General features: G+C 31.5%; 10 protein-coding genes, 1 long non-coding RNA gene, 2 other non-coding genes and 1 pseudogene across 21 annotated transcripts; 6 read left to right on the forward strand and 8 right to left on the reverse strand.

Annotated features, from left to right (window-relative positions):
• Positions 1–15,091: 15,091 nt before the first annotated feature.
• Positions 15,092–17,378, reverse strand: MYB97 (myb domain protein 97). The gene is made up of 3 exons (XM_068641445.2): positions 17,007–17,378; positions 15,653–16,532; positions 15,092–15,375 (listed from the first exon to the last, which is right to left on the reverse strand). The coding sequence occupies exons 1-3, from the start codon at positions 17,376–17,378 to the stop codon at positions 15,092–15,094; spliced, it is 1,536 nt and encodes a 511-aa protein (XP_068497546.2).
• A 12,659-nt stretch (positions 17,379–30,037) lies between these two features.
• LOC137831239 (uncharacterized) lies at positions 30,038–31,535 on the reverse strand. 3 transcript variants are annotated; one of them, XR_016521297.1, is made up of 3 exons: positions 31,401–31,535; positions 31,180–31,316; positions 30,038–30,500 (listed from the first exon to the last, which is right to left on the reverse strand). It is a non-coding gene; the product is annotated as an uncharacterized LOC137831239 (long non-coding RNA). The 3 variants fall into 3 exon arrangements; XR_016521296.1 differs by having other exon boundaries at positions 30,038–30,244; positions 30,332–31,316; XR_011084386.2 differs by having other exon boundaries at positions 30,038–31,316.
• Positions 31,536–34,444: 2,909 nt separating this feature from the next.
• Positions 34,445–34,550, reverse strand: LOC137833771 (small nucleolar RNA R71; annotated as a pseudogene).
• Positions 34,551–38,877: 4,327 nt separating this feature from the next.
• On the reverse strand, positions 38,878–45,637 carry LOC137831240 (uncharacterized). 3 transcript variants are annotated; one of them, XM_068638834.2, is made up of 7 exons: positions 45,554–45,637; positions 44,983–45,066; positions 43,616–43,879; positions 42,239–43,504; positions 41,230–41,980; positions 40,840–40,917; positions 38,878–39,094 (listed from the first exon to the last, which is right to left on the reverse strand). In XM_068638834.2, exons 1-6 carry the CDS (start codon positions 45,566–45,568, stop codon positions 40,871–40,873), a joined length of 2,427 nt encoding a protein of 808 aa, XP_068494935.2. In that variant the 5' UTR covers positions 45,569–45,637; the 3' UTR covers positions 38,878–39,094; positions 40,840–40,870. The 3 variants fall into 3 exon arrangements, with proteins under 3 accessions (XP_068494935.2, XP_090159110.1, XP_068494938.2); XM_090302984.1 differs by having other exon boundaries at positions 43,616–43,854; positions 45,554–45,609; XM_068638837.2 differs by lacking the exon at positions 44,983–45,066.
• An 18,201-nt stretch (positions 45,638–63,838) lies between these two features.
• Positions 63,839–70,303, reverse strand: LOC137831241 (uncharacterized). The gene is made up of 9 exons (XM_068638838.2): positions 69,568–70,303; positions 69,038–69,089; positions 68,766–68,844; positions 68,594–68,639; positions 68,406–68,504; positions 66,507–66,575; positions 66,075–66,408; positions 65,788–65,936; positions 63,839–65,687 (listed from the first exon to the last, which is right to left on the reverse strand). The coding sequence occupies exons 1-9, from the start codon at positions 69,949–69,951 to the stop codon at positions 64,362–64,364; spliced, it is 2,538 nt and encodes an 845-aa protein (XP_068494939.2). The 5' UTR covers positions 69,952–70,303; the 3' UTR covers positions 63,839–64,361.
• A 3,215-nt stretch (positions 70,304–73,518) lies between these two features.
• On the forward strand, positions 73,519–77,418 carry LPXK (tetraacyldisaccharide 4'-kinase family protein). 3 transcript variants are annotated; one of them, XR_016521881.1, is made up of 8 exons: positions 73,519–73,765; positions 73,884–74,007; positions 75,022–75,255; positions 75,506–75,655; positions 75,821–76,030; positions 76,478–76,557; positions 76,816–76,896; positions 77,002–77,418. XR_016521881.1 is itself a non-coding variant. In XM_068638839.2 (8 exons), exons 1-8 carry the CDS (start codon positions 73,593–73,595, stop codon positions 77,161–77,163), a joined length of 1,194 nt encoding a protein of 397 aa, XP_068494940.2. In that variant the 5' UTR covers positions 73,519–73,592; the 3' UTR covers positions 77,164–77,418. The 3 variants fall into 3 exon arrangements, 2 of the variants coding, with proteins under 2 accessions (XP_068494940.2, XP_090160276.1); XM_068638839.2 differs by having other exon boundaries at positions 76,498–76,557; XM_090304150.1 differs by having other exon boundaries at positions 73,531–73,765; positions 75,502–75,655; positions 76,498–76,557.
• Positions 77,419–80,172: 2,754 nt separating this feature from the next.
• On the forward strand, positions 80,173–83,099 carry LOC137831244 (GDSL esterase/lipase At5g55050). The gene is made up of 5 exons (XM_068638840.2): positions 80,173–80,690; positions 81,179–81,324; positions 81,719–81,952; positions 82,176–82,422; positions 82,778–83,099. The coding sequence occupies exons 1-5, from the start codon at positions 80,438–80,440 to the stop codon at positions 82,996–82,998; spliced, it is 1,101 nt and encodes a 366-aa protein (XP_068494941.2). The 5' UTR covers positions 80,173–80,437; the 3' UTR covers positions 82,999–83,099.
• Positions 83,100–84,512: 1,413 nt separating this feature from the next.
• LOC137833738 (U1 spliceosomal RNA) lies at positions 84,513–84,669 on the reverse strand. The gene has a single exon (XR_011084806.2). It is a non-coding gene; the product is annotated as a U1 spliceosomal RNA (small nuclear RNA).
• A 469-nt stretch (positions 84,670–85,138) lies between these two features.
• On the reverse strand, positions 85,139–85,300 carry LOC137833717 (U1 spliceosomal RNA). The gene has a single exon (XR_011084786.1). It is a non-coding gene; the product is annotated as a U1 spliceosomal RNA (small nuclear RNA).
• Positions 85,301–86,665: 1,365 nt separating this feature from the next.
• LOC137831245 (Myb domain protein) lies at positions 86,666–88,565 on the forward strand. Of its 2 annotated transcripts, none has more exons than XM_068638841.2 (4): positions 86,666–86,826; positions 87,078–87,185; positions 87,823–87,887; positions 87,991–88,565. In XM_068638841.2, the coding sequence occupies exons 1-4, from the start codon at positions 86,743–86,745 to the stop codon at positions 88,136–88,138; spliced, it is 405 nt and encodes a 134-aa protein (XP_068494942.2). In that variant the 5' UTR covers positions 86,666–86,742; the 3' UTR covers positions 88,139–88,565. The 2 variants fall into 2 exon arrangements, with proteins under 2 accessions (XP_068494942.2, XP_090159120.1); XM_090302994.1 differs by having other exon boundaries at positions 86,672–86,826; positions 87,823–87,882.
• A 1,315-nt stretch (positions 88,566–89,880) lies between these two features.
• LOC137831247 (small heat shock protein, chloroplastic) lies at positions 89,881–90,907 on the forward strand. The gene is made up of 2 exons (XM_068638844.2): positions 89,881–90,284; positions 90,384–90,907. The coding sequence occupies exons 1-2, from the start codon at positions 89,981–89,983 to the stop codon at positions 90,872–90,874; spliced, it is 795 nt and encodes a 264-aa protein (XP_068494945.2). The 5' UTR covers positions 89,881–89,980; the 3' UTR covers positions 90,875–90,907.
• Positions 90,908–91,048: 141 nt separating this feature from the next.
• LOC137831246 (uncharacterized) lies at positions 91,049–95,377 on the reverse strand. 2 transcript variants are annotated; one of them, XM_068638843.2, is made up of 9 exons: positions 95,023–95,377; positions 94,266–94,291; positions 93,881–93,962; positions 93,596–93,805; positions 92,425–92,547; positions 92,291–92,348; positions 92,127–92,203; positions 91,624–91,712; positions 91,049–91,537 (listed from the first exon to the last, which is right to left on the reverse strand). In XM_068638843.2, the coding sequence occupies exons 1-9, from the start codon at positions 95,104–95,106 to the stop codon at positions 91,468–91,470; spliced, it is 819 nt and encodes a 272-aa protein (XP_068494944.1). In that variant the 5' UTR covers positions 95,107–95,377; the 3' UTR covers positions 91,049–91,467. The 2 variants fall into 2 exon arrangements, with proteins under 2 accessions (XP_068494944.1, XP_090159338.1); XM_090303212.1 differs by having other exon boundaries at positions 93,881–93,949; positions 95,023–95,309.
• A 7,209-nt stretch (positions 95,378–102,586) lies between these two features.
• Positions 102,587–110,048, forward strand: LOC137831248 (uncharacterized). The gene is made up of 14 exons (XM_068638845.2): positions 102,587–103,019; positions 103,165–103,241; positions 103,939–104,142; positions 104,449–104,546; positions 104,800–104,993; positions 105,130–105,308; positions 105,994–106,338; positions 106,428–106,492; positions 106,848–106,896; positions 107,007–107,163; positions 108,081–108,165; positions 108,250–108,319; positions 108,735–108,875; positions 109,459–110,048. Exons 1-14 carry the CDS (start codon positions 102,917–102,919, stop codon positions 109,813–109,815), a joined length of 2,124 nt encoding a protein of 707 aa, XP_068494946.2. The 5' UTR covers positions 102,587–102,916; the 3' UTR covers positions 109,816–110,048.
• Positions 110,049–113,747: 3,699 nt separating this feature from the next.
• Positions 113,748–114,586, forward strand: GRP5 (glycine-rich protein 5). Its single transcript, XM_068638846.2, has one exon. The coding sequence runs from the start codon at positions 113,919–113,921 to the stop codon at positions 114,402–114,404; it is 486 nt and encodes a 161-aa protein (XP_068494947.1). The 5' UTR covers positions 113,748–113,918; the 3' UTR covers positions 114,405–114,586.
• Positions 114,587–123,409: the final 8,823 nt, after the last annotated feature.

The following is a 123,409-nucleotide window of genomic DNA, read 5'->3' on the forward strand; positions in this document are numbered from 1 at the left end:
AATGTAGCTTGAAAAATGTGTAAAAGAAGTATATAGTATTAATATTTGTTTAATGTATATGCATTTATAAAATCTTAGTAGACGACCAAACATACAATATTTATGAAAGGTCTGTAGGCAAAACATGTTAAACTTGTTCTAATTAATTAGACATTCCTACCTTTTCACCATTCTTAAATTTGTAAAAATATTTATACCTTGAGCTTCTGTCTATATAAAAAATATAATTTTTTAATAATTTAAAGTTTTTTCTTTTATGGTATTAAACAAAATACTCATTGAAATTTAATTCTTTTTTATTTGGACGAACATCACACTGCCGCCATTGAATAGCAAAAAAATAACAACAGTGAACTTTTGAAATTATATCTTAAGCTTTTACTTGTATACTTAATAATTGAAATCATCTACCTCTTCCTATCAATACATAGTTTAAAAAATTTATTCTTAAATATTTGTTTGTTTAATCTAATATTTTTAAACTTGATTTCTTTAAATATCAATATTTAAAAAATAAGTTAATAGTTTAAAGTAATTTTAACTATGCAAAATAAATTTTTAATGAAAAAAAAATTAAAAGCCTCACCCATATTCATCCACCGAAAATAACTTCCAACATTATTAGTAAAGTGGAAAGCTAATGCAATTCCGAAAATACTGTATAATTCTAATTCCAATTTTTTTTAAAATAAATCTTATAAAACTTATAAGACTTAAGTAATATCTAGATAGAAAGGGTAGATAAATGACATTAAGCTAATATTCTTAGATATTTATTTGTTTAAGGTAATATTCTTAGATATTTATTTGTTTAATCTTATATTCTTGTATACTTGTTTGTTTAAACTAATATTCTTAGATATTTGTTTGTTTAAGCTAATATTCTTAAACGTAATTTCTTTAAATGCCAATACTTTATTTTAAAAATTAATATTTTAAAGTAATATTATATCATAATTTAAATCTAATATATAGTTTATAAAAAAAAGGTGAAAGCCTCTTCCCATATTGATCCACTAAGAATAACTTGAATTAAACATGTTAATGATAAATGTTCTAAACAATAAATTTATTTCCGCTTCTATCTAATTGCTATTGCTTTTGATTTGCACAGGGGACATACATTTTTCTCTTGTAACCATCTTCTTAGACAATCTGCATGGTATTCATGTCCGCATTGAAGAATTTCAATCTCCTCGTTGTTCTTATATTCATCCTGTAAAATCATATCATGCATAAGTATTCTAATTAATAGGAGAAAGCGGAAAACATGTTTCTAATAGTACATACTATAAAATAATGCATTTGTACCTGACATATTATGCAAAGATCAATTTCCTGTTCCTCAGAAGTTGACCCCTCCAAGTTATTAGGTAGTAGATTAGTTTTTGTCAGCATTTGTTTTGCAATAATTTCTTCTGACAAACCCCTCTTTACGTTGCCAATCCGTTCACTTAGAAGTTCCTGAAGAAAGGCCCTAGAAAGAAGATTATGTAAGTTACCTCTACGATCATAAAAGTTGGAGTGACCTCTATGCATGTTGCCTCTACGAGCATGAAAGTTGGAGTGACCTCTGATCTCTTGCACTTGCACAGGCTGTGCATGATGATGGTTGTGCCGATGGGCTAATCTGTGGCCCCTTCTAATTTCGGTTGTAACATGATATCTTTGGTGATTCATTCTTGAATTATCTAATGAACTTACATCAGAAGACCGAATTCATTCACCATGTCAAGGATTTAAAGAAAGTAGCACATAATTGCATGGAATAAAAAAAACATATATGTTAAAAGCATATACAAATATGACCAAGAAAATAAAAAAAAAGCTAGACAGTGTTCACTTGTGAATGTTAAAAGTAAGTATTTTTACATGATAAAAAAAGACAGACAAAAATGACAACTTTGGAAAAGAAACATCATCCTCTCATCAAACAAAATTGAGGAGAACAAAACCAAAACCTTACCTAAGGAGTGACAGTCTTTCCTAGGTTTCCAAATCCGAATCCTCTTTCGAACAAAAGGCAGATGAAACCAGGGTCTGAAGAAGGAAAATTTCAACGTTAGATCTATTGCAACATGAATTGTTTATAAAGAGTAATCATAGTATGATGTTAAAAGAAGAAAATCTTTCCTCTGAAAGATATTTTAATCTTTAAAATCTAATTTTAAATATTTAGATTATCTCATCTTGAAGTAAATCTATCCTTAAATAATTATATCAAGACGGTAGTTAATGATAAGAGTTAAATTTGGAAATATTTTCTATTAAAGCTAATTCAATCTTTAAAATCTAATTTTATATATTTCAGCGTTTGAAAGTTACATCTTCTATAATTGAAATTTTATTATCACATATACTAATTTTATTATTAAATGAGTACGGATGAAATTCAGAAAGATATATTACCTTTTTATATTATTTATCTAAAGAAATCCACCTTCCTCTCCTCTGTTTAATAAATTGATTTATGTGAAACTAATTTATATATAAGGTGATAATTATACCTCACTTATGATAAGTTCTAGGGAAATCATTACTAAAGATAGCTTGATTTTGAAAATCTAATTCTAAATAATAAAATATTAATATAAATAATTTATCATTTTAAAAAACCAGACTTAAATAAGTTGTACCATAAAACAGTAGTTTAAGGAAATTATTTTCTTTATAAAAAAAATTAATTTATTTATAAAAAACTTTAATTTCATAATTATAAATTAAAAAATATAAATCTATAATATTGAATCATAAATGATTTTTCAATTATTACTATTTTTTCATTGATAAATTATTTTTTATAAATTATTATTTTTTTAAATGTAAATAAAAATCTGTAACAATAAATAAAAAATATCCATGAGTTTGTTACTAATATCTAACATCTCTCCTCTATTTACTTTATGAGCAATTTGGTTTCTTTAATAAATATACACATAGAGATATAGACACGAGATAAGGGAGATATCAAAGTAATAAATAGTAAAATCAACAATATATAATAAAAAATATATTTTATAGAAAATTATTAAAGGAAAATAATTACATGAAACAATCTAAACATAATGTAATTTCAACTTCGTCGTTGAATTATAACTACATATTATATTAAGTTTGCTAATCTTTATTAAAAATAAAAACAATGAAAAGAGGATAAGATGATTTATAATTTAATATATTTTCGAAGGTATACATTTTATATTAACACAATATAATATGAAATAATAGGATTAATATAAATTTTGTAAACATTTATCTTAAAAAAGAGAATCCAAATCGTAGATTTTGAGAATGTATTTTCCAACTAAATTGTATTGGTGATAATTAGCCATTAATCAGTTTTTTAGTCACGGCATTACTAAAGATAGTTTAATTTTGAAAATATAATTTTAAATATTTAATGTATCGAATCTTCATCTCACTAATTATTATTTAAAAATGTACTGTAAATTGGATTACTAATCGACATGGTAATAAAAAAGAAAAAATTAAAAGAGACAAATCTTTATCATCAAAGATAATTCAATTTTTAAAAATCTAATTCTAAATATTTAACTATTGGTATGATTTTTGTGTCATTAATTATTATTTATAAACCTAATGGTATTTAATCATATTATATATATATATATATATATATATACACATATATATAATAAATTCGATTTCATTAATATAAATATATTATGCACTAATAATAAAAAATAAAATTATTATATTAGTCTTACTATTTCATTCATTCAAAAATTAGTTTTATATGATTCTAATGTTATTATCATATATATAATTGTATTACATGATCAATTTAAAAAGTATTTTATAGTATGGATGATGCTACATCATATACTTTATAGTATGGATGATGTTATGTAAAATATGATAGTAGCTATTTAAGAAAATTCACCTTCTTAGTAAATGATTTTTTTTTAATAAGTTGTATTATATATAATTCAATCATATAAAATCGATTTTTATAAAGTAAGGATTGTAGGAACTAATTGAAGAAAATAAGAGAAGGCAAAAGGTTGTAGCAACTGATTGAAACGTAATTGCACAAAATTGTAAAACTGATTTTATTCATTTTGATTTACTCAATCATATATATAATAAAATTACAATTACTGGAAGCTATAAAATAAGAATACTAACATGCCTGTAAATGACTATTAATGCAATATAACGGTAAAATAGTTTAAGGGTAATAAAATCAGAATTAATAATAATAAAATCTGAATTAATAACCAAGTCATGATATTGTTTTTTTCAATTGTCATCAATTCTTCATTCATAGCCTTTTGCCATTTGGGGTGTTGAATGGCATCGGCAAGTCTCACAGGTTCTGATTCTGCAAGAAAAGCAAAGTGAACCAAATCTCCATTGTCATCAACTTCATCATCAAGATTTACTTCGCAATTTTGAAGATGTACAGGTTGTCGCTGCTGCCTTCTTGGTCGCTGCTGCCTTCTTGGTCGCTCCATCATAGTTGCAACTTCAGGTTGAATTACAACTTCAGGTTGAACTGCAGATTCAAGAGTGACTCCATCTTCCACATCATCGTTCAAAACGTAAATATATTGTTTTTTTGAATCCATTTCAACTGCTGCATTCCATTGGCATTCCTCATCTTCGGCAAATGTAACATCACGACTAACAATCACCTTCTTTGTCATTGGATTGTACAGTTTGTATCCCCATACTTATATCCAATGAAAATGGTCTTCACTGCCTTATCATCCAACTTCGATCTTGTTGCCTTGGGAACATGAGCATAAGTAATTGACCCAAATACCTTCAAGTGTTGTACATTGGGTTTGAGTCCACTCCATGCCTCAATCGAAGTTGTGTTAGGAACACTCCGAGTGGGTGATCTGTTTATCAAATATACCGCACATGTTACGGCCTCAGCCTAAAAATAATTTGGCATACCTTTCGCTTTAAGCATGCTCCTCGCCATGTCCATGATTGTTCTATTCTTTCTCTCAACAACTCTGTGGTGTTGAGGTGTGTAGGGGAAAGTTATGTTATGTTGCAACCCAAGTTCTTCACAGTGCCTCTTGAATTCATTAGACTTGTACTCACCTCCTCCATCACTACGCACCATCTTAATTTGTCTGTCACTCTCTCTTTCAACAAATGCTTTAAATATTTTAAAGCAGTGGAATACCTCATCCTTGCTTTTCAATACATAAATCCAATTTTTCCTTGAAAAAAATCATCAATAAAGGTTAAAAAATACTTATTACCTCCAACTGATGATATGTTCATCGGGCCACAAACATCTGTATGAACAAGCTCCAAAGGAAATTTTGCACGCCAAGGCTTCTTAACAAATGGTATCCTGTGATTCTTTCAAAAAATGCAAGTCTCACACAATTGATCAGGGTGATGAATATGGGGTAAACCATTCACTAAATTTCGTTTCGAGAGATTTTTCAAACTCCGAAAATTTAAGTGCCCAAAGCGTAAATGCTACAACCACGATTCATTATTCACTATTGCATTCAAGCACTAGAAATCACCCATATGCAAATCTACTGGAAACATGCGGTTTTTTGATAAAAAGGTTTTAATAATCAAACTACCTTTTTTTTTATCAAAAATTGATAATTTATTTTCAACTATGTGCATCACGTAACCCTTTTCAGTCAGTTGTCCCATACTCAACAAATTACTTTTCATATCAGGTACATAGAAAACATTATAGATTTACTTGTGATCACCATTCTTCAATATGATAAGAATTCGCCCTTTTCCAGTCACTGGAACGAACCTGCCATCACCGAATTTCACTTTTGTGCGAAATGAGTCATCCAAATCTGCAAACAACTCCTTCTTACCACACATGTGATTTGTGCAACCTGTATCCAAATACCAAGTCTGATTGTTTGGAGTTTCATTTGATGTGGCTGCCATTAGTACTGCATGATCCTCTTCATCTTGTTTGTGATTAATGTCTTCTTGAGCACAATTGGCAGCATGATTATCACCTTTTGATTTGCACTCATTTGCGTAATGGCCACGTTTATGGCAATTATAAAACTCAACATTTGATTTATTATAAATGTCTCCTCGTCCTCCGCGACCACGTTCCCCGTGCCAAGCGCTTCCATGATTATGGCCACCACGACCTTTGCTGAAATAGCTACCATGTTTATGATAGGAGCTACCAATTGAGGCTTGTGCTTGTAAAGCCTGTGTTAAATTGGTTTTTCAATCTTATTGTCATTCATCTGTTGCTCATGCGCTCGTAAAGAACCAGACAATAACCTTACTGTCATTTTTGAAATGTCATTGGCCTCTTTAATTGCGGCAACTACATGTTCAAATCTAGGAGTTAAAGATCTCAAAATCTTCTCCACCTTTGCCTGCTCCGAATGTGTTTCACCATTGGTCTTCATCTGATTTGTCAAGGCAAAAACTTTATTTATATAGACATCAATAGTCTCTATCGTTTTCATCTGCAGCAGTTCATATTGACGTCTTAGGGTTTGAAGACGCACCCTTTTAATCTTATCATCACCTTTATAATTGGTTGACAAAATTGTCCAAGCCTCACTGGCAGTTGTTGCTCCTTTTATCTGCTCAAACGTCTCGTCATTCATCCCTTGATGGATGAGATACAGAGCCTTATTGTCCTTCTTCTTCTGATCACGATGCGCTACTCGTTACGCCTCAGTTGCATTAGCAGCTAATGCAGACACTCCACTCTTAACGACATCCCATAACTCATGATAATCAAACAAAACTCTCATCTGCACACACCACCGATTGTAATTTTTTCCATCAAGGATAGGGATTGATAATTGGGTAGAATTCATGATAACAGGTTGGCTCTTGATACCAGTTGTAATAACTAATTGAAGGAAATAAGAGAAGACAAAAGGTTGTAGCAACTGGTTGAACGTAATTGCACAAAATTGTAAAACTGGTCTTATTCATTTTGATTTACTCAATCATATATATAATAAAATTACAATTATTGGAAGCTATAAAATATGAATACTAACAGGCCTGTGAATTGACCATTAATGCAATATAACGCTAAAATAGTTTAAGGGTAATAAAATCAGAATTAATAATAATAAAATATGAATTAATAACCAACAAGGATTACATCCCATTTATATCTTCCTAGAGTATATGGGAGGAGGGGGAATTTGTTGTAATAACTCATATGGTAGTTATGAAGGCGACTTGATTTGTTGACACACAACCACTACAACATTTTCCACTTTAGACAACGCAAAGATGTCAACAGGTGAAAAAGTGTTGCCTAAAGGAGGTATAGACAACGATTTTTTATTATTGGCTACTTAGTAAGGTTTATTTACGTTTGACTCAAAATATTTAGAATAAACGTTGCCTAATTATTTTAAGCAACATTTTATAAAATGCGGACATGATTATTATAATGTTGACTGTTTATATGATTTTGGTGTCATTAATTATTATTTATAACATGGACAACTTATAAAGATGGTATTTAATCATTATATATACATAATAAATTCGATTTCATTAAATATATTATGCCTTAATAACAATAGAACGAATAAAATTATTGTATTAGTCTTACTATTTCATTCATATAGAAATTATTTTTTCTATAATTTGAATGTTATTATCATATATAGTAATTGTATTATTAAATTATAAGTTTAAAAGTATTTTAGAGTAGGGATGATAATATGTTAAATGATCACATGATTGTTTGTCTTCTTCAGATCAAGTAAATGAATGTTTCTTCAATATGTTAGTCAGAGAAGCAACTACAGAAGCATGATGTTGAACAAATTTTGATAAAAATCCATCAGCCCTAAAATTTTGTGCAATTGTTTAATGGCGGTAGGTGTCGTTCAAGAAATCATTGCACGAATTTTCTTAGGATCTAAGCCAAGGCCATCCTTGGATATTATGTCTTAAGTATTTAATCGATTCCTTGAAAAATAGACACTTGTTTCTCTTAAGGAAAAATTGATTAGTCATGAGGCATTGAAAAAGAATATCCAAATGAGAGATATGACCTTCTAATAACTTGCTATACACTAATATGTCGTCAAAGTATAACAACCTTCCGCAAATAGGGCTGAAGTAATATATTCATAATTGACTGAAACGAAGCAGGCACCTTACACAATCCAAAGAAAATCACCAAAAAATTATAATGACATTTGTGTGTGCAAAATGCAATTTTTGAAGTGTCAGTTGTGTTCAGTATAATTTGGTGGTATCCGGAACGTAAATCCTATTTTGAAAATCAATGTGCCCCATGAAGTTCATCAAACAATTCTTCAATTGGTGGAATGAGAAATCAATATTTTATCGTAATAATGTTAAGACCCTTCTAATCAACAATACTGCATAATTCATCTTTCTTTCGCACTAGCAGCATTAGGGTTGAGAAAACATTATGTTGAACAAGAGTTTTTTATACAAACCAAGTCAATAAGGAGATGACCAAGAAACCAATTGGGAACATAGCAAGCAATTGTCCTTCAAAAAGAACCATGATGGTCAAATGGGGGGTTGTCATGAGTGACCATAACTCTCAAATGTCTAAGTCTCCTACCTCTTCAAGAAGCCAAGTGAAGAAAAGTGTGAGCTACCATGTGAGGGAGACTTGTTAGTGATAAGGCGCATGCTTGGTCAAATTCAAAAACCTTTTGATGAAAGTCAAAGGTAAAACATTTTTCACACAAGGTGCCTTATCAATATCAAATTGTGCTCCTTAATTGTGGATGGGGGTAGTTGCACAAATGTGACAAGTACAAGAGTGGTGCAAAAGCTTGGGTTGTCCACCATCTCTCATGCAAAGCCCTGCAAGCTCCAATGGCTTAGTAAAGAGAGGAAAATTATGGTTAATAAGAAACTCCTCATAAATTTTGCTATAGGAAAATATAAAGATGAGGTTTTATGTGATGTTGTGTTAATGGAAACAACACATATTCTTTTGGGAAGGTCTTGGCAATATTATAGACAAGTTCTACATGATGGCCTAACTAAATCACATTTCTTTTAACTTCCAAGAGCACAAGGTTATCTTAAAACCCCTCTCTCCCAAAGAAGTTCATGAGGACCAAATAAAAATGAAAAACAAAAGAGAAAATGAAAAAGAGAAAATGAAAAAGAGAAAGAAAGCAAAGATAAACCGAGTCACAAAATATCATCTTACACAACTAAATCAATCATGTTGACTCGTTCCATGCTACAAACTGCACCTCCAAGGTGTCCTTCTTCTTTATCTTTTTCATTACCAAATAAATCTAATTACTTGACATCTTGGACAAAGAAAATTTGGGATGAACATCAAACACCTCCTAAGGATTCTCACCTTTTGAGAGAATTTTTTTTCACCAATCCCTTTCATCCCCAAATATTCTTTCCCAATATGGCTTGTAAGAAGAGCTTACCTTTTTGAACTCCACAAGCTCAAAGGACATAAGTTTGTTTCACATCCCACACCCTGCACTATCTTATATGTGAACAAACTAACCATGTTATATGCATGAGCTCTAAATTCGAGGTCGAATTCTTTCAAACCTAGGGGCATGATACAAACCAAGCCAATAAGGAGATGACCAAGGAAGCATATTACCATTCACACCATGAGAAGTCATCTCAACAATCAAGTGAAGACCTCACCAAGGATATAGCAGACCTCACCAAAGGGAGAAATGGACAAAAACCATAGCATCTAATGTTCTTCCTACTAGTATTCTTAAGAATTAAACAAGTTGTAAATAAATTGGGCTCACTTTAGGGGTCCAAATAACTAGATAGGCTATAGTAGGTTCATACAACATAATAGGGGAGGTGCGCTTATCACTTTAGCTTGTTTTTGACCTAGTTTCTAGAAGAACAAGGCTAAGGTGTGGGTTTGACTAAGTCAAACCCTAAAGGCAGCCTCATTTTTAGGTTTCTCATCCTACCCTTGGTATTTGTTTTCCAAGGCACCATCCCTTATAAATAGGGTGCCATACTCCTTATATTTTAGATGTTGAATTTGAATAGAAAAGTTACTCTGCACAATTTGTGTGAGGTGTTTGTGAGGCTTGTTTCCTCTTAGCATTTGGTCTCATCTTGAGTGATTTGAGAGCTCTCAAGTGGTTCCCATCAACACTTATCTTGGAGGAAAACAGAGTGGGGTGATCCATTCTGAATCCATTATATAAGAATTTCTTTCCTTCATCTCTTCCATTACTCCATTTATCTTTGTGTTCTTATGTTCTTATTTTCCTCCATTGTCAATTCAGTTTCCATCATGCTTGTATGTTTCCTTCCATGTTCATTTAATTTCCACCCTACATCATCAATCACCATATACTTGTATTTTTCCTTTGCCTTCTAGAAGTGAACATTCACACTTACTTAACCACTTGGTTAAGTTTGTGTCCATTGGGGATCTTTTTTGGGTTCTCACCATATTATTGTTAAAAAACCTCAATCATAAGTAAAATGTCATACCTAAAATAGAATCATCTAAAATCAACTCACATCAGCTTTGATGTCTCCAAATCTGTGTGGATTTCTTGAAGGTCTGATTGCTGCTTGTGTGTGTGGGTTCTGGGTAGTTTGAATTTGTAAATCCCCTCTTAGTTAGGATCCAAATTTGGTTTAAATCAAATCCTTTTGAAAAAAAGTGTTTTACAAAGAAGTGGAAAAACAACTAGTTGTTTTATCGTTTCAATCGGTTGTTTTACACTTAGTGTTTTTGAAACAGGTTTTGATAAAGCTTAATATTGGTTGACTTTGCTGTCAAACCAATTCAATCGGTTGTTTCAACATTTCAACCAATTGTTTTTTGAAAATCCTTAACAAAATTTGTCAAGTTTGGTAAATTTGTTTTAATTGAGTCAAAACTGATTTGGCTCCTTCATTAAATGTTCTTAACTGCCTTTTGGAGTTTAAAAAATTAGTTTTACGCTCCTGGTAGTAATATATCATATTACAATTTTTCAAATTAGTTTTCTCCAAGATTTACTTCAAGCTTTGGATTGACTTGTCTAAGAGTGGAATATGACTGCTTTGTAACTTTTGAATTCAATCTGTATCGGGTGTGATCAATCCTTATTCTCTCTTGAATACTGAAATTCTTTAAATGTGTTGTGTGCAGATCCAGAGGGTGTTATGTGATCTGTAGTGTGTTGTATGCTAAAGGAGGTGTGTATTCTTGAAGGGTTCAAGATCACCTCTTTGGTGTGTGGTTTGTAATCAAGATTGTTGATTTCTTAGTGGAATACCCAGTGGTTTCTGGGGACTGGATGTAGCTCTTGGTATAAGAGTGAATCAATATAAATATGTTGTGTGATTCTTTCTATCCTTACTCTCATTTAAATCTGTTTTGGCTTGTTTTTCTTAACTGCTGATAAAAACAACCAGTTGAATCGCATAAACAACCGGTTGAATTTCTGAAAACATTATAAAACAAATTTGTTTCTTGGCTAACTTGTTTCCTTTCTCTTTGATTCTTCATTGGCTTTCTCTATACCTTCAAAGTTTGCGAATTTTTTTTATAAACAATTCACCCCCCCTCTTGTCGAAGGCCTACAATTCCAACAATTACTTCATTGTGTTGAGAACCTTGTAATCAACACAACTGCCATGATTCATCTTTCTTTCACACTAGCAACATTAGGGATGTGAAAATATTATTACTTCGTTGTATAATTCCCTCAATCATCATTTCTTTGATCTGACGCTCAATTCCATGCTTATGAAAATATGGATATTTGTAGGGTTTGACGTTCACTAGAGTCAACCCTTCTAAGAGGGGAATGTGATGATCAATTGCTCAAATAAGAGAAAGGCCTCACGATTCCTTCAATAACTAGAGATATCTACTCAACATTTCCTCAATTTCTAGTACCGATAAAGGTTTAGGGAACTATACTATGGAAGGGAGGAGTTGTAACCATAAATATTCTACTATGCCATCGGTAAAAATTATCCTCTTGATTCAATGTATAATGACCTCTAAAGGTGTTGTTCGGTGTTGACCTCTAAAGGTGAAGGTTTAGGGAACTGCTCCATAGAAGGGAGCAATTGTAACCAGAAATATTTCGCTATGCCACCGGTAGAAATCATCCTCTTGATTTAACGTATAATGACCTCTTGAGATGTCGTTCGATGTTGGCCCTTGACTTTAACCATTTTCCCCTTTCTAGTAAATTTCATGGTTAGGTGTTCATAGTCAATTAACAATGGCCCCAGCTTGTCAACCATTGTACCTCCAATACGATCTTAGCCCCACTTAATGGCAACGTAACAAATCAACAAAAAATGTGTGAAAACCCAATTGTAATGGTACATGTTTGCAAACAGATTAACATGAAAGCTCATCTCCATTCCTACCAGAACTTGAAAGTTTTAAGTCAGGACAACTAGAAGGCCCAAGAATTTAACTGTGCAATCTTGGATGAAGTTTTGCGTGCTCCCCCTATCTACTAGAATCGCAAGTAGGGAACCATTGACATGGCCCAAAACCTTTAGGGTCTGAGAAGTTAAGTGGCCCATCAATGAGTGTAAATTAATTTGGGTCGGGTTTGTATTCGGAGGTGCGTGTGGTTCATTAGGAGTTCGGTCATCTATTTGAAGGAGGTTGTTCAAATCAATCTTATTCGTTTCAAAGTCGTTGGGTTCTGCTATCAACAACGTGAACTCACGCTTGCATTTGTGATCAGGTCGATACCGCTCATCACAATAGTAAAAAAACTGTTTGATTTTGGAAATCCATGATAATGGTTCAAGTCCATCAAATTGGGAGCATATCCAATTGCAAAGATGTTCGAGTAAAAGATTATAGGGTAGAATCATTTGTTGCGGTCTCAATCTCTCGAGATCCAATTTGAAGTGTCACTTGGACTTTCAAATTGGTCATGCGAGTATTCATTGCTTCTTAGAAAGCTTTCTGGCTTTCTAGTAATTGAAGAATAAAATCTATTTTTTCATCAACTTTTGACATAGGCATGGTATCTCCCTTGAGTTTTCTCTCAATGAAAGTACTAAAATATAATGCCTATATTACAGGTTAGGCTTCCTCCACAAACAATACTGGATAATTCTCTGGTATTTTTTCATCATGATGTTCTTCTTGTACCATATCAAATTTTCCAAAATTACCATTTGTTCTGAATTTGAAAATTCAGAAACCAACAAATATAATTCAAAAGTCAAAATTTTGTTCCAGAAAAGGAAATATAAAATGCAAAAGAAATACATTCAGGAACACAGAATCTGAAAATACATTCTAAAAATTCCAGAATTCAAAAATGTGTTCCAAAAATTCAGATTCAGAAATATATTTCAAAAAACATGTTATTTTTTAGCTTGTAAGTGCTTGCGTGCAGTTGGTCTCATACCCATAAAAGCATCAATGACGACTCTGCTAAGCATATGAACCAACATGGATTTGGTAATGGCATGTGGCTTATTAGAACTTGTGCAATTCTACTGCATTATTTTCTATTAGAAGTAGCGAGATTATGCAGCTTTGTTACATAATGTTGCTATAAAAACCAGTGCCAGTGCCACTGTAGAAGCATTGACTTGTGTATTTTTTCAGTTTTGTTTACCGCTTTTGATTGTTACTTAGGTAGTGAGCTTTGACAATGGTATAAGATTGAGATACTTCTAAAATGTCCCATTTAATTTATTTATTTTTGTTAATAAAAAAATGAAAGTATTTTTTTTATCACATCCTTCTTTTATTTAAGATCATTTTCGTCATTTTACAAAGACATTTTCGTCATCTTCAATGACAAATTGAGTGCAGTTGAAATAATATGGTTTAGAAAGAATTTCTCTAATACTTTTTTTTGACCATGACATTAAGAATATAACTAAGTTGAAGAAAAAGACATATTACAACTTAAAATATATTTGTACAAACAAAAGAAATAAAAAGAAAACAACATATTTAGGAATTAAAAACAAATACGTAATATTTTATACTTATTTTGTTTCTCGACAAAACTTATCTAGTCCTATGTTATTAAGTACATGCTAATCGTTAGATAAAGCAAAATTATATAGAAAAATTAAATTTTTTTATTGATATTTCGTGTTCTCATCTTACAACATGTACACTTAAGTTATAACACAGTACATACATTCAAAATGGATAATTTTGAAGCTACAAATATAATATCAGCATGTTTGGTAATAAGTACACACTAATAATTGCTAATATTATTTTATATAAGAATGATTTTGATTCCAAAAGAAGACAAAAATTATCTTATTACGTATTTACCTGCTATATGGTAGGTGAAAAAAAAAACTTCAAAAATTAACGTCGAATGATTTCGATGTCTTAAGTATAAATTAAGATGTTATTTTAAAAATTTGGTTCTATTTTTAATTCACTATTAAATTTATGATTACTAATAATGACGTCATTTAATATGTCTTTGAATGAACTTATGTGATCGAAATTCTATAACATATTTTTTTTTTAATTAAGTTTTGAAGTAATTTATAAATTTAAATATTTTAATTAAAACGAATTATACCTTTGCCTTTTCCAACTAAAAACAATTAAATTGATTATTGAACTAGTTAAACTATTCATTAAGGTTTAATAATTTAATCCAGATCAAATATATGATAATATTTAAGATGAAGTTTTAATAAAATACAAAAATCGTTATAATAACAAATTTATATATAAACTAAAGAATGAAAATTTAATATACTATATATAATAATAAAAATTAAGATATAAAAATATAAATGACTAAACCGGTTGGTTATTTTAAAGCCGATTTATATATTTTAATTTTTCTTAATTTAATTTAATAAGTTTCAAGGCTTGGTTTAATTTAATTAGTTTTTTTATAACCCCAACGTATCATATAACTTTATAAGAAATAATTATATCCCTTGATTATAGAATTTCATCGACAAACATAAATAAAATAAATCCTAAGTTAAAGGCTGTAATATACACAGAATCAATGACTAGTCTAACGTTTCAAACAACAGTTAATGGATATCATTTTGCATATACACCAAACTCCTTCATTAACATTATACGTAGCTTCCAAAATTATCTTGGTAATCAACTTTCAAACCCTTTCAATCTGGATCAACCTTAGCAGAGACCAGGCAAATTGTCCCAAGTGTAGCAGCCTTGGTTTTCATTATGGTTTGTGGTATTGGTGAGAGGAAACAAGGAAGCTACTGGCTTCATATCAACTCCAAAATTGTCATCTGTCATGCCACTACCAGAAGGTTGGACATTGGACCCTTCTGGGACACCATTATTGAGCCACTCATGACCTTGTGTGTTGGAAGATGGAATCACTGTTAGCAATGATGACAAATCCTCATTCATGAATTTGCTCAAGTCAGGTGCCTCTTCCTTTGCTTTTGGTGCTGCATAGATCATCATTCAAATGAAATCAATGATCAAATTTTCAAAACTTTAAGTATAGTTCATCAAATATGTTCTACACTATGGATGATGCTAGCTGAACATGCTCTTGAGTAAATGAAAACAGCACACTAGTTGCTATTCTAAAGCTCTATGGAAATAATCACGGGAGAAATGAATAACAATAGACTGGTATAAACAATTATAATGCTTTTTGTATTGAAATAGGAAATAGTTAATCCAACAAAATGAAGCAAAGATGTATATGATGAAACCAACCTGATGCAGAAGAAGGCCAGTAGAGAGAGCTAGATGGAAAGTCCTCAAAGCTTTGGCATGCATCAAACATATCATTTCCCTCATTTAAACTCAAGTAAGTTCGTTTCTTTGAGTTCTGGCCCGAAGCCAAAGCCTGAGCCTCCAAGAGAAGATCCCCCAGCAAGCCGCTACTAGTTTGAAAAGAAGGATCACTGAAATCAATGTCAAGCTTGATGTCTTGCTCTTGGGGGGGTTTGTAGAACTGGTTTGAAGGGAGCTCCAACTTGGGTTGGAAAGGTGAGGAAGAAGAAATGCCTAGGTCAGATTCTAAGAAAGAGGGTTGAAAAAACGGAGAGAAACCTGAAGAAACTGGGAACCTGAATCCATCAAGATGAGGGAATTGGTTGGTGAGAGGAAGGTCAGGGAGGGGGTTGTAGCTTGGAGAGGCACGGTAGCGTTTGAAGCGAAGAGGGGTGCATAGCACTGGTTCTGGTCTCTGGAAGGTGAAGGAGAGAGGGGAGGGTGAAGAGGAGGAGAGTGGAAAAGGTGAATGGTCTAAGAAATTGAGAGGTGAAGAAGAGGTGAAGGGTTGTCTGTGTTGGAGAGGGGAACTGAGAGAGGAATGATGAGGTGCAGTTGGAGATAGAGGTTGGTGTTGTTGATGGTGGTTTTGTTGTTGTTGTTTCTGGTAGTGTTGGTGGTGGTTTTGGTTGAAGAACTCATAGTTTGTGAGAGTGTTATTAGGGCTTGATGCTGTTTGTGTGAGGCATGGGGAAAGGGTTGGTGTTGTGGAACAATGGTTATCATGCTCCTCTGAATAGAGAGGGAGACCTTGTCTTTGGCGACGTTTGATCCTTGTGTTCCAATAGTTCTTGATCTCATTGTCTGTTCTCCCAGGCAACTATGTTGCAGCACCAACCAAAAGAAACAGGGTTCAAAATCTGGTTTTCTTTGTTATATTAGTGCTATTTTGGATGAAATTTAACTAAAGTTCTATATCATTTTAGCTAAATAATCTCTATTCATTTAGTAATAGTGCCATATATATTGAAACATGTTGCATCAAGGATCACTTCAACATGGCATGTCTAAATGCATATCATATATTATTAGTAAATGATGATAAAAATACGCACCAATCAAAATTAACACAGTTTTTATTTATTTTTTTCTGAAAAGACTAAAATTAAAACTCATCATGTTCGCAAGCACTAACAAACATGTCAATCTTTAAGATAGTATGTTAATTGAGACCTTATAATATTTTTATTGGAGCTTTAGTTTTTGAGTGATTAGATATATTTGCAGATACAATATATTCATGCAAATTTTTTTTCTGAAGCTGTGAAGAAAAGAAGATGAAGAAAGTGCATACCAGAGCAGCCATTCTGGCCCATTTGTTGCCAAATTGTGAATGAAGGTCAATAATGAGCTTCTCTTCCTCAGGAGAGAATGCACCCTTCTTCAAATTGGGCCTCAAATGGTTAGCCCACCTAAGCCTACAACTCTTCCCACACCTATTCAACCCTGTGTTCTTCTGCACTGCATTCCAATTCCCTTCACCATGTTTTGTCACATAATCTATCAGAACAGCATCTTCTGCAGTTGTCCAGGGACCCTTCTTCAGAGCCACCTCCTCCACATTGCCACCACCCTCACCGCCACGAAATTCATTGTCACCACCAATCATTACCAGCAACCCATTTTCACCATTGGCAACATCATTACTGCTTGCCATACCCTCCATCAAGCTCCAACTCCTTCCAAGGGCAATCAAATAAGTTATAGTTCAACTTCGCCCTCTTGCTATGTGTTTAGCCGCTGCAATTCTCTGTCCATAAGCCAAATGCTTAATTTATCTCCACGTGGTCTATGCATGCATGTTCTGAAATAAACTGTATAATAAGATGAGGTGTGTGTACAAAGGTTAATTCCTAAGTTCCAAATATACCACACTACAGAAAAAGTTACTATGTATATACCAAAGGGAAATATTTAGGTTTGAGAGAAAAAGAGAGGGTATGAAGTAGAAGTGGTGGTTTCTGGTGGCTGCGGCGGTGGCGGTGAAGGGTGGCAAAGGTTGTTGTTTTGGATGGTGGCAACAGAATCTTCTGGCATAAACTGAATGAGGGTGCTTTGTTTCCACAGTGGCTTTTGAAGGGGCCAATATTTAGAGGGTGTCCTAAAATTTAGGTTCCTAGAAACTCTCTGAGCCAATGGTTCTTCCTAGCCCTTGCTGTTATCTAAGCTTATAACAACTCAGTTTTTGCTGCTATGTGGAGATGGAACAGAAGGGACAAGCATTGAGGGAAATGGAAACATGTGGCATGAGTTGTGAGTGTAAATGCACACAGTAGTGTGTGTTGTTTCATCCTAGGTCTGAGTTGGAGTATGTTGATTATAGAAGCCTTTTGAACACGCCATGCATGGGAAATATGTGTTGTAATTGTTAATACTAGATTGTACAAATATTTATTCGTTATTTTTAATTAATTATAATTTAAATATGTAATAAAGATGTTAAAACTATTTTTTATTCATTTATGTCCCAGCCAGAATCATAGCACTCTGAAATTAATTTTAAATACTGTGAAAAAACCACCAATGTTTATTAAGAAATTATTAAAAAATATTGATTAACAAAATTTTAAATTGGAAATAGATGTAATTAACTAATTAATTTATAATTTACAAATATGCATTTTACTCTAAAATCATTGAAAATTTAATTTAAATGAATAATTAATTTTTTTTATATATGTACTTATCATATATTTTTAAAACTAATATTGGAGATCCCACATCGACTAGATAAAGACAATTCATTAAATAGGTGCAAGCTGATTTTATGGGATTGAGTTAGATTTAAACTACACTTCTTAATAACTAAATTTATCATTATCTATAACAATATTTGTATTCATCATTTTTCATCCTTAGTAATTTTAAATTCACTTTGAGAGAATAAAAGGTAGTGGAAAGAAACTACCACTTACCACCTCTATCAAGAAGTTGATACACCTTTTTTCTTATTACAATTAACATCAAATCCCATTCTGTATTTTTCTAAATTAAAACAATATATAAATGACTAGTCTTATTTGTTATAACAAAATTATAAAGTAAAAAAAAAATCATGCATATATATATATATATTATTGAATATATCTAAAAATTTAAAAAAAAATAAAAAATTAAATTTTAACTTATTAAAATAAAATAACGTGATATTAATACGAACATACCGGCATTGTTGCGTTTGGACCTTTTCTAGTTATTATTATACAAATTATTCTAAAAAAGAAAAAAAAATAATAGTATGATATTTCCCTAACAGGTTTTTGGCGTAGACAAATTTATCCTTATTTTATTTTATTTTGAATATTTTAATAATTTTCTATTTTTTAGGCATTTATCAAATAAATAATTATTCTTATAATTAATTAAAAACTATTTTTTTTATTCTATTTTTAAAATTAATATATTGTCATTTCGTAAGAAAATAGTTATCAATTTTAAATTTTAAATCTGAAATAGTTTATCAAATGTGGGACGGAACAGTTTATTAGATTTTGAACAATTCGTATTATGTATAATATGAAAATTATAGTTTCATCTCTTTTTATCATTTAATTTAATTCTTATCAATTTAATTTTTTATTTCTTCTTTACAAAAGAATATGAATATAATAATAACAAAAATAAAAAATACGAATATATCAACACAACATGTGTTTACACTTATATATATATATATATAAACTTGATAATAGTGGTCTTTAGAAATATATATTTATTTGATAAAACATATTTTCTTAATGATAAAGTTTATTATTTTATTAACTCATACATATATCTTGAAATCATTCTATAAAATATGTTCTTATTTTTATTATCATTATAATTAAAAAATTAATTAATCAAAATAAAGACTTTAAAACTACATTATTATAATTTATATATTTAGTAACATCCCAAAACTACATTTAACTATTATAATACAAGTTCTATATGTTTATATACAAGCTTAGAGAGTTTTTCAAAACATTCATAAACCCTCAAGAACATCTGATGTAACAGCGTGTCTTTTTTTTTTTAAACCAACAGAAACATTCTTCCCACCACAGTACCCTTTTTCTTTTGATTTTTCTTCTTTCTCTCTCTCCATATTCTCTTCTCTCCCTCTCTCCTAATTTTCTCTCCCAAACTTCATCTATTTTAGAATCTGATCATACCATGTTGTAGCTGAGGAGTTAAGGAACATTTCTACCCGATCAGATTTTTAAACAGAGTAAGTTCATTTTTACTCTAAATATCCTTTGTTCTCTGTTTTTTCTTAGGATTTAATCATCAATCTTGGTGGGGTCAGTTGAGAAGTTTAATCCTCTCAACTTATTCTACTATATACTGAATTTTTGTTCTGTTTGGATAACTTGCATTAGGCCCGTAAATCTTGAAGCTTATCCAGACTGTGGGGAATAAAATTCTAAAAGTTGCTTGGAAAGCAAGCAATTGATGTAAGGGAAGCTAAATTTAATTTTTAATAGCACCCTAGGATAGAAGATCTGAATGCAGAAGGGACGTGGTCCCAATATTCAATTTCTCTTGCAGGGATGTTGTGTGTTTATATGTTGGGTTGTTTGTTTATATATTATTTAAATTTGTAAAAATATTATATTTTGATGGTTTAATATTTAAGTGTTGTTTTTTTATGTTAATTACGCTTTTGAATATTGTGGATCACTTTTTGAATGATATTGTATGACGGAATGGTATGGAATTGAATTCATACATTTAGGATAATGTATGGACTGATGTTTGCTGTGTATTAAGTATTGATGTCTATGTGGTAACAGAGATCTCCGAGCTTCACTGATGATCTAAGTCACATAGACTAAGATATCAGGTGGTGAGAAGTTGATGGGGGAGTTCATGCACACCGTGACATATGAGATGCACGGCTTGGGTTGTATTGAACTTACCCTGATCCTTTATGTTGGATTCGCTGGTAATCTTTGGATCAGGTGTTAGTCTCTGGTAGGACTTACTTAATACGGGTCTTCCGGAAGATGTTGTTTGTTGAATATTCTGAATGTGTAGATCCATGTGAGATCTATGTGATTGTTTTATTGTTGAGATTTAAAGAAGATTGAATAATTTGAGAAATTGATCATGTAACTTGGTTTTCTCTCTTGATTTAATTGCGTACATTATAAAATTCTATTTTCACTAGCTTACCCTTGCTTTTCTAGTTGTGTTTGAACTGTGATGACTGTACTACGTACACGAGCAGATGATCTTATAGGTGTTTGAGGATCTGAAGAGCTTTAGGGTGTTGATTTTGAAACTTATATTGTAAATATTTGTATTTCTATATGTCCTAATCATGTATTAGGAATGTTTTGAAAAACTTTATGCTTGTATTAAATATGTAGAACCTGCATTGTAATAATTAGATGTTATTTTCCGGGGTGTTATATTTAATGGTATCAGAGCGGTTCATCCTTAAAATAACCCGAGGGTAGTGAGTTTATTGTGTTTCTCCTGCGTGTAAATTGTTTTTTAAGTCTAGCTTTAAGGCTTAGCTAAAAGTGCCTAATAGTATGTTTAACAATGTTGTTTTCTTGAAATCTTGTTTGTGTTCGAGTTAAATTAATTGTTTATGAATAAAGATGAAAATATTAAGAATGAAAAGAATCTTGATAGAGTGGTGAGGGTGCACACTCATGACTAGATCAAGATTATTTTCTATCTTAATTCTAAACAGTTAGAGTACATTTTAGAGGTAAGTCTTGATTGGTTTTGTATCTATTTTGTGTGATTATTTCTTTTAAGTTAATTTGTCATAAAGATGTAGTTAAAAATTTATAGTAATTTCTAATTCAATTCGTTATGTGCTTAGAAAATGACACGTAGACCACCTACTCCACCTCCACTAGTAGATATGCCCAACTTAGCTCGGGCAATAGAGATGATGGCAACAGCCTTGCAACAACAGAGTGCTACTATGGCACAACATCAGGCTGCCCTTCATCAATTAGAAACAGCTAGATTAGCAGCAGAAGCATCTCAGCTTCATCAACAAACCCATACCTTTAGTCTGGAGGATTTTCTGAGACATAATCCACCCAAATTTAATGGCTAGGTAAATCCAGATGGAGCAGACCAGTGGGTGAGAGATATAGAAAGAATCTTTTAAGCTACTCAATGCCCTGAAGAGAGAAAGTTATCTTATACCATCTATATGCTTATTGAAGAAGTTGAGTTTTGGTGGATAGGCATGAAGCAAATGATGGAAGACAAAGGTGAAGATGCTACTTGGGAGAACTTCAAAGTAAGATTCCTGGAGGAGTATTTTCCTGATAGTGTCAGGTATACAAAAGAAATTGAATTCATGCAGTTGGAACAAGGAAATCTTTTAGTCACTGAATATGCTACTAGGTTCAAACACCTAGCTAGATTCTACACCCAAACCATGACTGAGGCTTGGAGAGGTAGAAAATTTGAGTTTGGATTGAAGCAAGAGCTAAAAGAAGTGGTGATTCCTATGTCCATTAGAGATTTCCCTACTCTAGTGGAGAAAGCAAAAGTAGTGGAGAGTTTGAAAAATAGTAGTAGACTTGCTAAGCCTCAAGTGGGAGGGCCTTCTAAAAGCATGCCTAAATATGAAGACAGAAAGAAACCTTATTTCAGACCTCAATCTTATAGCAGTGGAAGACCCAGTTCTCAATCACCACCTAGTTTCAGATGTTTTAGATGCGGTGGGCCACATGTTGTTAGATTTTGCCCTCATTCAGTGTCAAATGTGACATGTGATAGATGTCACAGGTATGGTCATGCAACAAAAGACTGACGTGTCCAATTGGGAGCTCCAAATTCTGGCGGAGTGCAACAAGTACAACAAAATAGTAATCAAAAACCCAAAGCTGCTGGCATAGTTTTTGCTATTAGTGGAGCTGAAGCTTCACAGTTTGATAGCCTTGTTAGAGGTATTTGTTCTATCATTGGAACACAGTTATCTGTATTGTTTGGTTCTGGGGCAACCCATTCTTTTATATCTTTTGACTGTGCTAAGAAACTTAAGTTGTCAGTCCGAGAATTAGAATTTGAGTTGGTGGTATCTACACCAACAGAAGGTATTATAGTAACTTCTTCCATGTGTGTTGAGTGTCCAGTAATTATAGATGGACAAAGATTCAAAATCAACATGATTTGTACCTCTAAAAGATTTGGAGGTTATATTGGGAATGGATTGGTTGTTTGCTAATCATATCCTTATAGATTGTGGTCGGAAGAAGTTAATTTTCCCTGGATTAGAAAGCATGCAGGTAATCTCAGCTCATTAGTTTGAGAGAGAGATACAAGAAGGTGCAGAATGTTTTAAGCTCTTGGCTTGTTCTATAGTTACTGATAAAGTACAAAAAGATATGTTTGTAGTTCAAGAGTTTATGGATGTATTTCCTGATGAGATTCCTAAACTTCCACCAAAGAGAAAGATAGAGTTTGTAATAGACCTGATTCCTAGAGCAGGCCCTGTGTAAATTTCTCCATACCGAATGGCACCAGCAGAGTTAGCTGAATTGAAGAAACAACTAGAAGACTTATTGGAGAAGCAATTCATTCGACCTAGTGTTTCTCCATGTGGAGCTCCAGTGCTATTAGTGAAGAAGAAGGATGGTTCGTCACGTCTATGCATAGATTATAGACAATTAAACAAGTTAACAATAAAGAATAAATATCCTCTTCCTAGAATTGACGATTTGATGGATCAATTGCATGGGGCAGTTGTCTTTTCTAAAATAGATCTGCACTCAGGTTATCACCAAATTTTAGTGAAAGCGGAAGATGTTCAAAAAAATGCTTTTAGATCAAGGTATGGTCACTATGAATTTCTGGTTATGCCATTTGGTGTGACCAATGCTCCAGCTATCTTCATGGATTATATGAATCAGATATTCAGACCTTTTCTTGATAAGTTTGTGGTAGTGTTCATAGATGATATCTTGATCTATTCTTGTACAAGGGAAGAACATGCAGAACATCTTAGAACTGTCTTGAACATTTTGAGAGAAAAACAGTTAGATGCTAAACTTTCAAAATGTGACTTCTGGATGTCAGAAATACAATTTTTAGGACATGTCATCTCTGCACAGGGAATATCAGTAGATCCTTCTAAAGTGGAAGTTGTACTTCAGTGGGAACGTCCTAAAACAGTTACAGAAATTAGAAGTTTTGTCGGGTTGGCAGGATATTACAGGAGATTTATAGAAGGCTTTTCTAAAATAGTGGCTCGTTGGACCCAATTGACTAGAAAGGATCATCCTTTTGCATGGACTGAACAATGTGAGAAAAGCTTTGAAGAGTTGAAAAGAAGGTTGACTAATGCTCCTATATTGACAATCCCTGATACCAATCAATCTTTTGAAGTTTTCTGTGATGCTTCCTATCAGGGATTGGGTTGTGTTCTAATGCAAAATAAGAAAGTTGTTGCCTACGCTTCTCGTCAGTTAAAGGTGCATGAAAGAAATTATCCAACTCATGATCTAGAATTGGCAGCAGTTATCTTTGCTTTAAAAACATGGAGACATTTTCTTTACGGAGTTAGTTTTAATGTGTTCAGTGATTATAAAAGCTTGAAGTATTTGTTTGATCATAAGGAGTTAAATATGAGGCAGAAGAGATGGATTGAATTTTTAAAAGACTATGATTTTCAGCTAATATATCATCCTGGGAAGGCAAATGTTGTTGCAAATGCGTTGAGTCGTAAAAAGATACAAATGTCGTCGCTTATGATTAGAGAGTTAGCATTGATTGAAGATTTCAGGAGTATGAATTTGGAGGTTTCCATGTCTTCAAATTGCATTAGTTGTAATACACTTGTTATAACTAATGAATTTCTGGAGAAGGTAAAAAAGAAGCAGTTGGAAGATTCAAAATTGAAGAACTTCATGGGCTTATTAAATACTGACAAAGCTAAAGACTTCTCTTTAGGAGTGGATGGTATTTTGGGATTCAAAAATAGAATATGCATACCAGAGGATAATGAACTAAAGCAAACAGTGTTATCTGAAGGTCATAAAAGCAAACTCAGTTTACATCCAGGAATGACCAAGATGTATCAAGATCTCAAGAAGTCTTATTGGTGGCATGGCATGAAGAGTGATGTAGCTAACTTTGTAGCTGCTTGCTTGACTTGTCAGAAATCAAAGATTGAACATCAACGACCTGGAGGCATGTTAACTCAGTTAGACATTCCAGTGTGGAAGTGGGATAGTATCTCAATGGATTTTGTTACCCACTTACCACGTACTTTACAGAAGCATGACTCTGTTTGGGTCATAGTGGACAGGGAGACAAAGACGACACACTTTCTACCTATAGACTTGAGAATCTCTATGCGGAAGTTGGCCCAGATTTACATAGATGAAATAGTCAGATTACATGGTGTACCCTCCAGCATAGTTTCAGATAGAGATCCCAGATTCATCTCCAGATTCTGGCAAACACTTCAAGAAGCTTTGGGGACTAAACTTAGACTTAGTTCAGCATACCATCCTCAGACTGATGGACAATCAGAGAGAACTATCCAGTCCTTAGAGGATTTTCTTAGGGCTTGTGTGTTAGATCATTTGGGAAGTTGGGATGAAATTCTACCTTTGGTGGAGTTCACTTACAATAACAGTTACCAAACTAGCATAGGAGTGGCTCCTTTCGAGGCATTGTATGGAAGAAAGTGCAGGACACCTCTGTGTTGGTTTCAGGATGGTGAGAGTGTGTTAATTGGACCAGAATTAATACAACAAACCAATGAGAAAGTCAAAATGATTCAAGAAAGATTGAAAACATTTCTCAGCAGGCAAAAGTCGTATGCAGATCAAAGAATAAAACCTTTAGAATTCTCTGCGGGTGAGCATGTCTTTTTGAGAGTTACACCGTTCACTGGTGTAGGAAGAGCACTCAAATCCAAGAAATTGACTCCTAAGTTCATAGGACCTTATCAAATTCTCCAGAGAATAGGCCACGTGGCTTATGAAATTGCTTTGCCTCCTCCTTTTGCTAACCTTCACAATATTTTCCATGTATCCCAGCTAAGAAAGTACGTACCTGATCCCAGTCATATTCTAGAGTCTGATTCCATCCAGGTGAAAGAAAATTTGTTGTTTGAAGTGAAACCAATCAGAATTTTAGACTCACAAGTGAAACAACTTCGTGGAAGGAGTATTCCCATGGTGAAAGTATTGTGGGATCTCATATCTGGAGACTCCACTTGTGAAATTGAAGAGGAGATACGAGCATCATACCCTAATCTCTATATTGGTAAGTTCATTTTCGAGGACGAAAACTTTTGTAGTTGGAGATAATGTAATAGCGTGCCTTTTTTTTAAAAACCAACAGAAACATTCTTCCCACCACAGTACCCTTTTTCTTTTGATTTTTCTTCTTTCGCTCTCTCTCCATATTCTCTTCTCTCCCTCTCTCCTAATTTTAGCTCCCAAACTTCATCTATTTTAGAATCTGATCATACCATGCTGTAGCTGAGGAGTTAAGAAACATTTCTACCCGATCAGATTTTTAAACAGAGTAAGTTCATTTTTACTCTAAATATCCTTTGTTCTCTGTTTTTACTTAGGATTTAATCATCAATCTTGGTGGGGTCAGTTGAGAAGTTTAATCCTCTCAACTTATTCTACTATATACTGAATTTTTGTTCTGTTTGGATAACTTGCATTAGGCCCGTAAATCTTGAAGCTTATCCAGACTGTGGGGAATAAAATTCTAAAAGTTGCTTGGAAAGCAAGCAATTGATGTAAGGGAAGCTAAATTTAATTTTTAATAGCACCCTAGGATAGAAGATCTGAATGCAGAAGGGACGTGGTCCCAATATTCAATTTCTCTTGCAGGGATGTTGTGTGTTTATATGTTGGGTTGTTTGTTTATATATTATTTAAATTTGTAAAAATATTATATTTTGATGGTTTAATATTTAAGTGTTGTTTTTTTTATGTTAATTACGCTTTTGAATATTGTGGATCACTTTTTGAATGATATTGTATGACGGAATGGTATGGAATTGAATTCATACATTTGGGATAATGTATGGACTGATGTTTGCTGTGTATTAAGTATTGATGCCTATGTGGTAACGAGAGATCTCCGAGCTTCACTGATGATCTAAGTCACATAGACTAAAATATCAGGTGGTGAGACGCTGATGGGCGAGTTCATGCACACCGTGACATATGAGATGCACGGCTTGGGTTGTATTGAACTTACCCTGATCCTTTCTGTTGGATTCGCTGGTAATCTTTGGATCAGGTGTTAGTCTCTGGTAGGACTTACTTAATACGAGTCTTCCGGAAGATGTTGTTTGTTGAATATTCTGAATGTGTAGATCCATGTGATTGTTTTATTGTTGAGATTTAAAGAAGAATGAATAATTTGAGAAATTGATCATGTAACTTGGTTTTCTCTCTTGATTTAATTGTGTATATTATAAAATTCTATTTTCACTAGTTTACCCTTGCTTTTCTTGTTGTGTTTGAACTGTGATGACTGTACTACGTACACGAGCAGATGATCTTACAGGTGTTTGAGGATCTGAAGAGCTTTAGGGTGTTGATTTTGAAACTTATATTGTAAATATTTGTATTTCTATATGTCCTAATCATGTATTAGGAATGTTTTGAAAAACTTTATGCGTGTATAGAAATATGTAGAACCTACATTGTAATAGTTAGATGTTATTTCCCGGGGTGTTACATCTGACACCTGTATGATCATTTGCTCGTATACATAAACAGTCAACTCACAACACAACAAGATCCCAAATTACATTGATCAATTTCTCTCTTTTTTTCAATCTTCTTCAAATTCCAACATAAAACAATCACATAGATTCCACATGGATATACACATCCAGGATTCAACAAACAGAATAATAAGTGATGCCTTCCGGAAGACCCGTATTAAGTAAGTCTTATCAGAGACTAACACCTGATCCAATAACCAAGACTTAGATTACCAGTAAAACTAAAAGAAAGGATCATGGTGAGTTCAATATAACCCAAGTCGTGCATTTCATGGTGTGCATGAACTCCCACATCAGCTTCTCGTCACCTCATATCTTAGTCTATGTGACTTAGATCATCAATGAGAAATGAAGCTCATAGATCTCTGTTACCACGACATCAATACTTTATACACAAACAAACATCAGTCCATTCATTATCCCAAATGTATGACTTTAATTCCATACAATTTTCATACGCAATCTACAACATTAAAAGTTCTATTTAACATAAGGAAAACAACACTTAAATATTAAACTATCAAAATATAATATTTCTACAAGTTTACACAATATATAAACAAACATCATCTCTGCAAGATAAATTGAATATTGAGACTAGATCCCCTCCATATTAAGATATTCTAGCCTGGGATGCTATTAAAAAAAGTTTGGTGTTCAATTTATAGTTTCTAATAAATGATTTTTAAATAAATGGTATTGTTAAGATAACATGTGTATACATACTTTTTAAAATTAATGAGGTTATGATTGGAAAAAAATACATTTTAATTCATTGAAGTAATTCATTTTTGTTGTGCCGTATGCAAATAATTAATGTATCTGACATTTTTTAATAAACGTGAAACATATTTATTTTTTCATATTTAAATACGGAGGGATTATGTATATGAATAATTTTTTATTTCTTAATTTAATCTTTAATTTTTATTTTAAATTAAGTATTATGTATTAACTTAATTAAAAATAATTGATCTTTTAATATTGAAATTTTAATATTAAATATCACACCATCTCTTAGATTCAAGTCAATTTATATTAATTGATTGCTTTAAAATATATTTTGAAAAATAGTAATAATTAAAAGTAAAGAAATATGTAGTTAAATTTTAATAATGTATTTAAAGTGATAAAAATTATATGAATCAAGTATATAGGTGAATTTTATTTTTAATCTAATTAATTTGTAATATGTTATATATATATAAACTATTGCTATTATATATAAAATCAATAACTTTTAAACTGCCATCTCTAGTGCTTGATTCTTATGTTAAATCATATTTCACTATATTTTAAAAAGCTAAGTAATTCTCATTCGGAAAGTGAAAACACGTTTTCATGCATCAACAATTTAAAAATATCTATACCAATTTTGAAGAGAATTATCAGACATAACAAAATTCTATATAAAAAGATTTATTATAATTATTTATTTGAAGTATCACATATTAACTAAGGTATTTACGAAAGAAAAATTTCAGCTAATCAAATCTTTCTTTTTTATCTGTTATTTCTTTAATTTAAACTTTTTAAAATTATACACATAAGTATGAATTGCATCTAAAAAGTCATGCAATTAATGCACATGTTGATCCTTGGTTTATATGACTTCAAATCATTTTTTTAATCTCTTGCTTATCATTTCATGTTCTTCATTGCTACCGTTGAAATATTAAAAAGTTAAATGATCAACCAAATTATTTATTAATACAAATCCCAAAATTTTGAAGGAAAACTTTATAGTTTGTTAAATTCTTTAAGATGATTATGGATTATTCTCCTTATTATATATATTGTCCAGATTACTAATTTCCGAGGTCTTTAGTTCACTTTAAATTCCTAATACAGTTATTTTCATAAGTTCCTTGGCAATCTTGAAAATAAAAAATATAAAATGATGAATCAAATTATTTATTAATACCAATCATAAAATTTTGAAGAAAAACTTTATATTTTTTACAGTTCTTTAAGGGAGACATTGGATTCTACTTTATAGTTTTTTAGGAGTATTAGGGAAAATTAAACACCTCATGGTTTTGATTAAGTTGTTGAAAATATTCAAATTCAAACATGTTCATGCATTTCATTTAACAATAAATTATACAAGATGTAAATGTTTCATTATATATATATATGACACCACTACTAAAAAAAATATAATATTTCGTGGACCAAAAACAGACACATAAGTGTCGGATTTTTTTTTGCCAGCAGTCCCACGAAAAAAACTTGGAAGCAAACAGGAATTAGCGTGGGTGAGCAAGTTCGACCCTGCGTGGGCTAAGTCCACGCAAAACAGATGCAAATTGCATCGGCTAAGCCCACGTCCAATTGATGCAATTGCGACGGCTTATGCGTGGGTCAAACCGACGCAAAATTAAAATATCGTCTATGCGTCGGTTTGGCCGACGAAATGAAAACAAAAAATATCAGATGTTGCGTGGACTAGGCCCACACAAAAACTGACGTAGAAATTAATTAATATTAAAAAAAATGGCGTGGGCCAAAGGCCGACGCATAAAGGGATAAAAAAAACAATTTATTTTGTTTTTAGCTAGTTTACCCTGAAAACAATAAATACCAATCAAATCACATTCAGACAAATTACTATCATTAACAATACATCCAAAAACACATCCAGAGTACAAAAATAATACAAATAGTTAAACAAAGTCTTTGATCCATTCAAATATTCAAAATCGATATTAATACTTTAAAAAAATATTAAAATTAAAATTGTACTTTACAAATTTAACTAAAAGCACTAAAATGAATCTCATAATAATGTGATCTATGAAAACCTGTAAAAAATACAAACAATATAAATAAAAAAATGAAATAATTAAAATATTTAGTATATAATAAAAATGTCAAATAGTTAAACTTACAGTATAGGATGCACTTTAAGGAACAAATTGATCATCTAGCTCTGGATCATACTCATGATCGAATTGAGTTGTGCTATTGGAAGCATTTTTGTCACGTTCTATTGAGATAAGTTTTCCTTTTATAACCTTCATGTCATCCTCCAAGTGTGCATACTTCTGACTCCACATACTAAGTTAAGCACGAAGCATTTGATTTTCAATCACATGCTCAGATTGTAATTTTCTGGCCCAATCTAATGCCCATATTTATTACTCTATGCAGCCCTTATTTAATTTATACACCCCCATGTAACTATTTGTAATTTTTTGGCCCAATCTTCTGCCCATATTTTTTACTCTCAACAACCTCTATTTAATTTCTACACCCTATAATTTTCTAGCCCAATCTGCTGCCCAGATATTTTACTCTTTGGAGCCCTTATTTAATTTATACACCCCATCTAACTATTTGTAATTTTAAGGCCCAATCTACTGCCCATATTTTTTACTCTCAGCAACCTCTATTTAAGTTAGGTAGTATGAATTTACGTGTTGTTGTGATGAGGGGCGTGCATTTTGTAGGGATGAGTAATGCCATTAAGGAAAGAAGAGGTGGCAAGTGAGGTGTGATGACATGCCACATAAAAGAGGATTTACCAATGTGTCATTTATAGGCACTGATATGGACTTCACAAGCGGTGGAGTTTAAAAGCATGTGTGATAGATATCAGCACCAAATTATTCTGCTCTATCTGTCTTAGTCAATTTTTTTCTAAAAATTAGTACAGGTATTACCATAACAAGTTGCACAAGGTCCAAAATGTGTTTTCCAAACAAATTAGTCGTTGATAACAATTTTAAAACTTTACCTGTGAACTTGTAAAGCAGAAGGTGGAGCTCAACAAATGAAGGGACCGCAAATGGAGAGGACCACAAGAAGGTGGAGCTCAAAAAATGAAGGATCGCAAATGGAGGGGACCGCAAATGGAGAACAAGAAGACAAGATCTGAAATGAAAGTTAAGAAAAAAAACATTGAGGTGACCACAAATGGAGAAGAGGCAGAAAAGGAAGACGAGAACAGAAAACAACCGGCGGTGGAGCAGCGGTGGAGTTGTGGTGGACCAGCGACGGTGGAGGGTGGAGGGCAGCTGGAGGCAGAGAATTAGGTTTTCTGGTTGGGGAGATTGGGTAAAACGTGGGTGGGCAAGTGTGGGGCAAGTGAAGGGCACGGTGAAAATTTTCTTAAATAGGTAGCTTAAATATAATTTAATAAATTCATGAAAAATAAATCGTTCTTATTCAAATTAATGAAAAATATGTAAAAAGGTTTAAATTCATAAATTATGGGTTACATTATACTTATTTTATCAATTGATACTCATAAGTTCCTGTATTTTAATATGAAATATTATTGAAATATGACATTTATCAGTAGCTAAGAGCCCAAAGAATACTCGTTGAACCAGAAATGACTTGGTAAAGAATACTTGGTCGAGTCAGGAGCTGCTATGGAAATAATACTCCTTAACAAGGTCAATCAAGAATGTCTAGGAGTTGAAAGAATGCTCATTAAGTCAATAGTGGCTAAAGTCGAGAATACTCATTAAGGTAAGAGTGGGTTGGAGTCAAGAACACTCAAGGACTCAAGGGGTTAGTGATGACTTTTTACGGCAAGTGCATCGCGTTGTCAAAAGTAATAATGTGTCCCTAAGGACGGATATCGAACCCACAAGGAACAGTTGAATAATCAAGTAAAAGATTCACTAAATATAAAACAAAATAATGCAAGTTTGTTGGAATTTGTTGTAATGGCAATGATTAAAAAGAAAATAAGTCAAAGAGTTTGTTGTTTCAATTGGAAAAATAGGGATTGAGTTTCATCTTTCTTACTCTTTTGTATTTTGATTAGCATGACAATATTGTGTCCTTTGATTGATATTGATGCTCATATAAAAATCATTTATATTGATTCCTCACATATAAAATTATTAAGATGTTTCCTAAATATTGATTCCTCTCGTATTTATAAAAACAACTTATCCTTAAGATCAAACGTTAATAGCAATTAACATTTCAAATCTATTCTTAGCATTCAAATATGTTAAGTATTATCGTTTAAGTCATAACCGTAAAAGTACTTCCCAGACAAATTTAAGATTCTAGATCATGGTAAACCAAGCATTACAAACAAAACAGTAATACCAATCATCAATCAAGAACAAAATATTGTGTTTAGATATCACCTCAATACATAAGAGTTTGAATAGATTATTCCCAATCCTAAAGGGTAGAATTAGCCACACATGATGACTATTACAAGCAAGGAGAGCAAGAAAAGAAGATCTAGAATGTTTCTCCTTGACGACTGTCTCCTTTAATGTTTTTGACACCTCCTATTCTCCCAATTGGATTACAAGTCACTCAAATGTGTAGAATTAGCCACACATGATTACTATTACAAGCAAGGAGAGTAAGAAAAAGAGATTCAGGATGTTTCTCCTTGACGACTGTCTCCTTTAATGTTTCTCACACCTCATATTCTCCCAATTGGGTTACAAGTCACTCAATGGTGTTTTCCTCTCAATCTTGCACACTAGGGTTGTGCCTCAAGCCCCCTATTTAACCTAATTTGTTTAGGTTTAAGTGGATTCTCGCTCAAACGAGTAAAACATCGAAGATGACCAATGTTATTGGAGCATTCATGATCAAGCGAGAGTGGGCTTACTTAAGTGATAAGTGTCTAATTTCAGTAATATTTCATATTAAAATATAAGCACTTATGTGGATTTATTTCTAATTTACATATAAAATAATCCCTAATTTATGAATTTATACCTTTTTACATTTTTTATGAGCTTTATCTAAATAAAAACATTTTATTCCCAAATTTGGTGTTAATTGCAGATTTCTAGGGAGGATTGAAGATTTGGAGTAGAGGAGAATAATTTGAGCTAAAAAGAGAAAGTTGGAAGGTCCCAGAATGGAAAAAGATGCAAAGAAAGATTGGGCCTTTTTAATGTTTTATCATTTAGCTCATTAACCCGACACAGAAAGCAACCTAACCCTTGAAAACTAGGATAAATAGAGGGCTAGAGGCTCAACCCTAGTGTGCCAGATTGAGAGGAAAACACCATAGAGTGAATTGTAACCCAATTGGGAGAATGAAAGGTGCTAGAAGTATGCGTGGCTAATTCTACCCTTTGGGATTGGGAATAATCTGCTCAAACTCTTATGTATTGAGGTGATATTTTATATATTAATATTCAGTTCTTGATTGATTATTGGTATTTATTTTTACTTTTAACTTTTCATGACAAATTGAGAATCTTAAATCTAACCGGGAGGTATTTTTAGGGTTTGGACCTAAACACCAATACTTAACATATTTGAGTGCTAGGAATAGCTTGAAATGTTAATTGCTATTAAATGTCTGAGCTTCGTTCTAAGTTATTCTTATAATTATGCGAGAGATCGATATAAGTGATTCTTATACGGACATTAATTTCAATCAAAGAACTTAATATTGACATGCTAATCAAAATACATAAAAGTGAGAAGGTTGAAACCTAATCCCTATTTTTCCAACTTGTTTTTGTTTTATTTTTATTTTATTTTGCAGATTTTTTTTTAATTTGTTTTATTTTTATCTTCAAATTTATTTTGAATTTTTTTTTTAAATTTTTTTTAAAAGAAAAAAAACACTTTTTTTTTCTCCACTAATATGTTTTTGGAAGAAAGAAACATGGCAGAAGAACAAGCACCACCTTCTCGGAGGACACTTGGAGATTATGTCATGTACCAAGGGCCAAAGCATTTTTCTAGTATTGTAATACCTGTTACCGCCAAGGCCTTGGAAATAAAACTCATTTTTCTCATTCTCATTATTACCTATCAATTCAAAGCAATGGATCATGAGGATCCATGTTCACATTTGTCTACATTCTATGAATTGGTGGGAACAATGGGCTTTCAATCAAGTGATCTTGAAAATGTTTATATGCGCTTGTTTTCTTTGTCATTGGCAGGAAAGGCTAAGGATTGGCTCAGGTCACTTCCAAATCAGAGTCTCACTAGTTGGAAGGATGTAGAGGAAAAATTTCTGCAAAGATTTTTTCCAATTTCTCGCTACATCAAAGCAAAGTTTGGAATTTTTGTGTTCAGACAAGAAGCAGATGAATCATTCTGTGAGAGATGGGAAAGATTTAAAATGATACTTAGAAAATGCCCAAATCATGGGTTTGAAGATATTGTTCAACTAAGCATATTTCTCACCGGTCTCAGAAATGACACAAAGATGCTTCTAGATGCTGCAGCTGGCGGCACAATGATGTCTCTTGATGTAGAACAAGCGACAAGGATTATTGCAACATTGGTGTCAACTGATTATCAATCCCAACATGATAGACAAAATACTCAGAAGGAAGGGTTGTTAGAAGATGCACTCTTGGCTCAAAATAAAATTCTGACACAATAGATTGAGCAACTAACCGCACAAATGGATAAATTTCCCCAACATTTATATGTTGTTCATTCATCTCAAAGCCAGAGTCAATCAATCAGGTGTGATTTTTGTGGAGGTGATCATCCTAATGGTCATTGTTCTTATCAAAACAATCCACCTGAAGTTGAAGATCCATCCATGCTTGAAAAAATGAGTAAAGTTGAAAACGCCCTAACAAAGCTTGTGATAATGGAAGAAAATAACATGGCAACGATTAGGAATATAGAGATCCGGATGGAAAAAGTGGCCAAACAATTTGAAGAAATACAAAGTGGCCAGTTTTCAGTTGACAGCCAAACCAACCCAAAAGAGCATTGCAATAATGTAGTAACTGAAAAAGAAGATGAGATTGAGGAGTTAGAGAGAGAAAAGAAAAGAAGTGAGGAAGAAAAAAGTGAAAATAAGGAGAGAGGTGTTCTTGAAAAAGATTTATCATATCCTCATCCTCCTTCAAAAAAAGAGAAGGAAAGAAAATTCTTTGATAAATTGCTCCCTAAAATTTATTTTGCAGGAAATTTGAAGCAAGATTCAACATTTGAAAGATTTCGAAAGAATAAGAGCTATATTGAAGAAAGAAATATAAAGTCGGAGGATAGATACAATGTCATTATTCGAAAAGGCTTGCCTAAAAAATTCAAGGACCTAGGGAGTTTTAACCTTCCCGTGTCTATAGATGCTTTATTTGTAGACAATGCATTATTGGATTTGAGAGCAAGCGTAAATATAATTCCTTTGGCAATGCTGGAGAAAATAGGTGATTTGGAGATTAAATCCACCAAGATGACTTTAAAGTTAGCTGATCAAGTAACCAAGTATCCATATGGTGGGGTTAAAGATGTTCTCGTCAAGGTGGATAAATTCACGTTCTCTGTGGATTTTGTTGTGATGGACATGAAAGAAGATGAGGAGGTTCCTTTGATACTTGGTAGACCCTTTATGAAGACAACTAGAATCATAGTTGATGTTGACAAAGGAGAACTTCAACTTATAGTTCAAGATGAAGAAGTAACTTTTAATCTTTTTGATGGTCTTAAAAATTTTAAGGCAGGGGAAGAATGCGTACTAAAGGATGCAACAAAGGGAGTTTTTCACTTAGAAATAAAAAGACGTCAAGCTAGATGACGTTAAACGGGCGCTTACTGGGAGGCAACCCAGTCCACATTTTAGTTTTATATTGTTACCTTTGTTTATTTTATTTTTCAAAAAAAAAAAAACCTTGTATGCCTCCTAATCATTTTGCAGGTTATGTATTTTGATCTGGAGACAGGTTCTATTATTCAAGGGGGCAGATCCAACAAATGAAGCTAGACTATAGATAAAGATTTTAACAAAAAGTTGGATGACTTCTTAAGAATAGAGGATTGAGCAAAAATATGGTTTTATCTTTCCAATCCTCTTTTCTTTTCAGTTATTTGAATTTTATTTTCTATTTAGTTATTTATTTATTTTATTTTATTTTTCGATTATTTTATTTTTTGTTTATTTGCTTATTTTTTTAGTTTGTTTTAATTGCTTATTTTGTATTTTTGAATAAATTTTCTATTTTTGTTAGTTTGTTAGTTTGAAATTTTGAATTATCTTTCTTGAGTAAATTTTAATTTTAATTTGTTTGTTTTCTAGTTTATTTTTTGAAATAAAAAAAAACTAGAATATTAATTTTGAATTGTGGAAAAAAGAATTTGTGTTTAAATATTAAATAGTGAGATGAATTAGACACATGTTAGAAAAGAAAATATGATTGAATCCCTATTCAAATGTAGTTAAAATTATGATACATGAAAATTTAACAAGATGATTGATTAGGATAGATAATGACAAGACAAAAAGGAATGAGACCAATTAAACCAAGTGAGTGTGTGAAACTTAAACAGTTTTAAGAGTTTTACTGATGAATTGTCAGTTGTGGTTGCTTAATTTTTATTTTTGTTACATCATAAAAGAACATGAAGATGATTGAGGCATTTGTTTGTGATAATTAGGAACCCAAGGCCAAAGAGCCAACCTTTATCTTATTATAAGTCCATTTTTTATATATCCCCTTTGGGCCAATAAATTTTTTGTTAATATTGCACCTTAACTTTTAGGGATATATTTTCCTACCCTTTAGCATGTTTAAGGAAGGAGAACATATATGCAATACATATAGAAAAGGGAATGGTTGGTTCTAATTGTTGAAAATTCAAAAAGTTGAAAATAGGACAAATCTATTCCTATTGATTGAAAAAAAAGAAAAAAAGGGGAAAAAATTGTTGGAAATCATGAAAAGGTAGAAAGAAAAATGAGGAAAAGTGTGATCTTGAAAGAAAGCGGTGATTAGATAACATATATGTTCTCTATAAATTGGATTATAGGTATGTTCTTCTTCTTTAAGATGTGCATTTGTTATCTGAAAAAACCAATATTTTTTTGGAAGCCAACCTCATTACAACCCTGGAAAAGACCTCAAGATTCATGTTTCTAATATGTTTGTGATTTGAAGATGAAATGAAAAGCAACTGTGATTTGTGATTTGTTATGATTCGGTGAAAATAGAGAGAAACACTTACCCGTGAGCATATGAGAAGATATTCATTAATGAATTGTCATTTATTTGTTTTGATTTGATCCTGGAAGTTGACTGTCTATATTTTTCTATATTTGAATTTAGAAGCATCATAAGTTTTTAATTTGATATGTTGTTTAATGAATTAAGCTGTTTGATATTTAAATTCAAATATATTCATTTACTTTGCTTGAGGACAAGCAAGATTCTAAGTTGGGGAGAGTGATAAGTGTCTATTTCCAATAATATTTCATATTAAAATATAGGCACTTATGATGATTTATTTCTAATTTACATATAAAATAATCCTTAATTTATGAATTTATACCTTTTTTACATTTTTTATGAGCTTTATTTGAATAAGAGCATTTTATTCCCAAATTTGGTGTTAATTGCATATTTCTAGGGAGGATTGAAGATTTGGAGTAAAAGAGAATAATTTGAGCTAAAAAGAGAAAGCTGGAAGGTCCCAGAATGGAAAAAGATGTAAAGAAAGATTGGGCTTTTTTTATGTTTTATCATTTAGCCCATTAGTGTGACACATGAAGCAACATAACCCTTGAAAACCTAGGATAAATAGAGGGCTAGAGGCTCAACCCTAGTGTGCCAGATTGAGAGGAAAACACGATAGAGTGAATTGTAACCCAATTGGGAGAATGGAATGTGCTAGAAGTATGTGTGGCTAATTCTACCCTTTGGGATTGGGAGTAATCTGCTCAAATTCTTATGTATTGAGGTGATATCTTATATATTAATATTCAGTTCTTGATTGATTATTGGTATTGTTGTTTTACTTTTAACTTTTCGTGACAAATTGAGAATCTTAAATCTGACCGGGATGTATTTTTAGGGTTTGGACCTAAACAACAATACTTGACATATTTGAGTGTTAGGAATAGGCTTGAAATGTTAATTGCTATTATACGTCTGAACTTCGTTCTAAGTTGTTCTTATAATTATGCGAGGGATCGATCGTTAGGGGACATTCTTAAGGATTTTATATGCCAGGAATCAATATAAATGATTTTTATATGGGGATCAATTTCAATCAAAGAACTTAATATTGACATGTTAATCAAAATACATAAGAGTGAAAAAGATGAAACCTAATCCCTATTTTTCCAATTTGAAACAACCAATTCTTTGTATGTTTCTTATTCATCAGTGCCAACACAATTAATTCAAAACCCTTTTTATTGTTCTTTTTTTATATTTAGCGATTATTGTACTCGATAATTCATTGTTTCTTGTGGGATTGATATCCGTCCTTAGGGACAATTATTACTTCTGACAAAGCGGTGCACTTGCCGTAAAAAGTCATCATTAAGCGAGATACTCTAATGTAGTTTGTTGCAATAGAAAACCAATGTAAAGTATTATGTGTATTCTCTCCTTCCCTATCTCATATGCAATATCTGTTGTTATCATCTGCACTAACCTATGAAAGGGAATCGTTGTGAAATTATAGTTGTTTTCATAAATATAAGATAATATTTTAATATAAAATAGGTAAGAAAACATGAGATAATATCTTTTTTTATTGATTAATGTATCACAAATACAAACTCAGTTTTCACAAATTTACACTTTTTAAAATTATATACATAATTATGAATTACATCTAAAGAGATCATGCAATACACATATTTATACTTTATTTACATGACTTCATGAGATTCAATATATAACTTCAAATCATTTCCTTGAATCTCTTGTTTTTCCTGTCTTGTAGCTTCATTCCTACCATTGAAATATATATAAAAAAAGATTAAATGATGAACCAAATTATTTATTAATACAAATCATAAAATTTTGAATGAACACTTTTTAATTTGTTAGGTTCTTTATGGGCTTTGATGTCTCCAAATCCACGAATATTGGTTGAAGGCTTTGTTGTTGCTTGTGTGTGTGGGTTTTAGGTAGTTTGAATTTGTAATTCACTCATAGAATTGATCCAAAGTTGTTTGATTTTAATCCGTTTGAAAAATATGTGTTTTCAAATAGAAGTGGAAAAACAACCAGTTGTTTTATGGTTTCAATTAGTTGTTTTATGGTTTCAATTAGTTGTTTTACACTTAGAGTTTTTGAAATGATTTGAAACTGTTTGACTTTGTTTGAGTTTACTGTCAAACCAATTCAATAAGTTTTTTCGAAAAATCAACCAATTGTTTTTTTGAAAATCCTTAACATAATTTGTTAAGTTTGTTAAAACTGTTTTGATTGATTCTAAATTGATTTGGCTATTGTATTAAATGATTTTAACAGTTAATTGGAGCCTATATAATCTGTTTTACGCTCCTAGTTGTTAGACACTTAAGAGATTTATAAGATTGCTTTCCAATCAAGTTTTTTCCAAGATTGCTTAAGGCTTTCGATTTTTTCTAAGAGTGGAATAGGACTGCTTTGTATTCTTTCAAATCAATATGTGATTATATCAAGTGTGATCATTCCTTTTCTCTCTTTGATTTGTATTTCTGTAAAGAACTGGTGTAGCACAGAGTCAGAGGGTGTTCTGATATGTGGTGTGTTGTTTTCCAAAGGAGGTGTGTGTTCTTGAAGGGTTCAAGATCACCTCTTTGGTGTGTGGTTTGTAATCAAGGGTTTGATTGCTTACTGAATACCCATTGGTTTATGGGGACTGGATGTAGCTCTTGGTATAGAGTGAACCAGTATAAAACTTGTTGTGTTGATCTTTTCAAAAAGAAGAAAAGAGAGATCCTTGTCCTTAGAGCAAAGAATCTTTCAAATCCTTACATCCAAAAAAACTTATAGGAGAACATTGAGAGTATTCATTCAAATACCTAGGAAAGAGTATTTATCCTTGTATTTTTCGAAAGAAGTAATCCCTCCAAAGAAAGCAAGATGATCTAAACTAGTAGAATAAGCCTAAATTGTATGTTCGTCGAAAGACGCAATCCTCCCCAGTAGTTTGACCAATGATTTGACAATCATCCAAACCTTCAACCATTCTATGTTAGTCAACAATGACTATTGGACAAATATCCTCGTTGAGCCAGGATTTACTTAGTAAAAAATACTCAAGGGAATAAATCATTCTTATTCATATTATACTCATAAAATATGTAAAAATGTTTAAATTCATAAATTAGGGATTAAATTATAATTATTTTATCAATAAATATTATAAGTGTCTATATTTTAATATGAAATATTACTAAAATATAACACTTGTCAACATTCGACATCAATGAGTTATGAAAAAATTCATATAAGATACCACCTTCAAAATCTTTAACACACACATACACATATATAACATTTTGTTGACTTTTTATTTGGTAAATACAAGTTCAAGAAACACCTTTCTATACCACAAAGAACACGTAATGTTATATTCACTTAATCTAAAAGTCACAAATATAAAGTATGTTTCTTCATGGTTCCATGTGAATATTGAATATATAGCATAAATTATTTTTTTAAAATTATCCACATAAGTGATAAAGTTGGACAGTCAACGTTACCTGAAAAAACTGACCAGAAGTTATCTAGTGATCATTCTTTTTTTCCTTTTTTGTGTGCTTGGGTATTGCTCCTTCTTTCTTATTTGATGCATTTCAATTCATTTGTAATCAACATATGCAAATAACCATAGTAATGTATAAGAAATAAGTTGTACAAGATCTCCAAGAAACTTTTTTTTAAAAAGAAAGAAAAGTTTAGCAATACAAGACAAATAAATAGAAGATTTTTTTTTATACAACATGTGATGTAATGAATAGAAATAATTTAACATATGAAAATAAATGTTTTATAAGAAGTGTCTTTTAGAAAAAATAGGATATGTATAAAAAAACATGTTATGTGCTATTATATTATAATTATCTAATTTCTGTAAAGTTAAAATTGCATACCTGAATCTTTGTGTATAAATGATATGGTGTCGTTTAGATTTTCAAACCAAAGCTTTTTAACAAATGTTATATCTACTGATCTCAACAATGGTGTGTTGAGATTACCTGTTGAAAAGGTTTTCATACTTGGAACATTACTCACTCTTACTGTTTGTAAGTTAGGCCAATCAAAAGTTCCATTATATTGACTGAAATTCACCAACTTTGGAAGATCCCTGAGTACTAGACATCTCATTTGAGGAAAACTGGTAGATACATTTTCATCTTTATCTCCCCATATTACTTCCTTTAGTTCTTTGCAACTACACAACCTTAGTAATTCGAGATTCTCAAGATTTTTGGAGGATGAAAGTGAAAATAAACTTTCAATGCTACCACAATGCACAATGAAAAGGGATACCAAATTTGAGAAGAATGGAACATGAGGTTCCTTGTTCCATACAAATTTGAAACTATTTAGGTTACTCAACCCTATTGTCCTCAATTGAGGAAGCATTTCTTTCATAGGATGATCCAGTGTGTCATCTTCAATGTTGAATATTGTGGTCAATAATTCACATTTGTCTAAATTCAGTACTTTCATGTTGTTGAATCTTATGATCATACTGGAAGAGATGGCACTTAATAATTTATTATTGTTGCTTAAAGTCAGATTTTTCAATTGACAAAACGATTCAGAAGGAGAACTGTAGTGCCAAAGCTCCTTAATATCATGCTCTATATAAAGCACCTTCAATTTTTCCAATGACAACTGCAAGGAATAAATGACAAATTTCAAGTATTGGGAACAATAAACCAAAGTTGAATAAAACTAAGAAGTATGTACGAGAGTATATAAGTTAATAAATTTCTTACTTCTATTCCATTTTCTATATAAAAAAGGAAATAAAATATATATAATAAACATGTGAGTAAAAACATAAGTAGAAAAGATTTAATTTGCATGCATGTATTCATACACACCCTAATAATCAATACTATACATATAGAACTTTAAATTGAAACATACCGAATTCGGAAAGAAATAGGTTGAAGTAGCTTGTTCTTGCTTTTTCAACTCATTGGTCTCTTCAACAAATGTCATCAGAGAAGGACAATCTTTTATTTTCAGTGTTTCCAGGGATGGAAATTCTGATGTAGAAGGAAATGCAGCATTCAAATTTCTTAGATTTTGAAGAGTAACATCCTCCAACTCGGAAAACTGATTTTTTTCTCTCACTTCTTCTTTTTTGACGATGATGATCTCACCCAAGGCATAACAATCCAAAATTTTCATATTTTTTAAAGTTAGAGGCATTGGTAACCAATTAAGAGACTCACATCGCTCCACTTGTAGGGTATGCAGATTTTTGTATAGCCCATCATTTTGTTTGTCAATGATGTGAGTTAATTTAGGTAGGTTAATCAAGATCAATTCCTCTAAGTTGGGGAGGATCTCTATAGAGCTAGGTTTTTTGTCCTCCAAAACGATTACCATTTTCAATTCATCGCAATGACTAACAGAGAGTTTCTTCAAATTCTTGATTTGAAATGGTGTCGCAAAAGAGGCCACATAATGCAACACATGACAATTATCTAACTTGATTTCCTCCAACTCAAATGAATTAGTCATTGGCTCTAAGAAATCTCCTAAAATTGCACGGTCGCTTATGAACTCTACCAAACTAGGACATTCTTCTATTATCAATGTTTTCAAACTCATAAAACCTTTACACATTTTAGAAAACCTCTCCAATCTTGAGAGACACTTTAGCTCCACTTTACTTAATCTTGGAAACACATGAGCCAACTGATGATCTTTGTTGTAAACTACATCCTTTAAATCCTCACACGCCTCTAACTTTATTTCCTTTAGTTGCTCCATGGCCATGACTATATGAAAGAGATATAATATAGAGGGACAAATTCTTATGTATATAATTTCCAAATTACGGAAGTCTAAATATCTTTGAGAAAGCGGATGATATAATGACTTCATCTCATATACTTCGATTAACTTTAATTCCTTTATCTGTGTAAAATACTTAACTTGTTTGAAAGGATTAAAAAAACCAAATAGATATTTTGATGATTTACAGTGTTGAATTTCGATAACTTCAAGCATTTTTGACCTATCCAAGGAAAGAGTTATAAATTCATTCACTATTTTATCGCAGTTTTTTGCTCGGAACACTCGAAGGTTGATGAAATGTGAAGGTTGAAGGTTAAGTATTATCTTGCGCAATCCCTCAGTGCTATCAACATCATATTCAACAATCGTTGAGAACAAATTATCCTGTAAAACATCCTTTACCATATTGTATAACTTTAATGTAAAACAATTTTCTACAAGAATAATTAAACTTAAATATTTCATCTATTATGAGAAATAAGAGAAAGAACTAACCCATGTCTCAAAAATATCGCTCAGAGACACTTGATTTTCCATGATTATTGATTTTAACTCTGATTCTTTTGTTCTTCCCAAACCAAATTTTCTTATGTTGGGACAATGGTTCAGAGTTACATTCTTTAAAGATGGCCACTCAACAATATCTCCTGAAGAAAAACTCCTTAAATTTGGTAAGTTTTCAAGATGTAATTGGTTTGCTTCTGGATATTCCATTGCAATTGAAGCTTCTTTAACTGCACCAAGCTTGTCAAATAAATACTGCATCATGTGTAAACAAATAAGGGATAAAAATACGTGTAAATAATAATTATTTTGAAAGTATAAGATCAAATCAAGAATAAAAAAACATATAAATGTAAGTACTTTCGTTTTTATTGTATTTTAACTAGTTTAACTAATAAAAATTTACAATAAAAATGCACTTTTCTAATGCACTTTATTTTAATTTTTATTAATAATTTTTTTTTTAAATTCATTATTTGATTGAAAGTTTAATCTATAAAAGTTATATATAGAAGAGTATATATTAATCTAAAACTATTAACACAAGTATATCAAAATTCATACAATATTTTTTAAAAATATAAAAAATATGACATTTGATTTATGTTTAAATTTTACGAAATTTAACATAAATAATCACGTATAAAAAAAATTTACTTTTTATATTTAATTATTAATGATAATATATATCCAATAATACTTAACTTAATATAAAATATTATTATTTAATATCTTCTAATTAAAAAATTTGAATTGAAAATTTATTTCATATAGATCAAATAAAAAAATTGTATTAATCTAAAATAATAGCATCTCACGAAATAACTTTAGAATAATAATATCATTGATTAAAATTGAATTAACTAATTTCTTTTATAGCTATGTTTTTGCTATAAAGTATGTAATGCATGAGTTTTTAAATTATTAAATCTTGATTGGGATATTTAGCATGATTACTAGTTTAGATAGTATAGGATTTTATTCTTGACCATGTTTATTCTATTTACAATATTTAAACTCGAAATCTTATTTATAAAAAAAATGAATTTATCATCACTTAAACCGATTAATTGAGGATGTAATGAACAATTACTATTTTTAAATACTATAATTTATTATCGATAATAAAAAAAATAAAGATAAAAGAAATAAAATATGGTTTTTAATATTATTGATTAGCTTTAATAAAGAATCTGGAAATATAGGACGTAACAAAAAATATAAATAAAGAATTGTAAAGGCATATAAGGTTATAATATAGTAGGAAAATTAAAATGAATTGTGGATGAACAATTTAAAAAATGCCTTTCAAAAAAGTAAAGTACTTCATTACATTTTTAATAAATGCAACTTCTCACCTCTAAGAGGCCCTGTACCTCACCAAAGATTTTTCGAAGTTCTTCCCTTACTAACATTAGATTTTCAATGGTAATCATGCCCACCTGAAATACTACTTTTATAATTAGAAAATTCTTAAATAAAAAACAATTTTAAAATTAAAAAAAAAACTGTCATATTAATTAAATTAAATATTATTTTATAAATAAAAATTTGTTAATATTTAAGTGCTATCTAATTAGCTTATCTCAAGATTTTAACTACGTACTAATTTTAAAATTTAAAATAATTAATAACTAAAATTTAGTAACTAATTAAATGTCAATTTAAAATTAATTTGTAAATTTTATTAATAATAAGAATTAATTTAGATATTAAAAAAAATTAAAATAGTATTTAATTTAATGTATACATAAATTACATTTTTTAACTTATAAAAGAATGTTCTAAAATCCTTTTAAATAATCAAAATAAATCCTAACCCTAATACGACCAGCACATGATAAATGAGAGAAAGAAAGTAAATAAAAAGTTAAAGTAAATTAGAAAAATAATAATTGTAAGTTAGGAAGTAAAAGAAAAGAATGTGACCTTGTTGAGAGGCATTGAAATTGTGGAAGAAAGATAATGCCACACTCAACGTTTACTCACAAAATGAAACTTTTATACATTTCCAATTACAATAATCAAAGCTTTTATTTATACTTTTCTAAATTCTTTACTTTTGTTTTGGTTAACGTACTAATTCTTTCCTTAAATTCTTCCCTTCAAAAGATTATTCATATGTATGATTCTTCTAGTTTTCCAAATCTCTTTAACACGTAATTCTTTACTTTAAACTAACGCCAAACTCACTACATACCTTTTTCAAGATAATGGTTTTTCTTAAATTGCATTAAACATGTAGTTGCTTATAAAAATTGTCTTAAAATATTATATTTGTTCAAAAAAAATTGTCATGATTGCTCAATAAAAATGGTCATACAAACCTGGTTAATTCACTAAAAAAAAATCAGTATTATCTACGGATTTTTACCCACGGATCTGAGTCCGTAGGTAAATTCAGCATTACCTACGGATATTACCTACGAACAACATTACATACGGACATTACCTACAGATTCTGAATCCGTAGGTAAATTCAGCATTACCTACGAACTATTACCCACGAATTTTGAATCCGTAGGTAAATTCAACATTACTTACCAACTATTACCTACGAATCTTATTACCTACCAACTTTTACCTACGGATCTCTATTACCTACCAACTATTACTCACAAATCTCTATTACCTACGAACTATCACCCACTGATCTCTATTACCTACCAACTATTATCATAATAATTATATACATAATATTAAAAACATTAATATAATATGAAAAATTATAAAAGCATAATTCATATTCATAAATAATAATAACCATAACTAATTTATACCTATTATTAATATTAATATAAATAATATTTTATAATATTAATATAAATAATATTTTATAATATTAATATTAATAATATTTAATAATATTAATAATATTTAATAATAATCACAACATGACAACAAAACTTGACTGGTGTAGTGGTTAAAGCTTCTATGGACATATCTCAAGGGACTTGGCTTCGAGTCCCACCTGCTGCACTTTAGTTCTAACATTAATTATAATTGCCATAACATATATAATAATTATCAATAATAATCATAAAAATTGGCAAAAAATAATATTTGTAAATAATAATTGAAAATAAAAAAAAGATTCAAATAATAATTAAAATTTTAAAAATAAAGTATATTAACATTACCTACGGACTGCAGTTGGGGTGGGTAATGCTGTTTTCGTTACCCACGGACCTAATATCCGTAGGTAAAGATAAATTGGATTTTTCTTGTAGTGATTTATGTTTAATGGTGTGGAAGGCCAAACAATCTTCTTCATCTTTTGGTGAATTAAGAATCTATTCAGGTAATAAATAGTCTTTAAATAATATATTAGCCATATTTTATATATGAGTTTTTCTTTTTCAGTAGTCCACATTGAATTTTTCTTTTTATACAAAATTTAACAAATATATTATATTGATATAAAAGGTTTTTATCTTATAACAAAATTATGGATTAAATATTTTGTTTTTTTTTTCTTAGTCTAAATATTTAGATTTTTTGAATAATTATAGTAAGAAAATTATTGAAATGAGTGTTTCTTTTTATGTAATAAATAAATATTCAACGTAAATTATATTATAATATAACAAACATTCATGTCGATGAGTTAACATGAAATATTTTAACATTTTATAGTACATATTGAAAATTTGTTTGTCACATTAAAAAGAAACTCATAATTTATAATGACTCATTTTAATAGTTTTCTTACTAAGTATCTAAGAGATTATCTTTTATTTTAGGTTTTAATTAAAGCTAAAGAACAACGCAAACAATTCAACAAGAGAGAATTAAAAAACGGTATGAAAATACTCTCAATTCTCCCAAAATTAGTTTTATATTTTCTAAATCCTCTTCAAATCACGAATTTTATATTTAAATCGTCTCTAATTTAAAAATGCAATTACTTTGTTACCAATTATAAACCAAAATTCATCCGAGCATAATTTAAAGCAAACTTTACGTTCAAGAAAAATAAATATGAAAGGAATGAACTATTCAAATCATATATGCTTAGTTTAATAAATATATGGTTATCAGATTAAAAATTTATACTCTCAATTTTCTAATTATAAATCAATTCCATGGTCAATAATAGCACAACTCCATAATTTACTCAATAATATTGAGAAAAGTATATTGAAAAGAGTACAATATATTTTTATTACAATAATATCTATAATAATATATAAAAAAAAATCCAAATTTAGTAATATAGAGTGTTTTTTTTCAAAATACTTTTAGATATAATTATTTCTTTCAGGTACAAACCATATATAACTAATAACTTTTCTTTAACTTCTAACTTTTATTTGAATAAGTAAACACAACTGAAAAAAAGATAAATTAAAATATATTTTAAACATTTTATTTTTAATTATAATATATAATAATAATTTATATTATTTAAAAAAAAATTAAAAATGTAAACATGTATGTGTTTCTTAGATCAAGACAAACAATGTAATACGTATGTAAAATTACAAATTAGACCAAAATTGTGATTTTCGAAAATTTGGTGACTAAAATCTAGAGCCAAAAAAATAAAAACCAAAACCACAGATAAAAAAAAAAATCAAAGGAAATAAAAAATTGTAATTTATTCAAGAATACTACAATATTAAATCTTTTCGGTTTCTAATTATTACTTGAGCTACATATTTTGAGCTCATGTAAGCAGCATATTATTTCAGTATGAACTAACGTAATAGTAAATAATTATGTCTTAACTTTAAAGTTATTTAAGTTAACTTAATTTTAAAAAACCATTCAAATCTAATTATATATTATAAAATGTTTTTATTTATGATAGAGGTGGGATTTCAATACTATTAAATAGTTCTACTCTGATTGCTTTATGAAAAAAAAAATGCAACAAATTATAGTTTCAAAAGCATTTATACTAGTATTTACTTTGATTGAGAAATTAATGTGAGAAACTTAAAGGATGGAATTAAGTTGTCACTGTTTCGTGGCAACTACTCTTGCTTGTCCCTCACAAGAAAAATATCCATAATCTTTTTCTTGACGAGTGTCTCCTTTAATGTTTCTCACACATCATATTCTCCCAATTGGTTACAAGTCAATCAATGATGTTTTTCTCTCAATCTTGCACACTAGGGTTGTGTCTCAAGCCCCTATTTAACCTAATTTGTTTGGGTTTAAGTGGATTCTCGCTCAAGCGAGTAAAACATCGAAAATGACCAATGCTACTGGAGCATTCTCGCTCAAACGAGATGCTCTGATGTAGTTTGTTGCAATAGACAACCAGTGTGTATTCTCTCCTTCCCTATCTCATTTACAGTATCTGTTGTTATCATCTGCACTAACCTATGAAAGGGAATCATTGTGAAATTATAGTTGTTTTCATAAATATAAGATAATATTTTAATGTATCACAAATTTATGTATCACAAATACAAACTCAGTTTTCACAAATTTACACTTTTTAAAATTATATACATAAGTATGAATTACATCTAAAGAGATCATGCAATGCACATATTTATACTTTATTTATATGACTTCATGAGATTCAATATATCACTTCAAATCATTCCCTTGAATCTCTTGTTTTTCCTGTCTTGTAGCTTCATTCCTACCATTGAAATATATAAAAAAAAAAGATTAAATGATGAACCAAATTATTTATTAATACAAATCATAAAATTTTGAATGAAAACTTTTTAATTTGTTAGGTTCTTTATGGGCTTTGATGTCTCCAAATCCACGAAAAACTGTTGAAGGCTTTGTTGTTGCTTGTGTGTGTGGGTTTTGGGTAGTTTGAATTTGTAATTTACTCATAGAATTGATCCAAAGTTGTTTGATTTTAATCCCTTTGAAAAAGATGTGTTTTCAAAGAGAATTGGAAAAACAACCAGTTGTTTTATCGTTTCAATAAGTTGTTTTACACTTGGATTTTTTGAAAGGATTTGAAACTGGTTGTTAGACACTTAAGAGATTTACAAGATTGATTTTAAAATCAAGTTTTTCCAAGATTGCTTAAGGCTTTGGATTCTTTTTAAGAGTGGAATAAGACTGCTTTGTATTCTCTGAATTCAATATGTGATTCTATCAGGTGTAATCATTATTTTTCCCTCTTTGATTTGTATTTTTGTAAAGAACTGGTGTAGCACAAAAAAAAAGGGTGTTCTGATCTGTGGTGTGTTGTTTGCCAAAGGAGGTGTGTGTTCTTGAAGGGTTTAAGATCACCTTTTTGGTGTGTGGTTTGTAATCAAGGGTTTGATTGCTTAGTGAATACGTATTGGTTTCTGGGGACTGGATGTAGCTCTTGGTATAGAGTGAACCAGTATAAAACTTGTTGTGTTGGTCTTTCTATCCTATATCTCATTTAAATTTGTTCTGGTTTTGTTTTTAACAACTACTGATAAAAACAACCGATTGTTTCGCAAAAACAACCGGTTGATTTTTTGAAAACATACTAAAACAATTTTGTTTCTTTACTGAACTAGTTTCTTCTTTGATTCTTAATTTGTTTTCACTTCACCTTCAATATTTGCAAAAAATGTTTAAAAACAATTCACCTCCCCTCTTGCTTAAGGCCTACAATTCTAACAATTGGTTTGCGAAGTGTCCCTGACAATGTTGGTGTTGGTACCTTCAGTCTTCAATATTGGGTCATGCAAAAGAGTTAGCATTTAAGATTGGTAACACAATTGAGTTTTATGGATTCCCTACTTCCGTGACAACGCTTGATGTGAAGATATTTGTAGAAAATTTCACTAGTAAAGGAACTGTTGGATGAAGAAAAGAAAGGGGGAGAAACTGTGATTTGTTTGTTGTAATTTATTGGCTTTATGGTGTTTTAATTTTGTGTTAATTCTATTGCTGCCATAGCTCTGATACACTATAGATTTGTGCTGCAATTCTGATATGGTATCACAGGTTTGTTGTTGCAATGGTGTTGCCACACACACTGGTTTTCTGGTTTTCTTCTTAAGAAATGAGTTTCTTAAATTCTGTTTTTTATCCCTTTTCTTACTCTATTTGTGAAGACAAATAGGGGAAGAATAATCTTATTTTTAGTGTTATGCTGCTACTACTACTTTGGTTTATAATCTGGTTTATAACTCTAATTCTGCACCTTTTCAATAATGGTTTTCACACTGATTTTGCTTATTTTCTTGATGAAAAACTGGTTCTTGGGTGTTTTTAAAACCTGGATTATCCTGGTGCTATGTATGCTTTGTATGTGCACAAATTTTGTGTTGTAGGTCCTATCAAATTCAAACACAACAACCCAAGCAAACTAGGGATTTGTCTTCATCAAATATGGAGAGATTGTATCAGGTGTGATCATTCATTTTCTCTCTTTGATTTGTATTTATGTAAAGAACTGGTGTAGCACAGAGTCAGAAGGTCTTCTGATATGTGGTGTGTTGTTTGCCAAAGGAGGTGTGTGTTCTTGAAAGGTTCAAGATCACATTTTTGGGGTGTGGTTTGTAATCAAGGATTTGATTGCTTAGTGAATACCCATTGGTTTCTAGCGACTGGATGTAGCTTTTGGTATAGAGTGAACCAGTATAAAACTTAATGTATTGATATTTCTATCTCTTATCTCATTTAAATTTGTTATGGTTTTGTTTTTAACAATTGCTGATAAAACAATCAATTGTTTCGCAAAAACAACCTGTTGATTTTCTGAAAACATACTAAAACAATTTTTTTTTCTTATACTGAGGTGATAAATAATCTTTACATAGCCATATTTTATTGAGTTTTTCTTTTTCAGTAGTCCACGTTGAATGTTTCTTTAAGAAAAAAATTAAATATGGATATAAAAGGTTTTTATCCATTAACAAATAAAAAATTTATCACTAATATGTATTGAAAACTCATTAAGTGCATGATCAGTCGTTTAAGTAAATAACATTTCATTTCCACAAGAATTTTAGTTTAATAATCGATTGATATTTTATCAAGAAAATAAGAATTTTTTTTAATTTTAGGTTTTAATTAAAGCTAAGGAACAACGCAAACAATTCTCCCAAAAATAGTTTTACTATTTTCTAAATCCTTTTCTAATCACGAATTTTATATTTAATTCGTCTCTAATTTTTTCAAATGCAATTACTTTGTTCAAAAACAAATAAATATGAAAGGAATGATCTATCCAAATCACATGTAATAATATCTATAATAATATGTAATAAAATTTCCCAATTTAGTATGGTTGATATAATTATTTCTCTCATGTTCAAACCATATAACTAACACTAAAAAAATTCATTAAATATTAGATACCAAAACTATTTTATAAACTAAAAAAATTACTAATATTTAAATAATTATTAAGATTTTAACTATTTACTATTTTATATTCTAAATTAGTCTCTATTAATCTTTTAGAGACTAAATTAGAAAATAAAATATTAGTAGTTAAAACCTGTGTAGTTAATTTAGATATTAATTTAAAAATTATTGTATTAATTTTTATTAATAATAAAAATTACTTTAAATACGAATAATTTTTTAGTCTTTAAATTATTAGTATTTAATTTAATTAATATAGTGACTTTTAATGATTTTTCATGCAGTGTAATAATTTTTCTTTAACTATTCAACTTTTTATTTTTTCTAATATGTAAACACAACTGAAAAAAAAAAAGATAAATTCAAATATATTTTAAACATTTTATTTTAATTACAATATATAATAATAATTTATATTATTTTTAAAAAAAATTAAAGATGTAAACATGTATGTGTTTCTTAGATCAAAACAAACAAAGTAATACGTATGTAAAATTACAAAGTAGACCAATATTGTGATTTTCTAAAATCTGGTAACTAAAATCTAGAGAGAGAAAAATAGAAACCAAAACCACAGATAAAAAATCAAAGGAAATAAAAAAAAAAATTGAAATTTATTCAAGAATACTACCATATTAAAAAAATTCGGTTTCTAGTTATTATCTTCACCTACCTATTTTGAGCTCCCGTAAGCAGCATATTATTTCAGCATATTATTATCTTCACCTAACTAAATAATTTTGTCTAACCTTAAATATATGGTCAAAAAATTACATTGCACATTAAAGAAAATTAAATAAAAAATAATTTTAAAAATAAAATATAATTAATTATTATATTAAATAAATTAAATATTATTTTAAAAATTCAAAAAAATATTAATATTTAAATTAAGTTTTATATAAATAATTTTTAATTAATATCTAATTAATTTCAGTAACCAACTTTAAAATATAAATAATTAATAATAAAAACATTAATAATTTATGAAATACTAATTTAAAAAATATTTATAAGTAATAAAAATTAATAAATTAGATATTAATGATTTTTCTTCTATCTAAAATAATATTTAAATATAGGACTTAATTGTTTTTTTTTAAAATTAATTTTTCTTTAATGATTTTTAAAAAATATATATATATATTTAAAAATATTAACTGTTAAATAGCTCTACTTTGAGTGCTTCATGAAAAAAAAAATTGCAGCAAATTATAGTTTCAAAAGCATTTACAGTATTTAGTCTGATTCGAAATTAATGTGAGAAACTTAGGGATGAAATTAAGTTGTCATTGTTTCGTGGCAACTACTCTTGTCTGTCCCTGACAAGTTGTCAACAAACCAAGACGTGTTCTCATTTCTGACACTGACAGATTCTGCAATCTTTGACCCTTATTATAATGCTTTTCATGTGCTACTTGTCTCCCACTAGCTACCTTCATCACAAAAATTGTGTGTTCATATAATATCATGTTATATATTAGAGCACCAAGATGAAGAACAAGCAAGCCACTTAGCTCTTTCTCTTTCCTGTGGCTTCAACCTTCATCTATCAGTTCATGGCTCTGTCTTTCTTTTGCTGTTGCCGTTTCTCAGATTCCTCACAGTCCAAAGAGTTTATATGCCATGGTGATGTTTGCATGCTCAGAGATAGGAAGAAGTACCAAGCCAAGAAATCCAAGAGCAAGCAATAGCAAAAGTTAGAACTATATATGTCCTACCTATGCTGTTTCATTTTCTGCATGTTTCTGTAATGATTCTATGGTGAAATCTTGAAGGAGATTGGAGAAAAGAAAGAATTTTTTGTTTCACTTCTCTCCTTTCTTAGTTACCTAGAATTTTTCATGTCTGTGTAGGACACAGCTCACAAACTCTCAGTGGATATATATTTCAGAAACTGGCTTATTATTTCCTGCAAAATAAAGTTTTGTTTTCAGAATGTTAACTTCTTCCTTGTTATGACTTTTATCCGTAAATAGTTCCTTCTTCATTTTGTCTCACTGATTGCTGCTAATTTTTTTGCAACATTTGAGATAAAAGAAATTACAATAAATAATATAGTTCAGAAAAGAAAAGAAAAGAAATTTCACATTTATACAATTGTAAAGAACATCTATTAGTTGAAGAATACAAATGTTAATTATTCCACTCAGCCAAATTTTCCATGAAATAGGATTCCAACCACTTGGTTAAGAGATAAATAAATGATATATAATGTAATAGAAAAGATAAATGTGTAACAATTAAGGAAAGTATTGTATAAATAACATTATTCTATGAAAAACATGCAAATTGAGATAAGAAAAGTTGAAACTTAAATAGATTTTATTTATTACGAAATTGTTATAAAAGTTATTTTCCATGTTTCCCATTTGTAAATCAAGTGGTAGATATAAGATCTGTTTAACTATTTCATAAGGATTGTTCAGTTAGTAATATTCATTTTAGTAACATTTTTTTTCAAAATTATTGTTATTGTTGAAATTTCATTTACTTAATAGTTTTCATCTAATTAATTCATCATCATTTCAATTTGGATCACTGTGGCTCACAAGTTCAATCTATTCATGGTTGGAATCCTCAAACATCTTGTGTCGCTTCCCTGTAAGGAAGAACCAATTTGGTATGTGAGATTGTAATGGCAGACTCACACAGTTCTCGCAGAACATTGTAGAGGATACAAAAAAAAAAACATAGAACTTCTCATTATTCCCTAAAGTACACTCATAGAGTCATAGCATTAGATTTAGGCAACCCTGTTATGAAATCCATTGAAAAAGACATCCAAGCTCTAGAGGTTGAAGAAGCCTTGCAGGTAACTGATTTTCAAACTTGAACCTTTGACAAATGGCACATTCTCTAGTCCATTTCTTAACATCTCTTTGTAAATCCTTCCAAAAGAATTGATCTCCTATAAGTTAACTTCGTTTCAGAATGTCTCCTGATAGCTGAGTCATGAAAAATGATGCAGAATTTTATCTCTTAAATCCTGCTGATTTTCGATAACTACTTTCCCTTTCCTTTTTAGAATTCTCCCACCAAAAGTGTAAGTCTGATAAGGTTGTTGGGACAGTCGAAGCTTATCCACCAACTTCTTCAATTTGCAATCAAATGTCCAAAAATTAATAGCTTCATTTGTTTTTGGAAAAATTAAATAATTTCTCCACTAAAACAACACGACTAGTAAAATGAAAAATTAATAGCTTCATTTGTTTTTGGAAAAATTAAATAATTTCTCCATTAAAACAACACGACTAGTAAAATGAACATTTAAGAATAAATGAATCGAGCATAACGATAAATAATGTTGAATACTATATTACAATAGAAAAGAAAATAGTATAATATCAATAAATAGAGCGAAAAAATAAAAGAGATAAAGAGAAAAAACACACTCAAAACTTGTTAATGGAATTCGATCAGTTTAGCTTAATCTCCAAACACAGCTGAAATAACCCGCTTTATTAATGTGGGAGAAGATATTACATATTAGGATGTATTACAATGGAGGAGGAGAGGTTAATTTATAACCCTCAAACCTCCTCCCTAAACAATGAAGCACATCATCTTTGTTCTTCATGCTAAACATTCAAACACTCCTGGAAAAATCATCAACAAAAGTAACAAAATAATGCCTACCTCCGATTGACGAAGTCTTGGCAGGTCCCCACACATTTGAATGCACATAATCCAAAATACCCTTGGTATTGTGAATTGCAATGCCAAACTTCACTCTTCGTTGTTTTCCCAAAACACATTGCTCGCAAAATTCAAGTTTGCTAGCCTTTGTACCTTTCAACAATCCCCTGTTTGGCAAGAATTTGCAAGGATTTCTCTCCAGCATGTCCCAACCTCATATGTCACAGCTTTGTTGCTTCGACATCCTTCTTAGTGCTAGAAGTTGTTGTCGCTATTGTCCCCACCATTGTATTACCTTGGTAGTAATACAGATTGTTCTTCCTCACGCCTTTCAACATCACCAGTGCTCCTGAAGTTGCTTTAAGAATTCCATTTCGCATCGTCACAACTAGGCCTTTAGATTCTAAAGCCCCCAATGAGATGAGATTCTTCTTCAACTTTGGCACGTACCGCACATCCCGCAAAATTTTGGTGGATCCATCATGATTCCGCAGCTTAATTGAACCTACCCCGGCTATCTTACATGGATTATCATTACCCATGTAAACAACCCCGCCGCCAAGTTCTTGAAATTCAAAAAACCATTCTCGAATGGGACACATATGATAGGTACAACCTGAATCCAATATCCACTCATCTGGATGTGATGATGCTGAAGGCGAGACAATTAAAGAGATATCTGATTCCACATCACTTTTGCATTCTGCAACATTTGCATCTTGCAGAGTCTTCCCTTTCTTCTTCAATTTTGGACAATCTTTCTTCCAGTGTCCTTTCTCGTGACAAAAAGCACACTCATCTTTGGCAACGGCTCGACCTTTAGACTTAGACCTTCCTTTTCTCCCCTTTGTCTGGCTTTGCTGACGACCTCTTGCCACCAATGTTTCTTTTGATGTCGTTGATTTGGTTTTCATCTTATCATGTTTTTTCAATTCATGACTATACAAAGCAGAACAAACAGCATCTAACGACACTTTCTCCTTCCCGTGAAGTAGCGTAGTCTCCAAATGTTCAAATTCATCAGGAAGAGATGATAACAACATCAAAGCCAAATCTTCATCCTCAAACTTCACATCTAAATTCAACAGGTTTGCTACTAATTGATTAAACATAGTGATGTGTTCATTCATAGTAGTACCTTGTTGGTAGTCAAATCGGAACAACATTTTCTTCATCAGGAGTCTGTTCTCACCACTCTTTTTCAAAAACCTTTTCTTCATCAAGAGTTTGTTTTGACTACTCTTTTTCATAAACTTGTCCTCCAACGCCTTCCATAATTTGTATGCAGAAGTCTCATTTTTTAAAGCATACTTCTGCTCTATGGACAAGCAGGATCGAATTGTTCCGCACGCCAATCGGTTGATGATGCTCCAGTCTTTATCCTTTACCTTTTCTGGTTTCTCTTCCTCAATAGCAATATCAAGACCCTGCTGAAAAAGAAAGTCCAAGACCTCTCCTTGCCACATGCCGAAATGGCCAGTGCCATCAAATATTTCCACAGTCAATTTCAAATTGGACACCGGAAGCCTGGACCATGATGACGAGGAGCCTGACATCCTGGATGAAATATTTAAGACAACATCCTTCACTTCTTGGATTCAATATAGTATTCAATAATAAAAAAAAGTAGACAACTCAAGGGCAAACCTTCGACTCTTGATACCACTTGTTGGGAAAATCAAGTAATTTCTCCCCTAAAACAACATAACTAATGAAATGAATCAATTTAGAATAAATGAATCAAACCGAACACTAACAAACCTATCCAACAAATAATATTGAATACTATACTATAACAAAAAGGAAAGCAGTATAATACCAATAAATAAAATGAAAAAATAAAAGAAATAAAAGACGAAAAACACACCCGAAACTTGTTAACGAAGTTACCAATTTAATCTAATCTCCAAACACAACTAAAACAGTCTGTTTTTATTATTGTAGGAGAAGATATTACAAATTAGGATGTATTACAATGAAGGAGAAGAGGTTAATTTATAACTCTCAAACCTCCTCTCCAAACAATGAACTCATCTATGTGGGATTTATGATTAAGCCAAAAAGTCAACATCATTCAATAAAGCTAAAGATAAATGCTCTCAACAAATCCTCTCAATTCTTTCACTGTTTGTGGAATAGGTCATTGTTGAATGACTGAAATTTTATCTTGATTTGGTTTTACTCCTTCAACTAAAATGACATGTCCCAAATAAACATTTTTTATAGTTGACCATCAAACCATTTTTCTCCAAATATCTGTAATGTTGTAGTCAAACATTGCAAATGATCCTTCCAACACTTTGTATAAACTAGGATATCATCAAAGAAAACCAGTATAAACTTCCTTAAATAACACCAGAATATATCATTTATTAGTTACCGAAACGTAGTTGAGGCATTACATAACCCAAAAGGTAGTACAACCCACTCATAATGCCCACTGTGGGTGCGAAAAGTCCTTTTATGAATATATAGCATGCACCATGTAATTCATCCAACAAACCTTCTATCAGAGGAATAAAAAAAAATGATGGTGAATGCACTTAGTTTCCTGAAATCAGTACATCATCTCCATGAAACATCCTTTTTTTCTCACTAACACCAAGGGAGAAGCATAAGAACTGGCTTTCCCTTAAAAATCCAGTTGACAATAATTGTTGGACCTGTCGCTCAATTTCTTCTTTTTGAGCCTGAGGATATCGATGAGCTTTTTAACAAACATAAGTGTCATTTATAAGAGAAATCTTTGATCATATTTTCGCTTAGGAGGTAACTGAGTAGGTTCCACAAATAACATCTGGAATTGCTGTAAAAGCACTGAAAGATCTTGATGTTGTGCTGGTGTTAAAGAGTCATTATCAGTGGTATCTGCAGTAAGCAACATTGAACCCTGCAATACCAATAAAACAGAAGCACCCAATAGCTGCTTTAGCTTTCCCTTCAACTCATGAATAGTCTCTGGTTTCTCTCCTTGTAATAAAACTTCACTCCCATGATGATGAAATCTCATAGTTGAAGTAGAACAGTTCCAATAAAATTTTCCGATAGTTTTGAACCATTGCATACCCAAAATAATATCAAATGTATTGCTTGGCAAAACTAAGAAATATGATGTGAATTTATGATCATTAAATGTCCAAGAAATCTGCTCACACTTCCTAGTAATCAACAAATTTCTATCTGAAGCAACCATGACTGGAAAATTCTTAATAAACTGTGTTCAGCACTAACAGCTTAACCTACTTGTCATCAATGAAATTATGCGTGCCCCCAATGTCCATAAGGAAAGGCACTGACTGCTTCTTAATAATGCCATTAATCTGCAACGTATTACCCCCCTGGAATCCCTTGCAAAACATTAAATGAAATTCAAACATCTGCTTCCTGAATCAAAGCAATGGTACTATTAATAAGAGCTTGATCAGTTTCACAATCTGTGTCTTGACCTATTTCAGTCTCAATTTGTTTTTTAGCAGAGAAGATAGCATTGAGCTTACCCCATACTTTACATTACATGAGACGATTTTTATCCCATCTTTCACCACAAAACCTACATAATCCTTTAGCATTACTGTCACTAACTTCCTTGTGAGATATAGAAAATGAATTGCTACCTTTAGAATCTGCATTAACTGAAGCAGACATGGATGGGGAAGATTGATTTTGATTCAAATGGTAATAGTAGGCGTTTTGGAAGAACTAGATGAGGTTGACCATGTTCTTGCATATCTGGTTTTAGTATCAAAATTGATCACTAATCACTCTACTGTCATGCAATTTCTTCTCTAAATCTTTTAAAATATCCTATTGAAGTCTAGCCAAATGCACCACTTTTTGCAGAGATTGAGGCTTATGAATGCGGACAGGTTTCTCCAATTCAGAAAAAAAACTTAGAGCCATAGATTCAAAACAGCCACTTGAGCCAACAGAGAATCAAACAGCCACTTAAGCCAACAGATAATCAAATGCCGTGTTCTCATATTTCTTTCCTATCAGAAGGGTCTCCCAAAACGGCGGCTGTGTGGTGAAAAGGGGTGGCTTGAAGGGGTAGTCAAAAGTGAAGAGATTTGGAGGCAAGAGAAGAGAAGAGATGTCATTGTTGTTGTGGTGTATGATATGTATTAATAATAAAATAATGCAAATTTTAAATTTTAAAAATATTAGACATGAATTTATGAGTAATGTGTTAAGATTTATTCATATTTCTCCTTCTATTTATAAATATAAATATCATAACCTTTATTTACATGACACAAACATGGATGACACAACACATGGAGATACGTATAATATATAAAATGTAGGACACCAAAATACGAATTTATATATTATATAACTATGAATTATGTAAATTGACAATAAAGATTTATGTGTATAAGTATGTTTTATATGTTTTTGGAACAAAAATATTTTTTTATAACTAGTTCAAAAGAATTTGTTCTTTATTTTTATAATCATAATAAAAATTTATACAATAAATTTGACTTCCTAAAAAATTATTGTATTTTTCCTTTTTAAAATTGTGTTAGAATTGTGATAGAATTGTTAGAAATCTAACAAATATTTTTCGAATTGGACACTTCACCAATACATATCGGTATGTTCGACACGAATGCGTCATTTAAGAAGAATGTCTAAGTCTCATGGATCATAAATGTATAGCATGAAAAATAAAATTACAAATATAATTTGATTGAATATGAACTGGCTTATAAAATTAACTATAAATTATTATTTGTATAACTTTTAAGAGATCTATTAAGAAAATAATAAGCTATTATATATAATAATTTATAATAAAATTAGGTTTCTTGCTATTATGCAATTTAATAGTTTTGTCTAGGCATTTTAAAATATATTTTTGAATTTATAAAATTAAACTTATTTGAATTAACTTAATTGTTATATTTTTATTAAATAATTAAAACATTTTTCAATATTAAATTTTTATTTGTTTTAAAATAATTTATCATTTTAAAGATACCAATTTTGATGATTTAAATTAAAAGACTTACTTCTTTTCAATATTATTTTATTTGTTAGTTACTTTTTATTAAAATTATATAAATTAACTATAAGGAAAATAGGACATGCACAATTTTGGTTCACACGTTAAATTTCAAGAAAAATTATTAGAAAGTAGATTTAAGTCTAACTCAATCCCATAAAACCGACTCATGAGATTAAGGTTTGCACCCACTTATATACAATGAAAAGTTCTAATCTTTAGTCGATGTGGAATTTCCAACACACGCCTCACGCCAAGACTGTCAACTCGTGCGTGGAACTATATATTATGAGTAGTCCGATAGCGACCCGATAGCGGGTGACACGATAGGCCCAACACAAACACTCGTTAGAAAAGGCTCAACATGAAAAGACATGTTTTGCATTTGTTTAAAGAAACAAAGGCACCAATTTCCCCAACATTTTGCTTCAGCACCAAAATACGATGTAGAGTGGAAAAATTCATAAAACTATTCTAAAAATGAGTGCGTGATGCATATTTTTAGAAAGAAAATTGTTTTACCTTTAAATTGTTATTTTGGTTTTTCCAAAAGCTCATTTACATTGCCTAGTATAATATTTATAAAAAAACAAAACTTAAAAGACCAAGTTTAATCATCACTTTTTCTTCTTTTTTAAATAAAAGTTTTTATGTTAGGCATCATTATGCAACTTGAGATTTCAGCTAGACTGTCACCTCAAGTAATAACAATCATTTGTCATCACATAAAAAAAAGTATTATTAAAAAAAATACAAAAAATATGGAGGAATTAGACCAAAACCTATATGTTAACAAAAATGATACATAGGTAGACTATATCTATTCATAAAGAATTTTAAGAACAGACTAGATGGAAACCTATTATACCAATGAAAATATTTTTTATGAATAAATCATAAATCAACCAAGGAATCAGCATACGCATTTTCTTCACAAAAAATATGAGTAACCCTAAAACTAATTTCTCACAGTAATTAAGACAAGTATTTCATCGATTATGAAACATCCAAGAAACATTTGTCCTAGCAGTAAATGCATAACAAACCAAAGAGAATCATATTCCAGCCAAACACTTTTTCTTTTCTTTTAAAAATTATAAAATTAGAGAATTTATAATAATTTACATTGACAACCTATCCAATATAAAACATATAATTAATTGAAATTTTAGGAAAAAATAGAGTTATAAATTATACAAGTGGTCAATATATCACTTATCTTTATAATAATACATAAAAGGTGATACCAAGTAAGTTATAAAAAAAAGTTATAAGACACAAAAAGGATGTACAAGGTAAATTTGATACAAAGTAAGGCAATTTAACTAAGTGACTGAAAATAAAAAATGGCCTAAATGATCTCAATAGCACATAAAGATTAAACAATTTTAAAAAAATAATACAAGTTCTGAAACATTTATAACATAAGGAAATCTCACAAAAAGAAAATAAGTTCAAATCTCACAAATATTTCAATCAATGTTAAGACTCTATATTACAACTAATGAAAACAGAACTATTCACGTGAAAGAAGAACTCAAAAGCAGTTTAAAAAAAACTCATTCAAACACAAAAAATGGTGAGCATCTAATGAAAACATATAATGAAAATGATTCTTTAAAAAAAGTAAAAATTACAAAGTAAAACAACATATCTATAATAAAAACAAAGAAAAGTTCTATTCTAAAAAAAATCTATATGAAAAGGCATGTTAACTAGATAAAAACGAAGACCTTCTAGAATGTCACAGTCTAATCTACCAAATTAGACAGCCTAGAACAACAAGACTCAAAACAAAGAGTTTTTTACAAGACAAAAATATTATAAAAAATTATCCAAACAATTATTTTTAACCAAAAGGCCTTTAAGACATGTATTGTCAATCTTACAAGAAACAAAACTAACTAGAGAGCCTACTATAGTAAAACAGTTTCAAAACAATATTAAAATGATAAAAGAAATTAAAAACAACAAATCAAACGAAAACAGTAAAAACAAAATGAAGTCTAAAACAATACACTAGAATCAAAGCAGCAAACTATTGCGGAAATGAAAACAGAATATTAAACACCAAAATTAAAAAGAACTAAAATAAAGTGAAAATCTCCCAATACTTGAATCAAACATTGTCCTCTGTATAGGAGATAACTCCACTACCGGATCTTCATACACACTATCACCAAATCGGCATGCCACATCCTGGAGAATTTGTTCCCAAGATTTATTCTTGAAATCAGTTTGATGAGTGTAATGTCGTTGCCAGGAGAAAGATTTTTCATCCATGAATAGCAGTAACAATTTTTCTCTTTGAACCTCTGGAGTCGTTTCCAATTTCAAAGAATTTTCAGCCTTAACCTTCCATTCATGAAAATTAGTGCCCTCAAACAAGAAAATTGTATTATATGCAAGATCAAGAACAGACAAAGTCGCATCAGCTGCAACCAAAATAGGTTCAACATTACTCAATATAGCCTTGTCTTCATTAAATGTTGCAATAGAAGAAACCACATTCTCAAGCATCTCCTGCATGGACTCCAATGACTTTTTTTTGGCTTGTTGCACTGCACATCTTGGAATGTAGTCTCCAAAGATTTCAAACGAGTTTCCAGCTCCTTGTTAGTTACCATTTTTCCCACACGTTCCAACCAGGTTGATACCATATGTAATGGCGTAACTGGTATGTACTCACACTCCCGAACTCACTTCTCTTACAGAGTATAAACCACACATGTTGCCCACACTCACAGTGCCACTCACTCAACTTCTGATAGACGATTGTAGAGGATACAAAAAACTACTTCTCATTGTTCTCTAAAATCAGAACAAGAATTAACTACTTCTGTTTACCTATGTCAGAATTAACTACACAACGGATTTTTTTGTGATTCTGTTTTGAAACAGTTACTACAGAGATTGTCCAAATTTGTTGTTGGTAGCTGCCATTGTACCTTGGAACCACCATGTAGATTGTTGCTGTTTGGTTTCATTTAACTAATAATTGCTTCGGCGTGTCATACTCAGCCTGAGTTAAGGGAGATGAGAAATTGACTAATTCCATTCTCGAATCAGTAAAGTGCAATTTCCCTTTCCACTCCTACATATTCATTTTGTGTACAGGTGATTAAGACAGGTATAGATAAGAATAATTGACTAGCGTTTCAAAGAGAACAAAACTTTATGGGTGCCATATGGAAAATTAAATCGGCTCAATTTGTTAAACTCTCAACGAATACCTTGACAAGGAGAACAAGTCTTTGCAAAGGGGCTAAGTAGAGTTGACATGCAAAGAAAAAGACACAAGCAATCGTTTTCCATTAGTAACAAGTAAATCTCATGTACAAAATAATAGCATAATTAAGAAGTGATGCCCTACCACGAATTCAGATACATGAGTAGTCATCCAACAAACGGATTTAAATATCCAGGCAATCAAATTGTAAACAATATACATACAAGGTATCAGGAATATATTTTGCCTGCAACCGATACAATCACTGAACATGCAGACTTTTTTTCTACAGCTTCAACCCTAGGTTAACGGAGACGTGTTGCATGGATTTGGCAATCCTCATCTGGAAATGATGATAGTAAGTCGTTGAGTTATTTCTGTTAAATCCAGTCTCCTGCACTGTCAAAATTATTTTGAACCGGAGCTAACCTGTGCTAAATCCAATCCGGGTAGAGTTTGGCATTTTCACATCTATTATGCAAGCCTTTTAAGGATCAAATTCAACATCCGTGACAGAAGCTGCAATGAAAATTCCTTGACCAGTTCAATCCAATTGGAAACATCCATACCAAGACAGAAATGCCTTATCATAGTTGCAAAGCCAGGTCCGGTTGCTGTGAGTCAACAAGGACACCAGAAGATTGTTTTGCAGGTGACCCTGGAGGTTGAAAACCAATATTCAGGTCAGGTGGAAAGGTTTCCTGTTTCTGCCTTGACTGGCTACGAGGACTTAGTCCTCGCCAAGGGGACTGTATCTGAAATCTAGATTGGTCAGCAGATGCCAACAGAGGGAAAACCATAGGCCGGTTGGGAAACTGTGAAACAGTGCCAGTGTGACTAGATTGAGGAGCAAGTGCTTGAAATGGTTGGAAAGGCATTCCAGCAGAGGGAAACTCCCCTCGAATTCTTGAAATATGCTGATGGAACTCTCTTGTTGAGTTGTACAAAGAATCTGCAGATATCTGATTTTTGGGTGAACTAGAATTATCCGGACCTTGTCTGAACCCTCCAGCCCCAACAGACATCCATGCACGGGCAGCTGCTGCGGAAGCATTGCCTAAATCATCTCTCTGTCCAGATGGACTCGATAGTGTCACTGGTGGAGTATCAACAAGAAAATGATTGGAATTGTGTTGCTTTTGAGCCATTTCTGCAAACATTCCCATCAACTGAACAGGGTCACAAACACCTAGCTCCTTCCCATGGACAACAGGACCTGCCCTGCTTGATTGGTTTGATGTACTTTCGGGTGATGGACCAGTGACCTGTCTGTTTAAACTTGTATTTGTCACTTTTCCATTAGGCAACTCTCCACTAACATCTGGCTGCTTGAACACGTTCCCTGTCACCATCTCTGTGGGCTTGGACTCTGCTGCAGGAGTGTTACTAGTAAGCTTCGCACCCAGACCTTTATTATTCTGCTTACTTGAGGATAAAGAATTCAACCCGTCTTGTTTCAAACCCTTATCTTCAGGTTTGCCTATTTTCCTGGATTGTTTGTTCTGCTCCTGATTTAGGATGTTGGCAGGAGCACAGAGCCTTACTCCAGCAGAACCAAAGAAAGGTTTTCCTTCGGAATCAGGCATCAAAGGATATTTTCCTTCAAGCCTCTGTCCATGTACAGGATGTTCAATGCTGGGTTCCACATTCTTACAATTTTTGTCAGCCTTTGTTAATTCAATAGTAGAATGCAACTTCATGACCAAACTAGTTGCTTTTTGGACCTGATTATTAACCATTAATATTGGGGTTGGAAGCTGTTCGTACTCTCCAACCCAACCACGACCATATTTAAAGCCAGGTGGCAGTGCCTGCTCAATCCTGTGGGAAGCAATTTTCCAAGCAATGGGTCCTAGAGATGCACTAAAACGAGCCAAACTTCTAGCATAGGAATATTCTGCATGAAGTCCAACCTGTATCCGAAAATTACAAATTGTAACATTTTATGATTTAACTATGAGTAAAAGAAAACTAACTATTCAAGAAAAAAAATTCATTGCTCGTGATACATACAGCAACCAGCTGCTTCATTTCACTGTCAAAAGTCATAAAAATTGATTCTGAACGACCAATTGGTTGACTGGATATGTTATAAGATGCACGCCGACTTTCGTCAAGCACAACAGACTTCCTTCCCCACTTATTAGAGTGAAGGCCTTTCCCTGAAAGAATAAAGCAACACAATCAAAATCAGTAACTACATTTTTTACGCAAGAGTCCTCCTTTACATGTATGTTTAGGAATAATGAAGACAAATGTAACGGGATAAAGATAATAGCATGATCTCATTACTGAGATACCTGATAAAAAGTCTTCAGCTTTCTCTTGATTTGCATCAATCCAGAAAGCATTTGCCTCCAAAATACCATCAATATTGCCAGGCCTCTCACATCTACCCCCTTGCATCGGATGGGAAGTTGGCTGTATATCTGCATTAGTAGCAAGAGTTGCTCCTGAAGAGAAATCAGAACCACCAGGTTCCTGTGAGGCACGTACTAGAGGCTTCTTTGGTTGCTTCTTAACCAAATAATTAGATCCTGCTTTTTGTTCTGATTTCTGCTCCATCTGAGATCGTTCAAAGCCAATCCTTAATTTCTCAAACTTCTTCCGTCCAAGTTCTTGTATTGATCGTGCCTGTGACAAATATAGGAGTCACACAGTAAGCAAAATAAAACAATTACTGACGTAGAACTTGTTGAGAGGGGAACACAGCGAAGCATCAAACTGTATACCTGTTTGTGGTATATAGTCTCTGCTGCATTGTATTGCATTGCGTTTGAGCAAATTAACAATATATCACTCTGCATTCAACGATTCCATTCACAAGTCAGTGTAATTAGAGTAAAATCTTGACTTCCAATTTTTACTCGATTAAGAAGATAAAAAAATTAATGAACAGTTAAGAAAATACTAGACAGAAAAATATTTTGGACTTTTATGTAATAGAGGGATCTATTTGCAAAAAGGTTCATTCTAGCGTTTCTTGAATTGTTTAAAAAACATCTAGGCAGAGCCAGAGCCAAATTTTATTAGATGGGATCCAAGAACCAAAAAAATATAATTTAAAAAAAATAAATTTTCACATGCATAAAATATACAAAGTTTCATATTTTACACACACACATGTGCGTATGTAATACTTTTTACAAATAAGTAAATACATTACAATCACACACTCACACATAACACCTATCATTCTTACACTTCTCTCCTAGCTGTCAACAAATATGGCAATTTCCGTAAATCATTTTTAAATTTTGGGAGGCCATAAATGATTTTTATAGTATTTAAATGCACTGGAATAAATTTGGGAGGGAACCATGGCCCTTACCCGCCTCTGCATCTACAAATTGTCATTACAAAGAAAAGCCACACTAGGTTATCAGGGATAAACAATTTTAAGAAAACAATTTCTCCTTCCCAGAATAGGTTACAGAACTTCGTGAAGCAAGAACCATTACCTCAGAAATCTTCAACTACAGTTTCTAACTAAAAATAAGATTGATGTATGTATACCACAGATACTGCCTCAGTTTTCTTAGAAAATCAAGTTTCCCAACCCAACATCTAATGTACCACATCCTTCCAGGGATTAGCATTTGCCATCTGAGAAATACCCATGAAGAACAGGAAGCCAGAAACAGAAACCAAGTGCCAAATATCATTTACTTTTTATACTTCTGACAAAAGATAAATGAAGGCAATAGACAAAGAAATCAATAATTAGACAAAGATTATGTCATTGACAATTTTAAACTACCCTTTTGTCAAGATAAGGTCTAGGAAGGAACAGAAACTTGTGCTCATAAGATAGTTTAAGCATGATCAAAATCAAAATAAATGATGAGGATGATATGTTTTGAAGTTCCACATCCTTAAGAGTTAAACTATAATATTCACACCAAGTCAAAGTGGGGTTAGAGTTAGACTATCACAATTCATTGCCAATCAAACAGGTACGAAATAAAAAAGATTTCCCACCTTCTTTGTGGTTAGATCCTTTAATTAGCAGGTTGAAAGATATGTTTCTCATGGGTATAAAACACAATCAAATAAACAATAAATCTCATCCGATCCCATTCATATTATACTCCTACAATCATCACCCATAAAAACCCATCAAAAGCACACAAGCAACAACTGTTTAGCATCATGCCATTTTCAGAATGTATTAACAAATCCTGACAGACTTCAGTTAACAATACAATAAAATGGGATGATGCATCAACCAATAAGAAAATAAAATATGCAGCACATAGTTGCCTAATAAAATGATGCAATAACCATCCGTAAGTAACACTGTTACTACAGAAAGACCAGTTCAAAATTGACAATATTATGCTGATTGAGTCAAGAAACTAATCATTCCGAACGTTTTCTTTACATGCTAAGCACTAGCTACATCTGGCAGACTCTAGCTAACAACCCAAGTTTTTTTACTGATAATATCATTGACAAGAGTCATCATTGCTGAATTCATTAAAGAAAAGACAGAGCAGGTTATGTTATGCCTAAAATTGAGTCTCGGCTCTCAAGTCCAAGCATCTAAATCTACAGTACCAAACAATTAAAAACTCAATACAAAACAGCAAACACCTCCAATTATGAGCAGCTGAAACAAGTTTGCACACCTCAAATTGTTCTAAGGTAGTATAAGATTCAGCTGCCAACTTCTTCCTCACAGTGGCAAAGTCCATAGGATGGTCTATCACATCATGATAATCAGGAAGCTGCGAGTTAAAACAGAATTTGAACTTCCGAGTTAGGGGTGTTTTCTAAAAGCAAGATTACCAACTCAGAGGAGGAAAATTTGACAAACCTCTTCTGGATCAACAGGCTCCGCAAACACACCATAAGTGTCCTTCCTGCCATCGTCCAGATCCCCGCAATAGTCAGAAAACAAAAATAGTACCCAAAAACATGCACCCTCTAGAAATCACTCATCACGGTAAACCCCCAAACCCTGAGAAATGGGAAAAGAAAACACATACTTCTGAAGCTTGTCAAGGATCAATTCCAGAGTTCTCTTATCAGGCAACGGAATCCCAGATTGAAGAATCACCGGAGTTCCTAACAGTAAAATAAAATAAAAACAAAAAAAAAGGGCAAATTGATGAAAACTCACAAAGGACGATGCAGAAACAAAACCACTGGTACCCTTTGAGCAGTCATCACTTTTTCCCTTTTCAATTATCCATATATATAAAAACTAAAAAACCACACCCACAACCACAGCAAGTACCCCAATTAAAATCACACGAACCTGAAACAGAAATAGAGTGGAGCCCTTTCGATTCTACTTTTCTGCCCTTTACCTGTCATCATTAGAAACACACACGCACACAATTAATAGCGTCCAAAGGCTAAATACTTCACTCATCACTTATATTTATAATAGAGAGTGCGACAGAGACAAACAATACAGACAGAGACAGCTATATATATATCTATAGAGAGAGAGAGCCTATGGAGAGAGAAAGAGAGTGTATATATATACACAGAGAGAGAGATCAGATTCTGTGTTTTAGTTTGACAGTTGACTTGTTAGTTAATCTCTCTCTAGATCCCAACACGGACAGAGAGAAATCTAGAGAGAGAAAATTGAGTAAAATTCCCAAAACCAATCGGTTATTACACCGAAGAGGAATTTCAGTGACACTAACACACAAATTCTGCTGAAACGTCAAGATTGTTAGCGTTGACAATGTATTCGGGGCCGCATTTATCCGCAATTTCCAGTAACATCAAAGATCGCAACAAAACCGCAACCGCAATTTCAAACTAATGCATTACCACACAGTCTTCGTCTTCTTCCTGCTCTTCCTCTTGCTCGTGTTCGTGCTCTTCCTCTTGCTCGTTTTCGTCTTCTTCGTATTCTTCCGCCGGTGCATCAGCGCAAGTACCGCTCCGCGTCGTGTCGTTTTCTTCTTCACGCTCTTCTTCGCCATCCTGGTTCAGCTTCGCCATGAGCTTGAGCTTCTTCTTCTCGCGCCTCCTCTCGTCCTCCTCGTCGTCGAGGTAGTCTCCGTCGTAGTCGATGATGTTGTACCTCACGCTCCGGCGCCGGTGGCTTCGCCGGAGATCGGACGGCGACTCGGCTGCCGGAGATTCACCGGAACGGCGCGCCAGATCCGCCTTTGACGGCCGCCCTTTCTTCCTCCTCGCGATCTGAACCATCGCGCGCGCCCTTCGCTCTCTTTCTCTCTAGAAACCCACTGCTCTCTCTCTCTAATCGGTTCGTTCTTTTTTTCGCTTCGTCTTTCTCTCTCTAGAAACGCGTTGTTCTTTTCTCTCTCTTCCCTTGCTTCGTTAGTTCTCCCTTTCCGTGGAGTTTTCGAGGGGCACAGGTTTGGACTCTTTTAGGAGGCTCGGTCCGATGCTGAGCTTCGAACTTGCGAAGCTGAGGCTCGGGTGAGTGGGGCAGTAGCTAATAATAAATGATGGCTCCTTCTTTCGTCCTAAGGGTCTGAACTCTGAAAACGGCGCCTAGTGCTGCCCGCTGCCCGGGTGGCCCTTTTGCTCGCTGCCCGAATTTTCCACATTTCGCTCTTTTTTTGTCTTTCAAGTTTCCACCTGAGCTTCGTCGTCTCTCTTGTGTCGTGTAAACCCCACGCGTCTTTTTTTTACTTTCTTTAGGCTTTGTGGGATTCTTTAGAAAAAAGTTTTGAAAGTATTTTTAAAATTTTAATTAATTTATAATAACGATTTTTAAAGTATTATGAAAAGAAAATATAAGTGTTTTAGAATAAAAAAAAAATCTTGTGGAGGAGTGCTGGCTACAGCTGTGTGTTATCAGTATTCTATAACAATACATTTTTAACACATTTTTTTATTAAAATTTATTAAAACTTATAAAATAGAAGAGACTCATTGAATAAGAAAGAAGTATAATATACTAAAATTTTGTAAATTTGTTTTCATTTCTATGCAAGATTATGATTGACAACTTAATATTTTATACCAAAGATTATGATTGATAAAAAAACTAATTGGTTAGTTGTCTAATAGTTTATAATTTACTAACTCATTGTTTATAAACTAGTTAATAAGTAATAAACTTGTAGTTTATAATTATGGATTATAAAAATGGTTTAATTAAGTTTTAAGTTTATGATTATTAAAAAATAAATTATCTATTGAGTATTCAAAAATTTATATTTTTTATTTTTATTTTTGTTAGCTAGGTGATGTGACTATTATTTTGTCTTTGTTATCTTACTTTTCTATGTTATTTTATTTAATATTAATTAACATAGTCTTGTAGTCGTTAATATAGTAAGTGACTTTTATTTGTTGTTGGATGAAGGTAAATGAAAATGGACAAAAAAAAATCCAAACAAAAATTTCAATGAGTTTTTGGAGACCATGAAACAAGTGTAGAATGAATAACAAAATAAGTCTGGAATTGGAATTTGAGTTTGCATGAAGTGGTGAAGGTTATCGAGACATATTTATGGAACATCCAATAACATGTGTCTTTTTGATTCAAAACGATAAGGAACAACTTATTTAGATGAAATTGAAAACGAAAACGTGTTAAATGAAGGTAGAAGAAAATAAAAAAGAAAGCAAACAAAATCTTAAATAAAATGTTTGGGAAATTGCAAAACAAATAACTATGTGTAAGCAAACTGGTTGTAAATTTTTTATTCTCCACAACCTTCAACAATAACAACAAAATAAGGAAACAATAATAACAAAATGAATGATGGTAGAATCAAATCTAAGCAAGTTGGTTGTAAGTTTTTCAACAATGAGAGAATAAAGATTAAGGTAAAATGTTAAGAAAATTGTTTGTAAGTTTTAGATCCTCCATGACCTTCACACTCAACTCCAATATCACGTTTGTCCTCCAGTCTCCAAACACATATTTAGGTTTTCGTTTTAAATTTTTTTAATATTTCTTTATCCTCATCCAACAAAAAAAAAAGTTACACATTATGATTACCATAAAACTAAGTGATTTAATACTGACACAAAATAATATGTAAATAAAATGAAACAAGATAACAATCATACTACCCAGTTTAAAAAAAACTGTATAATCTCAAGTGAAAAATATAGAATTTATAGTTATAGATAAGCTGAGATAAGCTAATTTTTTTTAATAGAAACTCAGTTAAAATTATCCAAAATATCAGAGACTTAAATGTAATTAAACTTTTAAAAATTAACTTATTAAATTATAAATAAATTTAATAAGACTATTTAATACAATAGTTAGAAAACATAAAAGGTTATAAAATAATATAGTTATACAAGTTTTATTATATAAATGAAATTTATATTTTTAAAACAAATATATTATTATGTAATTATAATTATATATTTTTTAAAATAATTAAATTTATAATATTTAAATTTATTTTTTTAAAATGTTGTATATGTTTTTTATTTTAAAAAATTATTTTAATTAAATTAGTTGATCCCATAAGTATTAATCAAATTTAATTTTTATAAATTTAAATTTATTTTATTTCTTAATTTAAACTATGTCTCATTGATTTTGTTTTTATCGTGTATAATTTTCATATGACATTTTGTAATGGAATATTAGTTGGTTAATTTTTGTGTGTTTAACATACATAAAAACACAATAAATATTAAAAATAGTACAATAATTGTTTGTCTTTGTAAAATTGAAAATAGGTCATGAAAAAATAATTTATAGATAATAAAGAAATGTACTAAAATGTTCATTCCCTGAATATATATATATATATATATATATATTCACATTTGATAATAAAAAAATCAATTAAGTAATTATAAGATAAATAAGAATCATCAATATATTTTACTTTTAAGAAATTCATCATCATGCTTCTCATTAAGTGAACCGGACCCACATGTTTTAATGTTAAAAAATTAATGCAAAATCGATGAAGTACAAAATTAATATCAAACTGATAAAATCAATCAAATTGATAAATAAAAACATTTTTTTTTACATGCAAACTTATTATTATTAATATATATTAATGTTATGGTTGAAAATTCCAATTTACATGACGGAGTATACAGATATCAGAGTATTTCTTTGTATATAAATGAATGCAAACATATCTCATTAAGCTGATTTTATGGAGTTAACTTATACTTGAAGTTCACTTAGTAATATTATTTATATTTTAAATGTTTAAAATTTATAATTATATTTTATTTTAATTTGTAACATCATAAAATTATGATATTATACTTTTAACATTTTGTATATTTTTAATTCTTAAGATAATTTAGTTAACATAGACTTAACTTTCATTAAAATGTTTATTTTTAATCAATATCTTAATTAGTTAAATGCTGCAATTTTAAATAACATTGCTTTTTTTTCTCCTCCAAACAACGTAAATATGCATAATTTTATGAAGTACAACACCAATAAATTTTATGTTAGAATTTTTTGAATTCTTCGAATATAAGTAACAATATTTAAGAAGAAGAGTATTTGCAATTAAGGAGCACTGTAAAAAAAAACTCACATGTTCATTATTTTGAGATGTTAGATTAAAAGTGATATTTTGATTTTCTGTTAATCTATTTTTTGGTGTGACTATTATCAACATATTTAATTAAAAATATTTTAATTTTCCAAACAACTATTTATTTATTTGTTTTAGAGATATTTGAAAAATAGTTTTTAATAGAAACTTTGTAGGAGTTTGTATATTTATTAGAAAGTATTTAGAATGAATCTGTGAAGAAACTAAAATTATAATAACTTTTGTATTATTTATCATAGGCAATTGAAAATTTGTTGGGGTGTTAGGTTATGGTGAGGCCAAGAAGGTGGAAGAAGAAAAGAAGAAGGAGAAATAATGGAGAAAGTGAGAAGAGTGGTGAATGAAATAGCCTATGCTCACACTCTCTCTCACCTCACTCCATTTCACCGCTCTCTGCTCCCTTTCCTTTCCATTGCCTCCACATTCTACAAACTCGCACTCTCACTGCGCCGCTCACTGTTCCGACACCGCTTTTTTCAAGTCCAACGGTCCATTTTTCCTTCTCGGTTTTCAATTCGTAAAAACGCGTTTCTAATTTTTATCCAAACGAATCCTTAACTTCACTAACTAACCGTTTTTTCGGTTGTTGCTGTTTTGTGTGTGTAGTTTGCCAGTTCGTGTGATCAGCGTTGGTAATTTGAGCTGGGGAGGCAATGGGAAGACGCCTATGGTGGAGTACCTCGCTCTCTGCTTTTCGCGTTACGGAATTTCACCTCTCGTTCTTTCCAGGGTATTGTTCTTTTTTCTTTTTGCATTTCCCAAATTATTACCTCTTACGGTTTCTTCTTGGTTCAATTTTTTAAAGACTAGTGATTTTTTCCCCCACAATAAGCCGAAAAAGCATAAATGATGAATTTAATTAGATAAATTGTTAGTTTTCTCAGTGGTTATTTATTGATTGATTATTAAGCACTTATTGTATAAGAAAGAAAAATGAAATTAGTTTTTTCATAAGCTTTTACATAAATTGAAAACAAATGCAAAAACTGATGTGAAATAACTTTTATAATTTAGTCTGTACATAAGCTAATTCTAGCTTATGGGAAAACTGATTTTATTTTTTTCTTCTTATCTTTTTCTACTAAAAGTATTTATGGAAAATATTTTTTATCATGCCCTTTGGCATGTTCATGTAAACTTTCTCTTAAACACTCAAGCTTCTTATGTTTGTTAAAATTAACTGTGTTAAGGTTTAAAGAAGCTAAGTGAAATAATTTATACGAATTAACTAATATTTAAATTAATTTTAATTTAAGAGAGAAACTTATTTAATTTTTTTTTTCTACAAGTGTTTGTTGAATAGTTTGTCTAAGTCAAGTCACTGATCAAGTCATTGAACAAATTAGTTATAAAGATTCATGACTGCTAAATTTCATATGAAAGCAAAAGTCGTACGTATCCAAAAGTCTCCTGGATAAGCAAAGGTATGAGAGAAAATAATTGTATGTAGCCTTTTCAATCCATCGACCACTTTACACCATGTGTATCATATCATTGGTTTCCCACTCAGACCAGTTTAACTGGCTAGTCTGAACTGGCCCAGATAACTATGATTATGAGCGCATAAATGATTAACTTAGTTTGATAATTGGTTAATACGTAAATGTGACAATGGATGAGGTGTGTATTGTTTTGCGATGCCTTTAGGATTTACTTCCCTGTAAAATAATGACACTTGATTATAACTTATGACCGGTTTTCTTGATTTTCTTAAGTTTAAACTGAAGCAGTCAGTGTTTGTCAGGGTTATGGTGGTGGGGATGAAGTCAACATGCTTCGGAGGCATTTATTTGGGACACCAACTAAGTTTGGTGTTGGTGCTAATCGAGCTGCTGTTGCAAGTCATTTTATCAAAAAATATGGCTACATTGATATTTGTAAGAGTTCATGGCATGAGAAACAATACCTTGAACTGAAGGTTCAGGATTCTCTTGATTCAGAAAAAATTGGGGTTGTAGTTCTTGACGATGCTATGCAGGTAATGCAATTCTTCTCCCCGCTTGATTATTTCCGTCACTTTGTTAATCTACTATTTTTTGATTTTGTTCTTAATTATATCCTGAACATACCTTGTTCCCCACTTGTGATCTGCTCTGATAGTTATGTTCATTCTCATTTCATTAGCTACTGCTTTGCTGTTAGTGACACAAATGCTTCACAAATTAAGATTTTACTTTTTGCCTTGATGTGGCATTTGCTCTAAACCGTATTATCTACATGTAAGGTAGCATTGGAGCTTGTGGCGAGATTTGGATATTGTAATGGTTAATGGATTAACTCTTTGGGGTAACCTTCAACTAATGCCGCGGGGACCATTAAGGGAACCTTTGACTGCACTTAGGCGAGCAGATGCAGTTGTAATCCATCATGCAGATTTGGTATGATAAAATTATATTTGTAGTTCTTTTTTCAAGAAAAAACTGCATACCTTTTTTGCTAGCTTTTCTTTCATCAGTGTAGTTTTGCTGTTTGCATGATCATTTAAGTTTGGCCGAGTTTTAAAAGCTTCTCGTAGTACTGAAAATTGTACTTTGGTAGAACAGGTTTCTGAGCATGCTCTCAAGGATATTGAATCAATGATCCTAAGGATTAAAAGGTCTGTTCCAATTTTCTTTACAAAAATGGATCCGACGTACTTATTTGAGGTGGGAACTATCAATGCCAAAATAACATTGACGGCTCTTCATGAAGCTACTGTATTATGTGTTTCTGCTATTGGTTCTGCAGAGCCTTTTGTGAAGCAGATTCAAAAGGTATTCCTCCATAGTAGTTTCTCCTTAATGAAATTTATTTTATATCTAGACACAAATATATTGACTGTTTCATTTTAACATCCTAAGACTTATCTACCATTTTATCTAAAGTCATATAATTGTGTGATTTCTAAACGTCCAAATCTATTAGAAGTAAAATAACTCAATACTAGTTAATGAAATGCTTAACTAAGTGGCTGAGATTCTTGTCACAGCTGTTTAATATATCATATAGTAAATACTAAAATATACTAGAAAATTATCGACTATGGAATTGAGAGACAATAAGGGTTAAATGGGTGTTCCAAGCATAATGACTGACCTGACACACACCAACCTCTTTGTTTGCCATGCTATCTAAATGTAATGTTGTATAGATTTTAAGGATTTTCATTTTCTTTTCTCCTTATTTCTGTCTGTATTTATTATTTGATCTCTAAACTGCAGACAACTTGATGCTGATGCAGATGGGAGCACTCTATGTTGATCGAATAGATTTCAGTGATCATCATAGATTCCATGCCAAGGTACACTTTTCTCCCGAATTTGGAAGAAATAATTTGTTGACTGACGGCACACCATGTTAATTGAAAACACATTTAAACCTGTTATGTGTTCTTTTTTGCTGATGTGCTGTTAAAATCGACAATGGTTTGAGAGATAACTGCATGAGGATCATATTGAGCCTTGTCTACTTCTATTTTATTAATTTATTTTGAATTTTCTTATGTGGTTTAGTTAGACATCGACTAAGATGCTATTTTATACTATTTCAATTAATCCAGGATATTGAAATAATCAGAGCCGAACTTAGAGAACTAGAGGGGAAGTTTGGTTCCAAACCAGTTGTTGTAATAACTGAAAAGGTAAGTAGGCATACTTCCCATAAACATTTTATTATGTGTAGTGTATGTATTGAGTTACATATATTTGTTAGCATCTGGAATCACAGCTTTATTTTTTCTTGGCAGGATTATGATAGGGACCCTGAAATTCTTAAGCAATTGTATCCATTTAAAGTTTTTGTTCTCTGTTCTACATTGAAGGTTCTACCCTATAGAGGAAGCACAGAGGATAGCTTTAAGAAATTTCTGAAGGACCACTTAAAATTCGAATGGCCTCCAGTACGTTAGTCTTATGTTTGTCATTGGTCCTGGTTATTTTTATATAGTTGATGGTATTTTTCCCCCTAATTAGGCAAGGGACCAATAAAGTTGATACATATTGTTTTTCAGAGACTAATAAAACTAGGAATAAAAGGTGAATGATTGAACAACTAAAGTATCTCTGGTTTATAATCTTGAGTAGAGTATATATTTTTTCAAGACCCGGTTGTACTTTTTTTTATCAGTATATGAAATTCTTAGTAATAGTATTATTTTAATCTCTGAAATGACCAATCGGCAGGTATCATTTGTAGAGTAATTATTATTTTAGTAATTAGATTGGTCTTTCCCATCTCATGATGTATAAAAGGATGATTCAAATCAATAAATTCTACATCATAATCTAATCACCTTTCTTGTTTGAAAGTGAACAACCTTTTCAAGTAATTTAACAATTCTGAACAGATATCCTAGATAATATCTTTCCCTGAGATCCTTTCAGAGTTCAAAAGTAGATTCCACCCATTGTTAACTTTGTGTATTTGATTAAATCTAATACTTGATTAATCTGGAATAGGACAATGCATGATCCAAAAGATGGATAATTTCTAGACTTGAAGAGAGTTTCATCTATAAACTAGATTTTATTCTTCAAAGCAAGAATCATGGCATCAGGCCAATATTTTTCATTAGGATGAAGAAAACAGGTGTCCAAAGAATCCGTGGAAGGATTAGTGATTGAAACAAGAGAACAAAAAGGTTTTCAAGATTTTAATGTCTCACATTAATACCAAAACTTAGAACAGGGAAGCGTTGATACCATGATGCAAGAAAAGGTAGAAAAGATGGTAATTTATTGAACACTTTCATTTAGACCAACTTGATACCTTGATGCAAAAAAAGGTAGAGAAGAAGCTAATTTATTGAACATTTTCATTCAGATCAACTTGAATATGAAAAGTTAATGTATTTAAAATTGTAATTGAACTGGTACTAATAAAATTACTATAATATTTAAATAATATTAAAATTTTGTAATATATGTCAAAAACTAAAATAAAATATAAATTTATAGGTTAATTTGATAGTTTCTTTGAATTCTGACCCGTTGACCAACTATGAACTAGACTGTTCCAGAGTCTAAACAAAGATACTGTATACCACCAATACACAATGTAACAATACATAAAAGAACCGATAGAGTTATTGTATTTTAGGTAGTACGAAAGACTTTTGAATATATTGTAATAAATGGTTTTTGATATACTTGTCATAGACTCAAAGAAAGCAGAGTGTATAGTGTTATTATTAAACTCCTAAATTTTGGATTGGGACAGAGAGGCAAGTAGTTATTTGTAGACATCACAACACAAGTTATGATAATAAGTTAAAGTTGTTTAAGATATAACAGTGACTTTTATCCAACTCATTGATAGCTATTGTTGCCACATCCTGGGACAACTTCTATCTTCTTTTACTATATTTAGAAAAACTTCAAGAAACTTGTGTATCCAGTAGACAGGTATTATCTGGACCCATCATCCGGACGGATACAAATAGTAGACAGGTATTATCTGGACCCATCATCCGGACGGAGACAAATAATAAGAAGATAGAACATGTAAAATATTAAATAAAATTATACTCCTTTCATCCTAAATTATGTCCTGTTTTAGTATTTTCAATTTTTAAATTACAATATATTATTAGTTTTAATCAGTATATAAAAATGTTAAATTAGGGATAATTTGAAGTAGAGGAGTATGAAATTATTGCAACATTGTTTTATATAAAATTTAAGTTCATTTAATATATAGTTGAAATGGCATTAATGATGCCGCGTGGAAATAAACAGAGTGACTCGTCGGCAATTTTCGTTGTTTCATAACATTCAAAACCTTTCCTTTAATCGTGTGGCTCAAAACTTTTACAACTTTTTTTGAATTCAACAATAAAGGAACAAGATATTAAATGACATTTTTTTTTTCAAATTTTCTTAGTTTTTAGTCATCACTTCACACTTCATTCAATGAACACATTCTCTTACTTTAGAGTCTTGCTGAAATATAACGTTAATCAAACTCTCGTGGTTAATGTTTTTTGTGTTCAGATTACCAATTGCATCGTCAACCTTCTTCATGATTTCTTGCCAAACGAACACTAAAAAAAAAAATTATTGAATAAAATTCAATTTAAAAAAAAATAAAATTAGTTATAATGAAATTAGATATTATTTTAAGAATTAAATAATTATTGGTTTTTAAACTAGTTTTTATTATTCATAAATAGTTTATAAATTTGTATCTAATTAGCTACTAAGATTTTTCTACCAAATTTAAAATCTAAATAATTTGTAGTTAAAACTTTGGTAGCTATTTAGATACCAATTTATAAACTATTTAATTAACTAATAATTTTTTTAGTTTCTAAAATAGCATCTAATTTAGTCACTATAACAATTAATTTTTTTGTTTTTTAAAATTAGTTTCTATTCAATTTTTCTTGTAAATAAATAAATCCTAAACATTCACTTAGTCGAATTTATTTTGTACTGTTATTCCTTTAATTTATTTTGTACTATTTTCCGATTTTATGTATTCCTTTAATGTGTTATGTGTTTCTCTTTCGTCATTTTTTACTTTTTTGAATATTAAATATTGATTATATATTAAAGATCAATTTTCTCTAATATTTTAATATAAAAAAATGAAATTATTATATTTAATGTTTATTTTTTATTAAGATCTTTTCATATAAACACTTATCTTATCTCTATAAACTTCTAACTAATCGACCCGACCTATAAGATTACAAATAGTGTACGTAAGTCATTTATGGAGATTCAATAAATTCAACGCATAAGTTATAAATTATTTCATATAAGATATTATAACACCTTTAAAATCTCTGTCTTTTTCTTTTACATTTTTTTTTTCAATATAAAACTTAAATTTATATATATATATATATATATATATATATTTAGAATTTGTTAACTTGAAGATAAAGTTAACTTGAGCAGGGGTTAGAGACTTCAACATGAGTCAAAGTAGAAAGATTATTTTCTTGAGAAAAAGAAAATTTAAATTTGTGATTGTGCCATCAATAATTTATTACAAATCAAAATACAATATGAACTAGATTGGATTTGCATTGAATATCTGGGAGTACACTTCGGTTCAACTTCTGTCAAAAAAATCTCCTTTTCACACTCATCAAGTTTTTGATTTTGCATCTTTAAATCTCTGACCAACCCTTCTCTGCTTCCACACACACCAATTCTCAGCAAAATCATTCCAATATGGACATCAACAGAATTGTGATGGCAAATTTCCTGCTCTTTCTGTCTTTCTTCATCTTCACCTCAGAACTCTTGGAAGCTCAAAAGGCTCCAGCAGTTTATGTGTTTGGAGACTCACTTGTTGATGTTGGCAACAATAATTATTTGAGTTTCTCCATTGAAAAGGCCATTCTTCCTCACTATGGCATTGATTTTCCAACCAAGAAACCAGCAGGGAGATTTACCAATGGCAAGAATGCTGCAGATTTAATTGGTATGTGATTCAACATTTACTTTCTGCATTGGCTCTTCAGAACTTGCAGAGAGTATTTTTATACTGCAGGGTTACTTCCAAGATCAACAATCTTTAATTTTCATCATTGAAATCTATCTATTCTCCTTCTTATTTCTTATATTTAGATATCTAGCATGGGCAAAGGGCAACACTTAAAGACTTTTTTTTTCTGCAACGATTTCTTTTGTAAGAAAATCATGTTGAAGGGATGCTTCCAAAAGTCCTAAAAGGGTCATCAACATGGGAATCAAAAGTACATGTTTTTTTTTGTATTGACTTTGTTTAAACAAAGTGGGAAGTAAAAGATTGACATATTTTCTTTTTGATTGGGAGAAAAGAGGTTAGGGGCAATGAAAACTTGTATTGTACATGAAAAGGAGGAAAAAGTTAATGTCATTGTTTTATTTGTTGTTCTTATTTAATTGTGGTTTGCTAATATTTGCATGAAATGAATTGTTGGGTGACAGCTGAAAGATTGGGTCTACCCACTTCACCACCTTATCTCTCCCTTCTATCTAAAGTCCACAATCCCAACAAAAACATATCTTTTTTGGGTGGTGTGAACTTTGCCTCTGGAGGTGCTGGAATATTTAATGCCTCAGATAAAGGTTTTGTAAGTACAATTCTGATTTTCTCATTCTTTCTCCACTGTTACTTTTATTCATCATATGGGTCTCATTCATAGGAGACTATAGGAATTATCACCTGATTATGATTTCAATCAATCTTTAAATGTAATTGAGTTTTTTAATTTATATAAAAAAATCAGATTCCATGTTATTGGGGACAAACAGTAGTAACCAATCATATAATAATTTCTTTCTGGAAACTGTTATTACTCAGTAAGATCTATATGAAATTCATTCAAGTAATAAATAACATATACATTTTTTTGTTCAAAGTAGAGAAAAATTACAGTACCAATGAAAAGAACAAAAGTAAAAAGCAAAATGACAAACTAAAGATATCTTCCACCAATGAGTTCTCTTATGAGACATTTCTTGCAGATGCAATCAATTCCTTTGCAAAAACAAGTGGACTACTACTCACAAGTGCATGAAAAACTTACACAACAAATAGGAGCATCTACTCTTGAGAAACACCTCTCAAAGTCTATCTTCATTGTGGTGATTGGTGGCAATGATGTCTTTGGTTACTTTGACTCAGAGGATCTTCAAAAGAAAAACACTCCTCAGCAGTATGCAGATTCCATGGCTTCCATATTAAAAGTGCAACTACAGGTAAACACCATAGTTGTAAACAGTAAGCAACAACTTGGTTTTTTAACTGAAATCAATTTCTCAATATGAAATCAAACATGTGAACATTTTTCTAAAACCATGCTAATGAATATTTCAATGAAACTTTAGATATCTAAAGATGCACTTACTTACACTTGTATGGGTCAAAACACAAAACTTGTATCATAACATAATTTATTTTGGTTTGGAAACCTTTTTGCAGAGATTATACAACAATGGTGCAAAGAAATTTGGGATTGCTGGTCTTGGTGCAATTGGGTGCTGCCCTGCATACAGACTTAAGAACAAAACAGAATGTTTTTCTGCAGCCAATGACTTGTCGGCAAAGTACAATGAAGCTCTTCAATCCATCTTAAAGCAATGGCAATTGGAGAAAAAAGACATGAGTTATTCCTATTTTGATACTTATGCTGCAAACCAAGACCTCGTTCACAATTCAACTTCTCATGGTATTAACATATTACTCTTTGTGCCTTTACATTATAATTGGTGTAGATATTGGATATTAGGACACCATACCTCAGACAAACTGTTGAACATAACCTTTTTAAAGTGATCCATAATAAGTTTATAATTATCATTACTTTACAAAAACATGTAATAAAAACTAGCATTGACTTTTATGTTTCTCATTTAAAGAAGAGTGATTGTAAAATCATCAGTTTTAAAAGTTACAGAATCATAACTATTAAGCCAATTAAACAGGAAGTGAGTAACAAAAATTTCATGTAAACTTGAACTATAAATGTGCTGAAAAATGTGTTTTGTAGAAGATATTTACCCAAGTTTATACCCCTTTTGCAGGATTTAGTAATGTAAAAGATGCTTGTTGTGGACTTGGTGAATTGAATGCCCAAATTCCATGCCTACCAATTTCAAGCATTTGTTCAAACAGACAAGACCATGTTTTCTGGGATGCATTCCACCCTACAGAGGCAGCTGCTCGCATCTTTGTGGATGAAATGTTCAATGGACCTTCAAAATTCATATCTCCTATTAATATAGAACAACTACTAGTCATCTGAATTGGCAAATTAGTTATTACACTTTGTAATCTGCCACTCTTTTTCGTGAGATTACTTGTTATAAAACAACAGAATAAAAAGGAAAAAAAAATTATACAAAATTGTGTAAAGGATCCATACCAATAACACTAAACTCCTGCTTCTTAATGTTGCAGTTTCAGTAGTACCAAATTTAGTCTTCTTAAATAAAGTCTCAAGTCTAAAGTTTGTGATTAAAAACTGATTAGAAAGGTTCTGTATTAAAAATTACCTCACCATTATCATTTAATTATGTGTAGGTGCAGATTTTCAGAAATAGAGTTAAAATCGAAAGGGTTGGACTCAGTCACTTGTTGATATATTACATTCAATTGTTTTGTTGAGTACAATGGAAGCTCATGTTCTGTTGTTTCAGTGGTTATTCTGAACTTTGGATCTCAAACATGCCAATGCAACATAAAACTAACAGTTAGTTTGATTGAATTGATCTTGTCATCCAAGAACATGGGTAGAAATTACTGTAAGGATCCCGAAGTAGTTGAATGAGAAAACACAATAGCTAAGAAATAAGGAGTAGTAAAATCTGTGGGTAAAAACAATTCTAAGCCAAAGAAAGATTTTTGTTTTTCAGCTTCTGAAAACTAAAACAGTTTCTAAAAATTGAAATCCAACACGCCCTGAGAATTCTCTGGAAACTCAATTTAAAATAGAAAATAAAATGGAAAGGTTTGCTGAAGTTCATTCAAACTTTAATCTCATCCTGACATACATTTTATTGCATTCTTACAAGCACTGTATTTCAAAAAGATTGACACATAAGTAATACAAGCCATGTATTATAAATTAAAATGGGTTTTTGACATTATGAATGAAATTTTGTAAAGTGTGCATGCATTGTGTCCACATAGTTGAATGTTTTGTTAGCATACTTGTGTTGTAAGTAATATTTCTAGAAGTAAAAAGATAAATTCCTAAAATGTTTTGAAAAGAACTCAATTATTTTGTAAATAATATTTAATTAATCGTAAATTATTTTGAAGAGAAATCAACGAATCTTAAAATAATAAATTTATAATTATTTAAAAAGTGCTTTTAAAAATATATGATAAATAAATAAGTATTTTATAACTTTTGATCTAATTTCCTAATCCAAATTTATTAAGAGTTGTTAAAAGACAAACTTTATAACATTCTTGATCCTTTCTCACCAGTCCACTGGTAGTAAGTGTTCTAATATTTAGTATTTAAATTTTATAGGAGAATAAAACATTACTAAAGAATAGTAAAAAAATAAAGAAAACTTATTCTATGCAAAACACTGGAACTTAACTAATTAGATAATAGTTTCATGAAATTTATGGTAATGAAAATTCATACAGTTAAATTTATTTTTACAATAATACATTAAAAAAAAAAAACACAACTTTATCTATGATTACAGTGAAAATAAATATAAACAATAAACAATTTACATACATAAAATAACAGTGACATAATTTTCCAAAGACTAGACTAAGTGTTATATATACAAAAACAAGGGCCGCGCAAAACGCAGGCCCACAGTCACAAATTATGATGTAGGTTCTACAAAAATGTAGACCTTAGAACAGGAACTATCCCAAGTGCAATGGAGGTTACTGTTCTAGGCCATGGACCTTCTTGATCATCCATTGACCCCATCCAGGTATGTAATTTTATCAGTCATCCAGTTTCAAACTTATATTTCATCATCCAAATATTTTGGCTAACATCTTCTGATGTGGGACTCTTTTACAAATACTCAAACACAAATGTTCCCTCCCATATTTTCATCAACAGCTGGATGTGCTAATCTTTGTTGCACAAATCTACTCCCTCACTTAATCCTTCAGCCAGAATTATTCTGTACCAAACATCCTTTCATATTCAATTTACCATACACTGTATAATCAAACAAATAAAAGTGAACTTAGTCTTGACAAAACCAATCAATGAATCTGTTACTGACTATAACGCTACAATATATAGACAAGCTCAAAAAATATAACCTCTGTAACCAAAACCAAGAAACTGATAAGGATATCAAAAACACTGAATACAAATACACAATTAAAACACAAGAAAAATTTATATATATTGAATTACTGATGAACTATACAAAAAGTTTAATAACTGAGAGATAGAAAGGGCTGCGCGAACGCAAGCCCCTACAACCACAAATTATGATGTAGGTTCTGCCCCTTAGGGCAGACCTTAGAGTAGTGCCCCTCCTATGTGCAATGGAGGTCAATACCCTAGGCCTTAGACATTCATGATCATCTAATGACCCCACCCAGGTAAGTGATTATAACAGGTGCAGAAACTTATATTTTATAGTTCATTCTCTCTCGCACATTATCTGAAGTTTTCAATGTGGGACTACTCTAATGATCATGCAAAGGTAAGTGATGTTGATATAAACTAATATTTATCTCCCAGAAATCCATGGTATGTGTCTTTCACCTTCAATCATTCAGTATGCATGTTTTTGTGTCTTCCTGGTTTACAATTTACACACCCATTGGTGTTTTTCTTTCAATTCTGCATGCCCTTTTTTGACTCTTGATGAAAACCAGGATAGATGAACATTTGATGAGTCTTCAGTATTTAATCATTTAGACCAAACTACAATGAGAAAATCTTGTTCCACAAACATAAATTAGTTCTTAATTATCAATATTTTGATACTGTATGGATCATTGTGAATGATTCAATTTCCCTAACTTGTACTTGTTTGTAAGTCAGCACCAGTTATTTAATCAACAGTATATGAATAAGAGATTACAAAATACACCAGATGGTAAGATCAAATGCTAAAAACTCAAGATCCAATATCAAGTTTTTGTTCATGGTCTTGTACCTTCAACTTTATATACTGTTAATTAAGAAAAAAAAGAAGAATCTTAGCACAGATGTGTGTACTTTGATTCAATAATCCATGGTAATCACAGAAGAATACTGGTGTTTCCTATTGCTTTCTCTTGATTAATTCCACTTAGACAAAATACAAGCCCTCACCCCTTTGTGTTAAAGAATATTTTTCAATTGTTATAAGACACTATGGGGCCTTTGTTAATTAAGAAGCAAAAGATATTTAATAAAATTAATAGTATATCTCCAAATCTTGCTTCATCTTTTGAAAGTCTTATATAGTCTCAAGTATTTATGGTCCACAAGAGTTATTGGTCACTAGAATCTAAGTTAAATATCAAATTCTTATTAGTATTAACTAGAAATAAACAAACTTAAAAAGAAGAAATAAACCTAAAAGGTTAATATATATGTACTAGTGATAAAATATTTTTATACTCTTATTTAATTATAATTTTTTTAAAAATTAGTTGATCAATAATTGATAATTTTTTAGTTACATCATTATATTTTTTTCTTTAATTTGTATATGCAATTATGGTCTTTTTTTATTTTTTACCTTGAATTTAGTCAACAACTTTTATTCAGTCGACAATAATATATATATATATATATGGTTTTTTTTCCAATTAAATTATAGAGCTAACATTTTTTTTTACATTACTTAGTCTTAAGATATCATGAAAAAATACTTAATTAATTAAGTTTTTTTGTAAAGATTTTAATTTATTATTTCATTATAAACTGTAATATATGAAAAGATTATTGATTTTTATAATAATTATTCTAAAGTTATATAAATATGAGTTTTTAGTCAGCAACAAACAAACTACTAAACTGAACAGAACCTGTATTTGGAGAACTACCTTCGAAACTATGCCGACGGCGATTCGGAGAATGACCACAGTGGCAGGGGAAACTGCGCGCATCACCAGATTCTCTCTTCAAGCCCCAAAACATGTTAGTTACTTTTTCTCTCTGTTTATTATTCCTTAAATTTATCTAATTTACTAAAATTACTCATGTTTAGGTTGCAATAGATAGGGTTAATATGTTTTGAGCATGCTCAAAGGATGAAAAAAATTCATGTTTATTGCAGGGTTTGAAATTTTTAATGGTAAATAGAATTGATCAAAATGTGATTTCCTAGATACGTAATAATGATCATGGTTTCTTGTTTTGATTTTTCGTTGTTGTTGTTGTTGTTTCAGGTAGAGGTGGAATTTGGCAATGGTAGAATGTTTAAGCTTTCAGCTGAATTTCTCAGAGTAAATAGTCCCGCAGTTGATGGGAAGATTAGGTCAATTGGAGGTGAAAAGGTACTTACTTGTTGCAACTTTTAGGAGCTTCTCACCATTTAATGGTTGAATTAGGTTAGGATGTGTTTGAAAAGTTTCTTTACAACATATTTGGGCTTATCTAATGAGAAGCACTTGTTGAAGTGGTTGAGGCAGCTTGTGAAAGTAGCTCATGATTTGTTTCTAAGCTGTTTTCAGATTATTTGAGTTAAATCTACAGTATAGATTATGAAAACAGCTACAACAACAACCTATAGGAAAGCAGTTTAATCCTATTTTCTTTTTTATTATTGAAACAACTCATGCATGAGTGCTTGTTTGATAAGCTATGGACCAATTTCTTCATAAGCACAAGTAGAGAATTGAAAATAAAAGGCTAAAAATAGATAAAACGTTTTCCCAAGTTAATGAACTTATGCATTTGAAATTTGGCTATCGATAGATGCAAGAACCTCTACTACAAAGTTGAAGTCTGTAAGTTAGTTCATTTTTCCTTCTTATTTTTCTTCTACTATAAGTGTGATGAAGAAGTTAATCCAAACAGGGTCTTATTGAATAGACACAGTAACGATGTCCTTTCGATTTTGAGGGTTTGAATTGAATTCTATTCATTCCTTTCTAATTATTCTTCCTTTGATGAATGACTTGCTTGAACCAGGTGATATATGGGAGGCGCCATGTAGGAATCATGTCTGCAGAACCAGTGGGAAACTATGGGGTGAGGTATTACTACAAGATTTGGCATTAGATCTAAATTTCGGAGTCCATATATTATTGCCCATCTGAACTAGAATGTGATGCATGATTCTTGAATTGGTTGGTCCAGGCTCAATTTTGATGACTTGCATAAGACTGGTATTTATTCTTGGGACTATTTCTATCATCTAGGGAGCAACAAGTTTACCCTTATGAGAAATTACATTAAAACTTTGAAGAAGCATGGGCTTAGTAGGGATCCAAGAGAAAGGAAATGATGCAGACTTCAGTTTAATCACCCAAATATTGTTTGAGATTTGGTGACAGTTGTCAAATATCAACATGGCGCTCTGATAGCTTCATTTGTTGAAAGTGAAACCTGTAATGTTGAAGGTTTTGAGTTGCATGAATGGTGAATCATGGATATCAATGCTATTGGAGAAGAGAGGGGAATAGAGGAAGGTTTTTCATCCTTTCCGATTCTTTTTTTGTGAGGAAAGGATGATCTTGTTGCATAGGCAGTTCTGAATTTTCTGGAGAGCTCTTCATTCCATTTTAGATCTTCTTGTATTTTAATTACTGTATCTTGCTTTTGCTTTTCTTTCTTCATTAGGCATAATTTGTAATCCTTAAAATTCTTTTCACTCAGCTGCGAAGTGCTCTGAAAAATATTATAGGCTTTAATGGAAAACCTTGTTTTCCTGCTTTTTGGTCATTATGCTAAAACCCTTATAATGCTCATCTTTCCGCTATGAAAACTTGTATTATAAACTTTACAAGGCTCAATGAACATGACTGGGGAGAGAAAAGTAATCAGTTTTTTATTTATTTTTTATTTAGTTATGTAAAAAGTAAAAGATTGTTATTTTTTCTATCGAGAAGCTAAGAGAACAAGGTGAATATTTCTTCAAAAGAAGTTATTTTAACAGTACTAAATATACTAGCTTTAAAAATAAAAATCTGCTATTGAATATTTGAATAATTTGATCCCTATGGTGATGATTAATTTACATTTATAAGACCAAATTGGTGCAACCAATCTTTAAAAATCTGGAAGTAACACCTTGTATACCATTCGAGCATTAAATTAGCTTCACTCGTGATTTAAATTTATTTTACAAAATTTGCATTATAATTTTTTTATTTATTAATTTCTAAATATTATTAAAGGGTTTTATAAAAGTGAAAATTAAATTTCGAATACTCTACAATTCATTTTTGCATAATCTCTCTCGTTTTAAGTGTTTTGAATATTTACAACATTGGAAGAAAATTATAGCTTTCCCATAATAAATTAGAAAGGATAACGAAAAAATCAATAAAAAAATGGATCACTAAATATTAATATACAATTTGGACACTAATTATTTACATGTTATACCTACAAATCTTTGGATGTTTCTTACTGTCTCCCATCAAATAAGTAAAATAATCAAAATATCCTATTTAATTCAGTCTTATTCTGGAAAGTTCTTTCTAGAATACATTCTAGAAAAAATATTCTGAAAAAGCACATTCTGAAAATCTTATTCCAGATCCTTTCTGAAATATACGTTTTAGAAATTCTGAAAAACAGTCTGGAATATATTTATAAATTCTGGAAATGGATGTCGGGAAAATTTCAGAAATGCTAGTTCAAAAGTCATTTAAAAAATGGGTAAAATTGTTTTTTCATATATTGATGGGGGTGTAGGAAGAATTTTGATTGGTGCAGAAATAAACACCCTAAACCATTCCAGGTCTAAATATAGGTTATTTTACACCTAACCAGAGAGTTAGAAATATTACTCTTTTTGGGTTGGAATAAGGAAGGATTTGTCTATGTTCCCTTCTTTTCTTGTGGTCCAGACAGTGTTGCTTGATAACAAAAGTGGGCCACATTAGGAATTCGCAATAATTCTCTACAAGCTGAATTAGATTTAAGCTACACATAAGGACAAAGAAATTGGAATATGGAATATGTTTCCAAATCCCCATCCAAATATGTAAATAAGATTTCTGCTAAAGAATTGTGTAGAGAACTCTAGATCTCACCTAGAACCGAAGTCACAATCATAAAAGATCAGATTTTTTTAAGCTCATCTGGTTCCAGAAATGTCCAATGCATCCTATAAATTTAAATGCAAACATCAGCTTCTCAATGTCCATTGCCTTACCATAACATTGACATCCCTCTAGCATCTTTGCCTAAGAGAAAAATGGCCTCAACTGTAGTACCAAATATGAGTTTCTATGGCCACACTTCATCTAGTATAATAAACAAATTTTCCAGTGTCAAATTGCCATCATTGTCAAGCACAGGGAATAGAACTTTCTGCAACAATGTAAAGGCTAAGGCAGGAGGTGAAGCAAGTTTGCAGAAGTCAAAGCAGCAGCAGCAGCATTTGCAATCAAAGATGAAGATGCCACAAGCTTCACCCAAAGGTAATTGAAGATTAATGGTTCATAATTTATTTTTATTCCTTCATTAGACATTGAACATAGTGATATTGACAAAATGACAAATGATTACTCTTCATGCAGTGTTGTTGAACCAATTTCCAGTAGCAAGGACTGTGCAGCAAATGATGGACACAATGGAGAGGATGGTGGAGGATCCCTTAGTTTATGCTAGCACTTCACCTTGGATAGTTGCAGGAGATGATGAATACAGTAAGGGAAAGATTCCTTGGGCAATAAAGGAAGGCAAGAAAGATTACAGAATAAGATTCAACATGCCAGGAATGAACAAGGATGACGTGAAGATATGGGTAGAAGAGAACATGCTGGTGGTGAAGGCCGAGAAGACACTCAGACAGCACCATGAAGATCAAGCAAACAGTAATGAAGAAAGAAGTACAAAAGATGAAGAAGATTGGCCTGCCAATAGCTATGGCAGATATAACCACAGAATAGCCCTCCCAGAAAACATTGAGTTTGATAAAATTAAGGCAGAGGTCAAAGATGGAATTCTTCATGTAACAATTCCCAAAGCCAACATCTCTGCAAAAATAATTAACATAGATGTACAGTAACTCTAAGCTCAAAATAAAGTTTGTTCACCGCTACATTAGTTTTTGTCATTTAATATCTAATATGAAGGATAAAATGAAACCTTATTCCCTCGACACGACCATGCTGACATAATTTCAGCATGAATTTCTCAAAAAAAACATTAAAAGTTAATCACTGTGGATGATACAAAAAGGTTTACACAATAAATCCCGATCAAGTCAATAAATAAAATAAGAGAATACATTCCAAAGGTTCATGTTATTTCTCCTGTTAGTGATGTCAAGCACAATCAAATGCAAGTAGCCAAGCAAGGCAGATTGAGCCATGCAGCCCCATTTTGTGTTCACAGAGTTTACAAGAATCTGGCTTACAGATTAGAAAAACAGAGAGGTCATTCGAAGTTAGCAATCTCTTTCTGCCTTCAAACATACACTGGCAAATACCAGAATGGTGTAAACTGGATTTCTAGTGCAGTTCATACTTCATCCATTAGTTACACCTTTACTTTCTGAAAATGTAGGTCGGTGTCACGTGCACTTCAAACTGTATATCAGTGACTACTTCACTTTCTGAAAATACTGATTGAGAACTTATTTGTAGAAAGAACAATCAATTAGGATGGCTTTTTCTTTCTGCTGGTTTGTGAGATGCGCTTCAGCACTTGAGTTTCCTTTTTCATTCCTCTGTAATACAAAAGACAAACATTAATTGGAGCCATTATTCAGTTTCCTAAATTAAGGTTGTGAGTGAGAACTTTTGAAGTAAATACCTCTGATATAAGTAAATGTAGAGATAGTATAGTAGCAGCAGTATCACAAGCAAAATAGACACAAAGATGTAGAACACATTTGTCTTCTTCTGCACATGTCAATAAATCAGTTAATGAAAATTTTCTCTTAATTTCATCCCTACAGCTTGACTGCAAGGGAATTGCATTCCACAGATATTTTTACATCACTCCACCACAAAGTTGCAAATATCATGTTGAACTTTCATTGTCTTCTTTTCACTGAGAGAACTATATCCAAAGTAAGATCCGTTGTAACAAGTAAATGGGATCTTTTATAATTTTCTTTCCAGTTAGCTATACAATTTCTCATATTACATTCTCCCCAATTTCTGAATCCTTAACCACAAATAAGGATTTCTGAAAATTGAGTATGGCTCATACAAGAAATTGTATAAATTTGGACAGGTATCATAGGCATTTACAAAAAAGCAAGAAGTGATATGAATGAAAAAAATAAAACCAATTATAGATTTCAGAATTACCCGGCGCCCTCTTGAGAAAGGTTGCTGCCTACTTCCAGTGCAGCTGTGAGCATCACAGAATTGGTGCAAGAACAATTCTGTCAAAGTGTCGACATGAGAAAGCAGTTTCACAAACCACCAAAAATGCACAATATTTTGCAAGAATGAAGAAAGTATTGTAATACCATGTAGTCGGCTTGTCACAGGACCCTCGTTAATTGGAAAACAACTGTCGGCTAAGCTCTATGAAGAAAAGGTACATTAGAAACACAAAAATTTGGTTACATTTTACTGTAAATGAATGGACACCAAAGCACACCTCACATAGATGTTTATTTCTTGAAGCAGCGGAAGGATTGCACTTTGACTTTTTTGAACCAGAACTCATTTCATGGTCACAGTGCAGTGCACCACATACATCAGCTAAGCACTGGCTTTCATTCTGGATTCAACACAACTATCTCATTTCAGTAATTAATGCTACTGCATCACAGATTGAGCAGAGAAAGCTACCAAAATTCTCATCTTTTGGGTTACTACTACAAAATTTTCAAAGCTAAACATAGTAACATCTTACTGAAAGTGCCGTGAAATATCATTTAATTTTGACGAGGGGCAACTGTACAAATCAATCCAACAAGTATTTATTTCCTAAATGATAGGACTGGATCAGATTTGTGAATAAAAATGTGAATCCTTATGATGAACCTAGTTTGCAATCCTTCCTAAATGTGGGTAGAGTACTGATAATTGAAACTATACAGAGAATAGTAAATTCCCTGGAAATTTGAGAGACCAAGACTCTCCCTATACATATCACCAACTGACCAACTAATTCCTTCTCTCAACCCCTCTCTTCCTATTTATAGGCAAACATGCCTTATTACTACAATTATCCCAGTCCCAACTAAGTCACAAATATAACTGGCAAATTAATGACTAACTAACTACTAATGGGGGTACCTAACACTACATAATTTGTTGTGCTTCTTGGTCAAGAGGGGATAACTCTCAAAACATAGAGAGCTTAAAGAAACTCAGCTCAAATTATGAGCTTTAAAACATGAAAGATAAAGCAAAGATTTGAAGGTGTTGGCTCATTCAATAAACTATTTCAGTTCGTTTTACTACCAACCCACAAACTTGATTCATTATATTACTTTGTCCTGGACATAAATTGAGTCCATTCTTAAATGGGCTTGGCTTAAAACTCAGACAAGGCCGAAACAAGCATGTTGCACAGCTTGACCAGCAGTATCTTCTCACAGCAATGGTAAGAAGTACCGGGGTTCAGTTTGGCAATATTACAACTCCACATTCCTCATGAGATGACCATAATAATGTCACAAAATACAATATTCATTAACTAAATTGTGACTGATGCCATTTTGATTATTCAGTCCAACCCAATTTGTACCTTTTCAAAGATATTTTAAACATTTTTCCATTAATGGAAGAATTAAAAATAGTATTGAAGAAGAAGTATCTACCAAATTAAGCAAATTGGAATGTCTGTTATCAAAATGCTGATCGAGATGTTTCTCTTCATAGAAACTTTTCTTACAGTAACCGCATTGCCATTCATTTATATCTGTATGAAACTTGTGCTGCTCCTGATCTCTGTATATGTCATTGTCAGGGTGAAACCTACACCTTCTTGGAATATGATATTTTTCTTTCTCCACAAAGGGCATCAAATACTGCAGCAAAGATATATATCAGGAGAATATACACTAATATCAACGGGAGTTATCTGTTTGTATATATTCTAATACCTCTTGAATGATCTTCCAAGCTGTTCTACTTCTTTCTCTAGAGCAATGTATTTGATGATCACCACCCACCTGGTTCAAAATTCTGAACAGTTACATCATATATTAGCCACACCAATTCCTGAATCTTGGAACAAGAAGCAAGAAAGGCACAAAGATAGACCAAAAGAAATTAAAAGAAGGAAACAAATAAACAAAGCATACTAATTACTGACGTGAAACAAACGACAAAAGTTTATCATGGACGAGTCATACACCATTTTAGTTATTTATTTCCTTGCTTTTATCAATAACTGGATAACCACGAAGTGAAGCAGTTAACTCCGAGATGAAAGCTAAAAATGGTGTTCGTCTTGTTCAGAATGCTCAAAGTTTAAAACTCACTCACCTTCCTGCACTTGAATCTCCATAACCCTGTACAAAGAAACAATTGAATATTTATTTTATACTGTCATGAAAATTATAAAAAAAACAACTGCACAGTTTGGAAATTGGAACTAAAAATAAACAAAACAAAACCAGGACCTAACTTAGCTGCTGAAGATAATTGCAAAAAACGGCTCTCAATTCTAATTTAAAAAGTTCCTACTTCTACGGTGATTCATGCAAAAAATATGCCGATCAATATTAACATCCAAAAGAAAGGTTTAGAAAATAAGAACAAAAACACAGCATGAACTTCTAATTTTTTTTCTCAAGTACACAAATTCACAAATTAATCCATTAATTGCTCCAGACACTGGACCAATTCCTTACACATCACAACTCCATTCTATGGCAATCCAAATTCAAGCGATCCAAAATAGTCCACGGCAACAAAATGAAACTTTTAGCAATGAAAGTAAGAAACGCAGCATGCAATGCTCAATTCCCATTCCTCAAGTAGAAAAATCACACAATAACCTATTGATTTGTGCACAGAAAGAACCAATAATCCTCAAAAGCTTGGATCTCCATTCTGTGCGAAGAATAATCCAAATTCACACAAACCAAACAGCCAATGATTAAATTCAGCAAAATCCCTACCAGAAGAAAAATGGGTATTTCCAATTATTTGGTAAAACTGACGAAAACACATAAAAGGATCATTTTTTGTTTTTGATAACTACATGGTTAGTGTATGAAGCAGGTGAGATTGAAGATACCCTTGTGAACTGCAGAGAAAAACAGAGGCCGCAAAGAATGCAGAGAAGAAACAATCGATGATGCCAAACCCACATCTTCTTCATTCTTCTTTTCTTGCTTTGTTCAATGCAGATTCCGAACCGAAAGAAAGGTTGAGACTTGCACCGAAAATGTTTTGGTGCAATCTCCGTTAGGTACCAGAAACCCCCTGTGCAGCCACGACACTTTAGCCTATCAGGTTTTGCCGCGTGGCAAACCAGAGGATTTGGCACCCCGTTTCTTTGACTTCTGCGGTCTAACCTTGGTGGACCTGCAATGTTCTTTCTTTGCTGTTCTTAAGGTATCTTAGCAGGAGAAAACACCATTACTTAATCCTCCTAATAATAGTTATGGTTAATATATATTTGTGGCCACCTCCAAAAATAACTGCATACATTAAAAAAAAAACTTAAATCACACATGTTTATAATATCCAACAAAAATTTACATAATTAAAATTTCAAACGTAATATATCTATATATAATTAATATATATATACACATTTAGAAACTAGACAATTTAGTAATTTTTATATCGGTCTAGACGGTTTTATTTATATAAATAGTTTATGAAATTTTGATGATAAAAAATATATATGAAATGTTTATTAATGAAATATTTTATACTAAAATAAGAAATTATTATTATTATTGTTGTGTTAGTGTTCGGCTTATTAGATGATTTTATTGTCTTAATGGTTTATAGAGTTTGAGTTACTGATTTCAAATTATTGATTATTATGACTTCAAGATTATTAAGTTAAAACAAATTGTGCGTATTAATCTTATTAAACCATTTATAATCAAAGATTTACTTTAATGTTTAAAATATATAAGCATATTAAAGCTCAAGAAGCAGGAAATCAATAAGATCATAAGTTAGTTTTCTTTTAGAGTGTTTATTGTAATAAAGATGAAGATATGTTTTTAAGAAGATGTTAAAAGAAAACTAAGGAATCAATGGTCATCTTTAGAAGTCCATTTAAAGAGAACGAAGAAGGTTAAGACACAATAAGACATAAGTCACAATATCTATTTAGAAAATATTCATTATTCCTATATGCTAAGTAGAACATCTAGTATATCGGGTTGTGAGTAAAACTTTGTAATTATTTGTGTTACCTCGGTTATCTCAATTTCAAATGTTTAATAAATTAGCCATGACCATAATTAAAATCATATAACAAGTTATCTCAATTTCAAAAGTTTATATAAATTCTATTCTTATTCCAAATATTTTTCCACAGATTTCAATTTCATCATCATGATATTGTTCATAATAATTTTTTAATCAAAATCAATTAACTATACTAGTCCATCAATAGGTATCTAGTTTACTATTCAATAAAAAAAAAATCAACTTTTTTTAATCTTCCAAGTACCATTTAAATTTAAAACAAACTTAACTAATAAAATTAGCTTTCTTTAGCAGGAAAATATTTGTTTTCCAAGCAATAAGAAAAAAGAAAGTTAAAATATAAATCAAATTATGAGTGAAGAAAGAAGACAAGGGGACATGATGTAGAGAGAAAGAGAGAAAAAAATGAAGAATGGAAAAGAAAAGGAAGTAACCTATTGGTGTTACATTATCCCTAACAACAACAAAAATTTGTCTTTAAAAGTTCTCTTATTAAGAAGAAGATAAAGATTGATTTCACATATTTTTTCCTTCCATTTTCCAAGTAGATTGTGAGATATTAGATCCATGTCACCTTAATCATGTTAATATTTCTATTATGCAACTATTTCACTACCAAATCTACAATTCTTACAGTTTTTACTTCAAAAGATAATTTGTCTTTTATCAAAACTATTTCAGGTTAAAAAAATATGTTCAATGTAAGGTATGTATTTTCACAACTATAATACTTGAAATATGGTGTGCATTGGGAAGAAGTAGGCAAAATTCATAAGTTGTTGCACCTATTCTCTTAAGAATATAATTAGGTCTATTGAGTTTAAGAGTTAACGTTCTTGACTAAATAGCCTTTCATACAATAATGAAGGGGTAACTCAAATGAATACATGATCACTAGTGAAGAACTATAAATGTCATCTTTGTTGATTTGCATATGATTTTTGCTCACTTAAAAGAAGTTTTCAATATCTATTGTATCAAACTATCCTTTTTAGTAGATTGTCGCAGCAATTTAGGTGCCATTAAAAGACTTTCCCCATCTTGATGTTCTTTTGTGGCTTGAGTTCAAGGGGCTAGATGAATTTAACTAAGAACAACTTTCACAAATCTTTAGAATGAAAACTTATTAAATCTTTGATTTCCAGTAGGCAATGCATTCAATGAACAATACATAAATTCCAAGAAACCAAAAGATACATACAAAGAGAAAAGATTAACACAACAAGTTTTATACTGGTTCACTCTATATCAAGAACTACATTTAGTTCTTCCGCCACACTAGCTATGCTCAAACTATAATATCATATTTTTAGAAATACATAACCTCAACAATGAAAGTAAACTATATAAGGATCAAAATATTGAACCTACAAGAGTTTATTTAATACCTAGTAACACCCTGGTACAAGACAAACTTGAAACTAATGAATTAAGCACAACTAAAAAATAATTGTGGAAGACACGTGCATCAAATTTTACTCAAACATCATCACCTGTCATACTACCTTTATTGTGTTATCTTTCAAAGACAACTACATAAAATAGGAACTAAGTCCTATCACATGATAAGGTAAATCCATATGACCTTTTAAATCAATTATCTTTCAAAACAGACTCAATCATCCCACTACATGATAATTTTCATATGAACTTAACTAGAGGTTTAAATTAATAAAATCGCCCAATGAGAGCTAGACTCACCCAACGACCAACCCTTTGGAACCAAATTCATTCAATAAGTATAGCTCGCCTAATGATCAAAGCTCTTGGGTTTTTAAATCCCTGAATTTCACCCAATGATGAAACTCCTATGATCAAATTTGCCTAGTGAGTCTCATGCTCACCCAATGACTAAACCATTGAGACCAAATTCATCCAGTAAGTATGGCTTGTCCAAGGACCAATTTTCTCTGATTTTCTAAATTATGAATTTCACCAAGCGAATATGTGACTTGCCCAACGAGTTTGCTTAATTCTAAAATAATTTTGTAGAACTTTGAACTAGTTCAGATGCCTCAAACTGGGGTTTCCATATCCTTTCTTACTAGTTTATAATATTATAACCCCAACTTGAGTCACTTGATCCTATTTAAAGTCTTATAATTACTCAAGTGAACTCAAAACCAATTCATAAAGTTCAAAACGTAGAATAATTTCAATTCATTAAACCAAACATCAGAGTAACAACACTTTAATAAATACAATCCCAGTTTCATGGACTGATTCAATTCAACACCAACATTCCCAACAACTGAACCAAATCATACTCAATTTACTTTAATCATAAACTTAATTCAAAGTATTTATAAACAAGCAAAATAATTGTGTCACATAATAACATAATCAATGCATGGGAAATTTAGAACTTGTGATTACGTCACATTCACATCCAAATCTTATAGCTTAAAGTACTATTAAAAAGTAAAACTACTTTCTCTTATCATATTAGATGGTTGAGTGCTCATAAAGCTCAAACTCCTAAGGATGCAGAGATAATTGAACGTGTGCCACAGAGTTTTGATCGATTATATGAATACATCACTAGGATCTTAAACTAACATAGACTGATATAGAGTCATAAACACCACATGTAAGACACATTTACCAAGGTAGACAAGAAAACTCAACTTACTAAAAGAAAAAATTAACAATATTAAACTTACTATAATTAAAAAATATGATAGAGTAACTTTGTTATATTTATTGTGAATAGTCTAAAAATGACTTTTGATCGTTAATTTCATAGATAATGAAGTCAAAAATCTAAAATAAAAAAAAAAGATTTTTTTTTTCTAAAGAGATGAAAATTATATTAAAATAAATGTGAATAACTAATTTTTCTATTAACCTAAACTTTTCAATTTAATAATAAAATATTCATATATTATTTTAATTATAAGTTAAACTACTTTTTAATTCCTTGCATCCTCTAAATAGTTCCCCATCATCACCTAACAAAATATAAGAAAAGTTTTCTATTTGATGTACACATTTTATATTTTTATTTTACTTTTAATTATAATTTAAAATTAGAAACAAATAATTTTATGACAATATATAGAGGAGATTATTCATGTTGTGTACACATTTCATATTTTTATTTTACTCTTAATAATAATTTAAAATTATGAAAAAAAATAAAAATAATGAGAATAAAATATTCAAATGTTAAAATTAACTGCGCAAACATTTTAACATCAAAACACATTACAAATCACTCACATCATCACTATTATATATATTGCAAACAAGTAACTACTATTATTAATTTTATTTTCTTGAATAATATAAATATATAAAGTGCACCTTTCTCACTAACTCTAAAATTAATTGTATATTTAAGGAGCTTTTAGTTGAAGATTTAATTCCTAAATAAATTTTGTTGTTAGTTCGTGAATCAAAGTTTTAGGAGATTTCCTTGGCCATGAGAAATTATTTTTCTTATTTTGAAAATTCAATGAAGTAAAAACGTTTTTTAAATAGTATGATTAAAACAAAAATTATGTTGATATAAGCACACTAAATTCAATTATCAAAATATAAATACCTAGATTTCTTTTATAAAATAAAACAAAATGATTGAAATAAAATTAAAGATTATATTTTTTCATTTCTTATTTACAGACGATAATATAAATTAAAGAGACATTTATTTGAATATTTATTTCTGTTTTTTATATTCATTTTTAATTATAAAAATTTCTTTAATTTATATTTTGCTTTCAAATATTTGTATATAAAGAAAGAAAGAAAAAGAGAGTTGTTGCCCCTTGTACAAATCCTAAAGGAAAAAAATTTGAAAATTAAGTAATATAATTTTATAATTAAAATATAATATAGAAATTAAAATGACGAGTAAAAGCATATTTTTCCTGACATGTAGTCATCAAAGAATATACTCTATTTCTCTTAAAAAAGAATTCTACAAAAACTTGGAAGATAAAATAATTCACAAAATTCCGTAATCAAATATATCTTTATGAATTTGGCTACGAATAACTTGAAAAAAATATATTGAATTATTTAATAAGATATAAATATACCTGAATATTTAATTATTTAATACACGCGTTCTTGAATAGTTAATTTGACTATTTATGCAACACATGGTGAATGGTAGGTAACCAACAACACTCTGTCACCAATTAGCTCATCATTATCCTTTTTCACTCATTCTTCTAATTCCATCATCAACATTTTCTCCCATTTTTTTTTTTCATAATTCATTATAAATGACTATATAAAAATAATATATATATATATATATATATATATATTATTCGGGGTTGAGACATCTTCTATTACAAATAAATATCATTAATATAAAATTAAAAAGAGAATTATAAATAAAATTACACATAATTTAAGAAGATTAACTAAAAAAAATTGTGTTAATATAAATTCAATTCATTTTTATAAATATATTGATCTCAAACAGGATAAAAAACATATTTATTGAATATTAATTACATTAAGTTATTCAACAAAAATTGACTTGATTGTTAGGGGATTTTTTACACATACTTATTCGATACTTTCGACCACCGTATACAACAAGAGAAAAATATTTTCCTAATTTAAACATAAACAAAATATATATATAATAAAAATTACTTAAAACATGTTTATAAATCTATAAGTTTGGATAAGTTGATTAAACAGTTGTGTGGATTAGTGTAAATTTTTTAATATATATAAAATTTATGGATAAAAAATATTATTTATCATCTTCTTTTGACCCATTCATGCACGTGTGCCCACAGTAAATTTTGACTTTGCCTGTAATTTGATTGGGTAAGGGTTATTGTACTTAATTACTTATTAATCCCATCATTGAAGGCTTCAATGAGCAAAGTCCCTTAGGAGAAAATTATCTATTCATTTGGAAATATGAAAAGGATAACTGAAATTAAGAAGATTTTTTAGCTCAATTGATTCAACAACATAATATTCCATTATAAATTTATTAGTGCCCTAATTACACAATTAAGTAAACTAAGCCCGAGTTCAACAATATTTAGGATGGTTATAAATTTATTAAGCTTTGTTTATGTCATAAAAAAAACTATTTAATGATAAAAAATATTCTTTAATAAAAAAATGACTTTATTATTATTGACTAGACAATTGACACAAAGATAAAGTCCTTAATCAGTAGTTTTTTCAATTACAACGTTGGCAAATTACTGTTTTAATTATAACTATATTTATCTAATAAATATATCTTCTTCTAATTAGTTTTATACATTCTATTATCACTTTTTAAATATTAAAAAGATGTAAATTTACCGTACATACTCTATTTCTAATGGCTACTATTGTCATTACATAATAATAATAATAATAATAATAATAATAATAATATTAATAATAATAATATTAATAATAACAATAACTTTTACATAAAAAATAATAATAATAATGCATTACAATTAAACTTGTTCAATCAATCAAGACAGAATCAATAATTCCAATAACTAAAGACTCTGTGTCCACAGGCTAATACAGTTTCTTCTAAGCATATATTAAGTTATTTAAATGTCACTGACCACGATGTTAACAAGTTACACAAAATTTAATCATTTTACTAATCACGATCTTAATCAACATAATTTATAGCTAGCAAGTACCAAATGGAAAGAAAAATAATATCTTTCACTTTTCTTTTATTTTGTTTTGGAATTTTCGGTTATGATCGATGATATATGAATTAATGTACGATAAACCAGTAACAAATTTTTTTCATAAATGAAAAAAACATTTATAAGTTAAAAATTAATTTATTTGTAAATTAGAAAATATTCATTTAAACAAATTTCTATATAAGAAATTTTATGGGAGAAAAATAGAAGAAAAAAATTTATCATTAGCAAAATTATCTTACATATTTAGAAGTTCTTTTATATAAAAGTTGTAGATATAACTTTTTTAAATCTTTTTTTTTAACTTGTGGTGAAACTTATTTTATTATTTTCTTAAGTAACAATTATATAGCAATTGTTATATACATTTTAAAATAAATATTAAAAAAACACCATAGACTCAGATTATTTTATCACAAAAAAAAAAACTATAGTATATTTTTGCTCCAATGTATACGTATATATCATTTACGATTTAACGTTTTGTTTGTGCGTGGGCCTGAACAAACGCTACTTTATCCGTTTTTCGCTTTTCTATATATATAGAAGCAAGTAAAAGTCTCTGACTTTTTTGTACGCAAACAAGGATCAATAAGTAAAAACTATATTCATATTATCCATCAACAAAAAATGCTTCTACATATGATTAATATTAATTAATAATACCATACCATTAACATCATAAATAATACAAAAATAGTCAAATATTTAATAATATTTTTTGACTTAATTTATACTAATTAAAAATGTCTTACTGAAAATTTTAGAATACTATTATTTAAAAAAAAAAAACTTTTATCACGTTTCATGTTCCTGAATAAAAAATTGAAAGTTTTGAAGCAGCTTAAGCATTAACCTGGTCATCAGCATCACCACCACTTTCTTCTTATTCTTGCACTTAGTCTTCTTCTTCTTCATCTTTATCTTTGGATTGAACTTGGACTTGTTCTGTTTCTTTCACAATTCACTCTGCAATTGCACTCTCTTTCTCGATCTATTTAACTATTTATGTATGCTTCTTCTTGTGTTAGCTGAGAAGAAAAAAACTGTGTTGTGTTGTGCTGTACCTTAGCGTGCGCACCTCTGGCGTAGGAAATGGAGCCTCACGCGACTTCTTTCGTGTCCAAGGCGCGCATCGCGTTCCATTCCGCTGCAGCCAAAGCGGAGCGTGTTCTGTTGGACTTGAAATCCGATCGAGGTGAGTGCGTGTGTTCCGTTGTTTTCTCTTTTCGTTGCGTTGAAATGCGATTCGTATTTTGTCCTGTTTTGGAATTTTCGATTGTTCTGGTTTTTTTTTTTAATTTCGCGGAATTAGCATTGACGCGGTGTTTTGATCGGTGAAGATTCCGATAAGCAATTTCACGACGAGTTAGCGAGGCGGTGGGGCGATGAATCTGCTCGGAGCGAGCACGAGTCCAAGGTTTGAAGATGCATTCCTTTGCTGTAATGCGTGGATTCTGTTTTTGTATCTGTAATTGGTGTTTCTGAAAACATAGATTTGGAGTTTAATTTTTTTTAATTTAATTTGTATATTTGCGTTTACGGGATGATGACATTATGGGAATGTGTGTGGTACTGATTTATTTCACTTCTGTGGGTGCCGGATTTTCCACCCTTAAATTATGAAATCAAACTATATTTGTTATTCTTTTTGTAATTATGAAATGAAATTAGATTTATTTGGTTTTAATTGAAGCTAATGTTTGGAAATGAAAATTAAGATACCGTGTTTGTTTGGATTAGCTTATTTTAGAGGTCGTTGTTGGTTATGTACACGTATACTAGGTTCTATATTTGATGTGTGGAAGTTTGTCACTTTATGTAACTAATGAAAATTTGTAATAGTTATGCTACCTCATTTACGGGAAAGCATTTTAATTTTAATTATTTTTTTATAAGTGTCTGAAAATAGGAAATAGAATGAAAAATAAAGTGATGTTTTGTAATTATTTGTGAACGATAGAATGTGTCTTGTCCTGAAACCATACAGGTGCTTATGGTTCTAAATATCTCTTTAGGTAGAGATGATCAGTACAAGATCTCTTGTTTGCTTGTGTTATGTTTGGGATGACTGTAATTACTTGCTTAACTGATATTTTTGTAATTAAATGCTGTAGTTTATCAATGAACTGAAACATATAAAGTGGAGACCTCCGCATATAGGAACAAAGCGGGATTGGCAAGACAAAATAAACAACATTCGAAAAGGGAGAAAAGAAGTTGAAGTAACAGATAAAGTTGGCGACATAAACATGGCCTCCGCTCCATTTTATGATGAAAGTTCGTACTCTCTCAATGTGAAAAATGATCTTGATGCCAAGGTAAGAAGATCTGGGTTATTCGATGATTTTATCTTCCAATTGAAGTATCCAAGCAGTTGTCCAATATATTAGAAAAATCAGACAATGTATGCCAAGTGTCAACTATGAACACTTTGTTTTTAACAGTGTCTTTTCGACCGCTTCACTGTCATTACTCATAAGCTAGGAAAATATTGAATGCATGCATGGTATACTTGTGACAAGTTACTAGTGCATGCTTGATAATCTCATGATTAACTCCCGATAACTCTTTCCAGTAAACTGAACGTATTTTTAATGACGTGTGATGAAAAAAATTTACTTTAGGCTTCTGAATCAATTCCCTCGGTTGAAGGCTTAACTGATGCGACTGAATACCCCATCCCTCCATCGTCTGTCCTGAAGCAGTTGGCTATAGCTTTTGAGTAAGTTATGCTCACCTTTTTCCTGGCAATTCAATAATTGCTTTAAGATTCTTTGTTTTGAATATGGTTAGATTCTTTAACCTAATTCTGGCAACTGAAAGCCCTATTTCTTACTCTCAGTTGTTCAATGCATTTTTTTAAGCCTAACTGTAATAGCTGTTAAAATTATCTTGTTCTTGTTATTCAGAAAATAAATTCAGCTTAATGAATAACTATTCGACTAGCCTCTTAAAGTTTTGGGCCTTTTGACTAGGGCTGGAAGGGGAACAAACTCAATGAAAGATTTTGTAGCTTCATCAAGAGGTTCATCACCTGCCAGAGAGAGGTCAGGCTTAAGTCTATCTTCGATGAAGGCTTTAGTGTTGCGTGAAAAGGAGGGCAAACTTACCTCTGAGTTCAGTAGCGATGAGAAAGTTCTGTACTTGATTAATTCATTGTTTGATCCAGGTATATGAAATTAAGATTGCTCAGTGAAGATATAATTACATGAACGAATCTTTTCTATGTTTATACTTTTATTTTTTGGGTGCATTATTCTGTGATGACCTTCCACATCCTTTGTAATATTTCAAGATATTCGCAGAGGGAAAGTTCCTTCGAAGGAAGATCAACTCTGATCCAGAGGAAACTTTCATATCATCTTTGCCAAGAGATATTCATGGTGCTCCTCCTGAAAGCTTAGTTGCTAACCTAGCTGAAGTAATTGGAAACTTAAAGACGCTCCAAGAAATGGCTCTCTTTTGGTGCAGGGTTGTTTCTGAAGTAAGTCTAACTCAATAAGAATTTCTATCTTTAATATTATGTAATTTCTTTTTGAGAACCTAAAAGCTTAGATTTCATTAAATCTCTAGATTGTTTTCTAGTTTCTATAATATATAAGATATTGTCTTTTGCTCAAGTTACTCTTAGTTTGATGGCTGATGTTGTCGATGATTGTACTTTCTTAATCAGTATAATATTTTTATTCAATTTGATATGATTTTGTCCATTATTAATAAATAGGAGCTGACATGATGCCATATTGAAGAAGATAAAAGTAGTTTTTCTCTTTGTATTGATCATGTCTTGCTTTATTTGGCTTTTTGGGGTGGTTTTTTCCCCTTGTTGGTCTTCGACTTTGGAGTTTGGACTAATGAATCGTCTTCCAACTGTTACTTCCTTCATTTCTCTTTTTGCAAATGATTTAAAAGAACCAAAAAGAAAAGGATAGAAAAGCTGTAAACTACTCAAAGGCTTTATTATTTGGTACTTTTAGAGTCCTTCAAAACATACGAATTATCGTCATGTTATTTACCTATGTTTACTTGTCAATGGAAAGAAATGCTACTAAAATTTCCATTCAAGAATTTGTAACCTGGCCTGAAGTAGGCTAGAGTAATGTCATCAAGTTATTTTCTTTCTTTATGTCAAGCTAAACGAGTGTGCATTGAATTTTTTACTAATGCAGCTGAGAAAACATTGGTCCAAAGAGAAATATTTACCTGGAATCCCCCAAGATGACATTCCAGATCTGAAGTATTGTCTTCTGTATCAAAAATTTCAAGTAATTAATTGTTGCATTTCTCGGAAAAGGCGCTATATTATTGCCACTGAATCACTAAACTCTATGATGGTGGAAGCCAATTTAAACACATTAGAACCAGCAAAGTACTCAGACAAAATTCCTGCAACCCCTTTATTATATGCAAGGTTAAGAACTGGAGAGCTTGTTCTTCGGCTCGGGGCTGATTGCCCATCAGGAGATTTGATGTTACTAGAAACAGGCGAGCCTGCATTCTCTCCTGTCACCCAGGTTTGATAGCTATTTGTCCTGTACCGTTACATATTTGAACATGCTTCAGTATTTGATGTGCCATACATAATTCTGGCAATTTCATGTAGGAGGGACCATTGCTCACAGAAGATGTGATCAAAGAGACAGAGGAGTTTGTGCTCCGGACAGGAAGGTCTGTAAACTATTTAGATATAATTGCTTTTGTAGTGAGCTTTCTAAGAGAGCTTTTATTTCCCCAGAATGAATAATTTCCAAACATGCACTAATGGTGTAGATGCTTACTGTGTTCTTCCTCCCCCACCCCACTTTCTTGTTTTTGAGCTGATGGACTAGCTGATCAACAAAAAATATTCACTAAATTTATCTTTGCTATATATTGATGACTGTATTTTTGTCTCATGTGTCTGATATGAAAATGACAGCTTCATTTCACTGCATATCTGCATCTATGATCTAATAGGTTCTTGACTTCTTATAGTTACTATTGGGTAGGCATTTCTTGATAATTTTTTTCCTTGTATGGTCAGTGTTGGTGCTGGATGCTCTCAACTCCTCTCTGACATGCAGGCTTTCAAGGTCAGACTTTCCCTTGAAGAGAACTTTCCTTACTGGTGTTCTTAATTCTTTTTGAATTGCGTCTAATGTAATGATGTTCTAAGTTAGTTCTGTTTGTGATCATGTTTTAGGCTGCAAATCCTGGTTGCATTTTGGAAGATTTTGTGAGATGGTATTCTCCCCCTGACTGGACTGAAAGTGAGGGAAGTAGTGAGGATAGAGACTCTTTTTATTGTGGTGAGTCAATGTCTACAAGAGGTCAACTAAGTCTACGTATGCAAAAGGAAGGTAGGTGTACTAACGTCTTGCCCATGGTCATTGATAATCCAACTCATTTTTGTGATCAATATTTATGTTATCTGGCCATTTGGATCTGATTTGGCTTGGAACAAAAATAATTGATTCCCTGTATCTCATAACCAATTGTGACAAACTTTTGGTACATTTTCAATGCCAATCATTTATGTTTGTTTACTTGGATTTTGAGGTTGTAGTTTGCTGAGGTGTGTGGAAGGAATGCATAAAATCCACACTCTATATAGCAGAAACTGTTCAAGCACAGACTAGTGAGGGAATTTTTGTGGTTTAAAAGATCCTATAAAGAAATTTTTTTCCTCTCATACACTAGGATCTATAGTGAAGCATATGTACTGTTTTATGTAATCACAATATACCGTTGAGCATTGGTGAATACGACTGAGATCTGGTTAAGCCACTGTTGAACTCTTCTATAATGCTCCTTATCTAAATGAAAGAGTAGTTTTTTGTCTTCATGTTTCCCCCAAGTACTCTAAGGGCTAAGCAATCCTGTTTATTTTTTTGGTTCACTAATTTCTCTTCTTGGACTTCTTTTTGCCTTCATAACTTACCTTGATTACAAGGTTCGAAAACTGTCAGTGCTTGTGCCATCTTTTGTAATTTTAAAAAGTTGTTTGATATATAGTATTTTATACCGTCATTAGATTTATATGGATTGGCCCGTTTTTTGTATCTCAATCTTCATAGCATTTAATAAGATATATAATGCCGATATTGAATATCATCTATATCGGGTAAAAGATGTCCAGATAAGTGAATCCTGACCGTTACCGCAGTTGCATTATGACACATTTTGCAGGAAAATTTGACATTTTTTGAGCCACTTTATTTCTGTTTGTATGTTCTACGGAAACTTTGCTGAATTCTCCATTACATGTTGATGGTAGGTAATTTGTGGCGTGAATTATGGGAAACATCTAAACCAGTTCCAGCTGTTAAACAGGCACCTCTCTATGATGAGGATTTGGCAGTGTTAGTCTAAATAAACCATTTTTATGAACTTGGATTTTCCCTTTGAAACCGTCTCACTCGAATGACATTTTTATTCATTTGTAGGGAGGGTATTCTAGATGCATTTGAGGACATACCGCCTTCGGAGCTTTTCGAACAGCTGTTTGTTTCTCTTGTTAGTTCTCTCTCACTCTCGCTTCTTTTTATCCCACGTGAGTTGTTTTTGTTATGTATAAATGATGAAAAATGGACCAACATTTAATAGAACCTTGTTGATTAAAGTGAGAAAGAATTGCTTCTTATTATGGACTTGGATGGTCCCATATGAGGTGCATGCAAAGATTAAACCATTTGCTCTTATCTTTATCATCATTTTTTGTTATAAATTATAATTATTTAATTGCTCTTTGTAATTTTTTTTAAATTATGTAGTATATCATCTAATTGATTTAAAGAAAAATTATTTAATTCAGCTTGTGTTTCGTTGACTAGATATCAACGGCAGATGGTAGTGAAAAAGTAAACTATTCATCACTGATTGCACCATTGGCATGCCTTTCAAATAATAATTTCTGGTCTTAACTCTACAGCTGGGTTCAGGATTTGCAATTGCTGAAAATATGCTCTCTGGTGACGTTGACATTTCAAAATCCTTAAATGACTGCAAGGACTACATAGTTACCGCTTGTCAAAGCAACAGATTCAATGAGAAACTCGATAAGCTTGTTCAGGTTGGTACCAATACACTAAAGTGACTAATTTATAAAGTTTCATTGTAGCTCCTGATATCCTCTTGGGAAAGTCTCTAATATTCTCACCTTTAAAGGGAATTTTTGTAATCTTCCTGTAGTACATACTCCTCCCTCCCACTACACCTGACTTCATATGGTTAATTTTCCCTGTTTTATTTTTTAAAATAAAAATAAAGAAAATCTATAAATTTATAAATTAGTTGCAAGAGATGGTACTGAAAATTTCTGAAGTAATAAGGAGTACTGAAAATTTACTCCATAAGGGAATTGTCAAAATGTAACCGGTGGAGTTAACTCCAGCGTTACTCCATCCATCAAGGAGTCGTTACCTATAAATAAAGAGAAACTTAGAACTGATAAAATTTTGTAAGACTTTATACCCTTTACTTTTAACCTAATGGGAATATTTAATTTGCCTCTTTTAGTGTTTGGGTTCATTGCTCACCCGAGGATGAAAAATGAGTTACTTTGGAATGTAGACTGATCATAGTGATTGTGGGGTCTTGATAGTTTTCATTTCCAAAAAAGTAAAAAATAATGGTTATGTTTATGTCCTCTATAGATGTATGAAATGGTGGAGAAGATGATGCTGAATCCAGATGAGGCAGTGAAGATAGTAAAGGTCATGGAAGAATCAAGTATGACTACTACTAGTGAACCAAAACGGCGTATGTCTACTGGTGAACCGAAGCAGCGGTTAAAGCAACTTAGCCATATATTTGGTGGCAAAGATAAAGCATTGAACAGGTCTGTCTGGAAAGAAGAGGTAAACGATGAAAAAAAGCTGGTTCGACATTCCTTCTCAAGTTTCTTTGACAACAGCAAGTCATCTTTATTTTCAAAAAAGCCTCCTAAGCATGGAAACCAGTACCCTGTCGATCAACCTCTCTCTCCGGAAAGGGATTGGACAGTTCTTTAGACCAACTTCACCTTTTCTTCTTCTTTTCTCTCCCCTTTCCTCCTGCCGGGTAACTGTAAATTAATTCATGTATTCTTTTTCCATGTCTTTATTCGTAAATAGCAAATTTTAATGTATTATCAATGCCCCAATTATTCCCACACTCAATTTTCTTGTTCAACTTGTTGGGTTGGGCTTGTACAAGGATGATCACTCAAAATAATAAAAGAGTTATTCATTGTTGCATTTGCAAATGATGTTTGTGTTAGTTACTGATCTGTATGTAACTGTAGTTGATTCTAGAAATGAAATGGCCATTACTTTTGAATTGGATAGAATGATAAAAGTATCTTACCACAAAATAAAATTTTACTTCAATTTCTTCAATTCATTTTTGTCAAAAAGTCTAAACACTCCTTCTGGGTTGTAGTCGAAGGCCTAAAATACTTATGGCTGTTTCTTCCTGCACCCCATCATTTTTTAAAAAGACTATTTTATCCCTTTTAAAAATGATTTTCAGTGCCCTTTCCAAAATATTTCTAGAACATATTTTACTAATTCCAGATTTACCAATCCGAAAATAAAAAAAATGTATTTCAGAAGGAATATTTCTGAATGATTTTTTGTTTTTCAGATTTCTTATTCCAAAAACACTCTTTTGCTTAAAGAACCCCTATTTTAGAAACACTTTTTACTTACGGAACCTCTATTCTGAAATCACATAAAACTGTAAAAAGGTAACTTTGGTATTTTAAAAATGTAGGGGTGCAGGAATAAAAATGTAGGGGTGCTGGATGAAACTCCCAATACTTATATACGAGCCTGTTAACCGAACACCCTGCAGCCCAAAAGAAGGCTGCACAAACAAAAATGAAGTTGAATTCAGACTTGCTTTAATTCGGAATGAAAGGATAATCTGGAATGTAGAGTGAAAGATTCCGAATGAAAAGGAATGGGTTGATTTTTTAGGAGTACAAGAAGAAATTCCTCGTACATTTTTCTAAATCATGGGTTCATTTTTCCTTTTCAGATTAAGTAGTTACAGTTTATAAGATCTAATAATCAATCTTTCTTTATGTTTTTTTATTAGATAAGATCACCAATAACTTTTTTTATATAAAGCTTTTATTTTTTTTATCTTACAAATAACGTTAAACAAACGAATAATTTATGTTAGGTTATATTTCTACACGATTACTAAAGATAGACTTATGAATCTATAACCTAAAGTGCTTGTATACAATTTTATAAATTGAACAAAGGGTTTTGTGTTGATCAACCCAGTTATAAAAAGTGGTTTCCATCGCTATCAAATATCTATCTAATGAGTCTTGAGTCATAAATTATGAATCAATTTATATACAATATATCTGATATCATTTAAAAAATTTAAGATAATGAGTTTATGAGTTTTTTGTTTTTTGTTTTTTTTTTATATATCTTATCTCAGTCATCTTTACTATGGAACTTCTAGTTTAATACTTGAATTTCTCATAACATAGTTAGACTCTCGCACTAAAAAGGAGGTGGAAGTAGAAAGAAAATAAAAAAATGAGTGAAAATGAAAGCAAAGTTTGTAATTTTTGAAAAAATACATAAGAATTAATTATTTAATTTATTCATAAAAAATGTCCATGACGTACAAATGTCAATTATACGCCTTGACTATGCATCACTTTTTAGTTCTTTATATAATTAAAGTATACCATATTTAAACAATTTTTTGACCATTGTTTAATATAAATGTTAGTTCAAACTTTTACAAACTTCATGGTTTAATATTTTTTATCAAGTTTCTCCACACCCTGAGTTTGTATTAAAATTGTCACATTTTTGGTTTGCTTGTTTTACAAGCTAAAAATATGCTAATATTTGTTTTATATAGATTGTAACATCTTTTAAATACTCCATTCTTATCTATTTATTGTTTTTTGTTGATTAAAAATAATCTTAAAAAAATGGCATATGTCACTTCATTATTTAGTTATTGTACTTTATGCAACCTTTTAAACTATAAAAATGGGGAGGTTTGAACAATAAATATTTTAAATTCATTAATAAAACATCATTTAAAATAACTTCCAAATAAAATTTAATAAAAGATTTTCATTTCACACTAACCGTCAAATAAGGCAGATTAAATATTTGATTGACAATTAGGTGATAATAAAATGATGACTCATAATAAAATTTAATGAAAAATCTTGAATGTTCAATTTTATTAGAATAACTTAAGTGTTTTTATATATTTTTAGAAAACATGTTTACAATTAAAGATACTAAATTGTGTCATAGATACACAAGTTTGAAAATAATCTAAGTCTAATAAGATATCTTAAAAAAAACTAAATTAAATAAAAGCAATAAATTAAAATAAAAGAAGAATAAATCTTAAAGTATTGTAATATATAATATTTGAATATAATTTTGAATAACAATTCTTACACTTCCATTCAAGTTGAAGCTGACTAAACATACCTTCTCACACACAAAAAAAAAAACACTTATTCAGAAATTAATAAAAATAAAGAAAACATAAAAAATTGAGATAAAGTCAGAGTTAGTGATTTTTTTTTTTGGAATTAGTGTTTCTCTTAACCTATGAAATGTTGAGATCAAGATACCTAAATATTTCAAACATTAATCAAACATTGTATAAGGAAAGTATTGTATGCCAAAATCCTAACATCTCAATATTTTTGCATGAAACATGTTCTATGTTGAAGCGAAAAAAATAATGAAAGAGTTTATCGAAATTGTTAGTTGATTGGAAAAGTTAAGTTCTATGCATAGATGTTGAGAAGTGAAAAACTTGAATAATAAAGATGGAGAATCTTGGAATTTCAGAATCATTATCGAAATAGTGTAAAGAACCTCCTCTTAGCTTTTTCTTCCCTGTGATTTATTTTTTAATTTTTTAATTCAATTAAATAATTAGACATACCATCTCAACAAATTATAATTCAGTAATTAATTTTAAAAACCTGCTCAGCTCATGCTTTGGTGTGGGAATATATGAGATTTTGGATATCCAGTGTTTCTAAAAAAAGTTGAAATCTCATTTTCAAAAAAGTAGAGTTACAATATAAAAATAATAGGAAACATATATTATAATTCACTTTAATTATATAATAATGAATGATAATTATTAAAAAAAATCATTAAATAGAAATAATTTTTAGAGATAAAATTAGAGTTTGTGATAGTGAATGTCTTTTTTACAAGAAGAATCAGATTATTTTCATTATACAATTTTCTTAAACTTTACAAACATTTTTCTCTCTCTATAAAGCAATGACAAATATCCTCAATCATCATTTTTTTTCACAAGAATATGAGCTAAACAAGAAAAAGTGAAATTGAAAATCTAGAGAGACATTCCAAAACGTTCCCCAAAATGTCATCTAATCATTTTTTTTCTGAAATTGTCCATTACTTTTGAGGTTCTTCCAAAACTAAAAGCCACCCCACCTTTTTGTAGTTAAGTCCATGACCTCATATAAACCCAACAATATTTTGTAGTTGAGAAGTTTGAGACCCTAAAAATTTGTGCTACAATTATGTGGATCACAAAAAACTTAGATCAAAGTCAGTAGAAAAACCTATGAATATACATGATTTACATATATTTGTGGTCATATATATTTATGTAGAATATGAGGTGAGAAAGTTGTATGGAATATGAAGAATGTTGAAACTGAAAAGGTGAATGTTGCAGAGAGGCCCATGCAGAAACAGATGAAAAGAGGAGACTGATCAACGTGAATATCCTTCTCTGACAAGGCAGTGGGTCCTTGAGAGACATGAGTGGTTGAGCTCTTTCTCTCTCTTTTTCAGATAGTGGCAGTTGGAAGCATTTATGAACAACAACGCGTTTGCATGGTTAAGAAGATGATCCAATTTAAAGCATCTTCGTATACATCTGCAATAATTTATCTCCATTTTCAAAACCCTTGAGTTTTTTTTAAAGATATATGTGAAAAAAGCACATAATAATATATAGTAATATTATTAGGCTTTGCCTTAGGGGCATTGCTATATAAACCCTAGTCCATTCTCTTGTAGTCCTCACCAATAGCCATCTTGTTTTCAAGTGATTTTGTTACTTGGTTTTCAAGCACAAGATGGCTTCTAGGGTTCTTCTTTTTGCGGTTCTTGGTGCCCTTGTTTGCACCATTGATGCAAGGAAGCTTGGGAGTGAGAAGGGTAGTTTTAGGGATGAGAAGAACTTCTTTCATCATCCAGGGTTTGGAGGAGGTCTAGGAGGAGGAGGTGGAGGTGGTTTTGGTGGTGGTGGAGGAGGAGGGTTAGGCGGTGGCTCGGGAGGAGGGTTTGGTGCTGGTGGTGGTGCCGGTGGTGGAGCCGGAGGAGGGTTAGGCGGTGGTGGTGGTGGAGGGTTTGGCGGCGGCGGTGGAGCTGGTGGAGGAGCCGGGTTTGGAGGAGGATCTGGGTTTGGAGGTGGTGCTGGTGCCGGTGGCGGCCTCGGAGGTGGTGGTGGAGGAGGGTTTGGAGGTGGCGGGGGTGCTGGCGGTGGACTTGGAAGTGGACTTGGCGGTGGCGCTGGAGGAGGATTCGGTGGGGGAGCTGGTGCCGGAGGTGGATTTCCATGAAAAGTTTGCATGCGAAGAGAATGCATATATATTAAAGAAAAGAGGCTATTCTTCTTATATTTGGCATTAATAACATAAAATGTAACTTTTATATGTTCTTGTTCATTGTTGTCGTTTGCTTCTAGCATTTATGTGTCAATTGGAAATAACTTCTAAATTCAATATTAATAACTTTTGTTTAATTAGTGTTATATTCTCCACACTTGTTCTACTTTTATATATTTTGTTCATAAACTGAAATTGCATGCATGTCTCAATCATAAGGGAATCCATGATTCTGCAATATATATCATAACGTCTTCTCATAACCTAATTTCAATAAATTATTCCTAAAAGAGACCATACTCTGATAATTAAGAGAAAAAGAACATATAATTAATAGTACTTATAAACCTTAATTCTTAAACTATATGAGATTAGACTTTTGAGTATAGACGTCAACAAAAATAGTACTATAGCTACATTCTTTGTCAGCTCAAAGTTTTTGGCTACATTCTTTGTCAGCTCAAAGTTTTTGGCTACATTCTTTGGAAACTTTCGACACCGTATAATTTCCTATATTTTAAATTATGATATTCACCCATAAGGAATATTATTTCCATACATATGTTTCATTAATACTAAGTAATTTTTTTTAAAAAAAGTGAAACTAGAAATAAAAAAAGTGGAAGAATGTACTAAAATGTCTAGTTAATAGTGAAATAAGATAAGCATTTTTTTTTGAAATTTTTTTATCAAAAAAGATAAATAAATAAATAAATAAATAAATAAAAATCCTTTAATCCTATTACATAAGATATGTTATGATTTATGTATAATCTCAAAAAACTAAACATTATCAAATATAGTGTGTGTTAGGATAAACTCAATAACATACAAGTCCAATCTATCTTGATCTAAATCTCACATATATAAGTGAGATATTATGAAAATAAGAGAAGAAAAGAAATTTAGTAAACCCTAATTTAGTAGTCTTATTAGTCCGTAGGCTTAGACCTAGTTAATCATAATATAACTCTTTACTGTTCTATCAGTGATGCTTTCATTCCTCCTTTTACCATGCCTCCCACACCAGTCTCTAAAGACCTGGAAGAGGTCATCAACAACATCCAAGCACAACTCACGATGATCCAAAGCCAACTAGAGAACCACTCTAGTAGACAATCTATCCTAAAGGCAAAGAATGATCACATTTATTCTACCTTCGCGTCCCTCCTGAATCAGTTAACAACTATTTCTCGTTTTGAGAATAAACTCTCACCCCCACCCCACTCAATCCCACGCCCACCATCAACAACCTCCGCGCATACTAGGTCGCACGTCGCAACAACACCCCAACCGCATCGCCAGTGCCACCATTCTCCGCACGCATTAGAGATATCGAATAAATGTATAAAATCAAATGTCTTCCCCCCACCTATTAAGTTTCTGATAAATAAAACACTTCGTTTACCCTTATCCATCTCTAAAAAAAATATTGATCATATCATTTATTTAAAAAGTTGGAGAAAAAAAATCTTATAATTTCACAAAAGTTTGACGAGATAGACGTATCTTCCTAATAATAACTATTTATTTTGCCGTCACTTTAGTTATGTTACTTGATTACAAGTCTTTAAATTGTGAGAATGTAATTTTTAAAAATACACATACAAAAAATATATTTCGTAACTTTTTAACAAGTGTATTTAGATTATCTTCTTGGCAAATTTCTTTTAGGTAAAAAATAATAAGAGAATTGAAATTAATTTTTTTTACAAACTAAAATTAGCTTATATATTTTCGATTTTTTTAATTTTTGTATAACTAATTTAAATTTATGAAAAAGATAGATTTATTTATTTTTCTGATGAGGAAAGTTGTCCAAGTATGAAATTCATTCTTTTGGTTCTGGAATTGTGAGATGTGAAAGGAAGCAGGTCAGAAAAGAAAATAGAGGATGCAAAGGAGAAAAAGAGAAAGAATAAATGTGATAATTAAAGGCAACTAACTGAATGGACCGTTTTCTTTGACTTTAATGTTTCCCAACTTCTACTTTTATTAAATGTTTCTCTATTTTCAAAGGGTCCCGATTTTTGGACAACCCTAAATGTGTTGCTCCACCATACAACTGTCAACGTGGCATAAGAAAATATTATTTTATTTGGATTGTGGGGTCCACGAAAAATCTGAAATTGAGTGTTTAGCAGTAGAATGTGAAATTAGGTTTTTAGAAAGGGGCTGAATTTAGGTTTCTTCTCCACGAACTCGTCTTCTCCACCACTTCGTCTTCTCCAGCACATCGTCTTCTCCACCACATCGTCTTCTCCACCACATCGTCCTCTCTGCAAGGTATTTGTTCGAAGTTCTACGCAACCTTTATGTTCAAGGACGTTCGTGGTCGTTGTAGGTGCATCTATTTTTAGGGTGGTTTGGCGGTGGTGTCGTCTTCGACATCCTCCTTTGACGGTGGTTGGGTGGCGGTGTCGTCTTGGACATCTTGTTTTCACGGTGGTTGGGTGGCGTTCTCCTCTTGGACATCTTGTTTTCAAAGGTAATACATTTATTTTTTTCATTTGTTTATTAAGTGAAACCTTGATGTTGTGTAATTTTTGTTGTTGGGTCATTCATGTTATTTGTCATGTGGTCACCCTTGTATGAGCCAAAGCTGAATTTGATATTCGTATTTCATGTTGGGTTTACTTTGTGGGTCTGTATCTCACTATTATTGTAGTATTTTATTTCATAGTTCCATGTTAGGATACACAAAGAAAAGGGATTGGTGGAGCAACTCAGTTAGAGTTGTCCAAAAATCGTGACCCATTTTTCTGGAATATGACTTCATTTTTTGTGGAAAGTATTGTTGTTGGAAATATGTGTCTTGGTGTATAAATAATGCAGAATGATTGTTTGAAATGTTAGGTTCATGAGGTACAAAATTTTTTAAGGAAATCCTGTAATGTTGACATGGATAAAAAAGGTTAAAAGAGAGTATTAGTGTTATTGTTGACGTTGGTTGGGGAGGGGCAGAGGTGGGGAGAAAGTGGGTTAAATCAGGTTTTTATAGGCCATCAAAGTAGGATAGTGTAAAGTAACCACAATGTTCACAGTTCACAGTATATGGTGACCCTAGTAGGAGTATGTGGTGACCCACATTAGAATTCCTGCACAGTCCTAACAGGGGAACTTTTTTTTTTTAAATGTCAATTGTGTTCGTGTTGGTTAGGTAGGGACAAGAGGTGGGGAGAAAGTGGGTTAAATGAGTTATTTAGAGGTTGTGAGAGTAGGACGTTGTGAATTAACCACAAAATTTAGTTAAGTTAGAGAGTGACAGTATGTGGTGACCCTTCAAGGAATATGTGGTGATCCAGTTTACACTTCCTGCACAAACCCAGTGAAACTTGTTATGGAAATATGAACTGAGTGTTCATGTTTGTTGGGATGCGCATGATGTGGGGAGAAAGTGTGTTAGATCAGAACTTTAGAGGGCATGAGTGTAAGACAGTGTGAAGTGAGCAGAAATCCAACAAACTTAGAGGGTTGCAGTATGTCGTGACCCCAGTAGCAGTATGTGGTGACCCACATTACACTTCCTGCATAGACCTAAAAGAAGAACTTTTTCTTGAAATGTCAATTGTGTTCGTGTTGGTTAGGGAGGGACAGAAGATGGGGAGAAAGTGGGTTAAATGAGTTATTTAGAGGTTGTGAGAGTATGATCATGTGAATTAACCACAAAATTCACTCAGTTAGAGAGTGACAGTATGTAGTGACCCTTCAGGGAATATGTGGTGACCCACTTTACATTTCCTGTACAAACCCAGTGAAACTTGTTATGAAAATATGAACTCAGTGTTCATGTTTGTTCGGATGGCCATGACGTGGGGAAACTTTTTGTAAAAATGGGAAGTGAGTGTTCATGTTGGTTGTAGTGGGGCATGAAGTGTTTAATTGAAGTGTTTAGAGGCCATGAGTGTAGACCAGTGTGAAGTGTGCAAAAAATTCATTCAACTAAGTGAATATATGAAATGGTGACCCTATAGGGAATATGTGGTGACCCTAATGGGAATTGAGTGTTCGTCTTGGTTGTAGTGGAGCATGTGCTGGGGATAAAGTGGTTTAGTTGAGGTCTTTAAAGGCCATGAGTTTAGAGCATTGTGAAGTGGGCACAAAATTCACTCAACTAAGAATATCATGAAATGGTGACCCTATAGGGAAGATGTGGTGACCCACATTACACTTAGTGCACATACCTAGTCAAACTTTTTCCTGGATATGAGAAGTGAGTGTTCGTGTTGGTGAAGGGTAGGCTTCTTTAGAACCCATGAGAGTAGGAAAGTGCCAACTAACCACAAAATTCACTCAACTTAGACAGTTGCAGAATGTGGTGACCCTAGAGGGAATATCTGGTGACCCAATTATAGTTGTATGACAGAGGCAGGGTAACTTTTTCTTAAAATCTGAGGTTTGTTCTGTTATTAGTTAGGGTGGGGAAGGGGAATAATGTAAGGTTTTTGCCCTTCTTATGTTCTTTGTGTTGACCCAAAGTCAGTTGATTGCATAAGCACATTTACAGAATACAGTATCTGTGAATTGTTTGATTTTATAAACATTGATGTTCTTTCATTGTTGTTTGGTTTTGAGTAACATATTCATTGTGGATTTTTGTTTTGTTTTGTAGGATATAATGACAACTCAAGAAAGTAGTCATGCAAAATCTTTTGTGGATGATAAGGTTTGATTTAGAATATGCTTAATTTTGTCAGGCATACGATGACATGACATTCTTAGTAAAGTGTACATGTTTTTATAAATGCAGGTGTTTAGGCATTATTGCAGGCCTAAATTTTTGGGAAGTTTGAACAAAACCTTAAGTGCTGAAGAAAAGTTTATTATTGAGTCAACCCCCTTTGGTTGGCTAATTGTGTTGGATGGGAAGCTGAAATTGAGTCGCTGCCTTTTAAGGGAGTTATGTAGCAGGTGGATGGAGAGAAGTCATGGTTTTGTAGTCAGCTCTAGAGTTGTCCCATTTAGTTTGTTAGATGTTTGTTTAGGTATAGGTCTTAGAGTTGTGGGAGACAAATTTGACTTAGAAAAAATAGAAAACAATTGTAAGAGTAGGAGTTTTTTCAAAAGTAGTCATGTAACTGTGAAAATGATTTATGATGAAATTGTTAAACGTCGCAACGAATGTTCCATAGATGACTTTTGCAGGTTGTACATCTTGTTAGGAATGTTAGAGTTTTTATTTCCAAGTAGAATGGGTTTAGTTCCTGGTGGGTTGTTTAGGGTTGTGGATGATCTGGGCGAATTGGGTAGGTTTAATTGGGGAGGTTTAGTTTATGACTTTTTGGTTCAGAGTTTGTGTTCAGCTTCAATGTGTATGAGGAGGAAAACTAATGCTACATATATCCATGTTTGTGGTTGTGTGTACTTAATGCAGGTAATTTAAAATGTTTACTTCGTATGTGTAATGATTCCCATACATTTTCTGGTTACTGACATTAATTTGACATGAATTGTGTAGATATGGGCTCTTGAACATTTGTTCTCTTACAAGCGACAAATGTCGAGGATTGGAAATAGATATCCTCGTATCAGACATTGGATGGCTGTTAGGCTGGGTGACATTGAAATTGCATCTGGACTGCAACAGAATGTGGTGTGTTCAATACATTGAAATTTTTTATTTAATGTACAATACTTATTTTTTTTTCATTTATGTTGGTATTTGTTGTCTGCCTGAACAGGTTATTGTGGACTTATCTGCGTCCAATGAAGAGTTAGAAAAAGAATTTGTTGTTCAAGCATTTGAGGTAGTTCGACATGGATTTACATCTGACATGTAAAAAAAAAAAGGATTATGATAAAATGAAGGTCAAAGTAGTTGATATGCTTCGCCAAGCAAAGGAACAAGAGGTTGTCATCAACAATTTGGAGAAGGAGTTGAAAGAGTTACAAGAATTTTTAAGTGCACGTGCAAAATCTTATGTGCGTGATAGTCCTTTTGTAGATGATGACGAACATATGCAGACGTCTTATGTTGATGATAAAGATGAACCCGATGAGGAAGGCATACCTGAAGGGCAAGGGTTACCCGAAGAGCAAGGCGTACCCGATGACCAAGGCTTACCCGAAGAGCAAGACGTAGTTGAAGAGCAAGATGTACCCCAAGAACAAGACGTACCCCAAGAGCAAGACGTACCTGAAGACCAAGATGGGGGAGAAGAAAAAAGTAACATATTCACCCGAGTGAAGCATAGAGCAAGGAAACGTGTGAAGTCGGCTGTGATGAAATCACCATGGACTAGGTATGGTAGGGGAAAAAATGATTTTGTTAGTCATAATTGAATCAGGGTTCGTATATGATGTGTTTAGGGCTTAAGTATGTTTATTACGAAGTAGTTGTTATGAATGATACATGTTTATTTCATTGGGTGTAATGTTGTTAGAGAATTTAACACATGTATTTATCAACTGTGTTGTAATTTTAGTAACTGTAATTTAGTTGGACTTTTTGAAGTTTTTATTTTAATTTTAATTGTCTTCCATTTATGTTGTTGAATTGAAGATATTTTTTAAATTTGAATGTATGGCAGTGTGAACACACATAAACTAAGTTCATAGAAGCTAAGAAGGACAAGTAACCAAACAATTCACTTAACACATGTAATAAGCATTGTTCAAACATGTGCTTATAAATTATAAATAGAATTTTGTATCCTCAATTATACAATAATAGTCTTCATTGTGCATATAGGCATGCTTGTAAGATGTGGAAGTTTAAACCATCTTAGAACGTCGGATTCTATCTTCCTCTATGTTATTCAATAACTCCAATTGCTTTCCATCTGAATATATTTTGGATATTGAAATGTGAATTACAATATTGGATATAGGACACTGTTTTTTAAGTATAGAAATTTTTTGAAAGTGTACCTAAAGTCGGTGGATCGCGTATTACTGGATGACAAGAACGAACTTCCTCTTCAGATGGTGGACATATGACAAATTTGAAAACCTATAGGCATGAATTAGATGGTGTACATATGTCAAATTTTAAAACGTATAGGCATGAATATTGTAACGAAAGACACACTTCTTTGTACTATAGTTATAATGAGAGCCACATACCTTAACAATGTTTTTTACGGTTATATTAAGGTAGAATGCTCTTTGATTTGGACTAAATATGGCTACCTATAACAACATCAATGCTTTAATGAAATATGATATGAACTTATTTGAAAGAAAAGTTTTATGAAAGATAAATACATTCTTTAGCACAAAGACTGATCCTACTGCAATTTGTGATCCAAATTCTGAATCTTTTAGGTTGCACGAAAATAACTTGGGTTGAGCGAAAATAGGACAGTGGTGAAGGGCCAATTTTAGCTTGCACGAAAATAACATGGGTTGAGCGAAAATAGGACAGTGTTGAAAGGGCCATTTTAGCTTGCACGAAAATAACTTGGGTTGAGCGAAAATGGGACAGTGCTGAAATGGGCCAATTTTAGGTTGCACGAAAATAACTTGGGTTGGGCGAAAATAGGACAGTGCTGAAAGGGCCATTTTAGCTTGCACGAAAAAAATTTGGGTTGAGCGAAAATAGGACAGTGGTGAAGGGCCATTTTAGCTTGCACGAAAATAACTTGGGTTGAGCGAAAATAGGACAGTGCTGAAATGGGCCATTTTAGCTTGCACGAAAATAACTTCGGTTGAGCGAAAATGGGACAGTGGTGAAGGGCCAATTTTAGCTTGCACGAAAATAACATGGGTTGAGCGAAAATAGGACAGTGCTGAAAGGGCCATTTTAGCTTGCACGAAAATAACTTCGGTTGAGCGAAAATGGGACAGTGGTGAAGGGCCAATTTTAGCTTGCATGAAAATAACATGGGTTGAGCGAAAATTGGACAGTGCTGAAAGGGCCATTTTAGCTTGCACGAAAAAAACTTGGGTTGAGCGAAAATGGGAGTGCTGAAATGGGCCAATTTTAGGTTGCACGAAAATAACTTGGGTTGAGCAAAAATGGGACAGTGGTGAAGGGCCAATTTTAGCTTGCACGAAAATAACATGGGTTGAGCGAAAATAGGACAGTGCTAAAAGGGCCATTTTAGCTTGCACGAAAAAAACTTGGGTTGAGCGAAAATGGGACAGTGCTGAAATGGGCCAATTTTAGGTTGCACGAAAATAACTTGGGTTGAGCGAAAATAGGACAATGCTGAAAGGACCATTTTAGCTTGCACGAAAAAAATTTGGGTTGAGCGAAAATGCGCCAGTGCTGAAATGGGCCAATTTTAGGTTGCACGAAAAATATTTGGATTGACCTTAAATGGGCCAGTGCACTTATGATTCTTTATTACACTTTGTACTTGTGGTTATTTATTAACATGAATTACTTGTATTGATACTTTGAGGTATGTTTACTCCTCCATATTCTTCAATTCAAAACACTCTTGAATTGAGTGAGTGTTAAATTTCTAAATTTATTTACTATAGGTGGCCTCGTCCTCACTTACTTCACACGAACATCATCACATTTTTATTGTAGTTTGTGTGCAGAAACTTTGTTACAGTTGACCACATTTTCCTTCATGGATCACCACTTATTCTGTAACACTTGACCACAATTTTCTTGTGTTTGCTATTTTAAAATTGTATCATAAATTTTTCACAAACATTGACTACAAAGACTTGGTAAAAAAATTGTCAAATTAGAATGTTTACTGCATCATATGGTACAACAATATTCATAAATTCTCATCATTAAAAAGTTCGCACATTCTTCAAGTCAATGGAAATGTATGTAATCCATTATGTTTCTACACTTATCAATGCTCGTAGGATACACTAAAAGATGTAATGAATAACTACACAATTGCAGAACATGCAGCTTCACATCCAACGCACTTTCAACCACCATCATTCTGAAGTTCCACGAAAGTTGAACTCCCTCAACACATTTTCTCGTTCTGCATTACGTGCATCAAGGACCCAATTACAAACCATTTCCTGACGGAATGTTTGAA

Source organism: Phaseolus vulgaris, chromosome 6 (assembly GCF_051622355.1).
Source record: "Phaseolus vulgaris cultivar YP4 chromosome 6, ASM5162235v1, whole genome shotgun sequence".
NCBI lineage: Eukaryota > Viridiplantae > Streptophyta > Magnoliopsida > Fabales > Fabaceae > Phaseolus > Phaseolus vulgaris.

Excerpts from the sequence above, each read along its gene's own strand:
- LOC137831244 (XM_068638840.2), top strand. The coding sequence starts at position 80,438 with ATGGACATCAACAGAATTGTGATGGCAAATTTCCTGCTCTTTCTGTCT. Across the intron at positions 80,691-81,178 it reads GAATGCTGCAGATTTAATTG|CTGAAAGATTGGGTCTACCC; the intron begins GTATGTGATTCA and ends GTTGGGTGACAG. Across the intron at positions 82,423-82,777 it reads TCACAATTCAACTTCTCATG|GATTTAGTAATGTAAAAGAT; the intron begins GTATTAACATAT and ends CCCCTTTTGCAG.
- LOC137831248 (XM_068638845.2), top strand. The coding sequence starts at position 102,917 with ATGGAGCCTCACGCGACTTCTTTCGTGTCCAAGGCGCGCATCGCGTTC. Across the intron at positions 103,242-103,938 it reads GGAGCGAGCACGAGTCCAAG|TTTATCAATGAACTGAAACA; the intron begins GTTTGAAGATGC and ends TAAATGCTGTAG. Across the intron at positions 108,320-108,734 it reads AACAGCTGTTTGTTTCTCTT|CTGGGTTCAGGATTTGCAAT; the intron begins GTTAGTTCTCTC and ends TTAACTCTACAG.
- LOC137831241 (XM_068638838.2), bottom strand. The coding sequence starts at position 69,951 with ATGGTTCAGATCGCGAGGAGGAAGAAAGGGCGGCCGTCAAAGGCGGAT. Across the intron at positions 68,845-69,037 it reads CCACTCTATTTCTGTTTCAG|GAACTCCGGTGATTCTTCAA; the intron begins GTTCGTGTGATT and ends TTTTACTGTTAG. Across the intron at positions 68,640-68,765 it reads ATCCTTGACAAGCTTCAGAA|GAAGGACACTTATGGTGTGT; the intron begins GTATGTGTTTTC and ends GGACGATGGCAG.
- GRP5 (XM_068638846.2), top strand. The coding sequence starts at position 113,919 with ATGGCTTCTAGGGTTCTTCTTTTTGCGGTTCTTGGTGCCCTTGTTTGC.
- LPXK (XM_068638839.2), top strand. The coding sequence starts at position 73,593 with ATGGAGAAAGTGAGAAGAGTGGTGAATGAAATAGCCTATGCTCACACT. Across the intron at positions 73,766-73,883 it reads CGCTTTTTTCAAGTCCAACG|TTTGCCAGTTCGTGTGATCA; the intron begins GTCCATTTTTCC and ends TTGTGTGTGTAG. Across the intron at positions 75,656-75,820 it reads TAATCCATCATGCAGATTTG|GTTTCTGAGCATGCTCTCAA; the intron begins GTATGATAAAAT and ends TTGGTAGAACAG.
- MYB97 (XM_068641445.2), bottom strand. The coding sequence starts at position 17,378 with ATGGAGGGTATGGCAAGCAGTAATGATGTTGCCAATGGTGAAAATGGG. Across the intron at positions 16,533-17,006 it reads GGGCCAGAATGGCTGCTCTG|TTGCCTGGGAGAACAGACAA; the intron begins GTATGCACTTTC and ends GCTGCAACATAG. Across the intron at positions 15,376-15,652 it reads CTGGCCTTCTTCTGCATCAG|CACCAAAAGCAAAGGAAGAG; the intron begins GTTGGTTTCATC and ends TGATCTATGCAG.
- LOC137831247 (XM_068638844.2), top strand. The coding sequence starts at position 89,981 with ATGCAAACATCAGCTTCTCAATGTCCATTGCCTTACCATAACATTGAC. Across the intron at positions 90,285-90,383 it reads GCCACAAGCTTCACCCAAAG|TGTTGTTGAACCAATTTCCA; the intron begins GTAATTGAAGAT and ends CTCTTCATGCAG.
- LOC137831246 (XM_068638843.2), bottom strand. The coding sequence starts at position 95,106 with ATGAAGAAGATGTGGGTTTGGCATCATCGATTGTTTCTTCTCTGCATT. Across the intron at positions 94,292-95,022 it reads TTTCTCTGCAGTTCACAAGG|GGTTATGGAGATTCAAGTGC; the intron begins GTATCTTCAATC and ends TTCTTTGTACAG. Across the intron at positions 92,548-93,595 it reads ATTCCAATTTGCTTAATTTG|AATGAAAGCCAGTGCTTAGC; the intron begins GTAGATACTTCT and ends TGTTGAATCCAG.
- LOC137831245 (XM_068638841.2), top strand. The coding sequence starts at position 86,743 with ATGCCGACGGCGATTCGGAGAATGACCACAGTGGCAGGGGAAACTGCG. Across the intron at positions 86,827-87,077 it reads CTCTTCAAGCCCCAAAACAT|GTAGAGGTGGAATTTGGCAA; the intron begins GTTAGTTACTTT and ends TTGTTGTTTCAG. Across the intron at positions 87,888-87,990 it reads GTGGGAAACTATGGGGTGAG|GCTCAATTTTGATGACTTGC; the intron begins GTATTACTACAA and ends TGGTTGGTCCAG.
- LOC137831240 (XM_068638834.2), bottom strand. Across the intron at positions 41,981-42,238 it reads CCTATTTCTTTCCGAATTCG|TTGTCATTGGAAAAATTGAA; the intron begins GTATGTTTCAAT and ends TATTCCTTGCAG. Across the intron at positions 40,918-41,229 it reads ATTTATACACAAAGATTCAG|AAAGAAGGAGCAATACCCAA; the intron begins GTATGCAATTTT and ends GCATCAAATAAG.